The sequence below is a fragment of the Quercus suber genome, unplaced genomic scaffold, assembly GCF_002906115.3.
Source record: "Quercus suber isolate HL8 unplaced genomic scaffold, Cork oak 2.0 scaffold_304, whole genome shotgun sequence".
Classification (NCBI taxonomy): Eukaryota; Viridiplantae; Streptophyta; class Magnoliopsida; order Fagales; family Fagaceae; genus Quercus; species Quercus suber.
The window spans coordinates 701,842-846,020 of NW_027069760.1; the positions used below are offsets into that span (position 1 = coordinate 701,842).

Consider the following 144,179-nt stretch of genomic DNA (forward strand, 5'->3'; position numbering starts at 1 on the left):
TTTTTCTTGTTTGGACTTGGCTTATTTATTAAAAAAACCTAAATAAGGCTCAAGCTTGATTTGTTTATAAACAAATAAACATAGATAAGTCTTTTATTAAATCAAATCCAAAATCTTTATCTGGTTTATTTAGCCTTAGTGTGCGTTTAAATATCGCTTATTTTGCTGAAAACTAAAAACAATAAAAAATTATTTTTTTGATTATTGTTCACTTTTAAAATTACTGTTCACATGCCTATTTGTACTATTTATGAGACATGAACAGAGAAAAAGGCGCTGAGCTTGGAAAAAAAAAAAGGCAAATGCAGGAAAATCCAAACGAAGCCTTAATGGCCCTTAAGAATTACTGCAAATAAAGTTGTTATTTTATTTTATGTTTTATAAATGAAATGAAATAAAGCAAAGTTAATGGTTTCATTTCTTCAAACCCTAGCTATTGCCTAGGATAAATTATTAATTTATTATCTCTAACCGTTTGGTGCAATGCTGACTTATATATCTTTTTAAATTTTTTTTTTTTAATTATTGAAAACTCAGAAAACAACCAAATCTCCGTAGTACAGATGCATACTCCTAATATATATTTGTTTAATAATATTTAATTTAATAAAAATACTTTTTTTTTTTTTTTTTTTTAAAAATTATTTTTTTAGCCTCTATTTGTTACTCATTTCAAATCAAATCAAATCATATATATTTTTATAAAATAAAATCTTATATATTTTGTTAATTATATTTTTATAATATTTTAGATCATTACAAACTGTTTCTTTTTTAGATTATTATAAACTAAATTTTAAAATTTCAAATCAAACTTTGAACTTTAAAAATTATGTTAATAAGAACTTGAATTCTTCAAGATTAATTCTCAAGTTTGATGGGAGGTTTAAATTGATACAATTTTAGTGTTTGATCTTGAATTAATAAAATATAGGACTGAATTTATAACAATTTTTTTATAAATAAAGTCTTAATCTGAAAGTAGGTTAGGAGTTAATATATAGAGAAGTAATGCTAGTTGCCTCTTCTAATAATTTTTTAATTACCAAAAAAGAGAATATATAACCGTTTTAATTTTATAATTTGATTTGAAAAATTACACTATATTTTATATTTAAAAATAAAAATAATTTAGTTCATAATTTTCTTCCTATATAATAATAGTATGGCAATGTTTGACTTCAAGCCTAGTTGAAATTCAAAGCTACAACTCCACTCAATATCTTTTTATTAGATTTAAATTTTAATAAATTTACCGTTAAATTATATTTTCTTCTTATATTTTTCATACCTGCAAAATTTTTAGAAAATAAAAAATTAATAGCTATGACATTAATCAAATATTTAAATTTTAAGTTTTCGTAATCTAAAATTATATGTATAAAATAAGTTTATGAATTGAACAGTAACTAACACTCAATTGACATGAAATTTGATATATATGTTAAGAACAAACAAAAAATATAATGAAACAATCAGATTTTCAGATATGTATCGGTGTTTTTTTTTAGTAGGAGTTATAGTCTTAGGCTATAACTAAGTTTATAGATAAGTTTTGTCAAATTAGCATATGGACTAAATAAGAAATACTACGTTCACAACGCTTTCATAATACTTTTACAACAAATCTTATGTAATAAATTATTATTAGTTTTAATTTAAATTTATAACTTAAATTACTCTTTTATTTACTCATAATAACCAATAACAACATTACACTTAAAATTTGTATAGTGAAAGTTGTAAATATAGAATATTTATCTTGACTGTTCATCAAAAAAAAAAAAAAAAATCTTGACTGAATTAGTACTTTATCTAGAAAAAAGAGAATAAATAGTGTGGTACTGTGTTTAGCTCTTTTCTTCCGAAACACCCGGACTCGGTCTCAATATTCAAAAAATACTAATTACAATAAAATATTCTTATCTTTTCTCAAATCTAAACAAAGGATATATAAAAACGATACAAAGCGTCGCTCAAATGCTATTTTCAGTTTTAACAAACACCAAAACCAACAGCTTTCTCGGTAAATCTCTCTCTCCTTCTCTCTCTCTCTCTCTCTGTCTAGAACTCTTTTTTCTTTCAAGAAAATTCTTGTCTTCTGGGATTTTTATTTGATAATTGGAGAAACTTTGAACGTGGGTTTGGTAAAGAATCTGTTTTTAAGGCTTGTTTGATTTGTAGGAGGTTGACTTTTTTTTTTTTGCTTGTGGGTTTGTTGGGTTTTTATGTTTTGGTCTTGTTTTATGTTTTATCTGTTCATTTGTTTTTGAATATGTTCAAAGGCTTCTAATTTAGTTCGAATTTTGGACACATGTTGTAAACTGAGGTATAAAAAAATTGCTAATAGGAATATATTACTTTTTTGAATAGATATGATAGGATTTGAACCCATGTCTTCTATTTGATGATAAGAGACTTTATTAGTACAGAATCCGTGGAATATTAAAGAATCATAATCTGGGTTTTAGAAGAAGAAAAAAAATGGAACAAGAACTGATTTGTTATTCAAGGATTGTGAAATAGATAAAAACGGATTAGACTTTTGATATGGGGATAGTTCTAATAAGCTAACTTCTTGAGAGCACTGTGAGAAACCAATTAGTTTTTGATAATTGCCATTTGGGTTGGGGGCTTTGGCTTCTGCTGGGTCCTGTATTAGGAGTTATTTGACTGGGTTTGAACTTTGAAGGGAATTTATATGTTAAACCATGGAGTTTTAACAATCTCTCAGAGAAATAAGAATGAATGGATCTTGTAGCATTTCCAAGAAATTCTTCAATTTCCGCAAGAAGATATTGAATGAGAACATGGTAGACCGGAGGCAGTTTTGGTGATCATATTGGGACTTTTGAGGAGGTTGAAGGGAAAAGATCTCGTTCTTTTCTTTGAAGCTAAACGGTTGTTTAATTTTGTAAAACAAAAGTTAGAGCATCTACTAAACATAGGAGGGATTTAATCTATCCTTGTCCTAGTTTGATGTTGGTGTTGTGGATTAGCTTGATGCCATGGGTTATGACACCTCCACCCCTATAATATGTGTAGGTTGGTGGTTAAGGTCATGGGTTCAACTCTCATAGGGTGTGTGAGTTGCTTACCAATCCCAGAAAAAGGGGGTTTATGGAAATGATTTAGAAATGATTGTTTAACAAAAGAAGATATAAGAAAATTTCATTTAAGGACTTAAACATCTCAAGAGGTTCTGTTAAAATGTTGAATATGAAAAGGAGCTCGGTAGAGCTTGACTTATGATTTTTTTGTAATGCAAGTGCAAAATATTCTGATATTTAATGTTTGGCAAAGTTTCTGATGGGTTCGTTTTATACTATATGATCTACAGTCCAATTCAGAGTATCAGAGAGTTTAGAATGTTAAGAGCTTTCACTTTGTGAAAATTGCAGTATATACTTTCTACTAGGAGGTTGCAGGTCTGAGGAGGAGGTGGTTGTAAGAACAGTTTTTAGAAGTCTTTTAAAACCTGAGGAGGAGGTGGTTGTAGAGTCAAATAGTTGAGAACAAGAAGAATTCCTGTCATGAATGAAATAGATGTAGAATAGTAATAGTATATTCACCTTGAGCACTGGTGAACAGACAAAGTTCCTCTTTGTGCATAGTAACTTTTCGGGATATGATATGACAGGGATATATCAATTGTTGATACATAGTTAATTTTTTAATTTATTTAAAAAAGAGTGCTAATATCTGGTTTTTGAAGTTATAAATAACAAAACAACACATAAGTACATAACTCATAATCCATGTTCGACATTTATAGAGATTTGGAATATTGAAGTTCTTCTAAGCTACAAGATCCTATCTTTTACATTTAAACCCCCCTTTCCACAGCAGTAAGAAATTTATGAAAAAAATAATAAGTGCATGGGTGTGTGCAATGTGTCCTAATTAATATATAATTAAGCCCCTTTTTTTTGTGTTAGAATTCAATTTATTACTCCCAAACATATACTTGCTATTGCCATGTCATATCTATGCCATGTCACACTTTGTTTGTGTTGTATCGTACCATGTTTATGTTGTATCCATGAAATAAAAGAGTAATTAAGATACCTATCCAATGCAGACCTCATTTTATTTTGATGTATCTTTATTAGATATGGGTATGTCATGTTTTTTTAGTATCTGTGCTTCTTAGTTTTTAACAGTCCCTCCGGTAAAGTCCTTATGGATTTTGAATTAGTTCTCTTGAGTTCAAAACCAATGATTGTTCATGTCTAGTTTTTAGTACTGACTTTGTCAACATCGTCTGTCTTTAATAGTTTATCTTTTAGATTTTAAGCTACCACTGACCCTGACATATTCTTTCCTTGATTTGGCCTCAATCAAGTTCAGTGACTTTGCAATTAGAATTAATGGAAAACTAAAGATTCATGAGCATATGACCATGAGTGGTCAGATTCATTATCTAGGCTCAATTTTTTCAAAGGTGGGAGACTTGTTGCTAATTGAATTAAATTGTTCTAAAGTTTTCTGTTCTGGAATGTAGTTGACAATGTGGAGGGTGAGATCTATAATGTATTATATTGTCTAATATTTAATTTACAAATCTTAAGGTTGTCACATTCGGTAGATGAGTGTGTTAGAACATTCTCAATTTTTAGATGGATAACATTAACAGCAACACAATAGGAACATACACATTCATGAGAAGTTTGGGCTAGTGTTTATCAGGCACCAGAATTGAAAGAAAATCGGTTATGATGGTTTGGTTTTTGCTTCAAAGATGGGTTGATGCATTGGTGAGGATGATCGGTTTTAGCTTGATTATGCTTCAACGGTTACAGTTAGACTAGAAATGATGAAAGTCAAGGTAGTAAGAAAATGTATGCTGAAGGATGTCTTGTTAGAAAGTGTCAGTGAAAGCTGAATGATGAACTGGTATAACTTTCGAAATCTTAAAAAAAGGGGCCAAGGGCTTTGTGATGCAGGGAGCACCAAAATCATCTAAGATTTTATTTATGAATATGAAATTAGCTTTGTTTTTGAATTTGAATTATGAATTTTTGGTTTTTAATGTTGAGGGTTTTAAGGGATTTAATGAAGCCCTTACCATATAGGTGTAATCCCTAAACCCTATTAAATTAGTGGTCTTGTAATCGTGAAAAGGGACAATTTGAATACTTTGTGATGCAGGGAGCACCAAAATCATCTAAGATTTTATTTATGAATGTGTAATTAGCTTTGTTTTTGAATTTGAATTAGAATTATTGGTTTTTAATGTTGAGGGTTTTAAGGGATTTAATGAAGTACTTACCATATTGGTGTAATCCCTAAATCCTATTAAATTAGTGATTTTGTAATCGTGAAAAGGGACAATTTGAATAAGAATGATTTGATGATTTGAGAATGGTGATTTTCTCTTTGTTTGGTGGTGATGCCTAACGCTTGCAGGCAGATTCTAGGTGGTGAAGCCTAGGGTTTGTTCTATTTATCTTTTTGTCCTTTTATCTCTATTTTCCTACCGTGTTCTACATCACTTTGTATATTTACAATAATGCTGCGGAGGTCATCGGGTGCTAGTAAATCTATGGATGGGACTTCTAAGTGGTCTAAGAATGGAGGGGGGCATTAAAATCTTCCATCACTTTACCCTGAAGAAGAAATGGCTGATGCTTGATGGATATGAACGATTTCATCCCTCTAGCTTGGTTGGAAACGTTTGTAATATCTGATGCTTTTTAATGGGAATGGGTTGAGTCTGGTTTTTTGGGTAGGTTCTCTTTGTTTAAATCGAATTTAATGTAGTGGCGTAGAATAAGCGGTTAATGGTAGCAGTGATCAGATGCAGCCCTGGAGTGGTTGGAAAAATAGATTGTAGTGAAGCTGTGAAGCTTCTTTTATCTCTCTCTTTCTCTCTGTCTCTCACAACCCCCCACCACACCCCCCCAAAATGGTGTAAAATTCTGTTTGAGGTTTATTTTACAATAATGTAAACTTCCAGAAAGACACGTAGTGCATTACACGTAGACCAGAAATCCACGCACTTAATATCACCACAGTTCAACAACACAACATACCACAATATCCATAAGATGGAACCCACTGTCCGGCTAATCCTTGAGTTCTCCAGGTGAAAGTGAAACAGGTAGACCCCAGTTTCAGGTGACTCTGTGTAGGAAATAGAAATCAGCTCAGACCTGTACTTTTCATCCCCATTGGAATCAACCCTTTCAAGATGATTCTCACCGTTCAATTTTTCAGACGAGAGTTTTGTAGTGGGAACCCTATCTGGTTCAGAATAAGAAATGGAAATAAGCGACTCTCGAGTCACCTCGTCAGGAACCTCCTTGCCAGGTACTGTCTTATCCATAAAACAAAAATATGCTGGGTCTGTATGTATATAGAGTATATAGAGTCCATTAATGGAAATTAGTGATCTCAGAGGGGAAAAAAAAACACCAAAAAAATAATAACAAGTTAGCTAGATATTTAAAATAAAAAATTAAATTAAAAGGCATATAGCAAAAAGTATGACTATCCATTTACACAGAAGTCAAAAATAATCTCAATTTGATCAGAAAATTTATTTTTGAGTTGGTAAACTCTGTTTCAGTTTACTTGCATTTCCTTACCAGTCAAATAGATAATCAATTTGATCTGGCACTGCCCAAGTACCAGATCTGGGAAACCCCCATCAACTAAAGATAAGAGAATCCTTGATGCTTCAAACTCCAATTTTTAAAGAATCTCAAAAACCCAAGCAACTAATTCAGGAAATATAAAAAGATTTGGCACCAAATGATGCATTGTCTATGCCTATTGTAACATCTTGTAGCAGTAAAAGGGTTTTTTTTTTTTTTTGGGGGGGGGGGGGGGGGGGGTGGTTGGTGGTGGTGGATAATAGGTTCCATCTATTTCTTTGTATTATTGGCTTATTATGTTGTTGGCAATCTTGTTGAAGTGAAGTTGTGGAATTCATTTGCTTGATGACATAATCTTTCTCTTGAACAGCAAGCAGGTTCTTCTTCATCCCCGGTTGATTTGGAAGAGATTTACTTTGATTTCAGAAAGCAATGCTTCATCTTCTCAAAGGAGAAGGAGACCTTTTTCAAGCTTCCTTACCCGACCAAGGAAACAATTGGATACTATCTCAAAAGTACTGGCCATGGCTCCGAAGCTAAGGCTTTTGCTGCTACTGAAAAATGGGGACGGAATGTGTGGGTTACTTTTTTTTACCCTTTCCCTTACCTTTTTTTAGCTGTTTGGTTTTGCTTCTTCATACCTTTGAATGGAAGTGTTAGACTGTATAAATAATAAAATCCTTTTCCTGAATAGCTGTGTAGGAAATATATACACATTAGTTCCCATGTTATGTGGGTAGGAAATATATACACTAGTTCCCGTGTTATATCTGTGTAGAAAAAGTAGGACCACCTATCATTATGTCCCAATTATTCAATTAAGTATGGTGGAAACAAGTTCAGCTACATACATATATATNGTACTTATAATCCAATAGTTATTATTAACAATTGTAACACTGACCAAGGGTTAGACCAGGTGAGCATGATCTTAACTTAAAACCATATGTATTAGGCATCCGCTTCACCTACAAGTGGTTTTGATATTAGACATCTCATTACATGTTGTAATTTGATTTATAAGTAGTCGACAAAAAAGACCATTGCAAATGCAATAAAGCAAGTATTGGTCTCTATTGTTCCTTAGTTTTTTGTACCTGGGAGAAAATTTGTAGTTAAAAAATTGTGGTTGTGGCCTTGTGGGCTATAATAGAGAAATCCAATACTCAGGATGTAACTAGTTAATGGATGGATCTTTCCGGGTTGGAGTTTTTGTTTTTTAGTAGAATTTGTGTTAGAATTACAAGTGTCTCTCTTTCATAAGTTGCATCTAGAGATGGACTATGCCAAAATTGTGATGTATAGCTTTCAACTTTCCAAGATGCTTTTGATTGGGCTTTTGGTATGCTGAAGGAAAATCTTTGAAATCTATGACTAGGGGCTGGTTATTTTGTTGTGATCATCTATCATATATGACAGGGTTGAAATAAGAAGTCTTAATCTTTGAAATCTATGACTTGGGGCAGGTTATTTTGTTGTGATTATCTATCATACTTTGCAGGGTTGAAATAAGAAGTCTTTCCTTAATCTTTGAAATCTATAGTCTATGACTAAAGGCTGGTTATTTTGTTGTGATCATCTATCATATTTGGCAGGATTGAAATACTAAGTCTTTCTTTTAAGGTTTAAACTAATAGAGATCTAAGACCAGTTCAACATAGCATACAGACTCAAAAGTAGGGTCACAGTTGATGCTTTAAAGGACAGGGCATTGTCTTGTTGTTTGCTCCGTAATTTGTATCCCTAGTCGGACTTTTTTCTATCTTGTTGATGTGTTGTGATCCTGACTTGACTTCATTGGCTTTGTCTGGAGCTTTTTGATTTGGTGATTCTTTATAAAATTTCTTCTTTTTGTTGCAATGGCTTTGTCCTTTGGTATGTCCCTTCAGATTGAGTTGGGGATTTAATACGTTATATATGCAAGGTTTGTGAAGGGGTATTCTGTTATTTTTTTTCAATAAATAAAATTATAGCTCTTAAACTGTCATAATGAGTGTAGTGATTATTTATTTAGTTAAAAATATGTGCATTGTGGTTTTTTTTTTAATTAGCTGTCCATATCAATAATCTAAGGATATATATATATTTTTTTTCTCACAATTGTCGACATGGTCTAATGTGATTTGTGCACAATAAAATTAATGTTTGTGATGGGATCGTGAGAATGTGATGTTCTCCAATCACAATTGGTCACCTTAATATGCAGCAAAAAAGAGGAAGTGTTTTTAGCTTTTGCTCTATCCATATTGCCTAAGAGGCCAAATGTTTGCAATATTTGAATGCACACACCAATGGCTTTTGGGCCAAATGGTACTTTCGAAAGATGCATGAGTATTTGCCTAAAAAAGATGAAGAGTTTTTGAATGCACAAATTCATAATAGTGGAAATTGGAGCTTGCTATTTGAAATAATGTCATGCTTCCAAATGTTGGTTTCTAGTTTAAAGTATACCCAGTTATATATTAATTTTCTTCCGGTGGATAAGTGATCCGAAAGCGCACACAATATATATATATATATATATATATATATTATTTTGCATTGTATTGGCATTGTGACAACTATATAATATGTTTTGTCGCCCATATTTTAATTTGATTTTTATGCTGAGTATCTGTTTGTCTCCTTTTGACTTATTGGAATGCGTCCTTTGGCATTTGTTTCTGATCATGTCTTTTAGTTGCATTGTTTGGAACTGATGCATGGCTTTATCCTACTTTAGTCTATTGTGGTTGTCAATTTTCATTGTTTGATGATGCAAAGTTGATATATTCAAGGTTCTAGAAAATTTCAGAACCTAAAATGACTGAAGCTTTGACTGTTTAGTCGGCTTTAGATTTATTTATTTATTTATTTTTTACACACCCCTACATTGTTTTGAAATGAGAGAGAGAGAGAGAGGAAAAAAAAAAAAAAAAAAAGGAGAGGACATTTTTAGGGTAATAATAAAAAGGGATACATTGGCATCGTTATAAAATAGTTTAGAATGTATTGTAAATTTTGAAAGTTAAGTTAGATCTGTTCAAGTGATGCCAAATTATAAGGAGTAAAGTGCATTTTTAACCCTTCTTTTTCAGTTCATTTTTTTTTTTTTTTTTATAGCAAAATATTATTTTGGTTCCTACATTTGGTAGTAGTTATTTATTATTTTTTTTTTTAGGCAACCAAACATAAAAACACAAATAAAATTTACCTAAACTCTAGTAAACAGCTAGACACACCTCAACTTCGCAACTAAAAAATCCTCAAACTTGGACCTAGAGTGACTGTAAATTGAAAATAATAAGACTATATTGACTTCAATTTGAAAATAACAGTTACCAATTTGATTGCTACCAACATGTAGGGATCACATTAATTGCATGTTGAAAATAATAGAGACTAAATTGAATGCAAACAAAATCTAGGGATCAAATTGACAATAACCTCAAAATATAGAGACCAAAATGATATTTTTGCCTATTTATCAATGCTTAGTTACATAATGCAGTAAACGTTTCACCATTCTACAATTCTATCATTGGTTGAATACATGACCTCCCTTATGTCAAATTAAGGGGGAGAGATGTAAATCAATATCTATAAATAAAAAGGAAATGTGTGAGAACATAAGTTGCTGTCATGTGACGCAATATAATAGAATTTTGTCATTTAGCTTTGCACCTCATCATCTTTTAATCCTCATAATCACTCTTTAGCCTTCCACCTAATCAAAGATTTAAATTAATTTATCTATTTAACTTTCCACCTAATTTTATCCTCCTACCAATATTTAGCCTTCCACCTAATCAAAACTTTAAATTAATCATCTATTTAACCTTCCACCTAAGCAAAGATTTTATTAATTTATTAATTTTGTGTATATATATATATATATATTTTTTTTTTTGTATTCAACAATAAATAATTTTCTCTCCTTAAAATTTATATTAAAAAAATAATTATGGAAACCACTTAGCATGATATGTACGTACTTATGTATGTATGAAAAAAAAAAAGTTCTAATGGCACAATAATTATCCATAATATGGATAGCTGTAAGAGCAATGGCAGAGCCAGAATTTAACATTGGTAACATACTTATGTCCCCAAACACCTATTGTGGGTGGATAAAGTTCGACCTAGACCGAACTTGAGTTGAGGGCTGAGGCCCATGGATTCGTAGCCCAACCCACATGTGAAGGGCCTGAATGGGATTATTGTCTGTAACTACGTTAAGATCTAAATAGATCAGTCTTGCTCCCCGAGGAAGAGAAGTAGTGCCAAGGAGAATTAATGATTTAGGGGAGTCTGTAATTTGAGCACTGATTTCGATACAGGGTTCAAGTTACAAGGGAATCATCGCAGCGACAGAGCAAGGGGACCCACCCCTTAGTACAAGATTATACATGCTAGAACAATGACTTAGACTCAAAGTGCCATTCAAACTTGGTAAGTGGAGGGACCTATGCACAGGTGGAATACTCCTATCATTGTTGACCCATTAACAAGAGTGTATAAAAGAATAGAAATTTGGAGGAATAGAGGTTGGAATAGTTCTTCTGGGGAGAGAAACATGAGTGAACAAGAGAATAACGCACTATATTTGGGAAGAAGTAATCAAACTCGAAATACTTCAGGGGTACCTCGATGAACTAAGAACCTCTATGAGTGGCTCAAAGGACAACACATAACCACCCTCCAACCACTTCCAACCACCAACCACCAGTCCAACTCTTCTTGGGACCTCCCATTGTGAGCTATACCCTCAGTATCACCCAAATTAATTGGGGCGGAAGCCCAACCGATTGTCACATAATTGCGGGTTGAACACCCACAGCCATAAATATACATATATTTATACATATTATAGATGAGCACAATGCCTATCATTTGATATAAAAAAATACACAAGCATATATATATATATATATATATATATAACACTTAAGACTAATATTTAGACATTCTAATTTGGCATTCTGTTTCCTCAGATGTGTACTCCGTCAAATCTGGCTTCAATTTTCTTACAAAGGAAAATCTTGAACCTAGTCAGAATTTTAGTAACCCGAGCCTTCATGTTAGTTTTTGGAAAACAATATGGTTGGCCAAAATTCCAAATAAGGTTCAGAATTTTCAATGGCGTGCTTGCCAAAATGCAATCCCTTCAAAGACAAATTTGGTTCGATAGAGTGTTCTCTCTAAAGATAATTGTGAGTTGTGTTGTTCTTCCCTAGAATCGGCGCTTCATGCTTTATGGGAGTGTTATGGACTTACAAATATTTGGGAGACTAATTTACAGTGGCTTTTCAGAAGACCCAGAGTTTTTTTCAAGCTTTTCCGAACTAGTGCAATTCATGTTAGTTAAGGAACTTGATTTGGAGTTCTTTGCCATGTGTTGAGGTCCAAAAAATCACAATGTTGCACCAAGGCCTAAAACCACCCAAAGGATTGAAATCTAGGAAAGTAAGACATTTGGGCTTCCAATAAAGAAAAAATTAGGAGAGGTCCAAACCCGTTAAAGTTCCATAAGGAAGGGCCTAAATCCATGAATTGGCAAATTTCGGACCTCAAAAAAACAAAGGAAAGAAAAAGCCTAGCCCAGCTGTCAAAAGGTTAGAAAGATCACTGGAAGCCCAGGAACGGAACTGGGCCAAGATACTTGGGGATTCCTAGGAGCCTGGGATCCTCGGGACGAGTAGCAGGGTCAGGTTAGGATTAAGATGGTTCAAAGGGGCATGCCAAGAAACACAAGGAACCATAACAGATGTGTCCCTATCAGTCATCCAATGATGTAGAAAAGGAATCAAAATGTTGGGGAACCAACAATTCATGAGTAAGGGTCTAGCATCTCGGGGAACCTAGGAAGGGAAAGAAAAAACACCAATAATGGTGGTTGGGGATCTTTTAGCTTGGCAAAAAGGAATTAGCTCACTTGGGAAAAATGACAAAAGGGAAAACAGTCAAAAGATGGGTCTGAAAATGTGGAATCTAGAAGCCTTGGAGAAGGTAAGAACAAAGGTTAGCCTTCTAGGACCCCACCCCCCCCTCCCTAAAGAACGAGAAAGTCAGCTAAAGGCTTTTGAAGAAGGAACCTCAAAAGAAGAAAATAATGAGGAATGAGGAAGGTACTAGCCACCAATATTACTGACACAACATTGGTTCTGGTACCCAAGGGAGCAAATGAAGGGAATCAATGGTACCTCGAGAACCCTAGGATATCACTATAAAAGAGTAAGCAGCCAACAGTGAAGTACATTTAGCCACAGTCAATTGAAGTAAAAATATTTGAGAAAACTCTGCCATAATTCAAAAAGAGGGAAAAGGGAGGAAAAACACCAACCAGGATACTCAGAACAGCTACTAGAGAACCCATACTTGGATTCAAATGGATTCAAAATTTGCAAGTTTTAGAGGCCTGAAGAGCCATCTAAGTTTGTGATTTTTGAACTTAATTGGACCTCATAACATGTCCTAGTAAGCATAATGTATTGAATAATTAAGAAAATAATGAAGCATTTTACATTATTTTAAGGAGCATTAACATCCTATTGTACTTTCCTCTTTCTCATTATTTTGTTCTTTGCCGTTCCTTGTTGTTCAATATATATATTCTCTGTATGTTAGTATGTATATGTTGTAGGATTCATGCCTAGTGCACCACTTAGTTCAAAATCAGCTTTATTTAGTTGTGATGAACTAAGCCCAGTCCCTTAAAATATAAAGCATCGGGCCCAGAATTCTCACTTCCTTACTTAGGCCTGTGTGCTGCCTTTTTAAAAAAAAAAAAAGAACCCACACACCATGATATGTTGATCCATTTGGTTTAGGAGAAACTAGGTTTGGCTCAAGCATCCTACTTACCCACTTGCCCAATTATTTTTCCAGGCTTCTCGAGCTCTTTAGGATTTTTAGCAGACTCTCTCTTTACCTTCAGCTTCAGTTATACCTCAAGTCTATTGGATTCCACCGTCGGTTTCTTCTTTTAAATTAAATTTTGACAGTGTTCTGTCCTAGGATATCAATGCAGTAGGCTTAAGGGTGATTTTCCGTGATCATTGGGGGTGGGTTATAGCATCAATAGCAGAGAAGGTTCGTCTACCTTAGTCTTCAGATGTGGTCGAAGCATTAGTAGCTGCCAAAGCCTTTTCTTTCGCTTTGGACATGGGTCTAAATTCCGTTATTGTTAAGGGGGACTGCGAAGTTATCATAAAAGTCTTGCAGTGTGAAGAAGCTTCCTTTGCTACCTTTGGCCATTTGATTTCAACAACAAAACTTTGTATTGTTGCTTTCAACTCTATTTCCTTCTCTTATGCCCACAGACTAAGCAATTTTGTTGCTTATAATTTAGCTAAACATACAAGACATGTTAGTAGTTATTTGGTGTGGATGGAGGATGTTCCTCCACACTTATCTGATGTACTCTTTGCTAATTTTGGCTAATTTTTATCTATGTCAGCAATCTTTTCTCTCAAAAAAAAAGAAAAAAAAGAAGACTAATATTTAGAATAAAATACCACTCATGTGAATATTAAGGGTGTATTTAAATACCACTTATTTTACAAAAAACTGAAAACATTGTAGTAAAATAATTTTTAAATATGTAAATAGTGCTGTAAAACCCATTTTTAATGAAAGTTTTGTTGAAAAAATAAGTTTGTGAGTCTTGTGAACAGTGCACGAGACCCATAGAAATGCGTTTCTCCCCAAAAAACAAAAAAAAACCAACGCAGACACAGACACAAAGAAGCTTTATCCAAACGGGGTATTAAGTATCATTCTAATGTTTTTAAACCCATAGAAGATAGTCAATCCATTATATTGCAAGTCTAAAATTTTAGTGTTTAATTTGAAAACAACATCAATTGATGAAATTTATCATATAATTTTTTCCAATTTTTATTACTTATACACATTGTTATGAAAAATAATAAGCTACTATATAAAGAATTTAAATTCATAACACGGTTTGAAAGGTAACAACAATTTATATATATATATATATATATATTTGCTTGAATTAAACATTTAATTATTTATTTTCTCTAGGAATTATCTTTATATAATAGGATATTAATTTTTTTTTTTTTCAGTGAAACTTAATCATTCTTGAATGTATAGTCGCATACTCACCCCACGATGTCCGGCCTGGTTATCTATAAAGGCCAGTGATAAAATGCATACTCATTTAAAAAGAACACATATATGTTATAGGTTTATAGCATAAAACCAACTCTTGCCATCCCTGAGCAAACATGGCTGATTTTGCTTGAAATAATATTGGTGCCGACTGTGGAATAGGGATAAAATATATATTGTACTCCTTGATAAAGTTTCTTCTATCTGGATTCTGGTTCTGGAGCATATTTTTCTCAATAATTCTGAGCAGTGTTGTTTTGTTTTTAATGGGTCGGTGGAAAATGGTGACAGACTGAGATGTCAATCACATCATATGATCTCTTGGGTTCCCACTACATTGTCACTGCACTTACAGCTCGATGAAGAAGATCAGATGTGATGGGTGATGGCCATGGCCAGATACTAAGCTTCATTGTCTTCCAGATAGACTTCCAATAACCCTTTTTTTTCTCTCTCTACATTTTAGTTTTTTCAATTTTATTTTCTAAATAATTTTGAGAAGAAAAAGGTGGGGAAGATTTGAGATAGAATCTTCTTTTGGGTTCGAAAGTTCATTGTTGGTCAATATTCTTTTGCATGTTTTCCAGCAAAAAGAAGATCATATTTTATTATTTCACCTCTCTCTCTCTTTCCGAGTGACTACTTATAAGCTTTATACTTCTTGTTCAAGTTTTTAAATAAAATTTACAAACCATTTATATAAGAGGAGAAGGTATGTTATTAAAGTATTAAATAATGTATATTTTATTATTTCACCTCAGAGAGAGAGAGAGAGAGAGAGAGAGAGAGAGAGAGAGAGAGAGAGCGAGTGACTACTTATAAGCTTTATACTTCTTGTTCAAGTTTTTTAAATAAAATTTACAAACCATTTATATAAGAGGAGAAGGTATGTTATTAAAGTATTAAATAATGTTACCTTTATGTCATACTTTTATCTAATATTTCTATGGTCCATTTAATAATATTTGTAGGGATAATTACAATAAACTCACCTGAGGTTTGGCCCGTTTGCGCTTTGCTTACCTGTAATTCAAAACTTATCACTTTGTCCATCTGAGGTGCCTTCCGTTAGAAATTTTTTACCTATCTCTCCATTTGCCGCTAGAAAAACACATTTTTAGAGAAAAACAAACATAACAAAGATAAAAAAGTTAAGGCTTTTTATTGCTTAAGAACTTCTTTGAGAACAAAACACAAATCAATAGTATTGCTATTCTCTTGTCCAATGGGTTATTCAAACATGTATTGGTTTGAATCTGTACTCTGAGCTGTTTCTTTGCCTAAAAAGCAATTTCCTATTTATCAAAGGCTGCCAAACATTTCACAAAGCTACCAAACAAAACTTAACTCTCTCTCTCTCTCTCTCTCTCTCTCTAAGCTTCAGCGGCGCAGCAATGGCTTCTCTCTCAACAGCAATCTCACACTCTTCTTCGCATGTTGCATTGGCTTACAACACGAAGCTGAAGAAGATCCACCAATCGCAATGCTGCACTCTTCCTCTTCCTCACCAGTCACTTATTTGCTAGTACACTTCACTTTTCCTTCATTATTTTTTTCCGTTAGTTTCTTGAGAAAGTTGAAGGAATCAATATATAAATTTGTCTCTGTTTTTTCTCACTTCTCTGTTTCTTTTGGCTTGAATTTCTGTCTTTCTTAGTGTTGATCAAGATCATGATCTGGGTTGAGGAGTTGCAAGGAGAGTTGTCGGATTCGGTTTTGTCAAGTTGCTTATTCAGGTGTTTTGCTACTGTGGCTGTGATTTAGAGTGGGTTTGAAGTTGGAATTGGGGGTGGGTTTGCTATTTTGGTTGGGATTCGGAGTGGGTTTGAAGTTGGAATTGGGGGTGGGTTTGAAGTTGGAAGGTTCCTTTCCTTTCCTTAATTGGTGGTGTTTGGTTGTGCAGAAAAGGACTGAGAATTAGGAGAGGCACAAATAGCACCTAGGGTCACAACCATGCCACCAAAGCCATGGCTAATCTACCACAATCCAAACCCACAGCTGGATTTCTCATTACCTCATTCTTTGGTTGTTGGATTGCTTATCTCTATCTCACTCTCTTTTGTTAATAACGTTGCTGGGTGTTTTGAGATTGTTGGTCTTCTTGTAAAAATTGGTTCACAATTTTGAGTTGTTATGAGATTGTTGATATTGATATAGATTAAAAGTGATTTCATTGAGCATTTGATCTGTGTGCTATTCCTGTGTTTTGTTCTCAAAGAAGTTCTTAAGCAATAAAAAGTAAGGGAGTCAATACCGTACCGGAAGCTGTACTGGTTTGGCCACCAGTATGATATATTTCGGATACAGGTCAATACCGGTGTACTGTTTCTGGTTTACCGCTATTTTTTATATTTATAATATATATATATATATATATATATATGTATATATGTATGTGTGTGTGTATATATATATATTATAATAAATATAAAAGTTTAGTATAAAACATTTCCTCAATTTAGAACTAATTATTCATGGTTTTAGACTTTAGTATCAATTAAAAGAAAAAAAAAAAACACAATATAAAAAATAGAGAGCTTAAAAGTTACCATTGCATACTAAAAAAACAAATAATACTAATAAATTAATACAAATAAGTTATCATTCTGCTCTAACAAAAATTTAAAAATTACAAAACTTATAAAAAAAAAAAAAAAACTTTTTTCTATATCACCCGGTACGCCCGGTACTGGCCAGTATTGCTCGAAATTGGCCGGTACAGCCGGTATTTTTTCCGGTACGAAACAGGAGGGTTATATGTACTGGTTTGCTTGCCGGTAGCTATATAAGACCGCACATCGGCTGGTATGGTACAGAATTGACTCCCTTGATAAAAAGCCCTAACTTTTTGATCTTTGTTATGTTTGTTTTTCTCTAAAAATGTGTTTTTCTAACGGCAAAGGGAGAGGTGGGTAACAGATCTCTAACGAAAGGCACCTCAGGTGAGTAAAGTGATAAGTTTTGAACCACGGGTAGGCAAAGCGCAAATAGGCCAAACCTCAGGTGGGTTTGCTATAATTATCCCATATTTGTATTTTTATTTTCACATAAGCATTGTGTGCAATTGGTGGATTTGATTTTAAAAGTGATAAAATTAACACAAATAAATGTACAAATACATCAAGTATATATATATATATATATATATTTTTTAAGACAAGATAGAAATTCTCCTCTAACCTAATTTAAGTGTATAAGTGTGTGAAACTCCCTCTTGAAGACTTGAATCTCAACCCTTGCCCCCCACACCCCACAAACACTTATACTTGTGGAGTGACCGTAATATCAAGGGTGTGCGGTGGTCACATCAAGTAAATTTCTAAAAGCCAAGAGTCTTGTACCTTGTAACTTAATTGAGATCTCCCCCATACACAAAATGTTTAGGAGTATAAAGAAGAAATGATTTAAGCCGCGCAGAATTAGTAGCATATTATAATTATTTAAAAAATAAATAAACAAATAAAATTTTAAGACGTCCAGATCCCCCTCCCCAAATTATTGACCTTCTTTCTAAAACTTGAGGCTAATGTCTTCTGATTTCCCTGCAACCAAAATCTCATTATCCTATCCTGGGGGACACATTGTCTTAGAAATTAAGCTCAGGGTGGACCTGCCTTGCTCGCCTTGCTTGATTATTATGCCATTGGCTGATACTTGCCGTTCTTGTGGTTATAAAATTCTTTTCACTCATTCATCAAAGATTCAAAATAATTATTTTCATTCAAAATCTATATATATATATATATATATAGTGTTAAAACGCTAAAACTTGTTATGAACCTGTGTGACCTCCCTGAAAAAATTATGATGTGAAAGAAAATTTGAATGATCATTGCAAAAAGTATAACAAGACAAAATCTATGCTAGTGACTCAAGATAGTCATGCATGCATCATCAAGGGATGGTCTTTGTTGGCCATGGTATTAAGGAGCTGAAGAGAGCTTTTACGAGATTGAGATCCGGTACAATTGCACCATGCAATTAACCCTATTCCTTCACACAAACTTTTACATTTTTAACTTTTGTAATTTTAACAGTTTACTTCTTTTTAATATTTTTTTATTTAATGCTTGAGATTAAAAGTTGGTTTTTTCAACCTTCAATCTCAACCATTCATTGTAATTGCATCAGGTGCAATATTGCACCTGATCTCAATCCAGCTTGTGTACGGCTAAACTTTGGGCGTGGTTGAATAACCAATCAATCAAAATCACTAGGTTTTATGGATAAAACATGATTCGGGGAAGGATTTGAACTACAATGAATCCATGTTTGCGTGTTGTCACTTTGGGGAACAAATGAACAATGACCCATATATAATGCCTTTTCTAGGGTCCCAAGTGTTATGGCTTACGGAAAAAATAAAAATAAAAATCTGTTGTCATTCTTTCTAATTAATCATTTGTTTTGAAGTACTATTTGTATGCAAAAGAAATGTAAATCAGCAAATTTTCAACAAAGAATATATATCAATACCACCTTAAGAGTGGTTCTAATGATGAGGATGGATATTTTTCTTTTCCCCTAAACATTGACAAGATTTGAATTGTGATCTACTCCAGCTCTATTATTCTAGCTCTTAATTACCTGAAAATTATTTCAATAGAGTAGGAAAATCATTGGTTCCTTGAATGTAATGCTTTATCAATCTTTCACATGGGTTAGTGCTAGACCCAATTTCATTTCAAATTGATTTCATTTATATTTTAGAGCATGTTTTGTTAAAAATTGTCTCAAATTCCGAATTTAACTTGGTTTGGATTTTCTTAGCATATAAGGAAAGTTTATTCCTTGTTAAATACTTGTCTACAAAGGAGTGCATTCTTTATTGCTAAGTTGTAATTTCTTTGAATTTGTATTAGCTTTAATCCATGTCAATTTCTTTGTAATTCAACCTTAATTCATTGCATTTGTGGGTCTTATTTGTAATTGGGTTGGGTTTAGAAGTCCATTGAAGTACTACCGGATCAACATTTTTGTGGGACACTTCCAAGACATTGGCACCAGTGAAATGGCAAGTGACTTCATTTTAAAATCAATTGAGGAAGCCTTTCATAGGACATTCACGGAATAATGACCCGGGAAATGCCCAGAACATGAGGATATAGAGTGTGTTTTGGTGACAGCTTAAAAGCTCAACTTTTAGCTTTTTTGTACCGTTTTTTAAAACCTTACTTTTTCCTCCTTTTTTTTTCTTCACTTTTTCAAATTTTTTTAAAGTACAAATATATTTTAGCACACTTTCAACAAAAAAGTTTTCAGTAAAAAGCTAAATAAGCTGTTTCTAAACGGACACTTTGTTATTCAAATTCTTTTCTATACCTTTCCCCTTCTCATTATAAATATTCTCATTTCTTATGAATTTTACCCTAAGCATCCACTTGAGGGAAGAGGTGGAGCCGTGTGGATTGAGGGGGGGCACGGCCAACCCAAAAAAACCCCCCTTAGTACTTAGCTAGTACTTATTAAAAACCCTTGCCTACTTTTTCTTTAGAGAGAAATAGCAATCTAGATCAAAGTAATACATTAGCTTGGACTATCTTCCTTAACTTGGGAGGAATTTCATCTAACCAAAAGTTTCACTCACTCACACTTAATGATAATTTAGCCAACTAAAACTCCACTCTATTTCTTTGGTCTTGAATTAGAGCATAACTCTACCTTCTAAATGAACCAATAAGCAACTATAAGTCCTCCACTAGCATGCCTTACACATAAGTTTTAGTGAGTCCCTACCCTACCTTAGCAAAAAAGCCCTTATCAATCCCTTCCAAAATGCACTCTTGCATACCAACATAGATATCAAATTGCACTACTTGGAAAGCCATAATCCATCATGAACCTTGATAGAGCCCCTTTGTACTTAGCTATTATAATATTTGATTTTTTTTTTTTTTAAATCTTTTTCTTTTGTGAAAGTTTCTTGTTCATATAGTTAATTGTGGGGCCAGTTATCCAAAAAGGTGATGTTGAAATCGTAGGAAATGGGCTTATGGCCCAATGGCCCAGTCCGAGGACGTTCATCTATCCAAGGATGGTTAAATAAAGACACGGTGGGACTAATACAAGAAAAAGAGATGGAAATTATATATAATGGTCCAAAACGCGTCTGAGGATAAAGTCCATCTCAAAAACAATGATCCGAGATCGATGTAACTATCTTACTATTTTGGATATGCCGCAAAGTTGTATTGTAACTGAGAAACAAATATGGGATAAGGGAGAAGCAAAGAGAGATAACAAATATCTTCTAAAGCTGCTATCTCCATATTAAATGCTTCCCAGTTAACTCTCTGGCCATATTAATGTGGAGATGATACCTGAACAGTAATCAAGCAGCCTAATGGCTGCTGATTAAAGGTTCTGGGAGGTGTTGGATGGGACAGGAAGGAGTTCCTAGAGACTGACTCACATGTGTATGTTGAAAATGATGTGAGGGTCGTAGATATATAACAGGGGAAGGTGGCCTGAAAGAAGGGGATCGAAAAAGACCCAGAAAAGAAAAAAGACTAAAAAAAGTCGTAACCCTAAGAACAAAGAAGAAGAAAAAAACCCAAAAACCCTTAAAAACCAAGCCGAGGACAATGTTTCCCAATTTGTTGATATTGAATATTCTTTATTCAGTTATTATGATGATTTTTCCCGCAGAACAGAACTAGTTCTTGCACCCACTCTCTACAAATTTATTGTTCGGGCTTGTTGGGTTAGAAACTCATCCCTATTCTGGGTCCAATCCAAATTGAGTCCTTACAATTAGCGTCGTCTGTGGGAAGAACTTGAGAGATTCGAGAGGAAAGATAAGTGCAACATTTGTGATGGAAGAAGTAGCATTGCAGCAGGTAGCAGTGGGCCCACAGCAGATGGATGTTAATCCACACCAGGCAGAATCCAGAGGGTCTCAGCATGGCAATCCGTTTGTAAGCCTTGAACAAGGAAGGGATCGTGAGGGAAGTGTGTGAACAACTCACACCGATAGAAGTCATTCTTGAGGGAAAAGCCATATTTCCCATGTAAAGAATGATAGGGACATGCAACATGAGATTAACAAATTGAAAAGAGAATTGCGACATGAGTGGTGAAGGCGTATGTCTCATAACTCCAGGCAATCCTCTGAGGAGTCAGATGACACCAATTATAGAGAAAGGTCAAGAACTCCACCTAGTGAATCTTTTTCCTATGATGAGGAATACCACCATAGATGTAAATATAAAAGTCCTCCTCGCAAAGGTTTAGGGAATGACGCCTTGAACAAAGCGTTGAGTCAAGTTTCTAAATCACCCTTCACGCGAAGTATTGAGGGTGAAAATCTTCCTCGGTGGTTCCATCAGCCCACGTTCACCATTTATAATGGTCGAACAGATCTAGTGGAACATGTTAACCATTTCAGTCAAAGAATGGCCGTTCATGCTAAGGATGAGGCTTTGAAGTGTAAAGTCTTCCCATCTAACTTGGGTCTAGTGGCAATGAGATGGTTCAACAGTCTGAGAGCGAATTCCATTGATTCCTTTGAGAAGCTCAACCAAGCTTTTGGTGCCCGCTTTATCACCTGTAGGAGGGTTCCTTAGCCCTTAGGATCATTATTATCCATGTCCATGCGGGAGGGAGAAATCTTGAAAGCCTATTCTGATAGATACTGGGAAATGTTCAACGAAATAGATGGAGACTATGATGACGTGGCTAGCCTTCCGGCCGAGCATGATCTGAGAAAATCTCTGACCAGTAAACCTGTTACCAGCGTGCGTCAACTTATAGATCGGATTGACAAGTATAGAAAGGTAGAGGAGGATTAAATACAGGGTAAAGGAAAGGCCAAAGTAATCCCTCAAGAGATGAGGGACTTCAGGTCGGATTGGTACAATAATATTCGACCTCGGAAGGATTTTGAGGGGCAACCAGGATCTGCTAACTCCCAGGTGGTTAATGTTGTGTTCCGAGAACCAGTACAACAAGTTTTGGAGAAAATAAAAAATGAGCCATTCTTCAAATGGCCCAGTAAGATGGCAGGGAATCCTACGAAACGTAATCAAAACCTTTACTGCCAGTATCACTAGGATCATGGACATACTACTGAGAATTGCAGAAATTTGTGGGACCATTTGGATCAATTGGTTTGAGAAGGGAAATTGACTCAGCTTTTGCATCATTCCAGTGGCCGAGGAAGCTAGACAGGTTCGGCATTTCAGGGAGATGCTTTTTCGAGACCCCCCTAGGCACGATAAACATCATATTTGCTACCCCGGGAAGAACCGGGTCTTGTCCTTCCACGGTAATGTCTGTATCTCATTGCCTGGATGAGGGGTCTAGTTCAATGTCGAAGAAAGTCAAAATGGGTAACCCACTAGTGTTGGGTTTTTCAGATGAAGACAAGGTGGGAACCATGCGACCGCACGATGACGCTTTGGTGGTTACACTTAGGATTGGGGGGTATGATATGAGAAGAGTGATGGTTGACGAGGGAAGCGTAGCTGAGGTTATGTACCCTAACCTTTATAGGGGGTTAAATTTGAAACCCTAGGATTTGATAGCCTACCATTCCCCTTTGGTGAGCTTTGAAGGTAGATCAGTCATTCTGATGGGTCTGATTAGATTACCCGTCCAGATTGGCTTGGATGTTGTGGAGGTGAACTTCATTGTGGTGGATGCTTTCTCTCCATATACGGCTATTTTGGGCAAGCCCTGGCTGCATACGTTGGGAGCTGGTTCTTCCACTCTTCATCAAAAGGTGAAATATCCATTAGGAGGCTAGATGTTAGAAATATTGGGAAACCAATCTATGGCCAGACAGTGCTTGATAACGGCTATTCAACATCGGCCTGAGATGGAAACTTCGGCCACCGCCGAGAATGGTTTATAGCAATCAAAGGCTCTAGTGACTCTCTTCAGCAAACCTGCCGATGAAGCAGAGTGTGAGAATTTGGAAAAAGTGAGTGTTGGGGATGATCCAGAAAAGTTCTTTCAGGTTGAGGCACAGTTGCCTCTATTGGAAAAGGAACAATTGGTTGAATTCCTTAGGAGAAATTTTGATGTGTTTGCATGGGATGCTTACGAAGCCCCAGGGGTAGATCCAAACTTCATTTGCCATCACTTGAATGTTAACCCCTCTATTACTCTAAAGAAACAGCCACCTCGGCGTCCATCCAGAGTGCATGCCAAAGCTATCAGAGATGAGGTAACAAAGCTCAAACAGGTAGGGGTTATTAAGGAGGTGTTTTATTCCCAGTGGTTAGCCAATACGGTTGTAGTGAAAAAGAAAAATGGCAAGTGGCATGTATGTGTAGACTTCATAGATCTTAATAAAGCTTGCCCAAAAGATCCTTTCCCCATGCCTTGTATAGATTAGTTGGTAGATGTGACGGTAGGCCATCCTCAGATGAGCTTCCTAGATGCTTTTCAGGGTTATCATCAAATCCTACTGGCATTGGACGATCAGGAAAAGATAGCTTTTCTCACTCCCACTGGAAACTATCACTACAAAGTAATGCCCTTTGGCTTGAAGAATGCGGGGTCTACTTATTAATGGATGATGACGAAAATGGTTGAGCCATATTTGGGCAGGAGCGTCAAGGTCTATATTGATGATATGGTGGTGAAGAGTAAGGTGGTGTCCGAGCATGTTACAGACCTCACAAGTATTTTTGAAATCTTGAGGAAGCATAAGCTGCGACTAAATGCATCCAAATGTTCATTTGGGGTAGGCTTGGGGAAGTTTTTGGGCTACATGGTTACTCACCGAGGAATTGAAGTGAACCCCGATCAGATTAAAGCCATAAATAGCTTGCAACCACCTCGGAATCCCAAAGAGGTCCAAAGATTGATTGGGATGACTGCTGCTTTGAATAGATTCATAGCCAAGTTAACAGATAGGTGTAGACCTTTTTTCCTTTTACTACATAAATGAAAAGGATTTGAATGGACCGAGGAGTGTACCCTGGCATTTCAACAGCTTAAAGAAGATCTATCTCGGCCACCCATTATGTCTAGTCCTGAGGTGGATGAGGTCCTTTTTTCCTACTTGGCGATAGCTACTTATGCGATAAGTTTTATCCTGATACGAGTAGATAGTGGCATACAACGACCAGTTTATTACATGAGCAAGTTGCTTCACGAGGCCGAAGTGCGTTATTTGTCGTTAGAAAAAGCCATTTTGGCAGTGGAGCACGCTACAAGGAAACTTCCCCATTATTTTCAGGCACACACTGTGATTGTCCTAACTCAGTATCTGCTCAAATCAGTACTTCGGAGTGCAGACTACACTGGCAGGATTGCCAAGTGGGGCACAATTCTAGGAGCTTTTGATATTAAGTATATGCCTCGTACCTTTGTGAAGGGTCAGATTCTCGTCGACCTAGTGGCTGAATTTGCTGAAGGCCCTAAGGAAATAGAAGCAAGTCAGCATGGCATGGATGAAAAATCGGTTGGCTTAATATCCGCACAACATTCCACACCCTGGAAAGTGTATGTGGATGGAGCAGCAAACCAGCGGGGGTTAGGAGTGGGGTTGGTTCTGGTATCTCCTGAAATGATCACTATCGAGAAGTCTTTAAGGCTGGGATTCTCAGCTACTAACAACGAGGTAGAATAGGAAGCGTTATTAATGGGGATGGCGATGGTCAAAAAATTGGGTGGAAAAACAATAGAGATGTTCTCGAATTCAAGACTGGTCGTGGGCCAGGTGAGAGGGTAATTGAAAGCTCGGGACACAAGAATGCAGGAGTACTTAGGCCAAGTTAGGCGTATGTAAGTGAATTTCGAGTTTTTTGAATTATCCCATGTCCATAGAAGTGGAAATGCCCATGTAGACTCTTTGGATACACTTGCCACCTCCTCGGCACAAGACTTACCCCGAATGATAATGGTTGAGGACTTAAACACACCTACCTCAATAACGAGAGACTTGCTCCACGTCCATCAAGTCAAGTTAGCGCCTAGTTAGATGGGTCCTATACTGTTATTCCTTGAAAGGGATATACTACCTGAGGATAAATTAGAAGTTGAAAAGATACGAAGAAAAGCTCCTCGGTTTTGGCTGTCCGAGGACAAAAAGTTGTACAAACGCTCTTTTTCTAGGCCATATCTGCTTTGTGTACATCCCAAAGCATCGGAGTTACTTCTAGAAGAATTGCATGAAGGGATTTGTGGAAGTTACACAGGAGGAAGATCTTTATCTCACCCAGTAATTACTTAGGGATATTGGTGGCCGGGTATGCAAAAGGAAGTATAGGAGTATGTTAAGAAGTGTGATCAATGTTAGAGGTTCGCACCAAATATCCATCAGCTGGGGAAGTTCTTAATCCTCTTTCTAGTCCTTGGCCCTTTTCTCAATGAGGTTTAGATATTGTTGGTCCTTTCCCTAAGGCAGTGGGAAATAAAAAAATATCTAATGGTGGAGACAGACTATTTTACGAAATGGGTCGAAACTGAGCCTCTGGCCAATATTAGGGATGTAGATGCTAAGAGGTTTATCTGGAAGAATATCGTTACTCTATTTGGGGTTCCTCAAACTCTCATCTCGGTTAATGGTCTTCAATTTGATAGCAAAACTTTTTGGAAGTATTGTTCTGACCTGGGGATAAAGAATAGATACTCCACTCCGGCCTATCCACAGGGAAATGGGTAGGCCAAGGCTGTCAACAAAGTTATAGTGAATGGACTTGAAAAGAGGTTGGATGATGCAAAAGGAAAATGGGTAGAGGAATTGCCACATGTTCTTTGGACGTATCGCACAACATCTCGACAGTCAACAGGAGAGACTCCATTTTCAATGATGTATGGGGCTGAGGCTGTAATTCCTCTAGAAACGAGTTTCCTTACACTGAGAACGAGCACACTCACCGCGGATGGTAATGATGAACTATTAAAAAAGAGTCTAGACTTGATAGACAAATGACGAGAGAATGCAATGGTTCAACTGGCCTATTACCAACACAAGCTCAAGCAAGTTTATGATGCAAATGTGAAGCTGAGACCATTAGCCCCAGGAGATTTGGTATTGAGAAGGGTTTTGGGAAACTCCAAGAACCCAGTCTGGGGAAAATTAGGACTTAATTAGGAGGGACCATATCATATCACATCGGTAGCAGGAATAGGTGCATACTACTTGGAAGATCTAGATGAAAAAACTGTACTCCATCCTTGGAATGTAAGTAACCTAAAAAGGTATTACTATTAATAAGAACGGTTCTGTTGTGCTTCGTTTTTTCTATTCATTTTGACTATGTACCTTGTGTGTCCCAACCTATTGAAGTATTAAACAGAAACTAAGTTATGTTAGGCTCCTCGGACCACAAACTTAGAGAAAATTAATACCCTTTGACATCTAGTGAAGTATTAAACAGAAGCTAAGTTATGTTAGGCTCCTCAGACCCCAAACTTAGTGAAAATTAATATCCTTTGACATCTATTGAAGTATTAAACAGAAACTAAGTTATGTCAGGTTCTTCGGACCACAAACTTAGTGAAAATTAATACCCTTTGACATCTATTGAAGTATTAAACAAAAGCTAAGTAATGTTTGGCTCCTCAAACCACAAACTTAGTGAAAATTAATACCCTTTGGCGCTTGTTGAAGTATTGAACAGAAACTAAGTTATGTCAAGTTGTTCAGACCACAAACTTAGTAAAAATCAATACTCCTTGAATTGAGTTATGACTAAATTTGTATATCAAAGCAAAATCCATGAGCATTACTTAAAGCATTTTCAGGTATTCAGGACCTACCTGTTATTTAAACATTCAGAATACTTTCTTAGATTTGGACACTTATTAATGAATTGAAAGCACACCTTTGTAGTGCTGTGGAGTTCACAGTTATAGCCTACTCAGACTTGCAATTAAAATACACAAAGTTGAGATTCCCTTTATATCAGTAAACTTTATTCTTCTGTAGCATATGATCATGTAAAAACAAAGAAGGTTCATGCTGAAAATTGTACATGTGATAGATAAAGCAACAATATCCCATATAAGTTTAGAAAGGAAAAATATACATCACATTAGAATTATCCTTAAAAAAAAGAAAAAAGAAAAAAAAAAACAATAATAACGAAATGAAAAATGAAGGGAATTTAACTATACTAACTATGGTTTCAATTTTATTTGGAGCTTGGGCTGGGGAGCTTTATTAGTTGCCTCAGGAGGAACTTCCTTCTCTTTCTCCTTTAGAACTTCTCCAGCAGGTAAAATAGTTGAGGCTAAAGCCTACTTAAATCTTTGAGAAACTGATCCATCTTTAGGAACCTCTGCTGCTTTGTCCGAAGAGGTATCTTTTGGAACTTCAGGCATTTTGGGTTGCTCCTGCGGATTGAGAGGAAGAGGATTTCGAGTCTGGGCTTCGTTGGCGGAGTCAGCAACTATAGAGGACGCCTCCTTTTGTTTAGAAGGAGAGTTTGAGGCTCGTATGACCGGAGGGAAATAAACGTTTTCTAGCCTTCTCAACTCAGAAGAAGACTCAACCCCAGCTCGGTTGAGAGCTTCTTCCCAAGTCTGAACATAGTAGGCTCGACATACAGCGAGGACTTCAGCCCAGAGGTTATCCTCCATCTCAGCTACACCGACGTCATATCCATGCTGTTCGGCTTTATCTTTTTCTTTTTCAGCCTCGGCCTTCGCCTTTTCTGCCTCAGCCTTTACTTTTTCAGCCTGATCTCTGAGCCTTAGGGCTTTTTCCAATTGTTTCTTCAAAGTTGATATCTATTCCTTGGAAGTTGTCAACTGGTCATTAGCCTCGCGTAGACATTTTCTTTGCTCCTTGGCTTGCCTTTGGGTGTTCTCCAAAGCCGAGTCAACACTCTTCCGAGCATGTTCTTCCTCGGCTAACCTTATCTTTAGTTGTACATTGCTTTGTTCAGCAACGGTAAGTGTCTGCACAGCTGTTGTTCACCTCTTCCTTTCATCATCCAATTGTTGGTAGCAAGAATTGGTTATCTCCTCAAGCCTGAAAGTAGCTTGAACAACCTAGAAGAAGAAGAGTTAGAAATATAGCAAATGAAACTGTGTGTATGACATTTATAAGTAAAGAAACCAAGCAAGAAGAGTATCATACAATGCCTAAGTATCTTTTAGCATTAAGGAAAACCTCATTCCTCCTTAAACATCTCAGCTTAGTCATATCCTTTGGAAGTAAGAGGTTTCCTCTAGGGCCGAGGTGACTTGGCACCAAATGCCACCGTTGAAGTCCCTAAGTGATGCATCTTCCTTCAGGGGCTCACCACCGAGCATGGGTGCAAGGAGCCAAGCCTTAGGTTCTGAGGACTGAGTACCTGTCCTTTCCACACCTCGTTGTGGCCCATGACTAACTTTTTGCTGCTTTGCAACTCGTTGAACCTCGTCTTCACGAGTAGGACGAGGTCTCCTAGTCTCCACCACATCCTTATCTTTTGGATCTCTCCTCCTTTTCAGATCATTAGGTTCGAGCCTAGTTTGCTGGGATGGATGAGGAGGAGGGATAGGAGATTTGGGAGGAGGGGGAAGTTTGGGTTGAGTGGACTTCCCCGGGGCACCTTTTCTAGGTTGGTCTTCAATCAACTCCATCAAACTCTTCTGGGGCTTTCTTTGGATGCCCATTTCATCAAAAATATCATCGGGAAATGAAGGCTAGTTAAATACTTCAAACTCGTTTGCAGAATCCAACAATTCTACAACTCCTTCTAAATTTTCTTCTTCTTTTTCTTCTTCTGCTTCTTCTCTTTCTTCTTCCTCCCCCCTTTCCTGAGGAATGGGGTGTGACGATGAGGCTTCTATTGATGGAGTGGCCACAAAAAATGGCTAAGTGAAGGGTGTGCCTTCAAGAATCGGAACGCCCTCAGGAACAATGAATCCTTCGAAAGCTACATTGATGCGATGAAGCCGAGGATCTTTGGCCTTTATCACGCACTTGGGAGCTTGAAATGCTGTGAAAATGGGTTTATACCCAAGGATCACCTGTGCTGCTCTCAATTGGCCGTCGGATTCATTCACGAACACCTCGGATCGCAGGATTTTATCTAAACTCTCCCTGTTGACTAATCTGAACTGAGGTCTGGTGGAATGTCTATCTGCAAAATCATTACAACAAAAGGAAAATTTTATCAGAAATAAAAATACTAGGAATTAAAAAAAAAAAATATATATATATATATATATATATATATATATANTCATCTATCCGAGGATGGTTAAATAAAGACACGGTGGGAATAGTACAAGAAAAAGAGATGGAAATTATATATAATAGTCCAAACGCGTCCGAGGATAAAGTCCATCTCGAAAACAATGATCCGAGGTTGATGTAACTATCTTACTATTTTGGATATGCTGCAAAGTTGTATTGTAACTAAGAAATGAATATGGGATAAGGGAGGAGCAAAGAGAGATAACAAATATCTTCTAAAGCTGTTACCTTCACATTAAATGCTTCCCAGCTAACTCTCTAGTCGCATTAATGTGGAGGTGATACCTGAACAGTAATCAAGCATCTTTATGGCTGTTGATTGAAGGTTCTGGGAGGTGTTGGATGGGACAGGAAGGAGTTCCTAGAGACTGACTTACACGTGTATGGTGAAAATGATATAAGGGTCGTGATATATAATAGGGGAAGGTGGCCTGAAAGAAGGGGATCAAAAAAGACCCAGAAAAGAAAAAAGACTAAAAAAAGTCGTAACCCTAAGAACAAAGAAGAAAAAATCCCAAAAACCCCTAAAAACCAAGATGAGGACAATGTTTCCCAGTTTGTTGATATTGAATGTTCTTTATTCAGTTAATATGATGATTTTTCCCACAGAACAGAACTAGTTCTTACACCCACTCTTTACAAATTTATTGTTTGGGTTTGTTGGGTTAGAAACCCATCCCTATTCTGGGTCCAATCCAGATTGAGTCATTACATTAATTATATATTAAAATTTTGAAAATAGTCAATTTCTATTACGGTTTAGAAACTAAATATATATACAACATATTAGGGAAGCAAAACATTATTGGTTGCTTTAAGATAATCTAAAAATGATAATATGATCTCAATTTTTTTGTAATAATTTATTCAACTTTATAAAAATTTGTGTATAAATAATAAAAAGTAACATAAATTTACTAGATAAGTAGAATATGATGAACATTTGAATATGCTTTGTTTTTGTGAAGGTGTTTACATAATTACATTAAAATATCACTCAGTATCCAAATGAATAATTTTAAAATTTCAAAATTGGTTTCCAACATTATATATTCACATGATGTGCATATATCAAGTACATATTTTGCGCCCCCCTCAACTCAATCCTGACTCCGCCACTGGCTGATGGTTGAGAGAGTTGGAAGTTTGTTGAGAGGCCCACGGATTAATACATACTGACTTACAGTTCTGAACCCATTATTACCTCTGAAAGATTAAAGCTTTATATACACTGCCATTTATAATGTTTTGAGCTTGAAACTAGGCACACACTTTGTCTGTAAGAAACTACAAGAAAAGGTCAAAGGCATTTTATGAGTGAAAATTTTGTAAGATATTTTAGTTAGTGGAAGGCAGTGGAAGCAATGAAAGGTACATGGCAACGGTAGCACCATGTAAAGCATTCATACCTTTGTAAGCATCAAATCTGGAAATTAGAAAAGATTCCTCCATGTAGAAATCATATCATCTTTTTGGAGGACATTTGTTTTCTTGTTTGTTTAATACGAATTGACACTTAAACTCATGGGACACGCATTATATACATTGACATTCCCTGCCACAATTAGTATAATCTGACTCGATTGTTAGGGAATACTAGTTAGCACTAGTGTAAAGTGAATAATCTTTTGGATGTCTTAAGAGAGAATATATGACCTGTTAGATTAGAAGAAAATTCTTAGATACCATTGGAACAAAGGTTATTCATCGAACATATGCAGCCTCACTTTTAGGACCTATTTTTTCATATTTATGGCCCCAAAGCTTCAATCTTCGGGTTGGGCTGCCCTCGGACCCTTAGGAACGTCCAAAACCTTCTAAAAGGCTCCGAAAACCATAGTTTACTCATATATATACTCACCTTACGCTTGCATTCAAAAACCTAACTAGAGAGAGTGCCTCCATGTTTCTAAAACCCTAATTCTCTCTTCTAATCTCTTACACAGTACCTTTGCATATTTTTCTGTATTAAAAAACTTCTCTCTAGTACAGACATAAGGCATAAACTTGCTCTCAATTTCATTTTAAAACCTTTTTTCAATTTAAGTTTGTTCTTAAGTTGTGATTACTAAATTCTATTGTGTTCTTTAATTCTCTTTGTTCTCTCAATCTAGCCTTTGAGTTGTAGGCATTGAGGGGTCGGTAAACTAAACTTCAAATCAGTAATCTTCAAGCAAAGTAAGTCATCTTCCATGGCTTTTCTTTTACTTGAATAATATGATATTGTTTATTTGATTTAGTATATTTATTTGACATGGTGATTATAGGCTTAATATGATTTGTTCTAATCTATTATGAGTTGATTATATTTAGTTCTTAATGATTTTGTGTTTTTATTTCGTTCTTATATTAGATTATCATGCTTCTTGTTTGATGTTACCTTGAATATTCTTATTTGATTTGGTTAAATAATGTGATATTTGTTTGATGACTTTAATATGTCCATGATGTAGTTTTTATTTAGTTTTGGTGTTTCCTTTGTACTTCTCTTTGGTTTAGACTTACATATGCAATTGATTTAATCTGATATGTAATAATCATGATTACGTGCCAAGGATGTGTAATCATCATTGAGGCTGCATATGCAAGGTCGAGTCTGCGTACTCACCTCGAACCCAAATTGGGCAAAATTCTTATTTTTATCAAATTGATTCTTTTTCACATATTATATGATTTTGTTTGGCCATTTTTAGGTTAATTAGTTATTTCTTTTATTTTATTTAATAAACTTTGCTATAATATGTTTTCTAATAAGGGAAATTTTGTAGCACTGTTAAACTCGCCCATATTAGGCAAAGTTGGTGGCCTCACCCACATGTCCATAGCCCGAGCAACGACAAGATAAGATCAACGGCCCCATCATAAAGTCGATGACTTCATCTTTAGAGTGTCAAACATCTAAAGGTGACGACTGGAATGTGTAGACGAAGGTAAGAAGCCGACGGAAGGAAGTTGAAGGGAGGAATTGAATCTCTGAAGAGTCTGACATGGCCTTACTTGGCCTAAATGCAGAAGCATATAAGGAAATATCTTGTGCACCATGCTCAACCCTAATCAAGAGAATCCTATAAGGAAAGAACTCCATAAAATACACAAATTAAAGAATATCTCTCCTACAAGGAAACACCTTTTGGATGAACGCACGGATGTAGCCCTAATTAATATAAAAACCCCGAGACCCTCACAAACCGAGGTATGCATAATTTATCCCAGTTCTAGCACTCTAGAGTTGTGAAAAAATTCTGACTTAACCTTCAGAGGGTTATAGGCCGGTACCACACCAGTACTCTCCTCGAGTTTTCTTTGTTGTTGTTTCACAGACCTTGTTTTGAGCACGTGAGTGTTGTGTGGTTTACTGATGATTTTCGGCATCATCATTTTTTTTTTTTTTTGAATTTATTTGTTTTATGGAGTATTTTCTTGCATGTTTGATTTAATGGTTAGCTTTTCCTTTTTAATAATAATCTGTTTGATTTGGTTTTAATATGTTTCATGTTATGTTGTTATGTGATACTTGACATGTTTTGTGTGTTAATTTATTAAATGAATTGTATGTATTGTGTATGTTTAGGTTTAGGATTATGGACCTTTTAATAATGTATTTATTTAAACATGACCAATTAACACATAATGGAGGCCAGCTCACAAGTTAGGTAAGTTTGAATATTTAACACATTCCCATAATTGTAAAGTAATACTCGTTTTTCCCCTAATAATCACTTTTCACTAGGTTAGTTGTAGAGTTGCACTTCATAGTTTTTAATAAATGGGGCACCCATGGATTACAAAGAAAATGCACCCCGAAACTAGATTGGGCAAAATTATTATTTTTATCAAACTGATTTTTTTTTTTCACATGTTATACAATCAACTTTGCTATAATATGTTTTCTTTGAATTTATTTGTTTTATATAATCTTTCCTTGCATGTTTGAAATGCACCCTGAAGAAATTATTAGTACTTGTCATGTGTATGCACATAGTTCACTTAACTAAACCAAGTAAATTATATATATTGCACATGATGAGACACATGTGATTTTTATATTAGTGGTCAAAGCCAAACCTTTTCCTATAATTTGGACAAAGTTTGACTCCAAACAAGTTAAGAGCCCAAGCAGTGGCGGAGGCAGAAAATTTTCTCAAGAGAGGCCAAGCCAAATGTATCTTTGTATACCGATAGCTTTAACTCTTTATATAAAGGCGTATGACTCTATTTTTGGAAAACAACAAAAATCTTTTGCTAAAGAGATTTACTTATATATTTTTATTAACTTATACTTTAAATGCTACTAAAATTAATAACTTATATACGACGAAAAAGTCAATATTAAAAAGAAAATAAAGGAGACAACAATAAATTAGAGAGCATTTATACTTTTTTTAAAAAAAATGAAAGAGGAAATCATCTAAAATTTACTCAATATTTTAAAATTTTAACATTAAATAGAGGGGGAGGGGCATTTTTGGAGAATCAAGGGGGCCATGGCCTCCCCTTGCTTCGCCTATGAGGCCAAGGCTCCAATCATCAATCAGAAGATGATATTAGTTCTTGTTATGTGTAATTCATGTAACTCACTTAATTCAATTAACCAAAATAATCATGTGTATTACATATGACCCGTGGTTTTTTTTTTTTTTTTTTTTTTTTTTTTTTGGAGCCAAAGAAATGGCTTTTAAACTTAACATCAGACACTTTGACATTTGAAAGTCACATTTTTGAAAGCCCATTGTTTTCTCTGTTTTTTTAGATATATATTTTGATTTTTTATTAAATAAAAAAAATTTAATAATTATAATGGGAGCGAGGGAGGGATTTGAATCTTGAATGTTATGGATACATTAAAAAAAGTTAATTAGTTGAATTACGAGAATTTTTTACTAGATTTTTATTGATCTGAATTCTAAAGAGGTACATATTATTACAATGAACTTTGACAGAATATATAGACAGCTAAAAAAGAATCCCAAACAGAGTATAGGATACAAATGGTGGAAAAGATCTTCAAATTTGAATTTAAAAAAATAGCTTTTCAGAATACTCAGAACAAAAAACAGAGGAAAGAGATGATGATGACAATACCTGATAGAACCCAATCGCCATTGCCGTTTTGTTGAACCATTTGTAAGCCATCATATTGCTGTATGTATGACAGTACCACATGTGTGACACCTGCTTAAAATGCAATGCGTGTTATGTAAGTGCCACGCATGTAGGACACTTGCATAGTATGCATGAAAAGGCTATAATTTAGGTTTTTAATTTTTAATTTTTTTATAATAAAGTAAAATCATTCAAGAGGCCATATGCATTTTTAGTACTACCCATTTAAAAAAAAGAAAAAAGATCTATCCCTTAATTATTCTAGTTGAAACATTTTTTACATGCGCATATATATACTAGTTTTATCACACGCGCTTTGTGTATGTAATAAGACTTTTTTTTTTTTTTGTCTGGTGTCATTATTTTTCTTTTTTCTTTTTAAAATTTTTTATGTACAAGTATGTTTTAAAGATGTAGATTAGTAGGATAGTGTCGTATTTTGTAGGCATTTTAAATGGAGTTAGAGATATATTTTTACTGGGTCATTTTCAAATTTTTTTTTTAAACGTAAAGTTTAGAGATATTTTTAACCTCATAAAAGTCCAGTCTAAAGAGGAGAATTCTCTTATCTATACTATTTATAAGAGGGTTCTCCTCTTTGGACTAGACTTTTATATTGTTCAGAAATACCTCTAAACCTTACGTTTAATAGGGGAAAAGCTTAAGGATGACCCGGCAAAAATATATCTCCAACTTCATTTAAAATTCCTACAAAATAGGATACTCTCCTACTAATCCATGTCTTTAAAACAAACTTATCTAAATTATTAAAAAAAAAAATTATGACACTAGACCAAAAATAAAAAATAAAAAAAAGTCTTATCGCATGCACAAAGCGCTTGTTATGAGGCTACTAGATAGTATAGATAGATATAGAGCCAAGTTAATTAAGAGGTTTTTTAGGTTATTTCATCAAGAAATTGAAATTGAAACTTATTTTTAAATCCTACAAGAAAATCATTTAACTAAATTGCGGATACATCTATTCTACCATTTAAAAGGCATCCTCTATTTGAAATCCTCAATTTAGATGCCCAAATACCCTCAAATTCATCCGTTTCTAAGGCTTAAATCGTAGGGTTAGACATGTAAAATTAGTAATTTAAAAACTCCTACTTTTTTGCTTAAAAAAAAAAAAAAAACAGTTTTTTCTCCCACCTCCACATTTCTCTCTCACATTAGTTGTTAAGTACTAATACAACTTCTTCTTTTAGAAAAAATATAAAAACAAAACTACTTTTTTTTTTCCACAAATGTACCAATTATTTTTGTCACTAAATTGTTTTTTTTTTTTTTTTTTTTCCATCTCCAAATTTCTCTCTCACAATAGTAGTCAAGTACTAATACAACTTTTTCTTAAAATAAAACTACCATGAGTAAAACGTGTAAACCCAAAAAATAAAAAAAATAAAAATTTTGTGCATGTGATGAGGCTAGTATATTTTTAAAGCAATACACGTATCCTTATGCTTGTCACTTTGTCACTATTGGTTCTATTTAGACCCTAAAACGGCTTGCTATTAATTTTAACCAATTATCTATAAATGTACAAAATCACGGTATGATGGGAGGTTCCCATTAATATGTACATACTAGTCGGTTCTTATGGATGGGGTGTACAAGAGGCACATGGATGACACGTTGGTGATGGAAAAATCTCATAAGTAATAGGGAGCAAGTAGGACTCGTTTATTGGCCTAAATAGTGTTCCAAACGTCCATTGAGAGACAAAGATTCACATGCGATGAGAATATTATTGGATATACATGTGTGAGTGAAGCCACACATTAAATGAAAATGATTTTTTTTTTTTCTTTTGATGCGGTAATCTATATCTCTATATAACTAAAAGCTGAAGTATAGTATTTATCGTTGTTACGCTTTTAGTAAGCCACATTTGTGACTACATCATCCACTTATTTTCTACCTCTTCTTTTCTATTTTTAAATTTTTATTCTATCTATTCTAAAAATAAATAAAAACTATTCAACTCCCTATTAGTCCACATCTATTGTTACAATTCTTCCAATCTTTCCCCTTCCTTTTTGCATTTTCTAACTCCTAACTACTCTCTACTTTTCTGTTACACTCCCTTCATCATTTCCTCTTTCTTAGATTTTGACTCTTTTTCTCCCTATTTTATTTTGTATAAATTTGATATCATTTCTCTCATTCAATTCATACCATATATTTCCCACAAAAAGACAGTGAGTACTCTCTCTCTCTCTCTCTCTCTCTCTCTCTCTCTCTCTCTCTCTCTCTCTCTCTCTCTCTCTCTCTCTCTCTCTCTCTCTCTCTCTCAAGTATACATGTGTTGGTATTTTGTTTTTTCATTTCCTGTCACAAAGTCTTCTCTTTCTCTTTTATAACGTTGGTTGAATTTTGATTTGGATTAATACTTATTTTTATTTTTTGGAAATAGGAATTTGAGTTTATATCAAAACTCAATCTATATGGCTATGAATTTAAATATGCTTACCAATTGTTTAAGAAATAAATTATTATAAAATCAATCTTTTATTCCTTTGGTTACATTTTAATTTTAGTTAAGATAACATTGTAATGTGATGAATTTTAGTTATTATGATAACTTCCCTATTCTTTAAAATGTGAGAAATTGAATAATAAATTTGAAACTTATAGAATTTAGTTGTATATTAGGCAAATATAACACACTATGCAAAAGTTAAAAGAATATTGTTTACCTTAAAAAAATATTAATAAAAAAAGATATATTTGTATAAATAAAAAGATAAAAAATACTTGAAATTTTTATTTTTATTTTTTTAAAATAGACAATACTTGAAGTAATTTTTACTCACTCCAAGTATTGTCTATTCGACTCCCTATTAGTCCACGTCTATTATCACGCGTTGTATGGATCTGCAGCTGGTTAATATAATACGGTTAAGCCCAAATACATACATGGTTGTTTTTTATTGTATCGAAATTTGTCTTCCCTATGAATGTATTTACTTCTTTTGTTTGCTTTGTCATGTGCTGTTACGAAAAACGAAAATACATCAAATCGTGTGCATGCTCTGAGCAATGAGAGAGAGATAGAGAAAATTTATTTACACTTTTTTATTTTATTTTTTGAGTGCACTGTCAACACAATTTTTGTGTCACAAAATTTAAATTGATATGTTTTTATTGCATCTCGTTTGCACTTTACCATTAACATCAATTCATTATTTACCGTTAACAACATGTTCATTACATAGTTGTAAATATTTTGTTAATCTTGTTGTGACTATAAAGAATATTCATATATAACGACGGTTTAGAATCATTTTAAAAAGCACAAAAAGCAAATAACCCAAAAAAAAAAAAAAATGCCGGCCTGATCTCTCAATTTGTAGAACTTGACGAAAGCCCACCGTGAACCATTCCTAGCCTCCCTTCCTCCACTTTTTTTTTTTTTTTTTTCAATTAACAATTGTTCACATTCAACAAATTTCATAACTTTTTTTTTACAATTGTGCGCAACATAACTTGCACGCATAATAATTATTAACTTCACTTTTATTGCATACTAATCACAACAAATACAAATTCTTTGTACCATATTTTATGTTCTATTTTATATTTTACTAATATTTTTTTTTCTATTTTAAACTTTGGTTATTTTATAAGGAAAGGTTAAACAAATACTCCACCCGTTTCAATTTGTTTGTCCTATTTAAAAAGTCAAAATTTTTAAGAAAACATCATTTATTTTCTTGTCTGCTTTATAAAAATGTATAATTTTATAAAACTACCATTAAATAAATTTATTAGCTCTTTTTTAAAAAGAGTTATTCTTAATAACTAAAAAGATGCGCCAATTTGATTGATTTTTTTAAATACATGTTAGTTTTCTTTTCAAATAGTTTTGAAAATAAAGTAAGGGTATAACAGGAACATTAATAAATTAATTACTTTTATTTTTAGAAACAAAATAATATTTTGGAACATCTTAAAATGAAATAGAAGACAAATAAACTAAAACGGAAAGAATACAAAATAAATTGTAATTAATAGAATATAAAGTGAAATATAAAAAAAATAATACAAAAGATTTGTATTCAATCACAACACGATACCTTCGTGCATAGTGGCAAGGAAAAGAATTAATTTGTCTGTATTTAGTGTTTGTATTTTTCTTTTTCTTTTTTCTACACCAGCCTTCTACGGACTTAATATTCTATAATTTTTTTTTTTTTTGATGGAAGAATTTTTTATTTTATTTTATTCAGTCTATAATACAGTATATATATTCACTTGAGACTCACATATGGAAAGAAATAGAGAGGGAATTTGCAGAAACAAAGAAGCTGAGAGGGATACGTGTGCTTGCTTGTGAGTCCTCACTCGCTCGGAGAGTACCAGAAAATATTGGTGGTGATAGTTAGTAGCACTGGTTGTGCTAGCTATCTAAGTTTACTCACAAAAAACAAAAGCAAAAAAAAAAGTACAAGAAGAAGAAGCGAGCTAGCTAAGTATTAATGGAGTTGGGTCCTATCTGCAACGTCTTGCTGGGCATATTTGGAGTTTTGGTGGTCCTGAGATGGGTTGTGAAGAATGCAAATTGGTGGCTGTACGAAACCCAATTGGGAGAAAAGCAGTACTCTCTTCCTCCAGGTGATATGGGTTGGCCCTTCATAGGGAACATGTGGTCCTTCCTCTCTGCCTTCAAGTCCAAAGACCCTGACTCTTTCGTCTCCTCCCTTGTTTCCAGGTCTCTCTCTCTCTCTCTCTCTCTAGCCAGTGTTCTTTCCATTTTTCTTTGATAAAATGAGTACGGCTAATTAAATTCATGATAAGATCTACCATGGAGAAAGATAGCGACTCTCCTCTAGAATATTAAGCCATGTTCTAGTTTATCGTTATTCAGGCTAACATGTACCAAATTAAACTGCTTTGCCATCTCTCTCTCTCTCTCTGCTCAATGAGTTCTATGCTAAAGTGCCAGGAGTAGTGCAATACTGCACCATAAACATATGAGGGCAATTTTGTACTTAGCAGTTGGAACATGTTATATCATACAGAGTTTGAACGAGTCATGCCACTTATTTGTATTAGCAAGTTTTCACTTGTTTTTATTTGAGTGTATTGTTAACATTATTTTTTTTAATCTATTACTAATAATCTAACATGCTACGTTAGTGTGTGTCAACATTTTTGAATTATCAAATGTTCTTGCATATAGTTTATTTGTAATGTTAAGGAGTCTTTAAGGATTCGTTTCGATTAAAAGAGAATGAAAGAGGAGGAAAGTAAAGTAGAGTTGGCCGGAAAACTCTATCTCTCACAATCTAAATGGGCCTTAACTCTTTATCCCATCTGACGTGTTACGTCAGCAAGTGTTAACATTTTTGAATTACCAAATGCGCTTGCATATAGTCTATTGATAGTGTTAAAGAATTTTTAAGGATCTGTTTCGATTAAAGGAGAGGGAATTAGTCTATTGATAGTGTTAAAGAGTTTTTAAGGATCTATTTCGATTAAAGGAGAGGGAATGAGGAAGAAAGTAAAGTAGAGTTGGCCGGAAAACTCCCTCCCCTCCCCCACTATCCAAATAGGCCCTACTCTTTATCCCATGCACTTATGGATCACAACACGACACCAAAAGGTCCAAAACGGTTCATCCTAGAGGGAGTGCTGGCTTATTTTTGTCATTTTCAGTGTCTTATTATAAGTACACTATTTATCAATAATTTATATTATACCTTGTAAAAAACATAGATTATATATATATAAATATATATACTTTGCATTAAAATATGGAAAAATCTATGATGTGGCGGGGCGCCATCATCGACGATGGAATGCTCCAAATTTCACCGTCTGGTTTGTGTGTCAATGCCAAAATTATGATTCAACCCCCAAAATGTTTGTTTTGGGCCTTTTTCGGCCGTTAATTTCAAGCCGCTTCTTTCATTTTTATTCTGCGTCATCAGGTGGCTATCTCATGATGGGCCCATTTTATATTGAAACGCCCAAAGTTTCACATACTTTTTTCTTTATGAAAAATTGTCAAACATTATATGGACCCTCTTGTATTCATTACCTATTATTTCACGAAAGAATTTGAGTTCCAATTCTCTACCCCTTGTTGTCGTAATCAAATGGTATTATGAAAAGATTTCAGATATGAAATATGTGAATGAAGTGTTTGGTATACCCCATTTACACTTTCAAATTTGATGTGTTTGTAAAAGTGTAATCAAAAGGTATTATGAAAAGATTTCAGATATGAAATGTGTGAATATAGCGTTTGGTGTACCCCATTTACAATTTCTAATTTGACGTGCTTGTAAAAAATGTTCAATATAATTGGGTGCTTCTAGAAGTGTGCAATACAAGAGGGTGTTAAGACCAAAAACATAATGAAGAGGGTGTAAGAAACAACACTTCACCACAATGATAAACTCCTAGAATTCATGGAATTTGGAGAGTTTGGGTCTGATGGGATAACATATTTTTCTCTGTTAATTGAGATATGGGAATTTGGTAAAGGAGGTTTTTCTTGATTTTGGAATGAAGTTCTTGATGTTTGCATAACTTGGTAAGTTGGTGGAATAGCTGTATAGTGGAAGCCTTTACTAATAATAGTTGCTCTAACTTATCATCTAGGTCCCATGTTGTCTCATAAACTTGACCTACTCTACTAAGTTAGGAAAGTGCAATCATTTTGAAACACTAAAAATAGGAGAGGAGGACCCACATCCTTTTTTGTTCTTCTAATTTTAGTTTGATGGCCTTCAATTTAACACATGCTTTGTCCATTAAGTGTTAGAGAGAAAAAGAGGCACAAAAAGAAAAACTGGGCAACAAATTTCCCAACCATTTAACATTTTAGTGCTAAACGGTCTATTTTATTTATCTAATGCTCTTCCATTTTTAAAGTTGAAAAGCAAATAATGCACTTTTAATGGAAGCATAAAATCAAAGCCAATCATATCTGCATAAAAGTGAAGTGATTCGGTTGACAATTATGAAATTATCTGTAGCATTCTAAAATCATTGGACCAAAGGTTGAGTTCAGGTTGTTGATCAAATCCATTTGATCAACTTTATTTTTTATTCCTAAATGGGTAAATAGGATCATGACAGCTGATCTTCCTCTTTACAAAAAGAAAAAGAGAATCATCTCTTTTACAGCTTTATCCTCATGTAAATCAAGTCATTCTACCTTTGCTTCAAGAGTGTTTGACAGTTCATGAACAAGAAGATGCATGGAAAATATAATACATCTTTGAGATGTTAAAAATTTGTGGGTAATGATTATCATACAAGTTATTGCACATTCACCGTGCACACACTACCACGTGGGCTGAGATCGTGTTTTTGAAACATAATTTCATAGATTGTATAGGGAATGTGCAATGAGGATTATGTAACAAGATTTAGCCAAAATATATACCCTAGCAGAAAAAGAATATACATCCAAGACTCACACATTGGTACCCTTAGTGTCAAGTAGGCACCACCTATAGTCCATACCACAACTCTTAAGTTAAATCTCCTAAAGTGAATCTGAACTAGGAGCAAGGATTGATTAAAACAAGCAAACAAACAAAAAAACATGATTATGGCCTGATAATCTATTTGGTACTCATAATTTGGAGGCAGGAAAATCTATAATAATGATTTATTATAATCATGGCACTATTAGAATTATTAGTTGATATTTTCAAATGGATACTAAATTCGATGTGATTGGTAGATTGCTTCATGCCCCGCCTTTTAGTAGCATGGTTAACTTTGCTTGAAGATTTGGATTGTCTTTTAAAAGTTAAAAAGTCTGTAGAAATTGTCAAATGTAGTCATTTTCAGTTCACAAAATGACACAACCATGTTTCTATCAACAATATGCAGATTTGGACGGACTGGAATCTACAAGGTCTTCATGTTTGGGAATCCAAGTGTCATAGTTACCTCACCTGAAGCATGCAGAAGAGTATTGACAGATGATGATTGCTTTAAACCTGGTTGGCCTAAGTCCACTGTTGCACTCATTGGAAAGAAGTCATTTATTGGCATTTCTTTTGAAGAGCATAAGCGTCTCCGGCGGCTAACAGCTGCTCCAGTCAATGGTTATGAGGCATTGTCAATGTACACTAAATACATTGAAGAAATTGTAACATCTTCCTTGGACAAATGGACAACAATGGGAGAAATTGAGTTCTTGACTGAACTTAGGAAGCTTACTTTTAGGATAATTATGTACATTTTTCTTAGCTCAGAGAGTGAGCCAGTAATGACGGCCTTGGAGAGGGAATATACAACACTTAATTATGGAGTTAGAGCCATGGCAATTAATATTCCAGGATTTGCTTATCATAAAGCACTCAAGGTGAGTCCAAGTAACATTTTTCAGTTCTATTTTCAGCCAATCCAAAATAGACACAATAGGATTCAAAGATAATCTTGGGCTTAATTTTATGTTTTCCATGGTAGACAAGTTTATGCATATGTATGATCACATGCACATGTTTGAACCATGGATAAAAAATGGAACATGATTAAACATTGGAGTGAATAAATAGATATGCAAATTTGGCTTACTTGTGAAGCCATTTGTTTTGTTTTGTGTAGTAACTCAAATTGACTTATGGCTATTTCAGGCTCGAAAGAATCTTGTGGCTACATTTCAATCGATTGTGGAGGATAGAAGAAATCAAAAGAAGGTTTCTGTTCCCACAAAGAAGAAAGATATGATGGACGCTTTGATAGATGTTGAAGACGAAAATGGTAGAAAATTGACCGATGAGGACATCATAGATATTCTAGTGATGTACTTGAATGCAGGTCATGAGTCATCAGGACATACAGCAATGTGGGCTACCATTTTCCTAAACCAGCACCCAGAATATCTTCTAAAGGCAAAGGTATTAGAGTTTAAATATTGCTCATTAGCATCAACATCTAGTTCTTAAAATCAATGTCTGAAAAGTTGGTGACTCCGAGAATTTACACCACTTTGGCAAGTCAAGTGCAACCTTAATTCATCACTCATGAGTTTCATATTAGACTTTACGTCCACCTGCATTCCACTTATGACCTTGTCAACATTGAGAAATTGTGTTTACTGCATCATAGCACATAGTCTTTTGATTAACTAAAATGGGCAAGTTTGTAGTAATTCATTGCATGATCATGTACTGCATGTGTCACTAAGGACTGTAGGAGACAAAATTGGAGATGAGTAGGAACAGCTGTCTTAGGAATCAGAGATGTACGTGTCAAAAGATTGGAGTCAATTTTGGAGAAAGTCTTAAACTTTCCATTAGGAACTCCATTGGCATGAATATGCAATTTTTTTTGGTTAAGTTCTTGAATTTTATTCATGAGTTCCTTGATTTTAAATTGGCATAACCCAAAACTTTGCTTGTTCCAATCGCTGAGCTCTTTCCTTGCCACTTGAAGTTATCCATTAAAATGAAACTTGGCAATCCTGCAAAGCTAAAATTCCAGGCCTTTTTTACAACCTCTTTGCAAGAGCAATCCCAAATCCAGGCAATTAAAAATATGAAAGGTCTGACATAATGCTGCTTTTCCAAACAAGTATCCAAGATTATAGGGCAGTGATCTGAAGCTGTGGCAACCGGATGGGAAACACCGGCACTTAGGTTATGCTGTCAAAATATTAAACCGGGCCAAGTTTTTTCTCAGTTTGCCTGGACAAGCTGTTGAGAGGATGAATGGATTGGAAATTTGATGTCCCAAGAAAACAAGAAAAACAACACATGGAGTGTTACAAGCATTTCACTGATTTCTCTAGCCCAATTAATCTCTTTATATATTTTTTTTCTCCACCCTTATCTTTTTTTATCAGAGTTCTACTCATTGTGGCTTGAGTTTTTTTTTTTTTTTTTTTTTTCAAATTCTGTTTCCACACAACTGCAGAAAGAGCAAGAGGAAATCGTAAGGAAGAGGCCACCAGAGCAGAAGGGGTTGACACTGAAAGAAATTCGAGAAATGGAATATCTTTCTAAGGTACAAAATCCATGTGATAAAATTCATTTTCCCTTGGTATGCCCCAAGTTGTTTTCCTCCTTTTCATCTTATGATTTTAAAACTTTGGCAGGTGATTGACGAAACACTTCGTGTGATAACGTTTTCCCTAACAGTTTTCCGAGAGGCAAAAAAAGATGTCAATTTAGCAGGTCAGTCTATGCAGTGGATTTTCATTCTTTTTTGTAAGATATGGCTATGAGATCTTGTGCTTGCATAACAAGTGAATATAGAAAGAAAAATATGACTATAGATGTATAAAGATGACTTGTGCATTCATTTGTAGCAACTAAACAATATGTTATGATTTATTAATGAGAAGTTTTTCAGGTTATACCATTCCCAAAGGTTGGAGAGTCCTAGTGTGGTTTAGGAGTGTTCACCTAGATCCTGAAATTTATGAGAATCCAAAGGAATTTAAGCCTTCCAGATGGGATGTAAGTAAAGCATCATCTTCTCCCCCCCCACCTCACCCTCTTCAAATATACAGATACATGTCTTTTGTAGCATGCATGATATATGTTTAAGAATGTGCTTTCATAAGTATCCTGATTTGCTTTATATTGAATGCAGAACTTTACACCCAAAGCAGGAACCTTCCTTCCCTTTGGAGCAGGAACTAGATTGTGCCCGGGAAATGATCTTGCTAAGCTGGAAATTTCTATTTTCCTTCACCATTTTCTCCTTAATTACCAGTTAGTTTACCTTCTTTTCTTCTTTTATGCTACTTTAAATTCCTAAGTAACATGTCAATGATTGTTCTTTAATTTGACAGAAACAGAGGATTAGTTATGGATAAAATAAAATCCATCTTTAAAGGCTTGAGAATGAAACAAAATGTTGTTTGGTGGCTGAGATGATAGAAGAAAACTTCAAAATTTTGGAATTTAAGGAACCAATCTAACCACTAGGATTATCAAACTCATCGACTGCATTAAAGTGCTCATACCAGAAAGTGCAGCATCTCATACACCTCCAGCATATGTATCTGTACATAGTACATAATTCAATTCTAGATGTATGAGTTCAGAAATCAGAAAAATAGATCTCTAGATGTCCTATTAAGTTGCTTCAGGTCAAAACTGAAAAAAAAAAAAAAAAAAAACATTTTTTGTGTGTGTAATTTAGCAGTATACATGCACAAGCATTTTTGTTTGCACGCAGTGTGTCACTGTGTGAAACAAGAATTAAGAAAAAAAAAACAAGGGAGAATTTTTTTCTGTGTGATCTAGTAGTATGCATGTACAAGCATTTGCCAAATATTTCTTCATCTTCTAACCTTTCTTTTTGTTTTATCGTGGTACAGGCTTGAACGGCTTAATCCTGGATCCCCAGCGATGTACTTACCACATACAAGGCCAGTAGATAATTGCTTGGCCAGAATCAAGAAGTGTCCCTCTTCTTCTGTTTAAGGACAAAAGGAGGGTGGAAGCAAAAATAAAACGTGTTCATGTCACGGAATTAGGATTAAAGAGTGTTCTTTTCAAGTTTATCTTAGTCCTGATCGCACCCCTTATGCTTATTATATAGAGTTAATTAAAAGGCTGGTTAACTTAAGAACAAAATGTCTCAAGTGCTTTGACCTATTTCACATATAACAATGTTTACTCTCTTCCACGTTATGTGTAAAATGTAGACACTTGATGTGAAATTATGGACATCACGTGAAACATTTCATATCTGAAAGTGTGAAATGTTTTGAATACCTAAACGTAGGTTCTATTTGAGCGGGTGGAAGTGCAATCAAGAAAAACCCATCCATGAGGGTGATGTGAAAGCTTGCTTGATCCTCTTGCTTCCTTTGACTGCTCCCCTGACTGGTCTATTGCCAATATAATTAGCAACATTTTATGTGTCAAAGAATCTTTTCTTAGTTGTATTTTATGTTGGGTCAAAAGAGAATGTAACTCGGTTGCTCATGCGGCTGCTGAATTCTCCCTTAGACCATTTGAGTCATTTTGTTTTAATAAACTCAGCCTTCCAAAGGTCTTATGGACTGCTTGTGAGGTCTACTGTAGTTCTTTCTTTTCAGTTTGAATAAAATTGAAGATTATGAAAAAAAAAAAAAAAAAAAAAAGGAGAAAGAAAATCCCATCCATGCTGTATTTTCATTTTGTGACTAATATATATAATTCTGATGGCAATACTATTAGGCTTCAACAAATGATTCTAGCAAGGTATTCATTTTAGCAACTAGTAGAAAAGAGTATGATGCAGGCCGAAAGCCACAATAAATAGAATACACATGTCTTTAAGAAAATAGCCCTTGAATCCATAAGGAGTTTCTTGAATCCGCAAAGAGAGCTCCTGGAATCCACTAGAAAATAAAGAAGAAAGGTCTCTAAATTTTTATAAAATTGAAATATGCATTGCCTTTGAGGCTACAATGCTCTTAAATAGATATAAAAGAACCCTAGGGCTACCAACTGCATTCCTAAGGCCTTCAAGAACCACCTAAAAACTCTAATTTGCATTAGGCACGAAATTAGGTTAGAAAATTGGGAAAATTACCTAATATGTAAAATTAAGAAAATTACAAAATAAAATTACAATCTCTAGGAGACGTCCTAGAGACATGACATTACTTTGAATTTTAAATTAAAAGTTATAACAAGAATAAAAAATGAATATAAATAGAAAAATCAATTAATTAAGGGTGTAATTTTCCTGAAAAGTGACATTAATCGTGGCTAGAGGCAATGAGTTTTGAATTTTGATCTTTGCAATGATTCCCATTATGTCACCAATTTTCATGCAATTTCAACATTGGCTCTGATAATTTCTACTAATACTTTTCTACTTCTGGGATTTCTTGTGTATTGACTTCTAATAATCTCTCTATTCTAGTAAAGCTTATGATGTCTGTTTTACATTAAAGTAAGGGGACGATTATTGTGCAAAATACTAAAAAAAATCATTATATGAGAGATCTAAATGGAGAAGGGCCGCAGGCGCTCCCTCACCTCACATGGGCTTAATACAAAAAATAAAAATGCCAATTTTTAACATTTTGAAGTGTATAATAATAAAATATTAAAGACATTTGTTTTAAACTACAGCATGTGGTGGGACTGTGGGAGGGTGTTCGTATCTTCCTCTTCAAATCAAGAGCAATTTTTTAATATATTTTGGACCCGAAACAATTTTTTGTCCCACTTCTAATTTGGGGCTATTACACTGTGTATATGTGATTAAGAATGTTTATCAACCTGAGGTTAATTCTGTTATGTAGTCATAACCCACTTTACTATTGACCACTAAACAAACAATAAAATACTCCAAAATGTTAAATTTATGTTTGATCAAAGATTATTCTCAAAAAATTCGTTTGATTGAAGTGTTAAGATTGTTTCTTTAACAAAAGATTTTGGGATTTCTATTGGTGAGTAGCGAGATCCTAGATCCCATTGTTGTTTGTGACACTATAGCATAGTATGTTCCTTACCTAGGGTTTTCAATTGTGTGAAAATTGATGTGGGTTACATGTGAAATTGGTGATTTTGTTTGTAATTTTTTATTTTTAAAATTTGGGTAAAGATTTCAAAAGAAATGACTTTTGGTTTTCATTTTCTTTTCCAACCTTATAATCCTAATGTTTAAGAGTCCGTTTAGTTGGAGGGATGAAAAAGTGAGAGGATAGAAAATAGTAGAATAATGGAAAAGTGAGACCATGTGCAAGTGCACATAGACATTTTTGTCATTTAATAAGCACACTTCCTCCACTAAGTTTTCTCCTCATTTTGGAGAGAAAACTTTTTGGTGGATTTGGGAAGAAAACACCTGAGCCCCACCATTATTTTCCCCTCTCTCCCTCCCAACCAAATACCCTCCAAAAAGTTTTCCCTCCTCATTTTCTCATTTTTTTTTTCCTATCCTCCCTAAAATCCACTCTACCAAACACACCCTAAGAGCCGTTTAGATACCATGATGACTATGTTACCGAAGAATGTTTTTGCTTTGTAAAAGCTGCGATTTTGTCTTGGAATTTTTAGGGTTTGGAGTTGTTTTTTTGGAATCGTTTTGCTGTGCTTGCATGTTTTGATTGTGGTCCCTGATGTTCTATATCTCCCCAGGCCTAGGTTTAAGGTTTGTCCTCATGCTGCTATGTGCTCATAAGCTTCAATTGTCTGTTAGTCCTCTAGCTGCTTTGTGCTTATAAGTTTCAATTTTCTGCTAGTCTTTAACATGGTATATATTATTGTTTTTTCTACTATCATTGTCTATGCTGTTGTTAATCTATCTATAAGGTGAAACTTGTGGTGCGAATTTGGATTTTAATGATTAAAATCCAAATAGCTTATTTGGATAGTTTAAAAAACGTTAAGGATTTGGAATTGACAAATCCACCAAAAAATTTAAACCTTGAAATCTTTAGATTTGAAATACTTTCTAAACCCTTGAAATTTTAGAAATCTTTAAGACGTATTTCAATAGAAATTAAGTTTATAATTTCAAATTATTAAAGGTATAAGACATGCCCAAACAAGGAATTTTAAAATTTATAGATTTGGAATTAAGGCATTTCATCCAAATTCAAGTATTCAAAGACAACCAAGAGAATTCATTTATTTGAAGACCATTGATTTGTTATTTACACTTGAGATTCATAGTGGTGTTACTCTTGTGTTGGAACCAAAACTACCTTATTAAGGTGGGAAATTGAATTTAGTCAAAGATTGTGATCCTAACGGTTTGAGCTACTTTGAAATACATGGCATGTGTGTTCAATTAAGGGCACCTACTATTACAAAGTTTCATTACTTGATCCCTAGGGGTAATTTAGAGCAAGGCTTTAGATTTGTTATTGGAGATGAGGAAGTCGTATGTATGAATGAGTTACATGTTGGATAGCTAACTAATAGAATCATATTTTATGTAGAGAATGATGAAATGTTACTTGTAGTTGCCATGCCTTGTGAGAATGTAGAAGGAGATGGGGAAGAGAATAGGGAAGATCATGAAACTACATCTGAGAATGATTTAAACTTTCTGTTCATCAAGAATGTTATCTAGACTTTTCTGATTTTGGCCTCAATGTTGCACTAAATATAATCATATATGAGGAATAATTTTTTAAACTTTCTGTTCATCAACAAAATTTGTCAAATGCAAGAAAGGCACAAAAATGCTAACTAGCAGCAACTCAAAATTCATTATATTGATATCATAAAGAGAGAAAACACAAAGTATACACGAAGCTAGCAGCAACCCAAAATTCCATTACATCGAAAATATATTTGTTTACTAGTTCAAAACAAGAAAGAAAATTTCAAATTCTAAATTAAAATTTGAACACAAAAATTTCCAAAGCAATACAAAAAACTCTAATTCTAAACCTCTGTTGGAAGTATGCAATTACTTCTACTCTCTTGGAAGAATGCAATTACAACTTCTCTCTTGGAAGTATGCAATATATTAACAACTACTTCCAATTAGAGAAAGATTCCATCAAAACTTAGAATCCAAATTGAGCCCCAACCCAACTCTTTCATCTGCTTCATCATCTCTTGGATTCAATCCGGCAACCGCATCGGGTTGACTTGGATCACTGAGTTCCATACATCAATGCAACCCTAGTTAAATCCAAGCGCCCCTCATTGGCCTCGAAGCCCACTTTCAAGCCCAACTGTTGGCCCTCATGGCTGTCAACTAGGCTGTGTTCGTAGCCCTCTAAATGCCCAGTACCCTTCCTAGAGATAGGCCTCTTCTAAGCTCAGAGAAAGGAACGAGAAGGAACTTCTAAGTTCAAAGAAAAGAACGAGAAGAATGAAAGTCAAAGAAGAAAGGGAAACATCAGGGGCAGTGAGAAATTCTGTTAATACATTGAGGTAGAGTTGACTGGATTTTCAATTGATATGACAAGTTGAATTGGAGCAGCTATATAACAGTGTACAAATTGCATACTATATGATCCCAAAAATTCCATTACACAAAATTTACTGTACAAGTTGAAATACATCTCATTCTTCTATTTTTTGGGCCCAGTGACACCCCAAACTAGGCTTTTGAGTAAAAAAATATTCATTGTCTGTTGATTTTTCCTTTTTCCTCAATTGTTACATTTGGCAGTTAAATCACGAGACTGGCATATATAACTCTTGGCATTCTAAAGGTAACAGTTTTAACAAAAATATTCTCAAAATAACATTACAAGAAAAGTTTTTTATTGGGAATTTGTGATCAAAGTTTAAATTTTTTTTTTATCAGAACAGTTCTCAACATTTTATTTTTAATGAATCATAAACATTTTCCATTATAATCATAAAAGACGAAAATAGTCACATATGCAGTCCCCAAACGAAGCTGAGTCTGGCAAATAATTAGGAGAACTATGCATGGATGATACATGGACAGTTCAGTTTAACAGCGAACTAAAACACAAAATCTCACAGATAGACTACAAGGAGAGACACGGGAAACCAATAACAAATAAATAAGGAAAATACCTAGTTGTTCCTTTCCTAATTCCTTTTCAGGCTACTTGTCTAAGTCGATACTAGGAAATTACACTAAGCAGCCTTTGTGGATTCTTCTGGTAAATCATCTTCATCATGATAGATGTTCTCTGCCATTTGCCAGATTTGAAGTATGTTGTCTTCAGCTACACTAGCAACAACCCAATCTTCACATGGGTTCCAGGAAAAATCAGATATTTTACTCGTGTGACCGCCATGAATAAAAAGCAACTCTGGCGGTCCATCTTCAGCATCCTCTGGTGTTTGCTCTTCATCAATCCTGCAACAATACCAAAAAAAGTCTTAGTTCTAGAACTTGAAGTATCAACTATGATCCTCAATCGGCCCCATGTATTCTTCTAATCCAATCCATTTGAAGTGACTAAATGTTATGCTGGCCTTCAACCTACAACCCTTCTTTTTTCTAGGATTGTGATCGGCTGTGAGCAAAATATATGCCACTAAACACTGAAACAAGCACAGTTTTATAGGCAATGCTTATTTTTATTGAGCATTGCCATGCTCCTAGTTTCTTCCCTAGATTGAATATTGTAATCACTGCAGAAAGGGAGTTTGTGAGGTTACACCATCTTCTCCATCAACTTCAGTAACCATTAGAGAGCCTCACTTCTTTTATACACTTAATGACTTATGCATATCCACTAACAGCCCAATCTAAAAGCATTCTCTTAGGACGACTTGTCCAGTAATAATTTCCTAGCAACCACTAAATAATGAGCTGAAAACCAACAAGAGTCCCATGCAAACTCACACTGTCACTGTGCAATAAATTATAATGAATTCAAACACAATTTAAAACTAATTAAGAAAAGGAAAGGATAATTAGATTCAATACTCATAATTAGATTCAATACTCATACATGAATAAATACCGATTCAAACACAATCCTCAACAAAGACAATAACTAGTTGGTTCAGCAAATACCTGCTCAGATCCCACACCATAAGTCTCCTACCAAGACAACAAGATGCTAATATGGTCTCATTCTTTGGATTCCAGCCAACTTGGAAAACCTCCTCCCTGTTTTACATCATACCAAAAAATGCAATTTAAGAATTGTCGCACATACAAATAACCCGTGTTAAAAGAAATGTCTACATAGTTCAAGGACAAAAAATATATCCATATAGTTGAATCCACAATATCAGATGAGAATTCTTACTTGTGACAGTCAAAGGTGTGAAGTGCAGTGGTAATCTTGCGAAGATCAAACAACTTAACAGTTTTATCAGTAGACCCCGTTGCAACAACCCATTCATTAAAGGGATTGAAAGCTAGGCAGTTTACCTGACACAATATCATGGAAATAATACATTTTCATCAACTGACCAAAAAACATAATTAAAAAAAGAAAACAGCATATTTTCTGAAGAATATCCAAGTATGTCATATATATAACAAAAATTATCGGACTTTAAGCACTAAAAGCATCAAAAGAACATAGAAGGGATGTTGCTGTATACAAATCTATTACAAGGCATAGACAAATTAAGTATCTCAACCATCCCAAGATAATAAAAGCTTTCTTGAGTATCACTATCATGCAGATATTCATAATGCAGGATAGGGACTAAGAACAATAGTTTTTCTTGCTCTCTAGCATAACTTATGTCCACCCCCTCCTCATTATGCCATCTTTGACAAGAAAGATAGTATGATTAGATGAAATCAAATATCACATCACAACATGAGCTGAGCTAAAATTCAAGCAATAAGGACAGAAAAAATTTGTCTCCTTGGAATACTATAGTAGAAGTGTGATGCACACAGGTTGCAAGAGCAAGAAAGGAAAACACAGAATAACCCTAGACTCCACTACCTAAGGCTTCTTGAAAGTTGGAATCACCACCAAGCTAGAGAGAAAAATTTTGAATTCCAAATTATCAATCAAACTAAACATGCCAATAATGTTTCCTCTGGGAGCTACAATCAAATCAAATCATAATCCGGACCTAGATATTTGATAGCTATCTTAAGGGAAATCAAATCATAATTAAGATAGCAATCAAATCCCTTAACCACAAAATGAAAATAATTTCGATAACAATTCAAATCCCATAATCTGGACCAATGGAACAATCAACATAAATCTGGTGTCCACACAAAAGTGCATGCTCCCTAAGGTCATATTGAGAGAGATATTGATGTGAGGTAGGTAATGGGTCTAAGTGAACACTTTCAAATACATGATAGAATGACTTCATAGTGACAATGAAGCCTAATTTTGCATATAAATTTCTAATATAGGTGTAATATTGCCCCTACAATAGTCATAGGCACTTTTTTGTGGTGGCAATTGTTACCTGTACACATTTACCTACCCTTCGCCACCATCTATAAATGGGTAATAGGTAGACCATTTATGAAATGGCTACAAATGGATAATGAACATTTGTTACCCATTTATATAGAGCAGGTAAATGGCCATATGCCCCCCAAAACATAAAAGTTCACCTGCCCAACTACTCACTCTTCTGGATTTTGGCTTTCAGTTGTCTCTAGCCCTTTGGCTTGAAGTTCTTCAACCTTTCCCCCTCTAACCGTAGGTCCAACCCAAACTGGCACCCTCTATATTTTAAATTTGGTTATTCACTTACAATGATGGGGCTGGGGATCTTTGTGAAATGCTTTTAGACTTGAAAGCATCTTTGAGGAGAAAATGACATCATTGCAGTATGATATACTTAGTAGCTTGGAGATTCTATGGTTCTTAATAGCTGAGTTGGCTTAACCACATGAAAGAGAAATGGTGAAGTAACCTGCAGACCCAAACGCCATACAATTTTGTATTGCCCTAGGTTGCTAACCTTTTTCCTCTGTTTTTGCTAGGAGATGCCACCCAACCTGTTGTTTCCTAAAAACACAGATCAATGTGGCCCAAACTATGAAGCCCTTTTTCATTTTCAAATTAGACTAGGACAAATCTGATCCAATAAACACAATTCCCCTTTAGTCTTTTGGGTGTAAATTCAAAGAAAGGATTGCACTGTTTGATGTGGTGTATCTGAGGGAGAGGAACAATTGGAGTTTCAAGGACACAGAGAACTATGCCTAATCTCAAATTCATTTTCTTTAGAACTTTGTTGGATTGGATGCCAGTTTTTCCTAGTCTATCTTTATGTTCTGTTATTGATTTGATAGATCCAAGTAATTTGTGTAATTGATTATATGGTCCCTTGTTGCATACTCTGTATATATTTGGGTGACTTCTTTTTTTATATCAATAAGAATTGCATTACTTATCATATATATATATATATATAAAGAAAGGAAATTACAAAAATAAAAATTCATTGACTCATTAAGCTTTCTCTAATGTGTTCTTATTAGCTTAGAACACCGTTTATCATACACCACTGTGCCAGAAGCACAAACCCTCAGTAGCATTTCAACCAAACCTGGTTTCCCAAATATCTAGTTTTATAATTATCTATTCTATACGTCTGCATATAAATTTGGTATGTGTGGGTAGGGAATTGGCCTAAATAAACCATTTGGGTTGGGTATGGTTATTATTCATTAATTTAAATGGGTATTTATATACCTTACCCATCTATGAACTATTCTAACCCACCCATTTGCCACCCCACCCTTTTCTAACAATTGCATAAAGCAATCTACTAGTGCATACTTTGGCCTTGAAGCCCAAAATTATTTAGTAAACTAGAATGTAGCAACATAGACCACCAGTAGCAATTTGCCCACATTCGTGTGTGTGTGTGTGTGTGTGTGTGTGTGAGAGAGAGAGAGAGAGAGAGAGAGAGAGAGAGATTGCAATATATACCTCACTTTGATGAGCAATAACAGATTGGACAGGCTTGCTCACTGATGGAGTCCGAAGATCCCATATAAGCAGGTGCTGATCATCGCCAACAGAGCCAAATAAGTATTCATGCCTCAGATGCCATGCTACATCTTCTACAACACCTTCATGAACCTAATATAGCAACAATTCCAAACCAATGTCAAATTAGGAAATCACAAAGCATTAGCTGTAAAAATTTTACTACAGATGTTTGACTAAAATTTGAAAAGTAAAAGATATAAGATATTTTCTGTCTAAGAAGTTGTCCAACTTCAAAGTACCAAAAATGTTCTTTGCAGCCATCATATAATATACTTCCAGTCTGTCAATAAAATGCTTCTAAATTGAAAATGTACCAAAGCATGAGATAATTGGCTTCATGTGAATATGGTGCAGGTCCAAATCATGCTTTAAACCCTTAAAAAGATTTAGTCAAACTAATTTTACATACATGGGTGCACGCAGGCTTAGCTAGCTAAATTTATTTTTTGAACAATTCACATAGAAATGAAAGAATCACCTTAAAAATTTGCGTGGCATCAAGGGTCTTGTTCTTAGGACTTGCATTAATATCCCACAAGCATATCTGAGCATCATCAGAGCCACTCAGTAAATGACCCTGCTTGAACTTACTCCACGACAAACCATATCCTTCAGTGTTATGGCCCCTTAATCTTAAGTCTGGACTGCATGCACCATCTAGCGGAGGCTTAGATGGGTGTTTGCTATAATCAAAAACATAAACTTCTGCACTAACTGTCTTAGTAGCAATAATAAATGGGTTTTGAGGCATATATCGTGCACGATTAACCTCCCCATCATGATTTATTTGCTGAATTATTTGAACCTGCAAGCAAAAAAAAAAATCCAATTTAAACAACGCACAAAATAACTAACCAATTCCAACAATATAGTATATAAAGAAATGCATAGATGCTAGCAGTAAGCAGATGCACCTGTAGATTGCCTCAACTCATGAAGCAATTGAGTAATTATTCAATACTTCAAGAGCAATACCACTTCCTCTCATATAATAGTGGGTCTTAATGATTAAATAAATCAACCTTTTACTATGTTTGAAAAAACCCATTTCACTTCTTTTTTATGCTGTTTTTAAAAACATTAACTTCATTGATTGATTCAGAACATCTGTTCCTTGATAGTATTTGTCGAAACTTTCAAAGTTAAAATAAAGAAGTAATCTTTTGATTAAACCCAATCCCTTTTTTGCGGATACAATGATGGACTTAGCGAAAATGACTTTAAGCCTTTGCGCAAGAAAGCGCGAGAGAAGCAAGCAAAGTAGAAGCTTCGCCAGTAGCAAGACAGGGAAGTGGAGCTTTTGTATAATCAATAGCTTCCCCCGACTGACTAACATATAACAGTTGCGACCTACTTTGATTCAAAAGAAAGGCAAAGGGTTTGGCAACAAGCAAATGGCTTTCTATCATAGTTGCAAGGGTTCCAAACCTTAACTACTTAAGTACCAAAGGCTGCTTTTGGTTGGTTTCATAAGGGGGCTGTTCACTACAAGCTATCAGCGCTGTCTTAGATTGAACATGGAAATAAGATACATTGACGTTCAATCTCGAAGGTGGGCTTCTGCTGAGAACAGAATAGTGTTCATGTCCAAATGTGAACAACACCCTAGCTTCTAGAGTTCACTGCTTTTCATTTGAGAGAGTATGGAGTAATTTTCCCTCAACTATAATGATATAAATTACCAAATACTACAATGTCAACCAAATCAAGCTGCATCTACATAGACTCATTAGACTTTGAAACGGTAACGCTTGCAACATGATTATTGCACTTTACAACCAATGGGTTTCTATTTGATGAAAAGAGATTTTATCAGTAAATCTAAAACTAGGCTATATATATACACTCCGCTAAAACTCCGAGTGCTGTGAACCAACAAGATTCAATTTCAAGACTTTTATTAGACAATAAGAAACTCTATCAGTTGAGCTAACAAAACAGTAATAAGAAATTGAATAATAATAATACCAACAATATAGTGTATAAACAAAAGCACCTGTAGATCGCCCCAACCATGAGTAATTAAGTAATTATTCGATACTCCAAGAGCAATACCACTTCCTCTCACATAATAGCAGGTCTTATACTCTTATTAATTAAATTCATGACAAAATCTACCATTCAACTATAATGATATAAAATTACCAAATACTACAATGCCAACCAATTAAAGCTGCATCAAAATAGACTTGTCAGAATTTGAAACTATAATGTTTTGATACACGATTATCACTCTTTACAACCAATGGATTTTTTTTTTGGTGTGGGCAGAATTCAATTTTATCAGTAAATCTAAACTAGGCTATATATATACACACACCCCGCTAAAAGTCGGAGCTTTGCCTACCAACAAGATTCAATTTCAAGTCTTTTATTGAGTAAATTCATGACAAAATCTACCATTCATTTGAGAGAGTATGAAGTAATTTTCCCTCAACTATAATGATACAAAATTACTAAATTCTACAATGTCAACCAAATCGAGCTGCGTCAACATTGACTCATTACAATTTTTTACAATTTTAAGATTACTCTAAATTCAATTTCAAGTCTTTTATTCAACAACAAGAAACTTTATCAGTTAAGCTAACGGAGCAAACAATAAGAAATTAAATAATAATTAATAAATTAATTAATAAATTATAAAAAAAGACAAAAAGAGAAGGCGCTTGCCTTCCCATTAGCGCAGCCAAAGCCGCCGAAATCAGAGCGGTCGTCATCGTAATGGCGGGCGTCGTTCTCGGCATCATCTAACGGGAGCTGCAGCTGAGCAAGCATGAGGTAATTGGGCTCATTCTCGGAAGTATGAGTCCCGAGAATCATCTTCTGGACGGAATAGTCCTTCCCTGGCGGCTCCTCGCGGTCAGGCAACCACTCGACGGTAAGAGAAGGCCACTCCAAGGCGTGCGTGATGACCAGATCGTAGAGAAAAGGCGTGTTCTTTTTCCAGATCTTGTACTCCTCGTTTATCAGCCTCTCCTCTATCTCTCCCCTCATCTCCTCTTCGTCTTTCCCCATTTTCTTCTTCTTCTCCTCTCTCTCTCTCTCTCTCTCTCTCTCTGTGTTTTTTGTGTTGGAATTGTGAATTATCACTTGTTTTTTTTTTTTTTTATGAAGAGGAGATTTGGGTTTTGGGTTTTTTTTTTTTTTTTTGGGTGAGGAGGGTTCCCGCCAAAGATTGAGCGGGGTGAGGAGATGGATTGAGTCGTGAGTGAGAGAAACCCTAGAGCTTTGAGTATTATTAGTAGTAGTATCCGGAGTGAGAGATTTTAATTCTAACTTTTGTTTATAGTCTTGGAATTTGGAGAATTAAACTGGTGATTTGGGTCGGGTCAAATGTAATCCGATTTTTTAAAAGTCCTCAAGGAGAAATTATAGATTACTTTGATGAATTATATCACTTGTCTAGTATTTTATTAACAAATTTTTACTTGTTTAAAATTGCTGAGTTAGTAATTAATTTTTTTTTAATTTTTTTTTATTTAACAATTTTAAACAAGTGACAGTTTTTTAATGGAATGACGGACCATATCCATTGTCCACCGGATCTTATAATTTCTCCATTGTAAGTCTTTATAACAAAAAAAGAAAAGAAAAAAAAGTAACCTGATTTTCAGATAACGTAACAAAGCAAACAAACTACAATATCTTTTTTTTTTTAATATTAAAAAATGAATAAATAGAGTTTTCATGATCTTTGGCACCAAAAATTGAAAATAATAATAATAATAAATAATAAATACAAAATTTCAAATAACGTGTATAATTTTGTATACTTATATAAAAAATATTTTTAAACAAAAAAATATATTCAACTTACATCGAGTTTTCAAAGGATGTATGCAATTTTTTTATATTTGATATACATAATTTTTCAAAAAATGTACATGAATTTTCAATTTTGTACTTTCAATTTACATAATTTTGCATATTATAAGAGCATCTCTAGCAGATTCTCCAAATTTTTGTACTATTTGGAGAATGAACAGTGACTTTTATATTTTAACTACCCACTTTTTCAAATACATTTTCTAACAGATTATTGATCTCATTTAAATATTATTTCTTCATTAATTCTTTATTCATTCTTTATTCTTTTTTTAACAACTACACATCTTCCAACATTTTTTTATTCAATACCTGATTATTATAATAAAAAAAAAACATTTGAAGCATGTATAGTAGCCCATCAGATTTGATGAGCTACTGTGCATGAGCAAAAAAAAAATTCAGGGTTTAGAGAATCTATTGGAGACCATTTTTTTGGTCTCATTCTCTATTATAGAGAATATTTTGCTTTTAGTTACACCATTGGTGATGCTCTAAGTACACAATCTTTCAAAAAAGATATACAATTGTGTATATTCAATATGCACAATTTTTCTAAGAATGTATAGAATTTTTGTATATTCAAAGTAGATAAATTTTCAAAGAATGTATATAATTTCATACATTCGATGTACTCAAATTTTCAATTTTGTATACTCAACGTACACAATATTTCAAAGATTGTACAAATTTTTGTGTATTTAATGTACATAATTTTTCAATTCTGTTCATTTGATGTTCACAATTTTTCAAAGAATATATTACTATTCTATATAAGCATTGAGCCTAAGGAAGGGTGTACCAATCTACACATGATTCTCTTCACTCGTGCTATGAAATGGGCTTCTTGAATTCTGGAAAATTTTATGATAATGCATATATCTATAGCAAGGTTACAAATATAACTTTACAAGCTTGAAATTGAACTTCCTTTTGGAAAGAAGAGCTGGAATAAAACTGTCCATTTAGTCATCAGATTTTGTGAAATCAATTTGGTTATTCTTCTTCATTTAGAAGTAAATCTGCTGCACTACGGCGTTTCTGGTCACCTTGGACCTCACACTTTTTCTGATCTTGGGCGTTATCATTATCCGTCTTCATAAAATGGAAGCCCATTATATACCTATACTCTCCTGTCCCAAGGCAGCGGGAGCAGTAGCCGAGACCACTTCCACCACAAGTCCTGCACCTGCAATAGTGATTCAAGACAGTTGATGGAAGGCCAAAATTGGATGAAGTAATCATCAAATGCACTCATAAAAAGAGTTCCATATGTCACCATTTTGGCCATTCCCCTTTCGGAAGTATTGCTAAACGAACATGGTTTGTCCTTCCTGCAATATCCAAAGAAAAGAATATTAAATTAGCTGCTTAGGAAAAAATAAATTGCTGATGTGTTGAGATGTAAAAACTCAATAGCACATTTTTGACATGATTTATGCAACTTAAATTTCAAAAAACTCAAGGTGCTTGTTATGCTATGAGAATTCAGGTTCCAATTAAAAATGTTCACTGTCTATAACTTGAGATGCCAAGAACTAATAAAGCATAATGGCATAACAATGCAGACCTATGTTCTAGTTCCTACTTGAGATCAAACAGTGTCTTTATGGACTAATTCCAACAAACTCTAGTCTGAAGAAAAAATAAAAGCTAAGCATACTACTGTTTATAGGCACAGCCGCACAGGCACCTAAGCAACAATAGCTGAGCCAAGTCAGCATTTCTCATGTCAAATTAAAATCAGGGAATTGAGATGTTTAAATGAGAATTTTGGAATCGTCCGTGTTCAAAGGCAAGATGAGTTAATGTTTGACCTCATGGAGATGGACCTATAACTGAATTAATGTATGTGTTTGTGCATGAGAGAGAGACCTCTTCCACAACATTGGTGGCAATCGACCCTTCCACTCCCTTGGCAGACTACACAAGGTGGATCTGGCTTCTTTCTTTTTTCTTTCCGAACATTTGACTGCAACAACCAAGATGCATATAAAAGATAAGTGACATAACTTTAAGGCAATAACCAAAAGGCATTCAATAGTCAATACCTTAGAATGAATCAATGAAAACACCTTTTCGACAAGAATTGAAATATTAAGAGGCATGGATTAGAAACTTCCTAGTCAATATTCTACAACAAACATTGAATTTGTCATAACATAAGCTCTTGAAATTGTAGGGACTAAGGTCTTATTGAGATGAAATGTAGTTATCTTAAAAGACGTGAGGATAAGGAAATTGTACACATTGCACGTCTGTCCAAGGTGTAACAGAGTAGAACTTAACACTCCTGCAATCCAAAACTACATAGAGCAATTACCTAATATAGGCGAAAATTTACGTTAATTTACAAATTCTACCAATAGCCTTGTAGCTCAACTAACATCTTCTGGTATTTCTAATAGAGATATCTAAGGTTCAAATTCCCCCTCCTCCGTTGTAACTTATTGAATTTATCAAAACATTTATCCTTTATATATCTCATTCTGATTGAGCAACATGACCTACTCTTAAGCTCCATTAAGAGGTAGAGCATTTGTGCTCGTCAATTATCAAGAAATGAATACTTTTCAGTTGTCAATAAATTACACCTTTATGGAAATATCTAGATAATTTGAAGTTCAATACTCCAAAAAACCCCCAAGTGAAAGATTTCCCGGTACTCCACGAGCTAAGTAAGGGCATAACTGTTTCCATGAATTTGCAAGTTAGGACAGGATGTTGTTGTTATCTCAGTTTGGATTGGGTATACAAGTTAACAGTCAGATATGGCTACTGCTTTGATATACTTAGAAAGGAGAAGTGACTGCAAGGGCGGTAGATAATGACATAGTTAGTTACTGATGTTTAACCTATAATGTTCGCTCCTGATCCCAAATCTTTTTTTTTTCATAGGTAACAAAAAAAATTTATTAATAAAAATACTAGCCAACCTTAGTACATTGGGGATGTATTATGAGAGCAACAATTAAAAACCAAAATTACAATGATCAAGTAAAATAAGAAGGGAAAAAACAAGAAAAATGCGACAGAGCCACGCCCCATATCTCTCTTATTCAACAACAAGAGAGTTTTAAACCACTCAACTGAGGTTATAGTCTCAGAAGATCAGGGATACATCGGGTATGTGGCACATTAACTAAATAATCATTGATATATTTGCTCAGTTGAAAAATAAATTTTATATGAGCCATCACACTTTTTTTTTTTTTTTAATTATTATTTAAATATACTGTTTGGTTAATAACTTGAAACTTGAATTTCAAACAAATAGTACTATTTATTTTCGTTTAAAAGCAGCACAGAAAGGAAACATTTTGTGAGGGCAACCAAACAGGGCGTTAGGATAAGAGAACTTGCCTCAGTTGTGACGACCAAAGATGGCTTAGTGAAGGAGAGATAAGGCAAGTGCGGCGAGGTTTCGGATTCCGTGGAGGAGGAAGAGGAGGAGCTGGTGCGCCGTTGGATTTCGCCGCCTCCAATCGGACGGCGGCTGCTATTGAGCCCACCGCTCTCCCTGCCATTCTTTCTCTCTATCCCCCTATCAAAACAATGCTTTTTTCTGTTATGGGTTTTTGAGTTTTGACAATTCCTTCCGCCGCAAATTCTTTTTTTTTTTTTTTATCAGAAAACGACGTGTCGTTTAACTATGCCCTTTATAATTCGAGCCAATTCTTGTATCTTTGGACTTCATTTTTCATACAGTTGAGGGAAGAGCTGAGCTTCAAAAAAAAAAAAAAAAAAAAGGTACAATCTCTCTCTCTCTCTACATAACCCAGATTGCTAATTCTTGTGTTAATTTTTCATGTTCTGCCATTTTACTTTTTCCTTCTTTTGATTTTGATTTAGTAGCGTTTTTTTAATCAGTGAGGGAAATTGGATCATATTTGGAACTATAAGGTCATAGTGACACATGATTATAGGAAGATGCAACTTGCTTTCAAAAAACTACTATTAGTAGTCATATTATCCACTCTTGTATTTTTGCTTAAGTCAGGAATGAGGATTCAAATCCTGGGGCTATTCTCATAAGTGAGACCAGTAAAATGCCACTGAACCACAAGACTCTTGTATTTATTAGTACTCGTTTAATTTAGCTGAGATTTTTTGCCCGTTAAGCTAATTTGCAAACATATTAGTCATGTAACAACTTTTAGAACTCAAGTATCTGAGACTTGAGTTCAAATGTGAAGAACTCGAGTCTCTAAAACTTGAGTTTCACTAGAAACTTGGAAAAAAAAAAATCATCTCATGATTTTCTCCATGAAACTCGAGTCTCTGAGTTCCAAAAGTGGCCATATAACTAATATGTTTGCCAAATTAGCTTAACAGGCAAATATAAATAAATAAATAAACCATTTTAGACGGAACAATAGTTAAATTTATGCTACTACTTAATAAGCTTACATGTTCCTGCATATTTTCCGGTGTTTGGGAATGCTACATTACAAATAGAAGAATAACAAGAATGCCTTCGCTTGTGCTGTTTTGTTAATTGTACAATTTTTAGTTATAGAATTACTAACACCTAAGGCAGTTGATCCTTGTTGATGCATTGCCGTTTGGTTAAGCCAGAACAATGCAGCAAGAAAATTAAAAGATAGGAAAATAAATATAGAGAGCTTAGGAATCAGCACTTAGTCCTGCTTGAAAAATAGCATCAAGCATAAAAAAGTCACTAAAAGTCGGTACTTAGGGTTGGTTGTAGTCAACACAGACCATGGAGACAATTTCCATAGAAATTTTATTACATCAACATAATCCTCCTCTAATAAGAGAATAGGAGTACTAAATTCTAAGAGAAATTCTGATTCTAATTACCGTAGGATACACTAAATGACTTATTACAAAAATAAACTTAACTATAAATAAAAATACTAATCGACCTAATTAAATACTAGGACCTAAATAAAATACAATTAATCAAGAAAAATACAATTGACTTGAAAAACAAAACAAAACAAAATTAGAATAATCTTCTCTTTGAATACTCTTTTGCATCACTTGTCCTCCTAATTCATGACCGGGAGAATATTCAATCTATTTATGCAAGTTGCTGTTACTGATATGATCAATTTGTCTTGCTCCACCAAATTTAACATCTGAGGAATCTTTGAAGCGGGAGTTAATTATGAGTGTTTGCTAAGTTGTTGAAACTTTGTGATCTTGAGGAATACTCCTTTATGAGTTTAGAGAAGAACGAATCTGATCGTTCTAGTAGCTTTCCTGGCGTGTCATATTCTGCGATTCTTCCTGTTCAAGCAAGAGTCCTTCAGTCTTTCTTTCAATACATTCATGATAAATTTTCATGTGTGTGTGTGTGTGTGTGAAAGAGAGACAGAGAGAGATACTTGCCTTCACTGAGGACCAAAACAAGATCACTGTCTATAACTGTGTGGATTCTGTGGGCTATAGTGACAATTGTCCGATTTGTGAACTCTTGACTAATGATCTTCTGTAATACTCCGTCAGTTGCGGAATCAACTGAGGCTGTCGCTTCATCCAGTACAAGAATGCTACTCTTCTTCAACAAGGCTCTTCCAAGGCAAAATAATTGTCTTTGGCCCACACTCCAATTTTCTCCATTTTCAACCACTGTTAGATGCATGCATGTTACTGATAGTAAAGAAAAGGGCATTCAATCAATTATGTCAATACAACAAGTTGATGAACCTGACCTGTGGAATCCAACTTCTCTTCCTTATCATGCACTAAATGACCTAGTTGACATTTATCCAGAGCCTGAAAATTTTGGAATTTAAATGAGCATATGTCGGATAGAAAAAAATGGTAATGACGAATCTGTACTTCTAGGTAATTTAGATTTATAAATGATAAAATGATCTCTTGTAACTTGGTATGGAAAATTTTCATTTTCCTTTTTGGTCTTTGATACATAATCTACTACCCTTCTTGAATGAGGTTAGGTTCTTGGTGGTATTAATTGGATATAAGGTTTTACCTCCAATATTTCCCTATAAGAGGTGTTGTTTGATAAGAATATTTACCTCCCATATTTCACTGTCAGAATACTGCTGGAGTGGGTCTAAGTTTGTTCTAACTGTTCCCTCAAACATAGCTGGGTCCTGTGGTATGATGCTAAGCCTTGATCTTAAGTCATGAAGTCCTATCTTGCAAATATCCACATCATCAATTATAATGCTTCCCTCTCTGGGCTCAACAACCCTGAAAATGGCCTGTATGAGGGTTGATTTACCACTCCCCGTCCTTCCTACAACACCAACTTTCTTCCTTCCCGGAAATGTGCAAGTAATGTTTTTCAGGACAGATGGTAAATGTTCAGCATAACGGACCTGCAATACAGTCAAGTCAGTTGTATGTTGCAACAACTTGTTATGTTAGGCTGAGGACTTTCATTACATCCACTTTGAGGCAATGGATACAATATTGTTACTTCTTGTAATTATGTGTACTATGGATGGAAAAAAATGAAGTGTTCATAAAAGTATTTTGATATCTAAAACAATATAAAAATTTCAGATCTTTCTTCATAGTTTATAACCTAGCTATAGAGGCTCACCTGCAAATTTTTGAAGCATATTGTTCCAACTTCTGGCCAGTTATTTGGTGGTCTACTCTCTTCAATCACAAGTGGCGCTTCGCTTGTTATGTTTGAGTACTGAAGAATTCTTTCAACTGATATCATCTTATTTTCTGCATTGCATATGTTCCATATAATTGAAGCTTGTAAAACATTCAAATTTATTCCATATGTCACTGCCAACCCTGCAATGCCTGTAAAGAGTCCAATTCCACATAAGTACTCTCTTTATGACTAGAGTTTTCTTTTGAAATCTTTTAAAGTAACTTATTTTGCTTGTAAGAAAATGGGCCACTAATCGAGAAAGCATCTGATGCAATGCATATTTGTATGCAGTATGTCCTGATTTCTCTTTCCCAGGAGATTTTCTATCCCTTAGTCTAGGCAGCAAATGATTAATAATGAATTCTACTTTGAGGTCATTATAATGCTTAGTTTTTAAAAACATTAGCGATACTCACTTGGATTGATAATTCCTTCAGGAAGGGTCACCAGTAATACCAATGAGAAGGCAAACACAAAATTAGATAGCAAATTCAGTCTGAAAGAAAGCCATTCCATTGCTGACATATTATGAAACCATGGCCTTGAGTGGCTGTCAACAAGACCAATGTTTCCGTCAATAAAACGGTCTTCTTGATCAAAAGCACGGATTGTTGTAGCTCCTGATAGTGATTCTGCAAAGTGGTGGAGGATTGGTGCTCGTTGTATACCAGCTAAGCGGGCCAGTTCTCTTGCTGTTGGTATGTAATATTGCTGAAGTAATCATAATTAATTATTGATCAGCATCCATAAAATGGGAGCAATTCATTCATACACAGAGTTGGGGAGGGGCATGTTGTTCTGAAGCTACTTAACAGTAAATACACATTACTATGCTTTTTGTAGCATTAGAATTTAATTCAATGGTACATTGAGTTATTGTGTTTTCAAGAGATTTTTTTTTTTTTTTGTTTGTTGTTTGTTTGTTTGTTTGTCAACACCGTTCTTGTCAACATGATGAGTTTTCAAATGCTTTAGAAGTCAAAATTGTTATCGCCCTCTATGTTTTACACATTAATTAATCATCTCTAGATAGTATATAGAGAGGGTGAAAGAAGTCTCTAACCTGATACCATATGCAGATTGCAGTTACTGGAATGAAGATGACAAATACTTCCCATGCCACCTGCGACATCACTGCAATAGTCCCTAGAAGCTGTATTATTGAGAAAGCACACCAACCTAATTTTGTTGCCAATTCCAAGTCTAACACACTTTGATCTGTAGATGCCTGCAGAGGTAACTTTAAACTGTCAGCCCTCTTGAAAGAACCTTTACAATTATTTCTTTATGTGATGAGAAAAAGAAAGATAACTTGAATCTTGTGATTTTTTATTTATTAATGTTTAGTTTATTACCTCTTGCATGCTATTATATTCTGACATCTGGTTTTGAAGTCATGAGCTAAAACTTTGGCTTTTAACTTGAAGTTTTGTCTGAAGGGGTAGGGTATCTCGCCAATCCAGCTACTTATTATTGGCATATTTTCTTATCTTTCATGGGATGGTTACTCTGAAGATAGAGGATTCTCTAAAATTTCCTTCTTACGTAATGTTAGGCATTCTGCCGGGGTGTGATTGGAGAGGACAGGAACTGTGAAATGAATTTCATTTTGTCAAAGTCATCCTGGCCTTAGTTGAAGTCAATAGGTTTTTCCCTTCGTTAAAATATTTTGTTTTCTATGGGATGCTTATCCTCTAAAATTCTACATGTTATTAACATCATATTTAACTTCAACTGATCTGAAAATGTTTGAATTTCCTTATTCTAGTTTTTGTATATAACCCTTGCAAGGAGTATTCGTTAGTTGCAAATGCAAATTTTTTTTTTTTTTGTCTAGTACATCTTAGTGTTATTTTTTTTTTTATAAGAAATTTGTGATATATGTACAAATTAAATAGATTCAGCCGTATTGATAATACTACTAGTAACACCAATGTATAAATTCAATTGAAATCAACATAAACTTTGTCAAATTCGAACTTACCCGATTTAAGATTCTTCCAAATGGGGTTGAATCAAAAAATGCCATTGGTGCTCGGAATATACTATGCAACATGTTTTTGAATAGCTTTTCTGCTGTCCAAAGTCCTGCTTTCGCTACTAGTACGGCTCGCGCCAAAACACAAAGTGAACTTCCAACAGCTAGTACTACATAAACAAGCAATATGAAGTCCATTGCCAATTTTGGTTCAGTCTCACTTGTGGGAGGAGAAGCCCATGCCATCCAGTAGTTACTTGCTACCTGTAATATTTGGAATGATGACTGTGCCAAAAGGATGAATGGAACTAGGGCCCCACCTTTCACAACGGTCAAATAAGACCAGTAAACTTCTTTTCCAATGCTTCCTTTCTCTCTTTCTTCATCTTGCACCAATTTACCTCCTTTTTCTGTAATTTCAAGAGAGAGATTATGCTCAGAGTCATGTTGTGTGTGTAGAAGTTCTGCATTTGAAGTTGAATCTGTGCTGGGTTCATCATCAACTATAGGGCTCTGGGATGTTCTACTTGAATTTTCAACTAAGAGGATAGAGTCTAGAGCCTGGCTATGAGCACCAACCAAAACCTCAAATCCTATTTTTTGCTTCATAAGTTCTTTGAATCGTCCGGCTTGTGCAATTCTTCCATTTTGCATCACCTGTTAAATTGATGTTAGTTGCAGTCTGAAGAACTACAATCCTCAGCATTGTAGCAAAGTCTTTAGATTTTGGAAGTCCCAATTCTTAACTATCAGGAAAATTCTCAGATTATCAAGTAATCCTAGAATCATAACATATGCTTTTTTTCCTACCATATATTTTTTTTTAACCTCTTAAAACTATCCTAAAAAAAATATATTGTATTTTAGTTACTGCATATAATGTCCTATTCTATTATCTACTTAAATGACTAAATAACAGAGAGAGCTGCCATGTCATGCTTACCAGAATTAGGTCTGCTGCTGGAAGAAACTCAACTTGGTGGGTAACAAAAAGTATAGTCTTCTCTTTAAGAATTCCCATCAGGCATTCCTGCAAAAGGTATATGAAACAATAAACAATGTTGACTTCTTAAACTGTTGCTTCAAAGCAGGAGAGTGGATAGGCTGCTTATTATAGGGCCTAATTAAGAAATACATTCTCATATTCTAGTCACTGACATGATTTACTAACCTCAAAGAGTTGGGTGCCTGTATGAGCATCAACTGCACTGAAAGGATCATCAAGTAGATATATATCAGCATCTTGGTATGCTGCACGAGCAATCTGTATCCTTTGCTTCTGTCCACCGCTCATATTTATCCCTCTTTCACCGATCTCTGTTAGATCGCCACAGGAGAAAAGTTCAAAATCCTTTGTCAAAGCACATGCTTCGACTGTTCTGTTGTACTTAGCACTGTCATACTGATTCCCAAAGAGAATATTCTCCCTGATATTTCCTGTCAGTATCCATGGAGACTGAGGCACATAAGCCTTTGTACCACTGATCTTCACTGTCCCTGCCAGCTTTTGTATTTCTCCAAGCACACATGAGAGCAGGCTAGACTTCCCTGATCCCACAGTCCCGCATATTGCCACCTTCATTCCCCTCTTCACTTTTAACTGTATTCCTTCCAGAGTTGGATTCCTTGACTCAAGATCCCAGGTGAATCTTCCACTGTCAATCTCAATGCCATACTCTGTTTGATCTTTTGGAATATACTCAATGGCATCCTTTTGAATTTCATCCTGCTGGAGGTAGGAACTAATTCTATCAGCTGAGACTTTTGCCTGTGCAATCACAGACAGTAAGTCAGGCAGATTGAATATAGGGTCTTGTAGCATTCGGAAGGTGGCCAATGCAGATAAGACTCTTCCAGCTGTGAGTTCAATCCCCATTAGCATACATGCCCCAAAAGTTACCACAGAGATAAATGCGGGTGATCCCCAGAAGATAAAAGCTGAAAGTGCTGACAGCCTTAGTGATTTCCATAACCAACCATACTCTATTTTCCTCAAGCTTTCTAACCTTTGAAGGAATTCACCGTCCCAAGCTTGAAGTTTAAGAGCCTTCATGTTTCGAAGAACTTCTGAAGTGGATTTCATCCTATTGTCCTTGGCTTCCATGATCTTAGATTGATATCTCTTCTGGACTCTTGTAAGGGGTATATTGCAACCCATGACTATTAAAGTTGCAGCTAATGCAGCGAATGACCCCAAACCTAGATTTGTATGTAGAATGTAGATTGCTAAGGATATTTGTACAGGCAACATCCATATTATGTTTAAGTACCAAATGAAGTCTGTGATTCTTTGGATATCTACACTCATATAGTTGATGATCTCTCCACTAGTGTGGTTCTGGCGGGATTGACTTGACAAGAGTAAACCTTTTTTGTATATGCGAGATATAAGAGCAACTCTAAGGTGAAGGCCTAGCAGGCGTGCCCCAAAAATCCATTGCCTCTGTGTGATTGTCTCAACCATTTTGGCACCTAAAAAGCCTAGGGCCAGAAGGTACCCACTCTCTAAACTCCTGGTGCTCCTCTCAGTTAAGAAACGTACAAAGTCATCAATGAGGTATGGGCCAACATAGGATGCTGCAGCGCTTATCACTGCAAATAATGCATTGATTGCAGCTTTCTTCCTGGTATACAAATATATTGCCTTATAGATGGATGGATTTGTAGTTCCATCTCTCTCCTTAACTTGTTTTAGACTCTCGTTGAAGGAATGGGAGAGAAATCTTGCTGAGTCCTTGATATCAACATCGGGAATTTCCTCCTGTTCGAGGGGTTTCTTAAACCCAACAACAAAAAGTGGATTCAGCCAAGAGAAGGTAACAAGTTGGACAAGAGTAGCTTTGCCATATAAACATATCCTCTTGTATTCTGAATGTTCATCAGTTTTTCCATTGAGAAGTGGTTCGGCAATGCCATTGGGGACACTGAAGATGATACCTGTCTTCCCTCGGATTGAAATGACCAAGAGGCATGTAGAAGCAAGCAGGCCAAGGAAGTCTGCATAATCTCGTACTCCAAGTTTGCCATGGTTTATAACTCTGAAATGGGTATCAAGAGCTGTGCAAATAATGGACAACAGGAAGCTGCAAAGCCACCATGCTCTTAGTAACCAGGGGAACTTGATGTTCTTTTTATTGGGGATTATGTATACAGTAACAAGTGTGATTGCCCATGATAGCACTTGCATAATTTCTGAGGAAAAAGCTTGAGTTTTAGAGTTGCATTGAGTTCCACTACCATTTAGCAGCATCATTAGCATTAAGAAGTGAATTCCCAGTAGTAAACAGGAACAAATTATGCTGGCTATATATGCAGTGCTGACTTTTATTCTGATGGGGTACTTGTCTATGCCTCTATCCATAACCTTTCTTCTGTTTCTGCATATCAGGCCTGGAAAATTTCGTGCTAGATGTACTAAAATTATTGCATAGAAACCGAGTTGCACAACGATGCTGGCATGCTCCCACAAACAAGGCGAGTCTAGTTGCAGCCATTCTGTCCCAAATTGAAGAATCTTTTCTGTCAAATGTCATGAAACAGGTTTCAACTTTCAAGAGAGGGAATCTCAAATTCTTCCACTGGTATGCTAATACTCATGGCAATGGCTAATATCAAACTTGGGTAGAATGATAAAGATTATATGTGAAGTCTACAACAGTTTCATCAATGAGAATAAATTTATTGTTTTGTCATGCTATGCAGAATAATTTACCCCAGCTTAGTAGCAGATGGCAGTTGACTAGTATTTGCTTAATTTTTTGGTAAGGTATGCTCCTATTAGGAAGATAAAAGTAGTTGTTCAGTGCTAGTGCATCTTATAAATGACTTTGGGTTACACTCTAGGATGGTTACCATTATGTGGGCATTTTGTGAGAAACCTGATGGTGAGAAAAGTTGGTAAAATGAGCAATTCTGAGTTGTGCTTATATTCACATCCTCTGAAGAGCCTTTAAAGTTTCAATATGAGATTACTAGTTTGGGTCCTAAGTTCTTCCTCTTTCTTTTTATTTTTTTCCTCCAAGTTCTTCCCTTTTTATGGTCTTCAGGAAGTCTATCTCTAATTTATAACAGTTTTTAAAATTCAGTGTTTAATTTTATATTATAAGGTTTAATTTGAAATCTCTTCTAAAATATGTTAGTAAAAATAATTACTTTTTACATATTTACATCCCTATAGTAATAAACTTAGTTAATTAAACTCTAACACCAACCTCCTTGAGGTTTTCTAAAATGACACTTCCCCTAAACAGTTTATGAAAGGAAACTTCATTCATTGAGGTTTGTATATATGCAACATGTAACTTTTCATTAACATAAAATTTCTTTTTTAAAAAGATTCCTATAAATTATACTTACTTCTAAAAAGAACTCCAAAAACTATTCCAAAGAATCCAAACATAAAAACGATACGGACACCTCTTCTTCTTGACCCACAACGCTGAATAACAACCATACTGGGAAATTTTGACAACCAAACCTGGGTTAACCATTTTTTATTTACCAACATGGGGCATCCTTTTGTTGCTACTTGTTAGATATGATTCTTGCCTATAAGACAGAAAATTCTATTTTTTAACTGTACTCTTCTCACTTAGTACTAATAAGAATTAATTTTGACACATTTCCCCTTCCCAACCTTGCAAATACATTCAACCTCTTCTCCACGGTTTATTATTTTGTGCAACGGTTGCATTCATCCCTTGATCAACTAAACAATTAAGAACACCCCATTTAAAAGAGATGTTCTCTGCAACTCTTACACAAAAAGACATTGTTTATTGCACACAGCATGTGTCACACACTCACATTGCTCGAAATAACTGAATCGTAACTTAAAGTTACGAATTTAGTTATGTTGGACCGTATGTATATACATACGCATACTGTTTACGTGCAACAAGTGTTACCCTACAGAAAATACTGCTCTTTTCTTCACATAACAGGAAAACTTTTGTCATCACTCTCTCCCTCTCTCTCTCTTAAGTAGAAACAGATAAAAGCCATTTATGCTCTTGTCATTTTCGTTCTCTCCCTTCTTCCCTCTCACCAACGTTCATCTCTCTCTCTCTCTCTCTCTCTCTCTCTCTTGGCTCTGATCTGCATGAACAAATATTCTTTTATCCCTCTCCCTTATCTGTTCATATAAAATTTGTTTTTCTCACCCAAAATTCAAACACACCGTTTTCAACCAAAAAAAATATACTCACCCATGACAAAAATCCCCAGATACAAACAATGTGTTTTAGTTCACCAATAAAGCCTGATCAAAGAAAACTCTTCCAGGCTAATTATTATACACAGTAGATAAATCCATGCAGATGCCACATAAATACGAAAGCATCTTGTGACTGAAAAGACCCATTTGTCCATGCATGCACAGGTCCACATAATTAAATTTGTCTCCCTCTCCTCTCCTTCTAGGAAGAGAGGTAGGCGATGATTGGTAAAACCAACAAAATGTTTTTTTTTTTTTTTAATAATTAAAATGTGTATGGAAATTACAAGGTAATGCGCTTTAGTCAGATTAATCATATAGAGACAAAGACTTGCGAAAAGTTAATGAATTAGTCAGATTAATCATATACATAGGCAAAGACTTAATTAAAAAGGCAATGCCGCCTTTAGTCATTTTAATTATAGACAAAGACTTGAACAAGTCCAATCAATTTTTTAGTAGAAGTGCATATTTTACAATTTACATTCTTCATTCATACATACAAGACAAGTATTAGCTTAGACAGTATCGACCTAGGAGGCTAGGAGAGAGTTAAAAGATTCTGGAACGGTAATCACCTGCACCTATGAGATAATAAACTAAAACAATTTGCTTTAGAAACAAAACAAAACAAAAGTTAAAATTTGAGCCTTCGGCAAAGTAGCTAAAGACTAAAGAGTTAAGAAAACTAAAAAAATAAAAGAAACTCGACCAAACTACAAAGAACAAACCGTTTGTTTGTGGGATTTTTCTTATCTCTTTAGTCTTTACTTTAAGAAAAATTATTTTGATTAAACCATTTACACTATAAACTGAAGTGTTTAAGATCAACAAGATTACTTTTACAACTAATAAATGGCATTTTCCAGTTATCTCGTAAGGAATATTCGGGTTCAAATTCCTCCTTCCTCACGTGATACGTTGAAATAGAGAAAATTAAAAAGTAACAAAGACCAAAGACCATATTTTCATGTTTGCATCTGCAGCAGTGTAAAACGATAAAAATATGATGATTTCAATCATAAAAACAAGAATTTTATAACAAAGCATATGTGATCATACTCTCTTTTTCTCATGCTTGTGTTTTGTGTTGTGTTGTGTGTGTTTTCTCTGCGTGGAACTTGTTTTCCTGGGAAAAATGAATTTACTATAACTTACGTGTTGCACCTTGTAAATTGAACATGTTCTCCAAAACCATGATTTCTTCTCCAGAATCAAAGATTCAGCCTTCCTTCAACGTAGTATTCATCAAGAAAGAACAAAAGAAAAGAAAGAAAGAAAAACAGTAAGGTTAAGAATTACGCAGAAAGTGTGGAAAGCGAGTTTACCAAGTTGTTGAGACAAAAATAGCGAGAGAGAAAGAGAGAGCTTACAAATATTCCGAGAAGAATGCCTGAAATGTATGTGTGTAGTTGTAGTAATTTGTGTTTTTATGTCTCTAGTCATTGTAAAAAGGCAGAGAGAGAGAGAGAGAGAGAGAGAGAGAGAGAGAGAGAGAGAGAGAGAGAGAGAGAGAGAGAGAGAATGATCACGTGAGATAAACGGTGAGAAATTACTTGAAGAATGTCTTCTCCTTTTTTTTGGTTAGTTAACTCCCAATAATTATTTTATATATAATTTTGATACTACTTTTATGAAAATTATAAAAAAACTGTCATAAAAATTAGTTGTATTTATTTATTTCTATAAAAAAATTTTAAAAATATTTCATAAGTCAATGCTTTTAAAGCATCCGTTAATTTCTCTCTATCAAATATATTAATCTTCCATATTGCAATGCTTGGAATATTTTACACAATTGTAGGGACTTACATGGGATGAAAATGAATATGCCAATATGATATTTGAGATCACTTCTCGATTATCTTTTGTTGGGATTTTCTAAAATGCGGTTGAGGCATGTGAGCATAAAATGAAGCCAAATGATAGGTCTTAAACACTTTTAGAATAAGGCTTAGTGGTGGTTACTTGTTAATATAATGATCAAATTTCAAATTTAGACATAAATAATTATAATAAACATCTATCATTAATTATCATAACTATTAAATTTCATATTTAAACCAAAAAAAAAAATGAAAGAGAAAAAATTATATTATATTAAATTGTCCGCGTGCATCGTACGAACTACCAACTAATATATCAAATATATGTATTTTTCTTGTCACTATGGATTTCACACGATTGTGAAACTTATACGCAATAAAAATGAAAATGCATATATAAATAATACGTACGATAACTTTTTCGTTACCATATGAGAATGTAGTCTAGTGGTAAGAAGCCTTTATGGCCCGTTACCCCTATAAGTCCGAGAGTTATGGATTCGACTTTTGAGTAATTGCCAGCCTAGTATTCAGGCAATTCCATATCATAATACAATGCCAGAGTTTAAGTGGTGTGGGGATAACACATAGAAGTCCCTATTTTTATTATCAAAATAATAATAACTTATCTGTTAACTCAAGTTGTAGTGGCATGTGATCACCAAATGAAACCAAGTGATGGGTTGCTAGATACTTTTAGAACAAAGCTCAGTGATGGTTCTTTAATAATACAAAGGTTAGGGATGGGTATCATAATAAAGTTCTAAAGTTGATGGTGAAAAAGAGATAGCTTTAAGCTTTAATAGCTCATGCTGGTGCAGCTGGTCTTGAGCTACAAACCAACTAGTGGGGTGCTTGCTGCAATAATGATGAAAAGTATAGTATGAGTGTTACCAGCTGTCTTTTTGAGCGGTGGAGAATCCTTTGGAAATCGCAAAACTTAGGTGGGATTTATATTTTATTTTAGCATATCGTGCTTGAGACAAAGAAGAATAAATGTATAATAATGTGGGGGTTAACTGAGTTAGCTGGTAACATTGCTCTAGCACAGGTATGATATATTATCGATCTCCTTTAACATTTTCTTTTTACAAAATTTTATTACAAGTACAATGAGACAAAGAGCTTTTGGGATCCAAGAATGAATATAGTTTTTGAATAACTCAGAACTCATGGGTTTGTCAGGAATATATATCCCATTTGATTTGGAGCTAGAAAATCCAAATGATTAAAAAGGAAGGGAAATTAAATATTATTTTTTCCATTTTTTGTACTTGTATACATTACATATTAAAATCCAGATACTGTTCATTCATAGATTTCGTATTAATTAACACATAGTTATCTGAATATGATGATGTTAGGAAGGTTTAATTGATTTGGCCGTATTGTATTAAACGCACAACTTACATAGCAGTGCCAGAAATTTTTTGTATTAAATAAAAAATTGTGATTATTATTATTATTTTTTTTCCTTCTTCTTATAGATATAGCCAAAACGACGGAGATCACAAAAAATCTATTACTTATATGTGTGTAATGGACATCTACACATACAAGATTATAAGCTAATTTATTTGAATAAATAAAACAAACATTTATCAATCTTCAATCCATAAATTTATGTGCCTAATTTTTTCAAAAGCAATCATGAAATGCAATTAAACAAATAATTAAATGTTTATATAGTAACCAAGATCACAAAGAGTCTATCATTTTTGCATATACATGGTTATAAGCTAGTTTATTTGAATAAATAAAACATATCTCTACATAATTTATCAAAAACTAATTAAAAGAATTAAGCACATAAAACTTATGAGTTGAAGATTATTAAGAAGAAGGGGAAAAAAAAAACAATCATAGAATGCAATCAAACAAATAATAATAATTATTATTTAATTTGCTGAGAAAAAAATAATTATTAAACATTACACTAATAGAATCATATATGATATTGTATTTGATCAATTTAATTTGAAAATTGTTAAAAAATAAAGAAAAGAAAACATAATATCCATATACAAGCCCAAGTACCTAGAAAAGGAAATAAAGTTTTGTTTGATTGGATGTCACTCACCAATGTTTATAATCTATATTGTGCAAAAATCAAAACTATGACTACCATATATAGAAAGCTCATTGCAATTACCTTTTACACGTTACTGATTATGGAAAAGCAATTCTCTTCTAAGGCTTTTAGTAGTGGATGAAAGCGTGGAAACTTAAGAAGAATTTGAGCATTTTGGAGAAAGCTTAAAGGGAAAAAGTTGAACAAACAAGAGACAGGAAGTACTTACTTGTCAGTTACCGTTGTGTGTATTTGAAGAGGTGAATTGTGTGACTTGCTCTCACTAGCTTCTCGCCAAATACCACAGTACTCCGCAGTCCTCATCAACCTATAGTATAAGCAAGAGCTTTTTTTATGAGTAGGAAGGCAAAATAAATATATATTTTTAATTAATTTTTTGAAGTAATTATTAGGATATATAAGTACATGTTTATTATAATTTTGTGAATTTCTAATTCATTTTGATATTTGGTATATACAACTCCGCTGTGTCTTTATGAGAAAAATTTAAGCAACAACTTCATCATTTGTGTCAATGATTAATGTCTTATATTTTGCTCACAATTGATCCCAATAAACCCAAAAATAAGGATAGTTACAATATGTTAATCGCGGTGTGAAATTTAATCACTTTATTATGAATTAATCCTTTATAAAAATTAAAATTAAAGGTTTGTTGTTGTTATTGTTGTTGTGTGTTATATACATCTCATCACTAATGGCATCATGATTCTATTCCAATAAATATAATTTGCCTAAGACTTTCTTTCGAAAATTACGTATATACAACTCATCACTTATAGGATTATGACAGTAATGTTGGTTTTGATGAAAAACTCAGTATCACAAACTAAGTAATAGTGAATACAAATCACAAACAAAGCTAAAACACAGAAAAGAAAATATTTGAGAAACTGAGAGAAAGTCAGAGAGAGAAGGGGAGAGAGAGAGAGAGAGAGAGAGAGAGAGAGAGAGAGAGAGAGAGAGAAGATGAATCTAGAAACTTGTATTGATCATACTGAATTACATAAAGAATAATTATACACCCATAGTAGTTTATATACACCTAAACACTTAGATTAACCACCCACATTATGTGGATTATAGTTCTGGAAAGATTGGAAAAGTTTGTTAAGAGTTGGTTAAGCTAATCACCAACTACTTCTCGCGCCTAACTAGCAACTCTTAAATCAGACCAAACGCACCGTTTCACTTAATAACAGAACAAGCTTCATTTAGTAAAACGTTGCATTTAGGTGCCACCTGGATTAATTGAAACGTTGCGTTTTACTTAGCTTTCTTCTTCGTGTATATGCTTCTTCTTCGTGATCTTCCTCTTCATAGTCACAGACCTGTGTTCAACAGGTTTGAGAAATTCCCAATCCAACCTAACCCAACCTATCACATGAGTAGAAACCAATTAATCCAATCCAAATGGGTAGAGTCGAATTGGGACCGTTGGGTCAACAAATTATGCTTAAATGTTTCATACCTTCTAAAGCTTTCATTAACTAAGTAAACATTTCTTTTCAAATCAAAATTGCTCATTGAAATACCAAAATAAACAAACAAAAAATTAAAATAAGAATAACAAAATATATGTGTGTGTGTGTGTGTGTGTGTATGTGTGTGAGTGAGCGCGCATGTGTGTTAGGTTGGATTAGGTCAAATGAATTTAAAAAAAAAAAAAAAATCCAATCCAACATTTGACTCAAAATAAAATTCCACCCCATGAAAAGCCAACCTAAAACGTCAAGTTGGTGTCATCTAGTTGGTGGGTTGGATACACATCCCTAATTTAAGGGTATGTCATTTCTATTCCTATGGTGTCTCTACCCTCTTTAACCCAAGTTTTCTAAGATCAATTCATAATTTGTACTTGGTCATATTGAAAAGATTCACTTGGCCTGGTGGTTTCATCTAGCCAAATGCGTAAACAAAAATTTTCACAACAGTTGAGTTGAAAAGTTTGCATTGATCCTTGCTTTGATCTATTACTCACATCACTTTTTTACTTATCAATAATAATTTGCCATTTTAACAATTGTAAACTTTTTGTTTGTCTAAGGTTACCTTTTGATGCAATTTTAAATTGGGATATTGTAATTTGCCAAGCGAATTAGTAACGCGAGCTTGTGAACGAAATGATAGCTTTTTATCATCAGGCCAAGACACCAATCAGTTTTTGGTGTAGACGGAGATTGAACCCCAGATCTCTTATACAACCATAAGAGACTTTACCAGTTGAGTTAACTAGAACCCACTGGTTTGTCCACCTTAGTTGTGGAGTTTTATCCCTAATGTACCCCTTCACATCTATAACATTTTCATCTTCCATGTAATTAATATGGGTGGTGATATAGTAGATGCATTTTGGCTAAGTATAGAAATTGAAGGACTGGCACAATTTTTATAGGTTATAATACGTTCACAACAAATTATGTGTGGTAAATTGCTATTGGCTAGAATTTGAATCCACGATTTAAATTACTTTTTTGTTTACTAATAATGATTAGTGTTTTACTTTAGGTGAAATTCAAGATTTCCGGTCCTTGTCAACTCCTATTTGAAATGAACGTAGACCATAGACAGGGGAGAGGGAAGGACGAAGAAAGAAAAGTCACCGAATCTAAGTACATTTTCCTAACACCCCCACCCCCAAAAAAAAAAAAAAAAAAAAAAAAAAAACCCTCTATCACAATACGTAAAGTTGACTAAGACACATAAAATACCAATGCATCCTTAAGAACTGAGTATGACCTTTATTCCTCATGAAAACCCTTGAATTCAAGTGGATACGTGTGACGGAACATGGTTATTTTAATTTTTTTTTTACATTGCTACCTTTTGTTATAAATAAATACTACCATGTAATAGATGTAATAGAGGTTTAAGTGATAATTTAATAAATGGTCATGTTAACGGGTGCCCTTAAAGTAATTATTAATAAATCATATTAGAAAATTTTTAATATCATTTTTATGAGAAATATAAAAAGATGTTAACATAATTAATTGTTTTATCATTTTCCAATAAAATGTTTTGAAAAATGGTTCCTAAACCAATATCCTTAGAGCATTCGTTAATATTTTTTGTGGTGTCTTATGTTTGTAGTTTGAATCTAATGTCCCTCTCCCCCTCTCCCTCTATTTACCTATCTAGAAAATATATTACATAACAGAGCACAATAATTTTTTTTTTTTTTAAAGTTTATTAGATAAGGCATTGGAATTTATAAGCTCTAGTATGTTATGTTATAGGCTATTAATGATAAAATTAGAAAAAAAACAAAAACAAAACAAAAAAGTTAAAAATAATACCTTTTATCATAAAATACTTATGAACTTTTAAAAAAAAATGTGAAATACTTATAAAGTAGTAAAAAAAGAAATATAATTGGTGTCAAATCAACAACAAAATGAATAATATTTTGAATAAAGAATTTAAATTTTTTTATGTTAATTTGTAAAAATTAACATTTAAGTTTGTAAAATGTTTAGGGAATATAAAACTTATGTACAATTTCTTATGCCTTATACAGCTATGCCTTAGATTTCTCAATTCATTCAAGTGGTTGCATTGACCAATGAACAACATTGTTAAATTTAATTGTCCTTAAGAAAGATAACCATAGTTTTGTTTTCTTGTCTAATGCAACAACTATGAAATTGAATTCAATTAAACCTAGCTAGCGTACAAGGGGCTATACTTAAAATTTTGCCAATGCTTATAAATAAAATTTTTAGTATCTATAATATCATGCTATCACTATAATTTATATAAACAAAAAATATCGCAGGAATATAAATCTTCATATTTTAGCACCTGTCTTTTAGTGTTTTTTATTTTTTTATATATATAAAAAAAAAAAATTAGGTATGCACTCAATTTTACTTCCAATCACATGTTTAAGCGGTCGAGAGTAGGTGATGAACACTTATCTTCTTCTCATCACTTTCCACCACTCTCAATGAACCATTACAATAAGTTAAAAAGAAAGAACATAAAAAAGGATACATCCATTGTTTTGTTAGGTTTTTTTTTTTGAATTCTCTAATCCCATAAGTTGACTAGTGGGTTTTCATGTGGACTAGTTGATCTTAATCAATTTCAATTGAATTGATGTTTTAGCTTATATATCAATCATTCATGATGGCCTGGTTTTGGTGGACCCTTTGGCACAAAGTACTTGTCAATGTCACCAAACACATTTTGTACCCTCAAAACATAAGGATTAATGATTCTCATTATTCTTCGTCTTGTCCTAAAAAAAAAAATGATTCTCATTATAAAATTAAAAGAAGAAAAAGTTAAAAAAGAAAAAAGAAAAATGAAAAAAGAAGTGCTTGATTGGAGGGCCACTTTTTTTGGATACTTTTTTTGTGTGGTGTGTAAACTAGACAATAGTATGCAGTTTGGCTTTCGCAGCTACTAGCTAGCATGTTGGCCTTGATGCATATGTGTCGTGTCGCGCGGTCAATCATAATCCATGACGTGAAAGGACTGAAATCAAAGAGTGCTAGATATAAAATCATAAGGACTGAGTGTTATAGTGTAATATTTTTTACGCATGTAGTTTTCAGCGATAGGTGTGGCTTTTGTCCAGTATCCCATGACGTTAGGTTCGTTGCGGTTATTATATGTGTTATGATTGCAGTGAATTTAGTGCACTGGAGGATTCGTTGCGGTTATGATATGCGTTATGATTGCAGTGAATTTAGTGCACTGGAGAAACTAGATAAAACCTGCGCGCTTCAGTGATTCTGGATGATCTTAACACAGATTAATAAATTATTTTAAAAAAGTTTATTTTGAAAAAAATAAAATATAGATATATTTGATTTTTTAAACAACCTTTTAAATTCTTTAGAATAAAAAAATGTCTTAAAATAGATGACTAATAGATGCTCTAAAATCACTGATTAATCGGACCCTACAAAAAAAGAAGTTTATTTAGATTTTAGAGTGAGTTTGAAAACAGTATATTTATGATAGGCCACCTAACCCAATATGCTGCAATTGCTGTATACTGGTATGCAACAAATCCTCCCCCCTTATGATAATTTATTTACATAGTATTTATAAAAGAGGTATAGTCTATTGTAACTTCTATGTTAAATGTGTGATAAAAAATTAAATATGTTAGCTTATTTTTTTTAAAAATTATTTATAAAAAATTTGAGACAAAAAAAAAAAAAAAAGAAGGAAAAATGCATTTCCCTAAAATTCTCTTAAAAAAATTAATTTATTTGTTTATTCGGTAAGAGGTGAGGCAAAAGTGAATTTAAGTAAAAATATGTTGCCAAAGAACTAGGCCCTAGTGAATTGGACAATGGCTAATATAGAATTGTATGGCAATTATGCACAAATAAGAAATACTGACATGAACGAACTTTTTGTCCGAGGCAAGTGTTCATATAAATCCACTCAACAGAGTCCTCCTTCTTTCATTGTTACCCTCCAGTTTTATACTCCCATCCTCCTTCTTTCATCATTCCACGTGTAGATTTGGATTGATAGTATTGATACTTGTCCCATCAGCCCCTCTTTAAAATCTTTAGGAGTAGTTGTAAGGCTATAAAGCATTGCTCATTCAGCTACAGAGTATTCAATGCTATGTTAGTAGCTTTTTCTTAGATATTTCATAACTCTCCTTTGTCCTTTTCCTTTTTGATACCTATCCTCTATGGTAGAATGGTTCGGAGTGTTGCTCTTGATGGTAGACCGTACCTTTTGATCTCGGCCTCGCCCAACCGAGGAGGGATTCTTCCTCGGGGCACCCCCCTGGGTGGCTTTAATAGGATTTTTCTCTTCACTTACTAATGCAGATCCTTATGAAAGTGTTTTACTCGTCCTCGGATTGTTTGGTATCCTCGGGTTGGGCCCTTGGCCCAATATATATGTAGATATGGGCTCTTATGCCTTTCCACCCTACAATAGCCCCTCGAGATTCTTCTTTCTGACTCCTTAGGAGGAAATGAGGATTTCGATATGATGATAGTTCCTTTGCGCCCATTTTTCATCACCTTTGACTTTATAGGTGTCTTTTTAACTATCCAAAACACTTTCCTGACGCTTCGGTGCACGAGGCGCGTCTTCATAAATTCTTGCAGCTCCATGTTCCCTATGTTCTACGACGTGATACGGATCCAACGGCTGAAGATTTTGTTGGAAATTGAGTGAAATTTTTCCCGCTTATAACTCTCTCTTTGGATTTCGAGCGAGATAACTCCCAATGGACTTTGCTTTCTATATAAGGCACCTTGGGGGAATCGTTCTTCTTCATTTTGCAAATCTTCTAGTTCTCTAGAAACTTCGAATTCTCAAAACTTTCAAGGCTTCCAAAAGGATCCAGCCAAGATGGTGATCAAGGTCTAGGGGATGAGATGGCCAAGGATAAAGGCAAGGGCAAGGAAACCAAGGATGCCGCCAAGGCCCAGGAGGATGCAGTCAAGGCGAAGGAAGCAGAGGCTAAAGATGCTCCTGTTTTTCAGTCGAGCAAGAAGAAGACTCTCCTTCTCCAACCAAGGCCCAAGGCAAGTGCAGATCGCATCAGATTTTTGGTGCGACAAAGTTTAGGTTTCACTTAGCAACATGTGTCATGCGTGCACAAATGTAAAAACAAATCAAGATTGATCAAGCAAATTAACAAGAACAAGAGTGGATGGGTTTCCTGTTTTTCAGCTTTGATAGCAGAACATCTTGCAGCTAGGAGAAAAAGGATAGACAGGTCTCCCATTTTTCAGCCTTGATAGTAGAACATCTTGCAGCTAGGAGAAAAAGGATCTCAACGAATGATTTTCTCTTTTTCTTCATCACCCTGGTCTTCCTCTTCTGTAGTGGAAGTTTGCTATTATGTATAATGTACATTTCCTTTATTTAATAAAAAGGGCTGCATTTTTTTATTTACACACATTTTTTTTTGTTTTTTTTTTTGTTTTTACTTTATGAATCTTTCCTTCCTCTGCAATAACTATTTCATGGATGTTGGTGTTGTTATTTTTCCCTCCAATGGGACTTTAAACTGATGTTGTTGATAGTAACAAAACATTGTCACCCTAACTCTATCAACGCCAATAGTGATGCATTGCTGCTAACTTAGATAAATTAACTATGTAAAAATAATAAGGAAAATGACCATGTGCTTATACTGCGAACTATGCAACCAATGGAGAATAATGAACCCAAAGCAAGTGATCCGAGGCATGTGGTCCAAGGACTCCAGGCATGACTATGGTTCTGTTTGAATACTTATAAAAATGTTAGTGTAAATTTCCCCCAAGCATCTGGTCCGAGGACTTCAGGCATGACTTGGGTTCTGTTTGAACATTTTATAAAAATATTAATTTGTGTTAATTTCCGCATAGCATCTGGTCCGAGGACTCTAGGCATGAATATGGTTTTGTTTGAATGTTTATAAAAATGTTAGAGTTAATTTCCCTCAAGCATTTGGTCTGAGGATTTCAGGCATGACTTGGGTTTTGTTTGAACACTTTATAAAAATATTAATTTGTGTTAATTTCCCCATAGCATCTGGTCCAAGGACTCTAGGCATGACTATGGTTCTGTTTAAACACTTTATAAAAATATTAATTTGTATTAATTTCTCCATAGCATCTGGTTCGAGGACTCCAGGCATGAATATGGTTCTGTTTGAACACTTATAAAAGTTTCAGAGTTAATTTCCCCCAAGCATCTAGTCCGAGGACTTCAGGCATGACTTGGGTTCTATTTGAACACTTGTAAAGATGTCATAGTGTTAATTTCCCCCAAGCATCTCGTCCGAGGACTTCAAGCATGACTTGGGTTCTGTTTGACATGACTTGGGTTCTGTTTGAATACTTGTAAAGATGTCATAGTATGTTAATTTCCCCCAAGCATCTAGTCCGAGGACTTCGGAAATGACTTAGGTTCTGTTTGAACACTTGTAAAAATGTCATAGTGTTAATTTCCCCCAAGCATCTCGTCCGAGGACTTCAGGCATGACTTGGGTTCTGTTTTAACACCTTATAAAAATATTAATTTGTGTTAATTACTGCAAAGCATCTGGTCTGAGAACTCCAGGCATGATTATGGTTCTATTTGAGCACTTATCAAGATGTCACAGTGTTAATTTCCCCCAAGCATTTGGTTCGAGCACTTCAGGCATGACTTGGGTTCTGTTTGAACACTTGTAAAGATCAGGAGAAACCATCACTAGCCCCACTCCGGAGCCCCTTTGATTTGCGATTTTCCATCCATGCTTTGTGTTGTTGCCACTTCCTTTGACGGAGGTTCAGCGAACTCAGCCACCAGGTTCGCGAGGACTTGGCCCTTGACAAAGGTACAAGGCATATACTTGATGTCAAAAACCCCTAGAACTATGCCCCCTCAAGCAATCGTCCCCGTGTTCATCGAAGTTGACTCCGATCAGTATGAGCGTTATGCATACTTCCCTCATGGTCACCTCTTTACTCAAGGCTGACAAAACAATCGCCATGCTGGGATCCCAAAGACTTTGCCTGGTGTGGACCTGATCCTACCATAATTAAGCGTTGCACTCACTATCATACAAGTTCTTCCCACAGGCAGCACAAATTGTAAGGACCAGATTTGTGGCACAGTCCAGGATGAGTGGACTTAGGCTCAAAAGGCCCAAAACAATGAATTTTTATAGAGTGGGTTAAAGAACTAGGCCCTTGTGAATTGGACAATGGCTAATATGGAATTTGATGGCAATTATGCACAAATAAGAAATACTGACATGAACGAACTTCTTATCCGAGGAGGCAAGTGTTCATATAAATCCACTTAATAGAGTCGTCCTTCTTTCATTGTTACCCTCTAGTTTTATACTCCCATCCCTCTTCTTTCATCCTTCCATGTGTAGATTTGGATTGATAATATTGATATTTGTCTCATCAGCCCCTCTTTAAAGTCTTTGGGAGTAGCTGTAAGGCTATAAAGCATTGGTCAGTCAACTGCAGAGCATTCAATGCTATGTTAGCAGCATTTTCTTAGATATTTCATAGCTCTCCTTTGTCCTTTTCCTTCTTGGTACCTATCCTCTATGGTAGAATGGTCTGGAGCGTTGCTCTTGATGGCAAACCGTACCTTCTGACCTCAGTCTCACTCAGCCGAGGAGGGATTCTTCCTCGGGGCACCCCTCTAGGTGGCTTTGATAGGATTTTTCTCTTTACTTACTAATGCAGATCCTTATGAAAGTGTTTTATTCTTCCTCAGATTGTTTGGCATCCTTGGGTTGGGCCTTGGCCCAATATATACGTAGATATGAGCTCCTGGGCCTTTCCACCCAACAATCCTTTTTTTTTTTTTTAACAATTCTTAAAATTATTTAATTAGTGATATCTTAAAAAATTAAAAGAAAATAAATATATTATGTCGTTAAAAGAATCGTTTGTCATGCTCATATTGAGCTACATGACATATTGACATAAACATAAATGGTAAAACATAATTTATATTAAATATTATATATGTGGTAAATATGTGATATGATTTGAGAAAATTTTCAGTAATTAAAACTACTGCATTATCCAATTTAAGTATCGAATTCCCAACGTCTGAAGTTGTATAAATCAAGGAAGTCCAATAATATTTTTCTTTCATTCTTTTGATGAGACAATAACATAAATTGTTCTTGAATCTTGATGAAGTAGATAAGATAACAAGGAACAATTGTTTTCAATATGACAATTTCTTCGAACCAGGAAAGGTGAACAAGTGAAATTGGTGATGTGATTTAACAAAATAAAAATTTTAATATACCAAATTTGTGTAAACTGTAATTTAATGAAGAGAGAGATTGATTTAAACATGTTGGATGTTAAGAGAATATTAAAGAGTAGCTTTTGAATTAATTAAGGCTTTGGACTTTGGAGGCATTAAACCCTAGCCAACATTTCCTTAATAGTCATATACTATAAGAATTAATGTTGATTTTAAATTCGTTTTCATGTTAAATTGTACGTAAGCTCTTGCTTCAAGTCACATCAACAATTGGTCGATTTCTCTATATAGTAGTTCTTCATTAAATTTGAGATTGTAATTTATAGAATTCAATCAAAATGATTAATTCACATAAAAAACCTACTACGTACAACTACAGAGTACAAACACAATACATTTAATTTTCTTTTTGTTTTTTTTCCCCCAAGATTCTTCGTTGAGTCCAAACAACATTATTGGATGCACAGTGAATTAATGAGAGCTTGACTAGTGAGAAGAGGAAGACTGATCATTGAGGATTCATAATGGCAATAAATTCCTTGCAAGGTTACAGAGGTTAAATTTATTTTCAACCTCAACGATTGTCAATGAAACCAAATTAAAAAAGAAAAAAAAAACTTTTTAAACTCTAAATCACTAACTTCCTTACTTATTTCTATAGAAAATTTTCTATTGAAATAGCCCAATTAAGCCACATAAACATATTTTTATTAGTTCATATAATTAAAAAATTTAAAACTCTTTCTTCAATTTCCTCTTTTCTCTTTCTTTTTCTTTTTCTTTTTTTCCAATTCCATTTACACCCTCTCTCTCATGTGTGTGCACCATTGATTGGCTTCATTGAGAATTCATCAATTTTTGTTGGAGTCTGCATCGTTTAATTGTTATGTCAACATTTGATTGGCCTAGCTATCATAGATAGTAGGGTTACTTGGCAAATAATAGACACATCAACGCCAGATATAGGTGGAAGGGTTCAAATCAAAACGCTGTATAACATTAGGGATACTGATCAGAATCTTTAAACTTATAAGAAAAGAATTAAAATGACTCCAAATTTTAAAAGTATAAATTGCAATTTAGTCAATACTGATTATCAAAACTCACTTTCCCTCTTTCCCTTTACACTTTTTTTTTCCTTGCAAATATTATTAATATAACAAATTAATTTTTCATAAAGTTGCCTTTTGAGTGCTTGCAAGTTATGTACTTAATTAATAATAACAGAATGCGGAAGTCTTTTTTTATTTGGATAAAATGATGAAGTATTTGGAGTTTGATTAAGTTTTTATAAAGTTTGATGAATAATATTAATATAACTATACTTTTTATAAAGCTTCCTTTTAAAAATTTATTTTTTGGGGGTTTGGCGTGATAATTATTTTCCAAATCTTTTGGTGGGCAACCATTAAGTATAAATTTTTGGCAGCCTTCTCACAAAGTTGCTCCTTTGCTCCAATTTACTATGCAAATGCAAATTGGCCTGATTTAGTTCAACTGGAATAAAGCTAGCTAGGTTTGTAACTTTACTCGCCAAGGGGAAAAAAAAAAAAAAAAACAAAGTTGATTGATACATCATACAACTTAGGCCAAAATGAGCATTTGCCCATTTTGCTCAAAATAAGTAGCAAAATGTCCATGTTCTGAAACTATTTAACAAAATACTTCTGTTTTAAAACTCAATTAAAAAATCGAGTTTCAATGAAAAACTTGATTTAATGAAAATCAAGTTACTTGCAAAGTGTTACATGGAACTCAAGTTCCATGTAATTTTTTTTTTTAAAGTTTTTTTACCCATAACTCGATTTTCTAAAAATCGAGTTTTTCATTGAAAATCAATTTTTAAAAAATCGAGTTTAAAATAGGAGCATATGGCTAAATAGTTTTAGAATAGGGGTATTTTGCTATTTGTTTTGGATGAAAGGGGCAAATGCCCATTTTGGCCTAAGAACTTATGTTTAATTCTTGAGTTGCAATAATTAAACTGTGCTAATTGGTACTTGAAATGTTTTATTGTCTTAGCCAAATCGAAATGGTTTTTTTTTGGTATGATATTTGTACTTTGCTTTCAACAACTCTATAGGGATGTGGTTATTGAATACATCACAATTTGTCATGTATTTATTTAACTTTTCTTAAAAAATAGCCAAAGTTTAAAATGGAAAAAAAAAAAAAAAAACACATAACAAGTTGTGATTAGTGGAATATAAAGTGGAACACAAAATGTGATACAGAGAATTTGTATTCGTTGTTGCCACATCAAATATATAAATTGCAAAAAAAAAATAAAATAAAATAAAATAAAATCCTAGTCTGACGATTTTATATATATAAAGGGGGTTTAAAACTAGGTTCTCTTTATGGGACGAATGAGCCACAAAACTCTTGGTAGTATGATTTATAATGTTATTTATTCAATCTTAAACCATTATTTAACAATTTTATTTTCTTTCAGTAAGGCTCGCGTTAGGTTTTAACGTTTTTTTTAGCTTCCCTAAAACCGAATATTTTAAGTTGGCTTCGAATGAAATTAATATGGCCCCCCCCCCCCCCCCAAAAAAAGAAAAAGAAAAGGAGAGTAAGTTAAATGGGAATAAACCTATGATGAAGAGATATAGATTGGAACCATTTGTGGAAAAGGGGGTCATCCCCTCAAATTTAAATTTTTTAAGAGTTCGAGTTTCTTTGTTTTGTTTTTACATTATTATTGTTGGGTTTTGTGGAACTTAATTGTGTTTGATTCGGATTATGACTCAACTCGAAATAATGTTGTTATAGTTTTTAATGAGAGATTTTCTAAGGCTTGGTCCATAGAGTGGAGGCTTGGGCCGATAGATTAGGGTTTAGATGTCGTTTTTTGAGAGTGAAAAACTGTACTATTGTACTCTGTATTTTTTCTTAAGAATAGTGAAATCCTTGCAACTTCGTGGACGTAGGCAAATTGTTGAACCACGTAAATACTGTCTTGTGTATGATTATTTTTCTTTGGCGTATATTTTTTCTCTATTTTTGCATCTCATAGGTCTGGGAATTTCGTACATATTTCCATCAATTATGTTTCAAAATTTTCATTTTAATCATTCATGTTTGATTATGTTTCATATTGGTGATTCCATTCATTTTCGTAAGCCACATCTGTTATATAATGTCAATTTGAAAATAGAGATCAAACATGAATAGTCAAAATGAAAATTACAAAATGTAATGACCAAAATAAAAATAATCTCAAATTTTAAGGGCTAAAGTGTATTTTAGGGGAAGGGAAAAATAAAAACTTGGTCTCAATAATGTAAAGGAAAATAATAAGTGAAAATTACGGTAGTATTAATTAAGATAAATTTACCCCCTTTTTCATTTTCTCTCTATAATATGTGTGTGTATATATATATATATATATATTTTTAGATGGTTTCAACCTATAACGTTCATTCCTGATAATAGCTTTTTATTATCAAGTTAAGACATTAATTAATTTTTTATGCAAACGAGGATTAAATCTCAAATCTTTTATTCAACTATCAAAAATTTTACCAATTGAGCTAATTGAAATTTATATATAAAAGAAAGTTAATTGATCTTATAGTCTATATAATTAACTACCTATGGCTATGCGATTGCCATGTCTCGAGGGTTTTAAATTTTTTTTTTTGCGTAGGAATTGCAACTTATATACGTAGCAGTATTTCAAAGAATAATATATCTACGCTTCTATAAAAATAAATAAAAAATAAAAAATAAAAAATCTTGTGACAAGACACCATATTATGATATAGTGTACCTAGTTAAGGGTGGTTATGATGGTATATATATACTTGTAATCATTGTCTCATTGATAACTTAATTCATGAATTATATTGTCGTCTTGGGATTTTTCACAGATTGACTGGTAGGACGTACCGACGTTGCACACATGTGGAATTTTATCACTCCACGTATGAGAGAGACACAGAGAGACAGAGAGTGATTCAGTGCATTTGAGAAAAAAATAAGTTGGATTTGGAATTATTGAAGTTAGTCACTGCATGCGAAAATACATAGATGGGAATCATGGGATTGGACTTGGCGGTAGGAGACGAGGTTGTCATGTGCAAATCTTTCAATTTGGAAGAAAATTTTGTTGCTTTTTTTTTGGTTGTTGTTGTTTTCTTTTTCTTTTTCTTTTTTTTTGTTTTTTGTTTTTTTTTTGTTTTTGTTTTTGTTTTGTTTTTTTTTATTTTATTTTTTTCAAAAACCAGGTTATGCATGGATAAGGATATTGCATGTTGCCAAAAGAGTATTGGTTACTTGTTTTTCGTATGAAAAAAAATAATAATAAATAAGCGAGGAAGAGGAATTTAAATCCAAGTCTATAAGGTCGAGAGAATAAATAAATTATTGAACTCGTGGCAGAGCTACATAGAAACCATTTGAATGACGAAAGCATGTGATAAGCTGTGTAAGGTCGCTCTGTGATGCTAGGGCTCTGTGGTGCATATGACATAAAATTTGGCTGTAAATTATGCCTTGTGACACAGGAGGCCATGGTTTTACAAAAATTTTGATTTTTTTTTTCATTCCCTTTACTACTACAGGTAAATTTACAAGTGATTTTTAGGAGCAATTATACTTGGTCCCCTCAAAATATGTTAAATTTTTATATTCTTACTAGTGTGAGAAAATATATAATAATTCTCTAACAAATTAAGTCATAATCCTCTAAAAATATAATAATGCTTCTCAAACTTTGATTCATTTTTTATCCTCGAAAGGAAAAAAAAAAAAAACTTTGATTCATTTTTTATTATGTTATTTAGTTTTCAATTATTTTGATCAAATCTCTATAACTCAGGATTGATTTGATCACAATCTTGTTATAAACAAAGTCTTTTAATTACATATTATTTACTTGGCTTATAAATCGTTGATTACATGACATGTGATTTGCTCCAAAAAAGAAAAAGAAAAAAGAAAAAGAAAAAAGATTTATTATATACTTTTTTTTTTCACACGTTAAAGAAAACATAAAATATAAAAAGATTTTATTTTAAAGGTAAAAGATAATGATATGATTTTTTTATTATTAAGCTTACATTAAACCACATAGTTATTGGCTTATAGGTCTTAAAATCCAATGATTATATTCCGAGAGCAATGGATAAAAGTGATATGATTAAAGGTAAAGCAAATACTAAATCATGTTTCTTATTAAAACAATAGTAACGCATGGGATGGTTAGAAAATAGACAAAATTAGAGGGATATATGCCCCTACATACATTTTACTTTTTTAAATTTATTAATTATAACTAATTAGATTTTTTATTCCTAAGCTTACATTACACCACATAGTTTTTTTTTTTTTTTTTTTTTTGGGGAGAGGGGGGGGGGGGGATAAGCATTACACCACATATAGTTTTTTTTTTTTTTTTTTTTTTGTATAAGCATTACACCACATATTTATAAGTCTTGAATTCCAATGATTATATTCCAAGAGCAATGGATAAAAGTGATATGATCAAAGGAAATCCTAAGTCATACATGTTTCTTATATTGAAACAATAGTAACGCATGAAGTGATTAGAAAATAGACAAAATTAGAGGGATATATGCGCCTACATACACTAATAGTATAATTTTCGTGTGTATTCTAATAAGTATTACTGTTTTCTAAAAAAAAAAAAGATGTTTATCCCACATTAGTTGTGTGTGTTTAGTGTCTGTTATTTATAACCACAGTTTACAACTACAAAGGTTAGACCCTTTTGTAGTTGTACTCTGGTTAAGTAATGTATTATAAATCCAGTTTAAAACACTAATATTACTATTTTTGTGTGTGTTCTAATAAGTATTATTGTTTACTAAAAAAAAAATGATGTTTATCTCACATTGGTTGTGATATCATATTAAAATATCGTTTCTCCTAGTTTTCCTGATTTGTTAAATTAACAATAAAAACTTCAAGTTTTCTAATAAGAAACATATTATTCAAGCATAGAATTACTGCAAATTTAAGAAAGAGAGGAAAGTACGAAGCTCTCACTATGGCAATGAGTAGATAAGAATGGGGGAAAAAGTGTTTTTATTTCTTAGAATAAGAAGGCCATTTGGACCTTCAACTTGGCACTGTACAAAAAACATTATTAGTCTGCAAATATTTTCCTTTTTTTTTTTAATAAAAATAATGTACAGTTTTTTAAAGTGGTACTCTTTTTAAGTATAATAATTTATATCTTAGGATAGATCCGGGGTCATGACATTTTTCACAACATATTTAACAATTGCCGAAATGGTAAACTTGTATAAGAATGATCAATAGAATGTTGGGCTTTGTGAAGCTTAGTTGTGTTTGATCCGGTTGACGACTTGACTCAACTCGAATAATGTTGCGTGGTTTTTAATGGGAGATTTTCTAAGGCTTAGTCTATGGAGCGAAGGCTTGGGCCAACAGGCTCAAGCTGGAGAGAAAAAATTTTGGCGTGTTTTGTAGCTCATTGTGAATCCTATGCGCATGATATAGAAACCGTTTTTGGTGATTAGGGTTTCGTCTTGTTGTTATTTTTGAGAGAGTGAAAATACTGTAGCCGCACTTTATATTTTTTTCTTTGATAATAGTGAAATCACTGCTACTCTATGGACGTAGGTAAATAGCCGAATCACGTAAATATTGTCTTGTACGTGTAATTATTTTTTTTTGGCATATATTTTCTTTATTTATTTATTTATTTATTTTTGTTTCTCACAAGTTGGGAATTTCGAGTTAATTCTCTACATAGAAGTTGCTAATGTAGAAAATGTTATGAAAAATATTATGCATATAGTAATTACTCTATCTTTTAAACTATGTTTTGTGTGGAGAATCCTATTTTTTAAAAACAAAATGAACATATAAAAATAACCTGAGTCAAATAAACACCGATGGTTCAAATAGCCAATGATGGCTAGTCATTTTCCGATGCGCTTCAACTTTAGCATAATTCCACTGTTTGTTTTAAAAGACATGTTGAGGAAGAAAAAAAAAATCAAGTAATGCTAGCACGCAATAGGAGGGGTAATTTTGGAATTTTCTCAAGACTCCTCTCCTTTCCTATTTTCAAAATCTCTCATAATTAGAGAGATAGAATTTTAGTAGGCTCAGGAGAATACATTTAGACCTACCAAAATTCTATTCCAACCAAACAATCCTCTCTTATTTTCTTCAAATCTCATTTTTTTCATTCTTTCTAAAATCATCCCAATCGGGTCTAAATTTTTATATTATTTCCATTCTATTCGAGTAAAAAATAAGCTTGTGACCACATAATTATCTTAGGTGATGGCTGGCATGACTTTTTGTTCCAAAACACGATGTAAGACAAAATATGATCAACGTTTATTTTATTAATTAAATTTTAATATTTTTATGTAATCATTTTAATTTAGAAATTAAAATCTGTGGGGTTTTTTTTATATTAATTTTTAGGGTAAAATATTATTTTCGTCCCTAAACTATCACAAAAGTTCGTTTTTCGTCCCTAAACTTTCAAAAGTTCGTTTTTCGTCCCTAAATTTTTCCAAACGTATTGATTTTCGTCCCTCCCACATCAACATTCTGTCAAAGCCACGTCAGCACTCCGTCAGACAGAGGGACGAAAATCAATACGTTTGGAAAAGTTTAGGGACGAAAATAGAACTTTTGAAAGTTTAGGGACGAAAAACGAACTTTTATGATAGTTTAGGGACGAAAAACGAACTTTTGAAAGTTTAGGGACGAAAAACGAACTTTTGTGATAGTTTAGAGACGAAAATGATATTTTACCCTAATTTTTATTTGTTTTTCTATTATATTAAATCAATATAGCTTTTTTAATAGTTTATCAAATATATATATATATATATGAGATAGGTTCAAGTTATACCTGGTGTAACTTCAGAAGAGTTACATATTTTTTAGACCATTGATTTGTATTAGATTTAAGGGTGAAAAAAACACTCATAATCATGTATTTATTGTTCCCTAGAAATTAGTAACTAAGGCATTAATTCTTCTTATTAAAAATAGAAAAAATAAAAAACATCATTAACTCTCTGCTCTCCATCATCTTCATCTTCTCTCCCTCTCTCACATGGCCTTATGAGATCCACGTGATCTCCACATATTTGCTCCATTTACAGTGTGAACAAGCCATGTCTTCCCTTGGTCTAAGCAATTAATATAAAATATTCAAGGCATCTCCGAGAGAATGGAGAAATTTGGACAAAGCTTTATATGTTTGATGTACTAAATATCAATTTGTGCCAAGATTTGACATCTTAAGCCAAGGATAACTCGGAAGCATTTCATACCTACACGTTGCTTGATAGTTAGCTATGTTGTTTTTTTGTCTTTGAATATTGGAGATTTTTTTTTTTTTTTTTTTGGGCTTTGGAAATTCAAGTCTATCTGTCTAGAGAAAAAAAAAAATCTGCAACTCAAAAAAATCTGCAACTTAAAAACGTTGAGAATAGGCACTGTGCAAGGTTAGGGATGATTTAATTATGAGAGAGAAAGAAAGTAGAAAATAATATAATATATTATTCTCTCAAATTAATTAGGTTAGCTAATATGGAAAGCAATAAATTTTAAAGATTATATTGATTATAGTGATTTTCTAATCATTAGATTTCTTAAAAATCTACGGTCTAAAAAAAGTGTAACTTTTCAAGAGTTACATCAGGTGTAACTTGAACCCATCTCTCTCTCTCTCTATATATATATATATATAGCTTTTTTAATCCTTTTAACTGGAGCATTTTAATTTCTAAATGTAACAAAACTATATTTAATAGTCTAAAAATTAATTTATAACTCCATATTTTTAAAAAGATATACTTTTGTACTCAGTTATCTATTTTAGATATATTTTTTTTATTCACACTACTTTCCAAGATCTATGGCAAACCATTTAAAGTACATACTTTGCCAACTCTATTAGCACATAAAAAAAATATATTAATTATTGTAATGAATAATGCACAAATAACTTCACTCTTTTCGTGTAGCGATCATATCAAACATCAATTAAGAAACTATATATACAGTTATATCATTTTGATTTGACAACATAACTTTTATTTATTTCATAGATTATATAAGCTTTCATTGGGGGTTCATAAGAAATAGAATGAAATAGAATAAAATATATTTAATTAAGGAAAATAAATAAAATAATCTTGTTTGAATGTTTTAAAATAAATGAATGGAAATAAATAAAAAGTTAGTAATCTTATTTGGAACTAACATAAAGAAAAATTAATAAAATCATTTTACTACAATATTACTATTAGATCCTTATATTAAAATATAGAGCTGAATATATATGGATATTTTGAAAATTTTAGTAAAAAAGCTATTAAATTTAATTTCATTCCATTCATTTTTTTTTTTAAATTTTGGGAGAATGAAAAGTTGAAGTTATGAATTAAAGAAATGAAGAAAAATGAGTGTTATCTCTTGTACATTCTATTTACTTCCACTTAAACTAAATTTCATTCCGTCTACTAAAAAACTCACAAACAAGAAAAATGAAAAATATTCTAATTTTTTTTTTTCATTTCATTCCAATCTATTTTTTCTCTCCTCAATTAAACTCAACATTATCTTTCATTAAAAAAAAAAAAATCAGCATTATCAATAATATACAATTCATGCCTACATTGTTTCCAATGGCTATGAGTCAACCCCTCCCCCACCCCACCCCCAAATCATATGAAAGGTGCTGCCGTGCCGGTGATATTGAGTAGTGACACTGACAACTGGCAACTAGCAGAAAATAAAACGTGTAGTGACTGAGAGGATGTGGATGGGGCCAAAGTTATTCAGTCCCTTTGGTTCCTTGCGCTGACACTGCCATAGCCTATCACGTGAATTCAATATTTTCCAAAAGTACAATAATACACTAATAACATAATCTTTATATCATTTTTTTCCCGCATCAAATTCGAGCTTATAAGAACTTATTTGCAGAATCAATAATAACTTCCTATTTAAAATTTATTGTAAAATTTCTGTGGAGTAACGTTGCTCGTATTATGCCGACAATCGCTAGGAAACGAAGTCATAGATTATGTATCGTGAAACAAAGTACAAAACTATACGTACGTACATTTGATAATTCAGTCAGTACAACGAGTGGGGGCCGAGGGATTCAAAATTATGATTCTTTTCATAAAGAAGTTAAGATAATGTCACTGACTTGCCAAGCTTTGGATATATTACACATATGGTAATACTGAGAGTGAGAGAGCGAACAGCTATAAATTATAATCCCAAACAAGAAATCACTCATGAAAGTCATCTTATGGTTATGGTACAACTATTGGATGTGTCGGTGTTAATTTATCTTAGTCTTAATAGATTTGTTTTGAACCTTTACAAAAAAAAAAAAAAATCAAAAGCGATAAGATTTGCTTTTAACTTTTTTTTTTTTTTTTTTTTTTGAGAAGAGATTTTCTTTTAACTTAACTCCTCATTGTTATGAGTTACATTATTTAATCTCTCATTGTACACTCTTTGCAAAGAAATTATTAGTTATATAAGGTTGAATTTTATTTATATAGTGTGGGGCCAAAGAATCTAGTGACCCTAGCCCACCTTGTACCAAGCCCAAAGCTCATGCCGAGGAGGAAGTGACGCCTGAGGACAAAGTAAGAAAATCCAAGTTACCCCAGGGACATTGGCGAGGACAATCCTGTCCTCGGCCAATCAGGACCACGGGAGGAGGAAGTAGCGGGCCATCCAAAGTAGCCTCCCGAAGCATCCTAGAAGAAAGAGCAAGTACAAAATGTCAGCCATTAAAACATGGTGGGGAAACAATTCCAGGATAAACTGTCACCTCTAAATTAAATGCCCGCAACTAACATTCTTGCTTCATTAATGGAGATATGACCTCTGAACAGTGCTACCTCAGTTGCTGCAACTCACAGGAGTGCTGGTAAAGTGGCTGATGAGACGGGCAGTCAGAGGGGGGCATGGATGATCAACAAGTGGAAGAAAGAGATCATGGGAGAGAAACTATATAAGAGAGAAAAGCAGATCAAGAAAGGGGGGGATGGAGGAACGACAGAAAAGCTTCCCGGCTTGTGCCGAGGACAAACTTACTTAGAAAATCTCGGTTCCTCTACGTGTGATTGTGTTGACCATCATGCTAGCCGTTGTAATCCTCACTAGTGCCTAGTTCTTAAACTCACTCTCTACAAATTCATTGTATTGGGCCAGTTAGACTTGAGTTCACTCATCCAATTGCAGAGGTGCCTAAGCCCAGTCCCTACAATTGGCGCCGTCTATGGGAAGGGCTCGTGCCTTAATGGGTGCAGCAGTCAAGGTGGTGGTGGGATCGACGCACCGGTGATATTCTTTAATGATCACACAACCAACAGTACAGAACATGCGGCCATGATCCTGATTGTTATTACGTTGTTAGCCTGTTTAGGGTTAGTGGCTGAGCGTCGCCGTCGATTTTGTTAAAAATCGAGAAAGCAATCCTTTCATTACCATCAACGACACCGACTCCAAGTCCCATTGGAGGAAAAAAAAAAAAAAAAAAAAACAACGACACACCCACTCGTGAAGTAGTTATTGCAAAGAAATGAAAGATTCGAAAAGTAAAAGACAATAAAATAAATAATACAGTCTTTTTATTAAATAAAGGAGGGGTACGTCATACATTGAGGGTTTTAGCATGCTTGCCCTAAAGTTAATTACAAGAAGAGGGGCCTGGGTACACTTGTTCAAAAGCTAATTACAAAAAGAGAGGCTGAGGCAGGCCTGTTTTAAGGTTACCAACAACTCCCGAGCGCCTGATGGATGGTACAAGCGATGAGAAGGAAGAAGGAGCGGAAGTGCCTGATGACCTAGGTGTTTCAAGGCTACCAACAACTCCCAAGGTGTTCCCTTGATCCTCTCCCAGTTTCATGATAATTAAGCATTGGGGGTGGCAGCACCTGGGCATCAGCAGTCCCGCAATCTTACAAACCTCCATTGGATGCCCTACTGTCAAGGTTCGATTTGAACTCGGCCGCACTGAAAATATAAGGCGATTCACCCCCGCTTCGGCTCTCAGTTGAAAAATGTGGGCCTTCTTCCTGACTTAGTTGGGAGGTAGGAACGTCCTTGGCCTTCGCTTTCTTTGCCCCAACGGCGTCATCCAAGATCTGGGCAGCACTCTTGGTTCCTGAAAGAGGCTTAGCTTCCTTGCCCTTGCCATCATCCGGAGCCACCCCACTTCCCTGGGCTTCGATCACAGTCTGCACGAAATCCTAAAGAATATCTAGAGAGCTGAGAATTTAAAGTTTCTTTTTAAACTCAAAGGTTTGCAGAATGTGTGAGAACAATCCCCCTAGAGTGCCTTATATAGAAGGCGAAGGTTGCTGGGAATTAATCCGCACGGAATTCAAAGGGAAAGCTATGACCAGCTGAACCTGACCAATTTCCAAAGGGGCACCTAACTGCTGAACCCACGTCAATCCCCAAAGACATTAATGGGGGCGCGCCTCGTGTACCGAAGCATCAAGCACGCAACTCAAACAGCCAAGAGATGCCTTGGAATCTGAAGTGGCGAAAAACTGGCTCAACGGGGCTGCCATCGCACGTAAGGGTGGAAGTCCAAGCCGCCTTTGTCTAGGTCAACGTTGGACTAGGGGCCCAGTCCGCAGAAGAACTCACCCCTCGGCAAGGCAAGGCCAAAGCCATTATTCCTTCTGAAGTCGGCTTTCCAACTTTGAGGACAAGCCCTTTTGCTCGAAGTAACAAAGATTAAGTGCTAGAAAGAACCAAGGTCTTGCATGGTCCTCGGACTCAAACCTATGGGGAAACTAGTTACTTTACAAAGATTAAGTGTTAGACAGAACCAAGGTCTTGCATGGTCCTCGGACTCAAACCTATGGGGAAACTAGTTACTTCACAAAGAACCAAGGTCTTGCATGGTCCTCGGACTCAAACCTATGGGAAAACTAGTTACTTCACAAAGATTAAGTGCTAGACAGAACCAAGGTCTTGTATGGTCCTCGGACTCAAATCTATGTGGAAACTAGTTACTTCACAAAGAATCAAGGTCTTGCATGGTCCTCAGACTCAAACTTATGGGGAAACTAGTTACTTCACAAAGATTAAGTGCTAGACAGAACTAATGTATTGCATGGTTCTCGGATTCGAACCTATTGGGAAACTAGTTACTTCACAAAGATTAAGTGCTAGACAGAACCAAGGTCTTGTATGGTCCTTGGACTCAAACCTATGGGAAAACTAGTTACTTCACAAAAGTTAAGTGCTAGACAGAACCAAGGTCTTACATGATCCTCGGACTCAAACCTATGGAAAAACTAGTTACTTCACAAAGATTAAGTGCTAGAAAGAACCAAAGTCTTGCATAGTCCTCGGACTCAAACCTATTGGGAAACTAGTTACTTCACAAAGATTAATTGCTAGACAGAACCAAGGTCTTACATGGTCCTCGAACTCAAACCTATGGGGAAACTAGTTACTTCACAAAGATTAAGTGCTAGACAGAACCAAAGTATTGCATGAACCAAGGTATTGCATGATCCTCGGACTCAAACCTATGGGGGAGCTAGCCACCTATAGCAAAACGAAGCGTAAGCATTCACCTAAGTTGTGAGCACGGCCAGAGGAGAATCTAGCGCCTCGGATCACTTGCCCCAACCCACTTCGATGAAGATGCAAAACGAAAGTACGCCCATGAGCATCACTTAAAGCACTTCAAGTGCTGAAACGCTTCCTTAGGCTAAGCAAATTTACGTAAGGCGTATGTTTGTATAAAGCGTATGATGTGAGCCAGAATCCTTTGTGATTCACCTAAAGGGGAAACGAATTGCATTGCTGAGACTGTCCGGTTTTCAACTAGAACCTGAGGCAAAAATTATGTCGTGGGTCCATCGCTTTCAATTATCCGAGCACTACAGGCACGCTGCCAAGATCAACCGAGTACAGAGCGAAGCATTAAAGTACGACAAGTAAACAGAGGCATCATTCAAGGAACTAAACGCAAACGATTGAATATATTACATAACAAATAGTTTCATTACAACATCACCAAGACAAAAAGCAAGATAAAATGAAAAAGCGAAGTAGGGTTAGAGTGGCCCAAGCCGTCAAAATAGGGTAGCCCGTCGAGGTGGCCTATTTCTTCAACTTGATGGACAGCATGCCCTTGGGGGTCTGTTGAGGGGTCTCGTCTGATGCCTCGGGATCCTGGCTTGGAAGGGCAACTTCGAAGGACTCTTCTTCGGCAGGAAGGGCTTAAAGGATAACTGGTGTGGCTTGAAAGTCAACAAGAGGCTTCATCGCATCCTGGGCGCTTCTTGGTTACTGGTTTCTTCTTTCTCTAATGCGCCTTAGTGCTCAGTCTCCTCAGCAGTCTTATCCGTTAAAGTTGGGCCCTCAACAACACCGGCCTCAGCAGGCTTATAAGTTGAAATTAGGTCCTTGGCAGCACTGGCTTGGCCTCCATCTGTCACTTGTAATTTGGAGCCCACTTCAAAGGTGGCGGAGGCAGCCCCACGAATGGCGGGGGTGTAGTACACTCTCTCGACCTTCCTCAGTTCAGATGAAGCCTCAACTCTAGCTTGGTTGAGGGCCTCATTCCAAGTCTGGGAGCAGTAGCGTCTGCATACTTTGGGTACTTGAGCCTTAAGAGCAACCTCGATTTTAGCCACTCCCTCAGCGAAAGCCTCCTCCTCCATTTGCTCTTTAGAGCTCTTAGCCTCCGTCTTCGCAAACTCAGCTTCTACTCTGGCCCTTAAAGCCTCGTCCCTAGCATACTCGACGACGCCTTTGGCTCCCTCTGCCTTAGCCAGTTTCTTCTTTAGGTCGACGATATGCTCATTAGCAATCTATAGCTAGCCCTCAACTTCCTTCAGACACCCTGTTTAGTCCTCGGCCTGTTTCTTAGCGCTAGCTTGGCCAGATATTGCGCTATCTCTAGCCCTCATCATCTCTTTCAGGTCCTCCCTTGCCTTCTTAAGGTTAACCTCGGATTTCTTAAGGGTGTTTGCGGCATCCCGGTACTTGTCGTGCTTCTAATCTAGGGCCCTACTCTGGTTATTGGCCTCCTTCTCTAGCCTAAAGGTGGCCTGGACGGCCTACTAATCGAGACAAGCACACTTAAGCTGGGAATTAAAGAGTAAAAATTAGCAAAGGCATAAGTATCAGAAGTCTTACCATGCACAGGTACCTCTTGAGGTTAAGGGCGATTTCCTGCCTCCTCAAGCCCTCCAGCTCAACCATGTCAGAGGGGAGAAGCAAGGACCTCTCCAGAGCATCTGCCACGTGAGCGCCCTCGCCCCCTCGGAAGTCCCTAAGGGAGGCGTCATCTATCAAGGGCTTTCCATGAAGCATGGCAGCGGGCAGCCAGGCCTGGGGCTTAGATTGCCGGGTAACCTCCTTTCCCTTTCTTTGATGACCGATCCTCAGCTGCTTGGAAGGTCGACGGGCTTCACCTTCCTCTTGGGAGGAACGAGACTTCCCCCCATCCACTAGGTCTTTGCCCTTAGAAGGCCTTTTCCTCTTCAGATCGGTGGGCTCGAGCTGAGGATCCGAGGTCAGCTAGGTAGAGGGCGACCTGGACTGCGTGGGTAGAGACTTGGATGGGGAAAGAGGGAGCTTTGGTGGAGGAGGAGGAATCTTGGATTACTACTTCTCTGGCACATCCTTCCTCGACTGGCCCTCGATCAAGTCGAACAGGCTGGTTTGAGGTTGCCTTTTGAAACCCATATCGGCCTGTGTACCAGTCCCTGATGAGAGAAGGTCTGCTTTAGATAGGTAGGGATCACCCAAGTCACCAGAAGGATCCTCGGACAAATGGACTTGGTCAAATACACCAAAGTCATCCTTGGATGGACCCAGATCAACTACCTCCTCTTCTCTCTCCAAAACTTCCCTTCTCAGCCCCCGCAGCTTGGTGGAATGAGGAAGAGCCTGCCAACGGGACGCCCTCTAGGATGGAAGATCCTTTGAAAAATGAGAACCCATGCTCCACCACAGTGATTTGGTGAAGCCGAGGATCGCGGGCTTTGATCACGTACTTTGGAGCCGAGAACGACTTCTGGGTCGAATCGTACCCAAGGATCTTGTGAGCAGCCCTAACCTGATTGTCAGCCTTGTTCACGAAGATCTCCGCCTTGAGAAAAGACTGCAAATCTTCTCGGTTTACCAAGTTGAAGTGCCGTTCAAAAGCACGTGGATTTGCAAAAAGAAAAAGCATGTTCTAATTAGTGACCAAATGATGCAGACTTTGAAAAAATAGCATATTAACCCCCCTTACTCCGAGTACCCCACCTGGCTCTCCCTCTACTATCAGGCAATAGAGGCCGTTGTGCCACTCCCCTGACACAATGAGAAAATCCTGATTTAACCCCTTACTGGACTCAGGGAGGCATTGGATAAGTCGAACCCTATCGTCCATTGTCTTCATGTAGTAAGACTTACCCCTTAGGTGTTGGAGGTTATAACACCAGTTTACATCATGGTGGGTTAACCTCAACCCCATCTTCTCATTCAAGGCATCCACACACCCTAGAATCCTAAACACATTGATGGCGCACTGGGTGGGAGTTAGTCGGAAATGCTTGAGGTAGTCCCTCGTCACCGGCCCCATAGGGATTCTATACCACATTCTAAGAAGACGATTATGAGAACCATCACTTCACCCTATTTCCTCATAATAAGCCAATCCCTTTCTTCACAGTACCTCAAACCCACATTACTGGGTATCCTATAGTTGGTGATAAATTTCTCCATCGCCTCCTCAGACTCAACCAACTTCTTAAATCGGCTTATCCTAAAGAACGGCTAAACAACTTAGGGAAGAGTGAAAGAAAGAGAGGAATGAGGGGAGAAGGAAAATCAGAAGTGGAAAAGCACGAGATGGAGTAAGAAGAAAACTTACAAAAATGGGGAGAAGCTCCTCGGATAGGCTTTTTATGCTGGAAAAGGACTCGAGTTGGGTTGGAGGTTCGGCCGGATTCAGAGTATATGCACCAGAGCTCTTGAATGCGAAAGAAGGGAGGCAAATCAGTTCAAATGAGTATTTATATCCTCAGTTAAAAATAACTAGGTGGAGTTTCCCACCCATAAAGGCGAAAAAATCCCCATCGTCAGATTACCATCATGCCGTTGAATGTGGGGAATATGGAGCCGCCAAAATTTAATACGGGTGCGCGCCGTATATCGAGGCGCTAGAAACGTGCACTAAACAGATGAAAAGACTCCAACGCTGACGTAGGCCGAGATTGGGCAAGCCATGACAAAGGTCTGAGGACATCAAAATCCTTCTCCCCGTCCGAGGATACGGGCAGCAGGATCTTGAGGGGCTATTGTGGGGCCAAAGAATCTAGTGACCCTAGCTCACTTTGTACCAAGCCCAAAGCCCATGCCGAGGAGGAAGTGACGCGCGAGGATGAAGTAAGAAAATTCAAGTTGCCTCAGGGACATTACCGAGGACAATCCTGTCCTCGGCCAATCAGGACCATAGAAGGAGGAAGCAGCGAGCCATCCAAAGTAGCCTCTTGGAGCATCCCAGAAGAAAGAGCAAGTACAAAGTGTCAGCCATAAAAACATGGTGGGGGAACAATTCTAGGATGAACTGTCACCTCCACATTACATGCTCGCAACTAACGTTCTGCCCGTATTAATAGAGATATGACCTCTGAACAGTGCTGCCTCGGTTGCTGCAACTCACAGGAGTGTTGGTAAAGTAGCTGATGAGATGGGCAGTCAAAGGGGGGCATGGATGATCAATAAGTGGAAGAAAGAGATCATGGGAGAGGGACTATATAAGAGAGAAATGCAGATCAAGAGAAGGGGGTATGGAGGAACGACAGAAAAGCTTCTCGGCATGTGCCGAGGGCAAACATACTTAGAAAATCTCGGTTCCTCTACGTGTGATTGTGTTGACCATCATGCTAGCCGTTGTAATCCTCACTAGTGCCTAGTTCTTAAACCCACTCTCTATAAATTCATTGTATTGGGCCAGCTGGGCTTGAGTTTACTCATCCAACTGCAAAGGTGCCCAAGCCCAGTCCCTACCTATAGGTTTATAAATGAATAAATAGTCTATAAAGAAATTCAATTAATACTACTTTTATGATGCGTTATATAAATAGATGTGAGTATAGAATTTGGGAAGAACATGAATGCTAAAGAGTCTTGTGGCTTAATTAGTGGCTCTTCAATGAAGACATTTAGTGTTCAAATTCTCTCAACCTTTAACTATCAAAATATTACCCAAAAAGAAAAAAAAAAAAGAAAAGAAAAGAAAAAAGAAGTAGGAATTGTCTATTATGTTATGCTATTTATTTCCCATATTCACAATATCAAATGATTTGCAAACAAACTCAAAATAGTTTGAAAAATAAAAGAATCAAACATAGTTTGATGACAAGGTTGAAGCCTCTTGAACTTGGTTCTTATTCCAAATATAATATAAATCAATCTAAAACTTTTAGTAAATGAGTTGGTTAGATTTGATTTTTTTGAGAGAGTTTCAACCTATGGCATCCGCTCCTGATGATAGTTCTTTATCATCAGACCAAGACACTAATCAATTTTTGGTGTATGTAGGAATTGAACCCTAAATTTCTTATACAACTATCAGAAACTTTACCAGTTGAGCTAACTAGAACTCACTAGTTAGATTTGATTTTAGTCTTACGTTATCATAATCAATTACTTAGAAAATCATATACATATTGGAGATTATGTTTGAACATAAGCATTTGTCAAATAATTTAACTAAAACATGAATTGTTAATTTTTGTTTTTTTTGAAAACTTTTCCCCATAATAAAGTTCGTTTTTAATCATTTTGTTTCTCTCCTAATATGTACTATCTGACTTGATAAATCTTTTCCAAATCTTAAGAATCATGATGCGGTTAGGGGAGGAACTTTACATTATCTCTATTCCTATTCTTATTAAGAAAATTTTGTTAGGCGTTTTACACTTCTACCTCTTTTTTTTTTTTCACCTTGCCACGTGCCAGACTTTAATTAGCCTATTTTTTCAACCTAGGGTTAATTTAGGGGGGGAGCCAAGTTCACTGCTCATACCAATACAGAAAGTGAATTAAAAAGGCTAGCAATAGAATTGTTCTTGAATCAGAAAACCTACAAAAGAGAAGAAGAAAGAGGAATTTTCAATCAACCATAGAGTTATAAGTAAGTTTTTGAATCACACAACTGAATAAATTTGGAGTGAGGGTTTTTTTATAAATAGTTTCAACTTATGGCGTCAACTTCTGTTGATTACTTTTTATCATCATACCAAAGATAGTTTTAACCTAAAATTGTTCTTAGAGTGAGGTGATAAGGGGAAAAAAAAGACACTTCTATTTGACTATTTGTGTTTGGAATTTGCTGAATGTACAATAATTGTAAATGGGCTGGGTTGGGTCGGGTTGAGAGGGTTTTTCAATCCAATCCATCATGATGGGTTAAAAAAAATCTAACCTAGCCCAACCCACCATAGGCGTTCAACCCAACCCACGTGGATTGGGTTGGACAAATTTTTTTAAATTATTATTATTATTATTTGGACAAATTTTTATATATTATTATTATTATTATTATTAATAAATTGAACATTAGAATAACGCCGCTACAAATAAGGGCAAATTTATAACAAAATAATTCTAAACATAACACCAAACCAACTCAAACAATATGAGGGGAACTCAGAATTTGGGTTTTAATTAGGAAGAGAGGCAAAAAAGTAAATAAAAAAATTGTATAATATATTTTTAAATTTTAAATATATATATATTAAGTATAGGATTTGTGAATCTTATCACCTGAACCCAAGTGAGTACTCGACTCACTGTAAAAAAAAAAAAACAAAATCTCATAACCCAACCCAACTCATCAACATCTCTAAATCGGGTCGGTTTTGACAAGTTGGCGGGTTAGCTCCACACCCCTATGAAGAATACATAAGAGATTATGTGAGAATTTCCCTGTGGGGTTTTAATCACACAATAGGAAAAGTGTTGCGGGCTTAGGCCCATCTGAACGCCATCAGTTTGACTGTATTGGCTTGTGGCTTTGGACTCATCCCTTAGTCCAATAAAGCCATTTCGTCTAGTGTTCTGACTTGGGCCTTCATACATTGGCCCAGGCCGTGCAATGTTTATTTGCTTTGAGCTGTTGAGAAGAAAAAAAGAAAGGCTGGCCCCAAACGGGATTCAAGCCTCTATTCAACATTTCAAATTGCCTTTGAAGAAAGAACTAGAGGAAGAAATTCTCTCAAACAATTTCCATGGAGATTGTAAAATAGTGTAAAATTTTTTGGGGTGTTCATGTATTCTGGACTTTGCCAGCATGTATGATCAACCTATATATTGTGTGAAAATGTAAACAACACTCAATTGAAACATATATAAAACATTCATTTAATTAAATTATTTAACAAATTAACAAAATTAACTAGTACGTTTGTGATAAGAAAGTATTTAAAAGGGAATTGAAATGGAAGGGTATAAGTTTATAATTTTAAATCATTTGTAATAATAACAATTATTCTCTCACAGTATTCCATAGTGTATATGGTCCATACACATTACCTAATACATGTTTTAAACGTGGACATCAATAAAAAAAAAAAAAAAAGTGTAAATAGCACATAAAATTATAGACATTGTGTATATGGAGTATATAATAAAAATTAACAAATGTGAAACGATATTTTTTGCGTTACAATTTTTAGTTTGCCAATATTTCATTTTGGGCTTTCTCAAAAAAAAAAAAAAAAATTTCATTTTGGGCCACTAAATTTTCTTTCTAAAAGTGTATGAGATTTAGAAATAAAGTTGGGTATAAAAAGTAAGGAAAAGAATATTCCCTCTTATTCATTTCATGAAGATTTTTGTTTTTCAGGTACTATTATTAATTAATTGCCATTTATTCCTCGCAAAATAAACCTATGTGATCTTATTTTTGGTCGCAGTTTCAAGTTCGAGAGTTAGACTCTCCAAAAAATATCAAGGATAAGGATATTATGTATCATGACCTCTCACAACTCTACAAAAAGTGAAAATTTTGCGTACTAGATTTGACTTTTTAGTGACTAATAAAATGCAATGAACTAAGAAAAATACAACTAACTAGCAAAACGAAATAAAAATAATTTTCTCCGACCCTCCCCCGTTACTTGTTCATGGCCGAGAGGAAATTTAATGCATTTATGCTTCTTAGTTCTTGCTATTATTCATATAATCAACCTCTCTTGCTCCCCCAAATTTGAAATCTGCAGAATCTTTGAATTGGGTGTTAATTATGAATATTTGCTAAGTTTTTGAAACTTTGTGATCTTGAGGAGTACTCCTTTATGAGTTTAGAGAAGAATGAATCTGGCCGTTCAAGCAGCTTCCCTGGAGTGTCATATTCTGGGATTCTTCCTGTTCAAGCAAGAGTTCTTTAGTCGTTTTTTCATGGGTAATTGTTAGTGTACACACCATACACAAATTAAAGTCACGGAACACGGTTTCAATTCAAAACCTAAAATGTGTGTACGTTGTGTGTAATAAACAATGCTCTTCTTTCATATATTTTAGTGCATGGTGTATGTATGTCACGATATCAGTTCAAAAACTAAACTGTGTGTACCCTGTGTGTAATAAATGTGTAACAAACTAACAATCATTGCCCTTCTTTCATATATGTTAGTCCATGGCTGTATGTATGTCATTGCTTATATGTGTGTGTGTCTGTGTTTGTGTGTGTGTGTGTGTGTGTGAATGATACTTGCCTTCACTAAGGACCAAAACAACATCACTATCTATAACTCTGTGGATTCTGTGGGCTATAGTGACCACTGTCCGATTTTTGAACACTTGACTAATGATCTTCTGTATCACTCCATCAGTTACAGAATCAACTGAGGCTGTCGCTTCATCTAGTATGAGAATGCTACTCTTCTTCAACAAGGCTCTTCCAAGACAAAATATCTGTCTTTGGCCCACACTCCAATTGTCTCCATTTTCGACCACTGTTAGAGGCGTGCATGTTAATGATAGTAAAGTAAAGAAAAGAACACAATCAATTATGTCTAATACAATAAGTCGATGAACCGACTTGTGGAATCCAACTTCTCTTCCTTGGCACGCACTAAATTACCTAGCTGACATTTATCTAGAGCCTGAAAATTTTGGAATTTATTCCAGTGAGAATCTTTCAGATAGAAAGCACAGACACAGACATCAGTGCATGTACAGATACGACACTGCAACAAGAGAAATTTTTGAAAATATATAATATAAAACAATTGGTATAACACTGGTATGACACATGTACAACACGGATACGGTACCCTAAATAAAATGTTTTTGGTTCTTAACTTTTTATTTTTGAGTAATTTATATAATGATCTCTTGTAACTTGTTATGGAAATTTTGTCCTTTTCTTTTTGGTCTTTAACCTATAATCTACAACAAATATAAATCTTTTGTCCCACTATTTTTGTTTTACTTAATGCTCCACTAATCATAATATATCATGTATTTTATTTTATTTTTTATTTCAAAATTTTGGCTATTTTATAAGGAAAGTTAAATAAATATATGACAATTTGTGATTAATGGAACATAAAAAGTAGAACATAAGATTTGTATTCATCTACTACCCTTCTTGATCTCTTGACTAATGGTGTTATTAATTGGATAGAAACTATCAGCTTCACTATAAAAGGTGATGTTTAATAAGAAATTTTTACCTCCCATATTTCACTGTCAGAATATTGCTGTAGTGGGTCTAAAGTTTGTTCTAACTATTCCCTCAAACATTGCTGGGTCTTGTGGTATGATGCTAAGCCTTGATCTTAAGTCATGAAGCCCTATCTTGCAAATATCAACATCATCGATTATAATGCTCCCCTCTTTGGGTTCAACAATCCTTAAAATGGCCTGTATGAGGGTCGATTTACTACTCCCTGTCCTTCCTACGACACCAACTTTCTCCCTTCCCGGAAATGTGCAGTTAATGTTTTTCAGGACTGATGGTAAATGTTCAGCATAACGGATCTGCATTATAGTCAAGCCAATTGTTTATATAAGACAATGTAGGGCAACAACTTGTGATAGAAGGTTGAGGATTTTCATTACATTGACTTTGAACAATAGCTACAATATTGTTACTTCTTAGAACTATGTGTACTATCGATGGAAAATGAGAGTCTTGTACTGTGTCTGGTGCATTAAAGATGAAGATTAAATAGTGTTATTAAAAGCAGTGGCAACTCTAGAAATTTTGTTCGGGTGGTCCTATTTCACTTTGAAAAAATTTCAGGTCATTTCAGTCTATTTCGGGACGTTTCGGTAAATACCGGCCGAAATTTAAGATTTGGCTGGCATGAAGTTTGTGCTTTAAAGTTAAAAAAAAAAAAAAAATTCTTAAAACCAAAACAAATTTGCATTCATTAATTATAAAATTATTAATTGTTGTTTAGCTTAAAATAATTTAATTTATTTGTCTTTTATAATGTATTGATTAATTAAATTATTAATTGTTAGGATCATGAGCCAGCTGCCAATCAGAAACTTTCACAATCATAAATCACAATAACATTACACTAAAAGACAATATCTCACCAACTAACCAACACCAACAGATAAGAATCATAAGATAGAGCCAAATTCAAAAAGCCAAAAAATAGGCAAAATATTAATAAAGTTAAAGCTTCACTGCTTCAGCCAATCCAAGGACAGACCCAAGATTTCAAGCGAGGGAGGGGGGGGGGGGGGGGAGTTTTCAACGCTATTTGAACTTTCATAAACCTAATACAATAAAATCCCACAAAATACAAGGAACAAAATTAAAACAATTACAACACTGTTTGTCATGGAATAAAACCAATATAAAACATAGTTGTAAATCACAACTTTACAAATAGAATAAAAGAAATAGTGAAGGTACAGGTTTTCACGTGGGTTGGAGTGAAAACGATATACTCGAAAATGGAAAGTTCTTGGAAAGCTACTCTACAAATGTCTTATGATACTTGATTATTTACAGGAAGACCAATTTGATTCATTTTATTAGGATTTTTTCAAAAAAAAAAAAAAACTTTATTAAATTTGTTTATAGTGTAATAATAAGTAAAGTAGAGAAAATTCAATTAAATTTCAAATTGGAATTCAATTGGTGTCTAATTTTGCGTCATGTGTTTCATTTAATCTAAATTTTAGAATTTTGTGCCAAGTGAGTTAATTTAATGTAAAAATTGAATTTCAATTAAAGTTTAATTTTGTGCCACGTGTCCCATCTAATCTAAATTTTTAAATTTTTATGCCAAATTAGTTCATTTAGTGTAATAAACAAGAAGCCTAATATAATAAATCATATAAAACATAATCATATAACTAAAAAAAATTCAAATTTATAAGTCATCTATATATATCTGTATATATATATATATAATAGGTGAAATTGAGAGAAACTCATATTAAAATTCCAAATTAGAGTTCCAATTTTGTGTCATATGTCCTCAATTATTTATTCTTAAAAACTTTTATTTCTTAATAACTTTTTTTTTCAATTTTAAAATACTAATAAATATAAAATAAATCCCACCCTTATCTCCACCATAAAGCCAATTTCTTATTAATTAATTCCCACCCCATAAATCACACTTCTGATTAATTTAATTCCACCATCAGCAACATGTCATCATTTACTTTCTTATTTTATTTTTTATTTTTAGATTTACCAGTTGATATTTATTGAGCATTTCTTTAAATTCAAGTATTACTCTATCTTCAACTCTATCATGTGTCTCTCCAGACTCTTCAAATGTAGCAATTATATGGAATTTCAACGGTCATCAAATAAATTCAGGCGCAGCCAATAAAAGACATAAAAAGACATGGAATTTCAAAGTCTCTCCATTAATCCATACCTTTTCACTACAATAAAAGTTATGTCTTTAATTTGAAATTCAGGTGTTCACTATGTTATTATTGAGAGCATCAAGCAGGGGAAGAGAGAGACACAACGTTACATGGGTAGTTATAAATTTTGCAAGTGTCAAACTCCTTCCTCAAAAAAAGCAAACACTTCTTCTATCTCTCTATACTTTCTTTTCCCTCTCTCAGTACTTCCCTCCATATAAATTTTGTCCTATCCGCAGAAGCACTCAAAGCAAGACTTCATCATTTTTGACCTGCAAAGTTCCAAAGCAAGTCCAAAGGTTCACCGCAAGTCCTAGCTTTTTTTTTTTTTTTTTGTGCAATTTTCTTATGATTGTTTTTGTTTGGTGAGAAATTGAGGGAAAAGGGAAGGGAAAAGAAGGGTATTCTTAAAGAAAATTAAAACTTATATAAATAAAAAATGGCCTCTTGAAAAACCCCTTTGCTATCAGCCTTCAATATTCATTGGTATCTAAAACATTCATAGGCTTTAATAGACAAATCAAAACAGAATTTTGTCCAATAGATTCACCAATTTTCTCACTGTGTCTCTATATAATTACCCCCCCCCCCTTCTCTCTCTCTCTCACATGTTTTTGTTAGGGTAATGTTTCAAAGAACATTAAATGTCTTTTTGTGTGCTTGTCTTTAGAATAAATAGATTATGACTTTGGGAATTTACTTTCTGACTTAAGTTGTTTACAAATATTGGAGTCTTGAAGCTTAATTTATCATAATTTAACATAAATCAAATTTTATTTAGAATAAAAAAAAAATCAATTGATATTGTATACCTATTATCTATACCTTTAAAAGAAAAGTTTTTAAAAGGATTTTTTTTGCCTTGTTTGAAGCTTCTCAATGGGTATCACTAGGCATTGAATAGGTTGTGTTCTATTAGTCCATCCTCTCTTTTCTCTACCCATCACCTTCCCCAAAACCACATCATAACCTCCATTTTATATGTTATGTGGTTTTACTAATAGGCTTTGGCTTTGGGATTTTTGTTTCATATGCCAAGTTCTATAAATTAAATGAGTAATGTGAATTTGAAGGTTTAGTCTTGGTTATCTTTGTATTTGTTCTCTATGGATCCAATTTGTTAGAAAGATTTCTTCTTCAAAATGTTATTTTTCTGCACTATTTTCTACATAAAATCTGCACTGTTACATATCTAAAATCTACTTTTTTTTTTACAACTAAAATCTGCACTACACTGTTTCACAAAATCCACACTGCATTGTTTCATAAAAATCTGCACTGCACTGCACTATTTCATTAAATTTGCATTGTTTTGAATAACTTTCTGCATTGTTTTTAAAAACTTTTGTCTTTGTTATCTTTATGTATTTTCTCTATGTGTTTGTTTAAATTTCTCAGTGAATACGTAGAACATATTGAATATATATCAATACTGCTTTGGATGATCTTAATCTGAATTCCTTTTTGTTCCTCTCTTTATTTGTTTCATTCATCAAGATTTATTTTTTTATTTTTTTTTCTGTGCATGCTTATAGTTAAGTTTTATATTTTAGTAAAAATTTGTTGTTTGTTCCTATGATTTAATTTTTATAAAAATTGTATTAGTTGGATGATCTTAATTTTGATTCCTTTGATATTGTTTCTTTCATATTCATAATCATTAATTATTAGACTAGAAGGACTCTCCTCTATGTATTCACAAATTTAGTAGCAACCCTCAATTGTATTTGGTATGATGGGAGGTATTACCTATGTAGTGATTCTACAAAATTTCAAAAAATAGATATTCAAAGCAATGTACAACTCACACCAACATCTATAATAATTGAGGAAACCAAAAGGAGTTATTCAATGACTACTACAAAGTAACGAAGGAAAAAGATACAAAGAATACTTTAAAGTTGTCTTTTAATTTATTTGAAAAATTGCTTAAGTAGTTCTTTAAGTGTTTGAATGTGTGTTTCATACATTTATTTGATAATTGAGGATGTTAAGGATTAGAATCTTGATTTTAATATAAATTTAAGTTTGATTTGTTTTTTCATTGCGTAATTTAATATTTTATATCAACGATAGGAAACTTTGAGATTGATATCCTAATGTACAATCAAAGAGGAAATTGCAAAGAATTGTTTACATCTTCAAATATAATAGCTTTCTCGTGCATCGCACAGGTTAGCGACTAGTTTATAATTAAAAGTTACATATACTTGAAGAAACAATCCAGCTTTTGAACTGAACACCCTACACAACCAAAAGATAATATAAAATTATTCAAGCATACCAAAAGATAATATAAAAATATTTTAGCATAGCCTTTCCATTAATTTAATAATTGAGTGTTGGACATATTTAATAATGGAGTGTTGGACATACTTGAAGAAACATTCCAGCTTTATTTACAATGGAATTTCCCAGCAAAGCAACTCATTCAACAATGTCATTTTTTTTTTGGGGTTATTTTGTTTGGTTACACAAACTGTTCAAGCAACTGTATCAAGCTTTGACTACACGCATATTTGTTTTCTATCCAGATAGACTGCTACCTCTGCCTCTATAGTGGTAATAGCTCTGGATCTATCTATGACACTTGTGGACCATGATGTCACATGGCTGATGTACTTCGGTTATTATTGTGCGTTACAAAAGAGAATCTACAAAATCATATCCCAAAAGGCATATGGGATACTATGGAAGGTGATGATATGGCTCTTGCATCACAGCCTGTGGCAGAGACAATGGTTCGAATGAAAATTTATAGGAATAAATGCTGTATTGGGAAATTTTCTTCAGTTGCTACAATATTGCCTGATTTTGCACTACATGATTGTCACACTATTTTTGGCTTATCCCTACCTAGAACTTCCCCACATGTTAACCAAACCAAACTGAACCAAATCAACAAATTAAGCTACAACCCAACTCAAGTTACTTAAAGTGGCTATACAATTAACTCTTAACAATAAACTGTAAATAGTTCCAAAAAAGCTACCTACCAAAGTAGGAAAATGGTGTGCAACAGATTTTTACACGTACAAAATTACTTTAATGTGTTTGTAAAATACATTATCATAAAAGTAAATATCTTTTGAGACATGGTCCAGGCATTACAATCCAGTCAAACATGCTAAGCACCTAGCAAATATGGGAATCAATGGAATCCACATCAATTAATTTTCTAATGCCTGCAACCACCAAGCTCTCTGAACAACTTGGATATCCAACCAACCTTGTCACCATCTGGAAAAATTCAATTAGTACCACCACACTGAAAACTTAGTTTTCATAATCAATGAAGTTGCTCATTCAATGAGACTGAAACTGTGAGGGTAAGGGTAATTCAAAACTTACAAACCAATGTTGAGTAGCCTAGTTGTTTTCCTTGCAATTTCTAAAATAATTTGAATTATTTTTAATTGAGCTTCCTCTCCCTCCAATCACTTTTCAGGCATGCTGTTCCATCCTTCAGAGTTGGGTTTCCAAAAAGTTTATGACTGGATGGTAATAAGCCTAGTCATTGCTTTTGAAGCACTCACTTTGTGTTAATACCTTCCACTACCTATTTTGATCTCCCTTTGTATATGGTGCAATTAAATAGTCTGAAATTTTAATCAAGCATGTGAATTTGGGTAAAAAATTCATTAAATAACATATTGCTCCACAATTGATTTTCCAACTGCGCCTTCCTTTTGCATGAGATCAATTGACAAATACCCAAAGCAATACCAGTTTTGTTTTTTTGTACTTCGAAATGTATTATGTATATAACCATGTTTTGAAGCTTGGCCTTTGGTAGCAATTATTTCACAAAATGGACCTCACAAGAAGACTAAATTACTGAACTTTTTTGAGAATCAACTAAATTATTAAACTTAGGTATATAAGGTTACACACAAGAAATAATTAATTAACCATGTTCTAAGGCATCGGCATGGTTGCTAAAAAATGTCCTACACACTAATCTCAATGTTGATTTCTTTTTCCTTAGCTCATTGTGCTTAAATAGTAGTGACATGACACAAGAGGCATAGATTTTTTAAAAATTTGCAATTAATTTAAACTTCTCAATTTGACAAAAATATCGCACCTACAATAGTTTAGGACATGCCCATTAGGAAAAAATATCACAAGATCCAAAGAATTTTCCAAACAATTAATAAATAATTTGGGATACATCTCAAGGCTAAAAATGACTAAGACACACAGTTTACTGCTCAAGGCACCATTTGAGGGACTTTGATGGAGGCATATGCAGGAAAATTATGCAGATCTAATATCAATTGTTGGAAGTGGATATCAATCTAAATGGTGTAGTATACAATGGATGCATTAATGAGAAGTACAATCTAATCAATTCAAGAAATGGAGTCTTACATTTTGAAATACATTGGAAGGTGATTTAAGACATGCCACAAACACTTTATACTTCACTAAACCAAGGTAAAATAAAATAGTGTTTTTGACTATTAAGTTATAGCACTATTGAGCAACATAAACAACTCCTTTTATTTTTGAAACGACATTCAGGCAATCTCACAAACACATCAATGGCATGCCAAGGATTATATAGTAAAATTATGCAGAAAAATTACCGCAAAAATTGAAACACCGAAAACAATTTGCTTTGATTCTAAAACCCAATCCATGTTATACAATCATGATATTGAAGTATGATCTAATATCAATTGTTGTAAGTGGATATCAATCTAAATGATGTAGTATACAATGGATGCAATTTTGAATTTTTTTGGGTATTATGAATATTCTTTCAATTCTATTGTAATGTTTTGAATATTAATATTAACATTCTGGAGCTAATGTACTATCGAAGTGAATAAATTGATCAGCATGGTTTTGGGAGCTCTCAAAGCTTTTACTGTGTTATGATAAATTCTTTATTTAATGAAAGTTGGGATATGACATTGAAAATTTTGGGTTTGACCAAAGAGTTTGGTGAAAGATTGATTGCAAAGATGAGGCAAAATCATTTGCAGATTTCATGCAAAATAGAAGAAAGAATGGTACGTTAGAAATGGTCTAAAAAATTGATAATGAGCTGCCTAGTGACTGTTTATATTTTATTAAAATTATCTTTCATTATCAAAAATATTCTATTTAATTTTTTTTTCCTTTTTTTAAGTTCCTTTTCAACCAGTTGTACTAAAATAACATTCACACATTTTCTCATGAATCTTTCAACAAATACACAACAAATAAATTTTCACAACCTCACAGGTAGAGACACCTACATGCACTTGGCCACATTTTTTTTTTTTTTTTTTAAATTTTCGGATACCGGGTGCAAAACAGAAGACAAAAAACAGTCTCCAATGAAAAATAGCCTCCAAAAGAGAAACAAAGAGGCACACTTTATTGCTTTTGGCACCCATGATGGTCCAAATTACATTTGTTTTTATGCACTTGGCTCCTTAGCTTCTAACAACAGTGGAATCCATTTATGATAGTTTGTAGTAGATAAAAGGAACGATATGCATTATTTTGACTACAAAGAGTGCACTGATTGTAAAGACAGAGTTAAGACAGTACCTTGTGCCCATCAATATGAACTTGAAGAAGTCTCAATCTCTTGAGAAACAACCGCTACCATTGGATTTTCTGAAAGGCGTTGGAAATATAGAGGAATTTGAGGCACGTTCACTTGCATCACTCCTTCAAGAATTTGAACTACCTACCACCAACACTTTATACTTCACTACTTCAGAGTCTGAAAGCATCTCCAACGGACTCTCTGTACCCAAAATGCTCTCTATATATAATAGAGAGTGAAACCCAAAAAAAAGCTCTCCAATGGACTCTCTATACCCAGATTTTTTTTTGGCTCATGAACAATAGCTCATCAAGTCTGATGAGCTATTGTTCACTCTTCAAATGCTTTTTTCCTATTATAATAATTAGGTGTTGAATAAAAAATGTTGGAAGATATGTAGTTGTTAAAAAAAGAATAAATAATTAATGAAGAAATAATATTTAAATGAGATAGATAATGGGATAAAGAATTTGTTGGAAGTGTATTTGAAAAAGTGAGTAGCTAAAAGGTAAAAAGGTAAAAGTCACTGCTCATTCTCCAAAAAGTACAAAAATTTGGAAATTCTATTGGAGATGCTCTTACATTCTTCCAATAAGCTGCAACACATTAAAAGAATGAGACCTCAGACCAAATAAACCAAGGTAAAATAAAATAGTTTTGTTGGCTGTTAAGTTATAGCACTATTGAGCAACATAAACAACTCCTTTTATTTTTGAAACGACATTCAGGCAATCTCACAAAATATAAACACAAACACAAACAAACGGAAAAAAAAAAAAAAAGTCTCATATTAATATAAACAGAGCATAAAAGTTTTGCACCCAAAAAAAAAAAAAAAAAAATCAAGTAATTACTCATTTAAAATATTTTTTTATTAATTAATAGTATGTTTGAAAGTTTGAACTCTAGAGCAACTAGAAAGTAGAGAAGATGAGAGAAAAGGGGAGATGAATGGTTATCTCTTCCCTTGTTTGGATGTTTTAGAAATTAATTACTAGAGGGTAGGAGAATAAATATCTATCTCTTATATTTAGATGTTTTAAAAATTAAAATGGGACAAGTATGCATCTTTTTTATGTTATGTCTTTTTGTTAGAATCTCATTCATTTTCCTCAGTGTGTGCGTGCGTGCTTGTTTTTCAAAAATAAAATAAAATAAAATGGGAAAGAAAGAAAATGATAAGAGAAGTATATATAACTCTTTATGCTCAATTATAAGTGTAAAATCGACAATTTAATATATATTTTTTAATATAAGTGAAACCTCTACTCTTCCCCAATTTTTGAGATTAAAAATAAACGGTTTGGCTCCAAATCTCTTCCCTATTTATTTAAGGAACATATATATATATATATATAAGGTTAATTTAAACATCCCTACATCCTATCCCCTTGCCTCTATCCCAATTCCCAACACAACAAATTTTCCAAATAAGAATTGGACAAGATTTTTCTCTTAAGTAGTTTGGATAAAAACCCTTCAAACTCCTTATAAATGTTTTTATTAGATATAACTTTTAAAAACCTAACCATTTGATTGCATTTACTTTATTTTTTTAACACATATGCCAAATTTTATTCAAATTGAATGTTATTTACTATTTGATCAATAATTTATTTTTTTAATTTAAATATTTGGTTGATAATATAACTATTGATTTTTGATCTTGTTCTTATTGAAATTTGATCTTGTTCTTATTAAAATTTTACAAGCATGAAGAATATAATAAAAATATTCAATCTAACGATTAAAATTTTAAAATTCACATTCAATAAAAATATATAGGAAACGTGGTTTCTCTCTAAATAAATCTTTTCCAAAAGAATATATAGTAAGTATTGAAATGAGAAGGTAAGAACCTGCGATCTTCACCGGAAAGAAATGCTTGTATTTCTTGAGATACCTCCCCTAAAATACCATCACTCTCATTTGTAGTCTCTCTTTTTGTTGATTATGTGCCCTAATCTCTTCCGCTTGCACTCTTATATATAGCAGGTGTGTTCTGTCCAGACTGTCCCAATCCCAAATGCTAATCTCCTTTTTTCTCCTAATCAGCCACAATAATGTTTAGTCACGTCGGGTAACAGTGCACGATAGGGGACCAATGTTGCCATATATGAATTGTTTTATTTTACTCTAAAAAAGGCCAAAATAGTGCACAATAGGGGACCAATGTTGCCACATATGTATTGTTTTATTTTACTCTAAAAAAGGCCAAAAGAGAGAGAGAGAGAGAGAGATATATAAATATATATCTATATATTCCATCTTTTATCTCCAAATCCGGATACATAAATACATTTCTTAATTACTTTTTAGTGTGTTTATAAAGTTATACATCAGTTTATAAGAGCATTCACATTAGTCTCAGCAAAATTTTAGTTAAACAATGGAATGTGACTATGGTAGTTCCCTATTTATTGAATAACAAATGTTTGAGAAATATATACAAAATGTTTATTATTTATTAGTATTTGACATGATTTATTAGTAATAAACCTAAGTATGTTCTACGTGTAGTAGCAATAGGATGTTAGTAGTCTAAGTCTTATTGTAAACTTAATTCTTTCTAGTGGATTTTCTTTTTAGCTTGAGGATATCTATGTTAAATCCTCCCCAGGTTTTTTACCAGTTTGGTTTTCCTAGATCATCATATCGTTGTGTTATTTACTTTTCCATAGCTTTGCATGATATGATTGCTTTGTTTTAACCTAGATTTGAATAATAAACCTAAGTATTCACTTGGTTAATTAATTAGGTTAAACAATTTAGTTTACAGGGATCTAAAACCTAATAGTTTAGAATCCAATAATCAGTTCTAATGGTCTATTACTTTGATAATTGATTTTGTTAAGTTCTAAAAGTTTAGCACAATTGACAAACCGTGAATACAAATTTGTCTAGATATAAATTCCTATATCTATAGGTTTGATTGGACAATGCTTAAGGTGTTACAAGTCAAACACAAGAACAAGAAAGCTGCGGGTTCAGGAAATTGGAAACTTGCCAGGTTCAATTGATTGAGAGAACAGGTTTGATTGATCGAGATGCATTTCTACAAAATTTAATTAAAGCCCAACAGCTCATTAAACCCATTAGTGATTTGGGTTTCAAATCTAATTCTCCTATTATTTAAAGAAAATCTTAAGGCACATTTTGAAGAGACTTTGGAGGTGCTCTTATGAGATCTAAAAGATACTGTGTCTTCTCCTTTCAAAGTCACTACTAGAATTCCATCTACACATTATTAGAATTGGTAGATGTGAAGTTGACGCTACAAGATCATACATAGCTGATGATTTAAAAGCTTTGAATGGGATCTCAAAGTCACAAACGTGAATGTTTGTGTGCGACAAATTCAAATAGAAGAGTCCATGGATTCAGAGCTGCACGTGGTCGTATGAGTAAGTACTACAAGAGATAGCTTTACATTTAGGGAAAAATCTATTGTAAAGCTTCCATTCTTTCATAGTGAATTTGTTGTCTTGAGGATAGATTAGGTTAAATCCTTCTCAAGTTTTTATCTTGAAATTGTTGGTTTCATTGGTTTTATTGGGTAATCATATTGTTTGTCTTCTTTAATTTTCCGAATTAAGTGATATGATTGTATGTGTTTAACTTAGATTTGAATAATAAACATAAGTATCAACTTGGTTAATTAATTAGGTTAAACAATCTAAGTTTATAGGGTCTAAACAAACTAACAAATTTCACAAAGAAGGAAAAAAAAAAAAAAAAACTTATACATGTTAGACATGAAACTTAAAAAAAAAATAAAAATAAAAAATAAAAATAATATCACCTCTAAAAGTAAGTGTGCTTTTGAATTAGCTTCTTTGTTGAAAGCATGCAAAATTATAGTTGTACTTACAAAATAATTGAAATTTTTAAAAAGCTGTACATATATAAGCAAATAAACTATGAAAAGTGAAAAAAAAAAAAAAAAAAAAAAAAAAAAAAAAAAAAAAAAAAAAAANAAAAAAAAAAAAAAAAACCCAAACTTATAATATATATATATATATATATAACTCTAAGAACAAAAATAACATGTTAGGTAAAGAACAAAAAATTGGAGGAAAATATAAAATGAACTTATAAAAAAAAATGGAAAAAAAGAAAAAGGAAAGAAACTACCTAATGTTAGTAGTAGATCCAATGGTGAAAACATTTTATGTATGAGAACTACTTTTCAAATTGACAAGTGATATCATTTGAATTTTCATCTAAAACATAAAAATTTATTATACAAACATTTATTGAAAATGAGTCAATTAAAAAAAAAGTTTAACTTTATTACTAAAGGCTTGACCTATTTTGCTAGGTCTACATATGGGGTCATAAGAGAGAAGAGCAGGTCTTGACTTATTTGTGGCAGTGTGTGGTGGTTTATTGTTCCTCGGTGAAGTTCTATTGTGGTGGTGGATAGTGTCGCAGACATAGTATACAAACATTTAGTACCCAACCTATAAGGTAAATTTTTAGTAAAATTCCGAAGTACACGTTACCGAATATGAACTCAATTAAATTAGTAAATGCTCAATTTTTGGCAAACTTTATATTGAAGAACAAAAATAAAGTGAAGGGATGGACTCAAGAACCTGTGAATTTTCTTTTGAAGAGAATGCTTGTTAATTCCAAGGGACAGCACAGTTGGCTAGAGGTGGTGCCTGATGAAGCAAGCTTTAATTGATTTTCTCTCCGCTCATAACTAAAACTCAATTATAAAAGAAAATATATTGTGCACTTGATGGTTCCTTAATGTCTTTTGTGCTCCCATTTATAGTGTAAACCAGGGAAGTTAGATTCGTACCGTACCGGCCGGTACCTCCGGTATTTACCGTTCCGGTACCTTGGCCGGTACAGAAACAAGGTTGTTTCGTACCGGAAAATATACCGGCCTATACCGGGTCATTTCGGCCATACCGGAGAAAATATCAAATTTCGGCCGGTAAATGCATACTGGACCGGAAAAAGAAAAGTGTTTCTTCCTCACTCTCACCTTCCACCGGTGACGATCTCTACATTCTCGACCTCAAGTCGGGGCCGTGCAGGCTGCTGCTACTTCATCTTCATCTTCTTCTCCTCTCTGTCTCTCTCTCTCTGTCCGTCTACCTTTCTCTCTCTCTTTCTCAGTTTTTCAAACCTCTCAAATGATATTTGCAGTTTGCAAGCCCAAGAATTAGACTTTACAGCTAGCATGTTTTTTTACTGATAATTGTTGCTTTACAGCTAGCATGTTTTGACTTTTGTTATCATATGAATTGAAATTTTAAAAGCCTCACGTGTTGGGCTGATGGCAGATTGGCTCTTATTTTTAATAAAATATAATATTAATTTGATTGTTATCTATACTACTATTTAAGGAGCTTCCCCGGTTTGGATTCCACATTTTTTATGCCTCAAATACCCTCATCATACTCACTTACAAGTTTTCAACTAATAGGGATAGATATGTAAATTAAAACTTCTATACTTTAAGACCCACAAACTCACGTACGCTTTGCAGTTTCTATCTCAGTTTCTATCTCACTTTCTTCTTCAAATTCAAGACATTTAGTTTAGCTCTACATCCTCCTTTCTTTTTCTTTAGATTAAAAACATTTACTATCAGAGGCTCCAACAAATTTTCAGGTTCTATTTTTTGTAAGTTCCTTTTTGTTTTGTTTTGTTTTGTTTATTTATGATTGACTTTCTTTGAGTTCTACTTTTTTTTTTTCCTTATATGTATCACACACAAATTTTTTGGATTGCATTGAGGAGTCATTGGAATGGAATATTTTCAAGTTCTATATTTTGTACGTTTCTTTTCTTTTCTTTTCTTTTCTTTTCTTTATCATTGACTTTCTTTGAGTTCATACTTCCATAGTTGCCAAGTATTCATTGTTTGAGGAGTACTTACTTTTGGGTGAATGTGATTAGGGATTGAAGGGTGTTTGACTTTGAAATTTCAACAAAGAAGGTTTGTGCTTGAAATGTCCTTATGTTACTCTCTCTTTCTCTCAATCTATTTGATTATTTGATTGTTCTGTGTCTACTCTTGACTGTCGCAACCCCTTTCTATCTCTACAATGGACTTATTGATTTTCAGCATATTTCCAGTTCTAGGTATTGGCTCTACTTTCATATTAAATTTTTAAATTTTGATTTATTTTTTTATTACACATGAATCTGGTGGGTGTTAACCCGTTGGGCTTTCGTTCTATATGAGTTCTATGATTGAAATTGTATATGGGTTTTTTTTTTTTTTTTTTTTTTTCTTTTTTATACGCTACATTTTATTTAACAAAATTATTAATTTTAGATTTTTTTAGAATGATATTTTGTACACGCTACATTTTTTTTTTTTTGGAATGATAAACAATTTTTTTTTGTATTACAGTTGCTAATCCTCCTATCCATTCATCAGTATGTTAATTATTTTCATGTGATGAAGTTTTTTTTTTTTAAAGAACATGTGATGAACGTTTTAAACCAAATTCAAATAAAACATTTAATAATTAGCTATTTATTTAAATTGTTGATGATGTGGTGATAAGATTTTAAAGACTCCATGATAGAGTTAAACTCTAAAAAATCTTTATCTTTATTCTCAACAATTTTATTAGGATTTTCAGGAAAAATTATCTCCTCAAAATTTAAATCAAACACAAACTCTAACAAACCTATACTACTGGGATGAGTTTGTATTTGTGAGAAGTTATGTGGGTGGATAATTGATAGAGCATTATTTGAACGTGGGGATTTTTTTTTTTTTTTGTTGATGAACGTGGGAGTGTTTTGGTGTACTGGGAGTGTCTTTTTTTTGGTGGCTGAGGTATATTTTTTTTTTTAAAGAATGTGGGATAGTATTTCAATGTGGGTAGGAATTTATTTAGGATGGAATTTACTATTTTGACCCCATTTTGATTAGTTTAGATTAATTAAATTAGGGGTACTTAAAAAAAAACATTCTACATTAAATTAGTTTAGATTAATTAAATTACTTTAGATTATTTTTTTTATACGCTACATTTTATTTAACAAAATTATTAATTTTAGTTTTTTTTAGAATGATATCTTGTACAAGCTACATTTTTTTTTTTTTGAATGATATTAAGTGAACAATGAGATAAACAATTTTTTTTTTTGTATTACAGTTGCTAATCCTCCTATCCATTCATCAGTACGTTAATTATTTCATGTGATGAGGGTTTTTTTTTTTTTTTAAAGAACATGTGATGAACGTTTTAAAACAAATTCAAATAAAACATTTAATAATTAGCTATTTATTTAAATTGTTGATGATGTGGTGATAAGATTTCAAAGACTCCATGATAGAGTTAAACTCTAAAAAATCTTTATCTTTATTCTCAACAATTTTATTAGGATTTTCAGGAAAAATTATCTCCTCAAAATTTAAATCAAACACAAACTCTAACAAACCTATACTATTGGGATGAGTTTGTATTTGTGAGAAGTTATGTGGGTAGATAATTGATAGAGCATTATTTGAACGTGGGGATTTTTTTTTTTTTTTTTGTTGATGAACGTGGGGAGTGTTTTGGTGTACTGGCAGTGTCTTTTTTTTAGGTGGCTGAGGTTTTTTTTTTTTTTTTTTTTAAAGAATGTGGATAGTATTTCAATGTGAGTAGGAATTTATTTAGGATAGAATTTACTATTTTAACCCCATTTTGATTAGTTTAGATTAATTAAATTAGGGGTACTTTTGATAGTAAAAAAAACAATAACTAACTTTTCGAATCTCTTAATATATACTAGCCTCTGAGCATGCGCTCACGCGCGTGCTTAAAGGCTCTTCCATTTTTTGGGTAAGGGTTAATTTAGAATTTGGGATTACTACATTTTCTAATCACCAAAAAAAAAAAAAAAATCTAGGGGTGTGATGAAAAAATTATTTCACCACTCATAATACTTATCACACCCTAGGTTTTTTTTTTTTTTTGGTGATTAGAAAATGTAGTAATCCAAAATTTTAATAAATGCTCTAAATTAACCCTTACCCAAAAAATGGAAGAGCCTCTGAGCACGCGCGTGAGCGCGTGCTCAGAGGCTAGTATAGATTTATGTATTTGAACATAAACTTGGTTTGTAAATTTTTCTTGCAAGCTGAGAAGCCAATATTTATTTAACCACAATACAAATTGCAAACCTTTTTGTTTTATCCTATTGTACATCATCATATGATCAAGACAATTGGGAGATAATATGATATTTGGATGAGTTTAGATGAAGTAAAATTGTAAGTAAATTCTTGAAAATCTATTAATACTTTGCATAAATAATTGATTGCCTTTGTGGCAGAATGCAATCATCTAGTTGCTTTTTCAACGAAATGGGATTGCAGTAGTTTGATAGCATTGCAAACAAGACTTTATCAGAGTTCTTGTATACTGTTAGAGATATATATTAGACATATTAGCTCAATATAATAGGCCCAAGCTCATTCCTGCTTGTATTAGTAGTTTAGGGTTTAGTCGCCTATATATATTCATATTAGGGTTCATTGTAACACAGGTTATTGTACTACACTCTTATACAATAAAGATGTAGCCCTTAAAGGATTCCTCCGTGGATGTAGGCCAATAAGGCTGAACCACGTAACACTCGTGTTCTTGATGTTTCTATTCTATGCTTCCTCTCCCACATCTACTCTAACATATACAACATGGTATAACAGATTGCGTTGCTAATAATGTTATTTAACATGGTATCAGAGCCAAACTTCGTTTTTGGCATCAAACAAACACCTCTACATAGCAAAGAAGATTATCACGTGCATACCACCATCTGAAGTCACACATATTTGTTTGCTGAATCTAGACTCCATGGTATCTCGCAGCCAATATGGCTTTATGCTGTGTCAAAATCCAACAACCAAGCAAGCCGTGACTTAACTTATCAGATCTATAAAAATCCAAGCTTCGCCTAATGAAACCAACACCACAGACGTGCTCCACGACCTTCAGCGACAAAAACCCAAAAACACGGCCCCCATCAGCAGCCTCACATGCCACCATGTGCCGCTAATAGCTCTGGAACCTCCCCACGCACTACCACAATTTCCTCTTTTGTAGCTCATCCATTGGCCACACGCGCCATCCTATCGACCATGTAGACCACCGATCAGCCTACGGAAGAAATTTGGCTTTCAACCGCTGTAGCACGCGCTTCCATGCACTGCCTATGATTCTGGCTTATCCTCCAAGCGCTGGTGATCACCAACGCGCTTGCCACACGCCGAATCTTTGATGCTATCATTCATGACATCATCTGATGACGTCAGCAAAAAGAGCAACATCAACCCTAGACACGAGAAATGCTAGTGACACACACTTTTGCACAACTTTGTGCCACAACTCGCCACATGGCGAGTTGTGGTTGGTTAGAGTGCCCCCACATGGCCCACTAACACACTCTAACCAACCACAACTCACCATGTGGCAAGTTGTGGCACAAAGTTGTGCAAAAGTGTGTGTCACTAGCATTTCTCCCCTAGACACGTCATCAGCCACGCAGCTCACCACGTTAGCAGTGTCGCCTCGTCAGCACCACATCACCTAGCTGACATTGACTTTGACCAACCCGACCTGACCCGACCCGAACCACCTAGATCTGACCCATTAGCTTTGACCGTTAACTTTGACCAGATCTATGACTTTGACTTTTGCATTGACTTTTGACTAAAAGTTAAAATTTTCTAAAATGGCCTATCTTGCTCAGTTTTTCGTGAAGATTCCAATTTTGGACTCTACTTCTTCATTTGAAGCTCTGAAATTGGTCAATTGACATATTCTTCATTGTGGTTTCTTTAAAGGCATTTTTCAAGGCATCTCCAAATGATCTTCTCAAGCTTATCCAACCTCAAGCCTTCATCAAGCTTCCGCCTTGAGTTTGAGGGAAGGTGTTAGAGATATATATTAGACATATTAGCTCAATATAATAGGCTCAAGCCCATTCCTACTTGTATTAGTAGTCTAAGGTTTAGTCACCTATATATACTCATGTTAGAGTTCATTATAACACAGGTTATTGTACTACACTCTTATTCAATAAAGATGTAGCCCTTAAGGGATTCCTCCGTGGATGTATGCTGACAAGGCTGAACCGCATAATGCTCGTGTTCTTGATGTTTCTATTCTATGCTTCCTCTTCCACATCCACTCTAACATACAACATGGTATAACACATCCGTTGCTAATAATGTTATTTAACATATATCAAACTAAAAATAATTCATTTAAATAAAATAAAATTTAAAAATTAATAAGTAAATAATAGATATTTGAAGTATTTTCCTTTCTGTTTTCTATTCTTTTGGAATATTATTTTTTTCTCCTTTTTCATTGACCCATTTTGCATATTGTCCCATCTTTTGTATTTTATTTTATTTTTTTTAATCCATGTTTAAGAATGAAGAGGATGCTGTTTACGCATATGGAGACCAAAGCATGATAGAAGCTCTTGACACTCTGCAGGAGAGCCAAATTGGTGCTACTGCTCTCATAAATTCAGGAACTAAGAGGTTCGTTGGTAGCATAAGGAGCAATGACATCCATGTCTTGACCTATTTGCAAAGATTGATCAACAGAGTGGTAGAGTTGATGCCCAAGTAAACAGAATTGCGGTCGTGGAGATATGGATACAGCAAATATATCTACAGATTGTTGACTGAATATGCTTTCTAGCCACCATTTATCCCAACCTTTATTGTTTGGCAATGTTAGCTTTGAAACTAGCATTGGGTTGGAGGTGTCATTGGCTTCTAGCTTTTGGTTTAAAATCCTCATTCCACAGGATCCATGGATCCTTCCACAAATTCACTTTCTTCCCATCTGCAATTACAAATCATTCTCCTCTTCAAATGGTTTCCCTGGCACCTAAATTCCCTTCCAAATTGACAACATTGCTGCTTTAGTGTTTGCCTCAAAGAAGCTTTTGACAATGGCATTGATCATTTTGCGTGGTAGTTTGGACAGAAATGCTCTATGTATCTCAGCAAACTTATTGAGTCCTAAATGCCCACATTGTACCGGGTGTCAAACAGATTCCCACAAGTTCAAAGCAAATTAGAATCTTTCTGACTTAACAGAATTCCATCAAAAAGTCCTGGTAACCTTGTCAAGCCTATTATAGGGCAAGATTGGTAGTTGGAAGGTTGAAATTGTGTATGAAGGGATTGTTTGAACAATTGATCTTATCAGAGTAACCTTGTCAAGCTCATTATAAAACAACTGCGTTAGACAAATATTTGCTCCTCCAACCATTGAGCTTGCTTTCCATTCTTTCATTTATAAAACAAAATCCTCAATTTTCTTTCTTGACAACATTAGAAAGGAAGAGGATTGTACAAGTATTTGAGATTGGGCTTTAAGCACCTTAAACCTTTGCTTAAAAGTGCACATCTCTTACGTTTAACCTACCATTTGACAGCAAAGCCTTAAACAAATGCATTTCGTATACACTTGAAAACTGTATGGAGGAATAAAATGCCATCAATCAAGTCCAGCATGTAGCTTACTTCAAACAAAAAAAGTCACAACTTACACTATCACTATTTTTTATTATCTGATATTTAGTAGTGTACACCATTTGTTCGTACAATATGCCTATGACACACAGAAACTACTAGCCAGATCAACAAAATCTCATCAATATCGTTCAGCACGGTCCAAATAAGCCCAAATAAGCTTTTGTCGCATAACTTACCCAAAACTACAATTTGACCTCACCGTGTACTCCGCTACAAGTTGAGCAAAAGACGATGACTTGTTTTCTAGCAATCTATTTGGAGAATCATATTCCTCTATAAGCCCTGCAGCAGGATTCAGAGAAATTTGCTAAGCCATAGGATTACAATGAAATCATATAAACCAAGAAACAACATTAGAAATAGGAGAAAGTCATATGGTCAAACTAACCATTATTTAGTAGCAGAACCATGTCACTATGAAGAACGGAAGTTATTCGATGTGCAATGGTAATGACTGTACAGTTGGAAAAATGTTGACTGAGGGTTTGCTGAATCAGATTATCTGTAGCAGTATCAACAGATGCTGTAGCTTCATCAAGCACCAATACCTTACTTTTCTTGAGAAGCACACGGCCAAGGCAGACCAGCTGCCTCTGACCCACACTCCAATTCTCTCCGTTCTCACTAACTGCAACATCCCTAAGAATATAAGTAATATGTTTCCATTACATAGTTTAATAATATTCCACATAAGAAGCTGAAATGACAAACCTATGGAATCTAGTTTTCCTTCTTTCTCCCTAACTTTATCTCCAAGTTGACACTTATCCAAAGCCTAAAACAATTCAAGGGGAAAAATTTAAGGCAATGAATAAATCAGAAAAAAATAAATAAATAAAAGCAAATGCCACCCATTGATCGCAAATCATAAAGGCATTGCATGGCCACTTTACAAACAAATTTAGCAAAGAGAAAATTCTTTTAATAACCCAAGAAGAAATCAACCCACCTCCCAAATTTGTCCATCTGTATGCTCATCGAGTGGATCCAGGTTGCTTCTTATAGTCCCTTCAAACATTGTTGGATCCTGAGGGATAATGCTTAGTCTAGATCGCAAATCATGCAGTCCAATCAAGGAGATGTTGATTCCATCTATAATTATCTGACCAGCAGCAGGTTCAACAATCCGGAAAAGTGCTTGTATGAGAGTTGATTTACCACTACCCGTTCTCCCCACAATGCCAGTTTTCATTCCTCCAGGAAAAGTACATGTGAGACCTCGCAAAACAAGTGGCATATGTGGGGCATACCTTACCTACATTACACCCCTTATCATTAATTAATGTAGAACACATAAAAATCGTAGTCATTAATGACCTTATTAACAAAATTACAGTTGATTGGTAATAAATAGTAATGGACCAAAACTACCTGCAGATCACAAATATCCACTTCTCCATTTGGTGGCCAAGAATGATCTGGCCGGTTTTCTTCTATCTCAAGAGGAGGTTCACTTGGTATACAAGTGTATTGAAGTATTCTCTCTACTGATATAATTTTGTTCTCCATTAGGCAAAAAACCCATATTACCCAGGCTATGTTTAAATTAAGTCCATATGTCACAGCCAACCCCGCAATGCCTTCAGGAAAAAGGAAACCAGAATTTATAAATAAAAAGAAGGACAATTAAAAAGGTATTACTCGAATTCCTTTACCAAATTAAACAAACAGCAAGGAGCATTGTTAGTACACCAGATGGGAATTACTTACCTGGATCAATGACTCCCTCAGGAATAAATATCAAGAAAACCAAGGAGAAGAAAAATGTGATGGAAGACATCATATCCAAGCGTAAGCACAACCATTCCCTTGCACCAGCAGCATTGAACTTTGGCCGAGAATATGCATCTGTGAGTTTCAAATTTATCTCCCTAAATCGTGACTCTTCATCAAAGCTCCTAATTGTTGTTGAGCCTGAAATTGTTTCAGCGAAATGTTGTATCACAGGAGCTTTGCACACGCCAACTAATCTTGTTAGTTCTCGCGCTGAAGGCATGTAATATTGCTGCATAATAATATATTTGTTACAACACTTCTCTCTGCATAAGAATGACTATAATACATTGGAATATCTTATGAAAAAACACTCCATACACCTTGCAACTTGACAAAAATCTATCTTAAGAAAAAGCATTTAAAAAAATCTCTTAGTAAAGGTTTTAAATTTAATCTAGGGGAGCATGTAGCATGTGCACAGCCCAAAATGTAAAGAAGGCAGTATGATAAGTATAGAGTTATATAGTTTCAGGAAGAATGTAAGACAACATTGTGACAAAGTCAGAGGGTATACCTGATACCAGATACAGGTTGCAATCACTGGGATAAAAACAATAAGAACCTGCCATGCAACCTGAGACATTACTGCAATAATTCCAAGAAGCTGGATCATCGCGATGGCAAATGCCCCAACTTGATATGGAATATTGAAATCCACTGCACTTTGGTCTGTAGAAGCCTGCCAGGAAACATACAGCCAATTCAATAAATATATTTACACCAATCATGTTTCTGTGTGTGTGAGAGAGAGAAAGAGAGAGAAAGAGAGAGACAGAGAGGAGAATTGTTTAAACCGAAGGAAAAAGCTATATAAAATTGTAAACTATGACTCTTGAAGCTTTCAATATGGAAATACCCAAAAACATTTCCCACTTACTCTGTTTAGGATTCTTCCACTTGGAGTGGCATCAAAGAAGGACATGGGGGCACGGAAAATGCATAAGTGCATCTTATTGAAGAGTATAGTGGCTGTCTTGAACCCAGCAGTAAAAAGTACCAGGGATCTCACAAGGATGCAAAATGAACTTCCAATGGCCAAAGCGACATAAACACTTATAAGAGTAGAGCTAGAAACTGCAGGTTTCACATCCTGTGAGATTGGAGTTGCCCAAGCCATCCAATAATTGCTTCCAATTTGAAGGATCTGATAGAGAACCTGTGCCAGCAATACACAGGGCACAAGAGCTCCTTTGTATGCCATAGAAATATATTTCCAATAGACTGAAAACCCAACTTTACCTTTCTCTCTCTCTTCTTCTTGGATAATCTGTCCCCTTGATCCAACAATATCATCTGTTTTACCATTTTGAACATCTTTATTTTCTTTTTTTTCAACGACCCCATCAATAATATCCATATCTCCAACATCCTTGCTCATATTTGTACTTTCAGAAACTGACCCTGCCTCTGCAGAATCAAGTTCAGACAAAGCTTTCTTATGTGCTCCCACAAGTTCCATAAAATCAGTTCCGGAATTAAGAATTTCATTGTACTTTCCAGCTTGAGTAATTTTTCCTTCTTTCATGACCTAACAACAAATGTAATAGTTGATTTCACAGATAGAAAAGTGGGGGACAATCCATTCATAAGTTGATATCATAAATAAAAAGGTCGAAATAAACTTAATGTGAATGGCTCACCAAGATAAGGTCAGCAGCAGGTAAGAACTCTACTTGATGAGTAACATAAATCACTACTTTTGAACTCAAGAGGCCCAGCAAACATTCCTGCCATGTATGAATCAAGTAAATCCATTTCAAAAAAAGGTATGTATTAACTACAGAAAACAAAGACTGAACAAAGTGCAATAATATTCAAGAACCCCTACTGACAACAAGAAACCATCTTCAAATTTGTAGAACACCAATTTATAATATAATAATTTAAGGGGGAAAAAGCGCATTTTAATCAGAATAAAATGACATAGAGTAGGAAAGGAAATTACCCGGAAGAGGTGGGATCCTGTATGAGCATCAACAGCACTAAAAGGATCATCAAACAAATAGATATCAGCATTTTGGTATAGAGCACGTGCAATTTGAATCCTTTGCTTCTGTCCACCACTCAAATTGATTCCTCTCTCACCTATGAGTGTCTGATCCCCATACGAGAGAATTTCCAGATCCTTCTTCAAGGAACATGCTTCAAGGGCCCTTTCATACCTCATTCTTTCCATCTCCTTACCAAATAATATGTTCTCTTCTATCTTGCCACTTTGTATCCATGGTGACTGAGCAACATAGGCCTTTGTCCCACACAACTTAACAGTGCCAGATATCCTGGGTATTTCTCCAAGGATACAAGAAAGCAAACTTGACTTGCCTGAACCAACAGTTCCACAAACAGCAACCCTCATGCCATGTTGCACTTTCAAATTTATATCTTTCAATGTAGGATTAGAGGAAGATAAATCCCAAGAGAAATTTCCATCAATAATCTCTATTGCTGTATTAGAACTACCTCTTGGAAGCTTCTTTATTGTGTCAAACTGCAAGTCCTCAAGACGAAGAAATGAAACAATTCGATCAAGTGACACTTTAGTTTGAGCAATCATTGAAACTGTGTCAGGAAGATTATATATAGGCTCCTGAAGAATCCTAAACGTTGCAAGTGCAGATAAGATCTTCCCCGACTCAAATGGGATTCCCATTAGCATGCAAGCACCAAAAGTGGCCACAGACACAAATGTGGGAGCACTCCAAAAGACAAATGTAGTCATAGCATTAGCGTAAACATACCCTTTCAACCATCCTGCCTCGGTCTCCCTAAGCTTGGCAATTTTAGATAGAAACTTCATCTCCCATCCTTGAAGCTTTAGAATTCTCATGTTCCTTAAAATCTCAGACGTTGCCTTCATCCTTTTGTCTTTTGACTCCATTATCTTGTCCTGAAACTTCTCTTGGAATTTCTCCAATGGATAATTTGCCAACATAACAAGTACAGTTGCAACAAAAGCTGCAATTGAAGCAAGCCCAAGATTTTTATATAAAATTAACAATGCAACAGCAACTTGAACAAGGACCATCCACGGATCGTGCATAAACCAGCCAAAGTCACCTATCCTCTCAGCGTCAACTGTCATGAGATTGATGATCTCCCCACTAGTGTGGCCCTGCTTTGACTGGCATGAAAGATTCATACCTTTATCATAGATCATTGTAGCCAAGACTGATCTGACCCTAATTTCAACAAGCGGCAATCTAAAGAACCAGTGCCTCTTTGCGATGCATTCCACAAGTTTTGAAGCAAAAAACACTGAAACCAGCACATATCCCTCATTCTTGTACTGTCGGCGCCCATTAAGGTATTGAACAAAATTGTCAATAAGATATGGTCCAACATAGGAAGCCAATGTGTAGATCATCACATACAGGGCTGTCAAAAGAATCTCTTTCCATGCAAAGAAGAGTAATGCCTTCACTAGCTTCAATGTGGTCACATTATTAACCGTACCACACTCTGCCTCAAGCTTATTTCTAAAAACGGGGAAGGCCCCAACTACACTATCACCGGGAGCAAGTTGAGGAACATCCTCGAGGTCTAAAGTCTTCTTGTTGCCTAGAGCAATTAGAGGACCCAGCCAAGAGAGTGTAAGATTGCTAAAAAATCCAGCACTTGAAAAAGGGGTTACAGTATCAACCCCCTTAGACTTGCTTGACTCTGCTTCACCACTAGAATTGCCATTCAAAAGAGGTTCTTCAAGAAGCCAAGACTGATCTGACCCTAATTTCAACAAGCGGCAATCTAAAGAACCAGTGCCTCTTTGCGATGCATTCCACAAGTTTTGAAGCAAAAAACACTGAAACCAGCACATATCCCTCATTCTTGTACTGTCGGCGCCCATTAAGGTATTGAACAAAATTGTCAATAAGATATGGTCCAACATAGGAAGCCAATGTGTAGATCATCACATACAGGGCTGTCAAAAGAATCTCTTTCCATGCAAAGAAGAGTAATGCCTTCACTAGCTTCAATGTGGTCACATTATTAACCGTACTACACTCTGCCTCAAGCTTATTTCTAAAAACGGGGAAGGCCCCAACTACGCTATCACCGGGAGCAAGTTGAGGAACATCCTCGAGGTCTAAAGTCTTCTTGTTGCCTAGAGCAATTAGAGGACCCAGCCAAGAGAGTGTAAGATTGCTAAAAAGTCCAGCACTTGAAAAAGGGGTTACAGTATCAACCCCCTTAGACTTGCTTGACTCTGCTTCACCACTAGAATTGCCATTCAAAAGGGGTTCTTCAAGGAGAGTATCTTCATCCTCATTCTTTCCAAAATACCCCACATAACAGAGGAAGAAACCCGAAACAACCGAGACAACATTGGAAACAAAATACTGAACTGGTAAATTAACATGTTTCCTATAAAGAACAACATCTATTGTAAGGCAATAACAAGAACTACAGAGGTAGAAACCCCACCAAACTCTCAATAAAAACGGGTACTTTAATTTAGCTGAATTGAACAATTGAGTACGCAAGTAAACACATACTGAACCCCAAGCAAGTGTTATGAGTGCTAAATCCAGAAGGGTCATTAGCCCTTCATCAGACCAACCATTTCTATACCAATAAAAGTAATTCAATAAACATAACACTAGACTAAACACAGAAACACCAAAACAACAAATTACAGTCTGTTTATAGTACAAGCCCCCTTTGTTCTTAAACTTCTCTTTTGGACCTTCAATATGCCCCGCCTTAAATTTCTTGCACAACCATGAGATAAACAACACAGATAATAAAACCAAGTGCAAAGAACCAAAAAACCCACGTAGGAAAATGGGTTTTATGAGAAAATCAGTACCTGAGTATGTGAATGAGGAGTAGTGGTGTGAGAACAAGATTGACATACCGTGCTTTGAGGATTGAACAAGTTCCATTTTTAGTGGAGCTTTTGTGTATGTTGTGGATGTTGGATGGATTCTATCCGTACGTTAAGTTTAAAGATTCATGGTATTTATAAAACTATAGTCCAAAATGATAGGCTGAGATAGAGAGGGAATCAAAGCTGGCTTTCCTTGGGCATATATGGTTCAAAGATTCATGGGTTTTTGTAATACCGTTGTTTAAGTGTCAGTGAAAATATATTTAGATGAAAAAATATTGTAAAAATATGTGTTGTAGTATTTAAATAATAAAAATTGTTGTTTAAATAACAATATCAAACGGGCCTTTAATATTCAATGAATATATCCACCTCAATTATAGATAAGTTGTGGCAAAAAATTAATATATATATAAAAGCAGAGACCATATGCGGGAGTGCATGAGGTCTTACCAAGTGGCACTCTAATTTTGCTTTGTGCATTTTTTTTTCTTTTTACCTCTTTCATTAAGTATTTTTACTATTATCCAAAAGTTCATATTAACTTATTTTACTGTTAGCTTATTAATGTCTCATTAATTTACTAAACTTACACCATACCTTTCTCTATTCTTCATGTCTTTTAGTACACCCACCATTTTAGTATTTTAAAAAAAGCAAAAAAATAATAATTAAGGACTAATAATAATAACTAACCAGATAAGGCCTTGAAGAAAGATAGAGAGATACAAAAATGTTGTGGATTGTTATATAAAATGCACTGTTTCACTATACATTACCAAAATAAAAAAAATCTAAGACTGACAAAACATTTCAAAGAGAGAGAAAGAGGAATCTAAGGGGTCACCACCTTTGTTATACAGGCCACCTACTACCATCAAGACACCGAAACCCCTACGGGTTTTTTTTTTCTTTTTTTTTTCCTTTTTCTTTTTAAAATTAAGGGCTTAAATATGATTTAGGTTTAGAAATATGAACATTAACATGAGCATGAACATGAACGTAGATTTCTATTCATTTTCTTGAAGAAAAAATATACTTACAAAAAAATTCCAAACTTTATTAGGTAAAGAAGAATCGAGTTATAGATAGCAAAATCAACAAACCAAAAATTTTAGGAGCCTAAGAGGAGCCATTACTCATTTGAAACAACCCAAAATACTCAAGGACTAAGATATCCTGGGTATTTCTCCAAGGATACAAGAAAGCAAACTTGACTTGCCTGAACCAACAGTTCCACAAACAGCAACCCTCATGCCATGTTGCACTTTCAAATTTATATCTTTCAATGTAGGATTAGAGGAAGATAAATCCCAAGAGAAATTTCCATCAATAATCTCTATTGCTGTATTAGAACTACCTCTTGGAAGCTTCTTTATTGTGTCAAACTGCAAGTCCTCAAGACGAAGAAATGAAACAATTCGATCAAGTGACACTTTAGTTTGAGCAATCATTGAAACTGTGTCAGGAAGATTATATATAGGCTCCTGAAGAATCCTAAACGTTGCAAGTGCAGATAAGATCTTCCCCGACTCAAATGGGATTCCCATTAGCATGCAAGCACCAAAAGTGGCCACAGACACAAATGTGGGAGCACTCCAAAAGACAAATGTAGTCATAGCATTAGCGTAAACATACCCTTTCAACCATCCTGCCTCGGTCTCCCTAAGCTTGGCAATTTTAGATAGAAACTTCATCTCCCATCCTTGAAGCTTTAGAATTCTCATGTTCCTTAAAATCTCAGACGTTGCCTTCATCCTTTTGTCTTTTGACTCCATTATCTTGTCCTGAAACTTCTCTTGGAATTTCTCCAATGGATAATTTGCCAACATAACAAGTACAGTTGCAACAAAAGCTGCAATTGAAGCAAGCCCAAGATTTTTATATAAAATTAACAATGCAACAGCAACTTGAACAAGGACCATCCACGGATCGTGCAGAAACCAGCCAAAGTCACCTATCCTCTCAGCGTCAACTGTCATGAGATTGATGATCTCCCCACTAGTGTGGCCCTGCTTTGACTGGCATGAAAGATTCATACCTTTATCATAGATCATTGTAGCCAAGACTGATCTGACCCTAATTCCAACAAGCTGCAATCTAAAGAACCAGTGCCTCTTTGCGATGCATTCCACAAGTTTTGAAGCAAAAAACACTGAAACCAGCACATATCCCTCATTCTTGTACTGTCGGCGCCCATTAAGGTATTGAACAAAATTGTCAATAAGATATGGTCCAACATAGGAAGCCAATGTGTAGATCATCACATACAGGGCTGTCAAAAGAATCTCTTTCCATGCAAAGAAGAGTAATGCCTTCACTAGCTTCAATGTGGTCACATTATTAACCGTACCACACTCTGCCTCAAGCTTATTTCTAAAAACGGGGAAGGCCCCAACTACACTATCACCGGGAGCAAGTTGAGGAACATCCTCGAGGTCTAAAGTCTTCTTGTTGCCTAGAGCAATTAGAGGACCCAGCCAAGAGAGTGTAAGATTGCTAAAAAATCCAGCACTTGAAAAAGGGGTTACAGTATCAACCCCCTTAGACTTGCTTGACTCTGCTTCACCACTAGAATTGCCATTCAAAAGAGGTTCTTCAAGGAGAGTATCTTCATCCTCATTCTTTCCAAAATACCCCACATAACAGAGGAAGAAACCCGAGACAACCGAGACAACATCGGAAACAAAATACTGAACTGGTAAATTAACATGTTTCCTATAAAGAACAACATCTATTGTAAGGCAATAACAAGAACTACAGAGGTAGAAACCCCACCAAACTCTCAATAAAAACGGGTACTTTAATTTAGCTGAATTGAACAATTGAGTACGCAAGTAAACACATACTGAACCCCAAGCAAGTGTTCTGAGTGCTAAATCCAGAAGGGTCATTAGCCCTTCATCAGACCAACCATTTCTATACCAATAAAAGTAATTCAATAAACATAACACTAGACTAAACACAGAAACACCAAAACAACAAATTACAGTCTGTTTATAGTACAAGCCCCCTTTGTTCTTAAACTTCTCTTTTGGACCTTCAATATGCCCCGCCTTAAATTTCTTGCACAACCATGAGATAAACAACACAGATAATAAAACCATGTGCAAAGAACCAAAAAACCCACGTAGGAAAATGGGTTTTATGAGAAAATCAGTACCTGAGTATGTGAATGAGGAGTAGTGGTGTGAGAACAAGATTGACATACCGTGCTTTGAGGATTGAACAAGTTCCATTTTTAGTGGAGCTTTTGTGTATGTTGTGGATGTTGGATGGATTCTATCCATACGTTAAGTTTAAAGATTCATGGTATTTATAAAACTATAGTCCAAAATGATAGGCTGAGATAGAGAGGGAATCAAAGCTGGCTTTCCTTGGGCATATACGGTTCAAAGATTCATGGGTTTTTGTAATACCGTTGTTTAAGTCTTGTGAAAATATATTTAAGTGAAAAAATATTGTAAAAATATGTGTTGTAGGGTTTAAATAATAAAAATTGTTGTTTAAACAACAATATCAAACGGGCCTTTAATATTCAATGAATATATCCACTTCAATTATAGATAAGTTGTAGCAAAAAATTATGCTAAAAGTAGAGTCCCTAATTTACTCGTTATGGTTCATGCAATGGATAACAACGGAATGACCTGCAAACTGCAAGCTGATTTTTCTCAACGTGTGCATTAATGTTTGTGTGATTGACTAAAAGTACACAGGAAACACAAAAAGTCAACGACAACAACAAAGTTGTGCCAAAACTATATCCTTCTCCATTCTTACCCGCATCTAAAACTATATTTTCAGTTACTTTCTTAATAGATATATTATATTTTTATTTACTTTCAATAATGTGATTTTTAGCCTTTATCTCACCTATTGGTATATTTATCGTTCTTCTCTGAACTATCTTAAGCGATACTCTTTTTTGTCTTGGGCATTATTGTTTCACATCCAACATAATTCAAACTCTCTCACATAATATCCACAGAAATATAGATATCTAATATAATATTGTAAATACTGTGTCAAACATTAATTTAGTCTTTCTTCTTAACGTCAAAAGGAAAATAAAAATAGCTGAAAAAAATTTCAGTGATTTAAAAAAGAAAAAGAAAAACGCATACCGACAGAAAAATCAACATGAAGTTCCTGAAAAGACGCAAACATTTTCCTCTTTCAATCGTTGTGCTGAAGGGAGTGGTGCTGTCTTTCTCACCACTTAAAAGTTAAAAAGGCCACAGAACACCAACTTTGACTTGTCTCCATTTTTTTAGTAAAAATTACATATGATTTCTAGCCGTAATATAAGATCATAAATTAAAATCAATCTATCTAATTTATTCAAACAGTATACTCTAAACAATTTGTGTATTAATCATCAATATAGATTTATGCAGTCATAGAAATTTTCCTTCATAATATTTATTTACTTTATATATGTATGGTTTATATATATGTGGGAGAAGTTAATCATGTGGTACATAAATAAGTTCAAGCTTATTCAAAAAGCAAGTTCCAAACTTAAATATATAATCTAACACAAAGTTGAGGGGTGATCCAGCCAAGGTTGATAATTTCAAGGCAAGTGCAGCTCATTCTCCAAGGTTTAACTTCGCTTAATAGTCATAATGACTCGACTCAATTATTAAAAAGAAAATTGATAAATTCAATTACTTTTCTTTTTTCTTTTTTTTTTCTTTTTTTCCATTTGGAAAACTTGTCGTTTCATGCATGGTTGGAGAATTTTTCTATTTTTAATTTCTGGCCATATAGTAAAATATATTTTATGTACTTCTCAGTCTCCCACTAATTCCCTGAAAATCTTGTGGCATTGTGAAAGTCACTAGTCCCTATTAGATCACCTTTCAATCATTGAATTTAATCAGTTTAATCTTCATATGACACTTGCATTACAAGCATCTCTTTTCTTCAGCTTTCCTCGCACATGTTTGACTAAGTTTATACTTGTGGTAGTACCTTGACTCAATTGTCGTTTCTCTTGTCCATTTCATTTCCATACGTGTCTATGACAAGTTGAAAATCAAAATGGGAATCTTCGAATTTTCAACAAAAATATTTAAGGTTTAAATTCTTTATCATAGTCCCAATTAAAAACCACATACGTCATTCCATCTATTCTTATTATCAGTGCTTCTTATCCAGAAAATTTCTTTCAGATTATCGTGTCATTTAATCTATTTTGTTATTAGTTTGTTTACCTACCTGATGAAGTTAATCTCATATCATCCGATCTGTACATAAAACATATTCGTTTCATTTCATTGAATACAACATTCTCTGTATCGTATGGAAAATATTTGGCCTTGTTCACTTACATTATGTGCATAATGTGAGCTCTATATATCATACAATATACTCTTTAACTCAAAATAAGTATATTAATATTATTATGATATGTTTTACAAGTTGAAATTCAGCTAATAAAGTAGTTTCAAGAAATTTAAAATACTATTTCAACTAAAACTTTATTACTAAAATATTCTTGAAATTTTAAAAACGTTTCATGATTTATTTTGTTCGTTATCTATAATTATTTTTGGCTTTTCTATAAGATTGATAGATCTGATATGATGCGCGTGCTTTCACTAAATTTTGTTCTTCTTTCACTAATTATTTTTGGCTTTCACTAAATTCTTCTTCTTCTTCTTCTTTTCCGAATCATTTTTTATTATCCTATAGTTCAATTTTGATGATGGTAGATTGGTAGTAATCTTTTTACCATTTGAAAGTATAGCCTTAAACATATGCATTCTTGCACACTTAAAGATTTCATCATATCAATCAAAAAAAAAAAAAAAGATTTCATCATATTTATAAAACTGTAGTCCAAAATGAGAGTCTAGACAGAGTGAAAATATAAAGCCGGCTTTCATTGTAAAAACTGGTGACTACATTGTTGGACAGTGAATCAAATGAATGTGTGAGCGTGTTTTGATAAAGAAGTTTAGGAAATGGCAATAATGAGGAGGAAAAAAATAACAGTTTGTTTTTTGAAGGAAAATTTTTATTGATGATAAAACAATCGCAAAGACAGAAAAATCAACTTGGAGTTCCGGAAAAGACTCAAACCTTTTCATTTGTATCTGTAAATTTGAATTTATTCAACTATGTGTTGGCTTTATTCCATGCCAAATTTACTTGTAATTTAGCATTTAGAAACCCTGTATTTATGTGAGAATAATATTAGGGTTGTATGTGAGATAGTGTAAAGATTTGATTGAGTGTGTGCAACAAGAAGGTGACTCGCGACTGGACTCATGACTGACTTGCGAGTGGTGGCTCACCAAAATGAAGCACACGTGTGAAGCATGCAGGAATATGAAGAGTCAGACTAGCTGGATCACTACATGACAAAAAGTACAGTCTGCCCTAGTCTGGTAATTTGCAATTGGAACTCGCAACTCATCCCAATCGCGAGTGACTCACTAGTGCACCTTATTTTGCTGAAAAGTGACTTTTCACATTCCATCTCAGACCCTACTATAAATACCCTTATGTCCATGAAATGTAGAGAGGTTTAAGAGAGACTTTTGAGAGAGAAACTTTAGAGAAATATAAGATTTATTCATCCACAATTTTATACACTTGATTCTCTGAATTCCGCTACTCCCACCCTCTCTATTGTCATACCCATGAGAGGATCATAAATCAAATCCTTACCTCACCAAATTCAGAGTAGTGAGAAAGTTCTTAGTGTTTGGGAAGCAATTCAAGAGAGAATCAATTCATATTGGTTGATGCAATGGGCTAATTGCGGGATCCGGAAAGCTAGAGAAGATACTGTTTGACGTAACCTTGTTGGAGCAAGACGCTTGGAGGGCTTAAGTGCATTGGATAGATTAGGCTTGGAGGGTCTATTGCTATTCATCTATTCCAACTGATTTTCTAATGGATCATTTATCGCTTGGAGGGCAGCGGAGAGGTTTTTCACCGAGTTATTCGGTTTTCTCTTTGATAGCACGTGCCAGTGTTATCTTGTGTTTGCATCTCTCTTTTCCTTACTCTTAGCTTTTAATTTCTACTGATTGTGATTGATTAATGGCTTAGAGTAGTTTGTTAATCTGGGTATTGCTTATATTTTATATTTCGCACATATATTGTTTGAATATAAGCTTGTATTGGTAAATTTGTATTTGGGAGTCTAAACATTCACAAGTGTTTTATACACTTAGTGAGTTTTTAGTATTGCTGGGTTGGACATAACTGGGGACTATAGACTATTGGACGCCGTCCTTTTCAGTGTAAAAATATGCCCATGAACGCCCCCCACATGGCTTTTTCTTTGGCCAATTCTAAAATTGGTACGCATACGGTTCGGTCGAGATCGTGTTCTTTAAAACACCATTTCATAACTTGTAAAATTTTGTTTTCAAAAACATAATTTCATCATTTCACAATTATTATCAACTAGAAGCAGATTCATGCGATGTGTGGGAATAAATAAATTATTTTGTATTGTAATATAATGTATAATTTATTCTCTAAAATTTTTTGAAGATAATTTGTTCTCCTTAAAAATTAAACAATTTCAATTCGGTCCAATTTTGTCCACTCGGTCAATTTCAATCCATTTTAGATTAATTAGGCTTCAAATTGATTCATTTTGTTTCTTAATTTTTTGGTTGAAAATTATGAAATTTTATTATATTTGGGCTAAACTTTTTAGTTTTGAGTTAAAAAAAAATACAAAGAAAATACACAAATAGACATTGGAAATTAGAATTATGAGCCCTAAAAATGCAATAAAAAATATAAACATTCAAAAGTCTTATTCGGTCCACATTGGTTCTATTCAGTCCATTATGTCATCTTTGGTCCAATTTAGTCCTATACAGTCCTATTTAGTCCATTATGTCCGCTGAAGTTATATTTGGTCTAATTCGGTCCATTCCATCTTTTTTAGTCCACTACAGTCCAATTCGGTCCACTCAGTCCACATTGGCTCTATTCTGTCCACATTAGTCCTATTATATTGACTTCGGTCATATTTGGTCTATTCTGTCTACTTTGGTTCTATTTAGTCCTCTTTGGTCGACATTGGTCCTATTTGGTCTATTCTACCCACTTTTATCTACTTCAGTTCTATTCGGGTCATCCAATACACTTTGGTCCTATTCGGTCTATTTGTCTACCTTGGTTCTATTCGGTCCATTTTATCCACTTCGTTTCTATTCAGTCTACACTGGTCCTATTCAGTCCACTTCAGTCCATTCATTCTAATTTGGTCCAATTCGGATCACTTCAATTCATTGTCCACTTTGATTTATTTTTGTGCACCTACATAATGGGGAAAGACACGTTTGGCCTGAAATCACCTAATATAATTCCAAATTTATTATAAAGAATTATAAATCTCAAACTTTTAATATTTAAAATTTTAAGCATAGTATTTATTATTGATACACTTTTGTTGAGTCACATTTCAGTCCACTTCGGTATAGGGTAAATTTAAGTCAAATTCTTTCTAAACATAAAGGCTATGAATATACAAATGTAATCTTTAAGTCAGTTATTCATTTGTTTTAACGTCGTTACTTTATGGAAGAATAAAATGCCATCAATCAAGTCGAGCATTTACGCTTCATTTCAAGCACAAAAGTTACAATTTAGTTACTCTCGTGAGTCTCATCAATATCTATTATGATCTGAAATTTACTAAGTATACACCATTTGTTCTTACAATATGCCTAAAAGGCTAAAACACACTGCAACCACCAGTTAGATCAACAAAAATGCCATCAATATCATTCAGCATAGTCCAAACAAGATCACAAATCCACTAAGTTTTCGCCATTGTTAATAGACTTGCCAGAGTCAAATAAGCTTAGTTGCTCAACTTCCTGAAACTGGAATTTCACATCATGGTGTACACTGCTACAGGTTGAGCAAAAGATGATGACTTTTTGTTTTTTTTGTTTTTTTTTTTTTTTTTGTTTTTCCTAGCAATCTAGTTGGAGAATTATATTCCTCGATATGCCCTGCACTAGGATTGAGAGAAATCTGCTAAGCCATAGGATTACAATGAAATCATATTAAC

The 144,179-nt window shown here is 34.4% G+C and overlaps 5 protein-coding genes, 4 long non-coding RNA genes and 3 pseudogenes across 13 annotated transcripts; 3 read left to right on the plus strand and 9 right to left on the minus strand.

Moving 5' to 3' along the window:
- Nucleotides 1–5,909: 5,909 nt before the first annotated feature.
- Nucleotides 5,910–6,813, minus strand: LOC136071345 (uncharacterized). The gene is made up of 2 exons (XR_010632630.1): nucleotides 6,205–6,813; nucleotides 5,910–6,126 (listed from the first exon to the last, which is right to left on the minus strand). It is a non-coding gene; the product is annotated as an uncharacterized LOC136071345 (long non-coding RNA).
- A 24,661-nt stretch (nucleotides 6,814–31,474) lies between these two features.
- LOC136071350 (uncharacterized) lies at nucleotides 31,475–33,349 on the plus strand. The gene is made up of 2 exons (XR_010632636.1): nucleotides 31,475–32,043; nucleotides 32,634–33,349. It is a non-coding gene; the product is annotated as an uncharacterized LOC136071350 (long non-coding RNA).
- A 5,869-nt stretch (nucleotides 33,350–39,218) lies between these two features.
- LOC111998301 (ent-kaurenoic acid oxidase 2) lies at nucleotides 39,219–46,968 on the plus strand. Its single transcript, XM_024030402.2, has 8 exons — nucleotides 39,219–39,688; nucleotides 42,832–43,309; nucleotides 43,581–43,844; nucleotides 44,863–44,952; nucleotides 45,044–45,122; nucleotides 45,301–45,407; nucleotides 45,544–45,665; nucleotides 46,277–46,968. The coding sequence occupies exons 1-8, from the start codon at nucleotides 39,456–39,458 to the stop codon at nucleotides 46,380–46,382; spliced, it is 1,479 nt and encodes a 492-aa protein (XP_023886170.1). The 5' UTR covers nucleotides 39,219–39,455; the 3' UTR covers nucleotides 46,383–46,968.
- A 4,287-nt stretch (nucleotides 46,969–51,255) lies between these two features.
- LOC111998306 (WD-40 repeat-containing protein MSI1) lies at nucleotides 51,256–58,564 on the minus strand. Its single transcript, XM_024030407.2, has 6 exons — nucleotides 57,968–58,564; nucleotides 55,773–56,099; nucleotides 55,232–55,384; nucleotides 52,610–52,734; nucleotides 52,372–52,467; nucleotides 51,256–51,705 (listed from the first exon to the last, which is right to left on the minus strand). Exons 1-6 carry the CDS (start codon nucleotides 58,310–58,312, stop codon nucleotides 51,480–51,482), a joined length of 1,272 nt encoding a protein of 423 aa, XP_023886175.1. The 5' UTR covers nucleotides 58,313–58,564; the 3' UTR covers nucleotides 51,256–51,479.
- A 1,402-nt stretch (nucleotides 58,565–59,966) lies between these two features.
- LOC111998315 (uncharacterized) lies at nucleotides 59,967–62,746 on the minus strand (the record flags this gene model as incomplete). The annotated part of the gene is made up of 4 exons (XM_024030424.2): nucleotides 59,967–60,311; nucleotides 60,402–60,456; nucleotides 60,998–61,094; nucleotides 62,486–62,746. Coding segments are annotated over 4 exons (606 nt in total), but the record flags the coding sequence as incomplete, so codon positions are not given.
- Nucleotides 62,747–63,762: 1,016 nt separating this feature from the next.
- On the minus strand, nucleotides 63,763–74,410 carry LOC111998296 (putative ABC transporter C family member 15). Of its 4 annotated transcripts, none has more exons than XM_065782514.1 (12): nucleotides 74,299–74,410; nucleotides 74,093–74,152; nucleotides 68,882–71,229; nucleotides 68,654–68,740; nucleotides 67,717–68,367; nucleotides 66,796–66,960; nucleotides 66,149–66,443; nucleotides 65,667–65,881; nucleotides 65,134–65,439; nucleotides 64,804–64,867; nucleotides 64,481–64,720; nucleotides 63,763–64,378 (listed from the first exon to the last, which is right to left on the minus strand). In XM_065782514.1, the coding sequence occupies exons 2-12, from the start codon at nucleotides 74,121–74,123 to the stop codon at nucleotides 64,251–64,253; spliced, it is 4,530 nt and encodes a 1,509-aa protein (XP_065638586.1). In that variant the 5' UTR covers nucleotides 74,124–74,152; nucleotides 74,299–74,410; the 3' UTR covers nucleotides 63,763–64,250. The 4 variants fall into 4 exon arrangements, with proteins under 4 accessions (XP_065638586.1, XP_023886163.1, XP_065638585.1 ...); XM_024030395.2 differs by having other exon boundaries at nucleotides 74,084–74,152; nucleotides 74,299–74,409; XM_065782513.1 differs by having other exon boundaries at nucleotides 74,093–74,156; nucleotides 74,299–74,402.
- Nucleotides 66,858–71,455, plus strand: LOC136071346 (uncharacterized). The gene is made up of 2 exons (XR_010632631.1): nucleotides 66,858–66,968; nucleotides 71,099–71,455. It is a non-coding gene; the product is annotated as an uncharacterized LOC136071346 (long non-coding RNA).
- A 33,412-nt stretch (nucleotides 74,411–107,822) lies between the features above and the next one.
- LOC111998284 (putative ABC transporter C family member 15) lies at nucleotides 107,823–109,576 on the minus strand (annotated as a pseudogene).
- A 9,266-nt stretch (nucleotides 109,577–118,842) lies between these two features.
- LOC136071351 (uncharacterized) lies at nucleotides 118,843–122,198 on the minus strand. The gene is made up of 2 exons (XR_010632637.1): nucleotides 121,583–122,198; nucleotides 118,843–119,031 (listed from the first exon to the last, which is right to left on the minus strand). It is a non-coding gene; the product is annotated as an uncharacterized LOC136071351 (long non-coding RNA).
- A 6,223-nt stretch (nucleotides 122,199–128,421) lies between these two features.
- LOC112021022 (ABC transporter C family member 3) lies at nucleotides 128,422–135,301 on the minus strand. Of its 2 annotated transcripts, XM_065782515.1 has the most exons (11): nucleotides 134,489–135,301; nucleotides 132,236–133,953; nucleotides 131,931–132,017; nucleotides 131,168–131,818; nucleotides 130,805–130,969; nucleotides 130,225–130,519; nucleotides 129,886–130,094; nucleotides 129,464–129,769; nucleotides 129,226–129,289; nucleotides 128,903–129,142; nucleotides 128,422–128,796 (listed from the first exon to the last, which is right to left on the minus strand). In XM_065782515.1, the coding sequence occupies exons 1-11, from the start codon at nucleotides 135,171–135,173 to the stop codon at nucleotides 128,687–128,689; spliced, it is 4,530 nt and encodes a 1,509-aa protein (XP_065638587.1). In that variant the 5' UTR covers nucleotides 135,174–135,301; the 3' UTR covers nucleotides 128,422–128,686. The 2 variants fall into 2 exon arrangements, with proteins under 2 accessions (XP_065638587.1, XP_023909362.2); XM_024053594.2 differs by lacking the exon at nucleotides 134,489–135,301 and having other exon boundaries at nucleotides 132,236–133,990.
- A 956-nt stretch (nucleotides 135,302–136,257) lies between these two features.
- On the minus strand, nucleotides 136,258–138,497 carry LOC136071340 (ABC transporter C family member 3-like; annotated as a pseudogene).
- A 5,194-nt stretch (nucleotides 138,498–143,691) lies between these two features.
- Nucleotides 143,692–144,179, minus strand: part of LOC112028153 (ABC transporter C family member 3-like) — an 8,397-nt pseudogene continuing 7,909 nt past the window's right edge.

Excerpts from the sequence above, each read along its gene's own strand:
- LOC111998301 (XM_024030402.2), top strand. The coding sequence starts at position 39,456 with ATGGAGTTGGGTCCTATCTGCAACGTCTTGCTGGGCATATTTGGAGTT. Across the intron at positions 39,689-42,831 it reads GTCTCCTCCCTTGTTTCCAG|ATTTGGACGGACTGGAATCT; the intron begins GTCTCTCTCTCT and ends AACAATATGCAG. Across the intron at positions 43,310-43,580 it reads CTTATCATAAAGCACTCAAG|GCTCGAAAGAATCTTGTGGC; the intron begins GTGAGTCCAAGT and ends TGGCTATTTCAG.
- LOC111998306 (XM_024030407.2), bottom strand. The coding sequence starts at position 58,312 with ATGGGGAAAGACGAAGAGGAGATGAGGGGAGAGATAGAGGAGAGGCTG. Across the intron at positions 56,100-57,967 it reads TTGGCTGCGCTAATGGGAAG|GTTCAAATAATTCAGCAAAT; the intron begins GCAAGCGCCTTC and ends TTTTGCTTGCAG. Across the intron at positions 51,706-52,371 it reads ATGGTGTGGGATCTGAGCAG|GATTGATGAAGAGCAAACAC; the intron begins GTATTTGCTGAA and ends GTATTGTTGCAG.
- LOC111998296 (XM_024030395.2), bottom strand. The coding sequence starts at position 74,123 with ATGGTTTTGGAGAACATGTTCAATTTACAAGGTGCAACAC. Across the intron at positions 66,961-67,716 it reads TTGGAAGAATCTTAAATCGG|GCATCTACAGATCAAAGTGT; the intron begins GTAAGTTCGAAT and ends TTACCTCTGCAG. Across the intron at positions 64,721-64,803 it reads AGAGAAGTTGGATTCCACAG|TGGTTGAAAATGGAGAAAAT; the intron begins GTCAGGTTCATC and ends TGCATCTAACAG.
- LOC112021022 (XM_065782515.1), bottom strand. The coding sequence starts at position 135,173 with ATGGAACTTGTTCAATCCTCAAAGCACGGTATGTCAATCTTGTTCTCA. Across the intron at positions 130,520-130,804 it reads CAACCTGTATCTGGTATCAG|CAATATTACATGCCTTCAGC; the intron begins GTATACCCTCTG and ends ATTATTATGCAG. Across the intron at positions 129,143-129,225 it reads AGGAAAACTAGATTCCATAG|TTAGTGAGAACGGAGAGAAT; the intron begins GTTTGTCATTTC and ends GGGATGTTGCAG.